Here is a 144,179-nt window from a genome sequence, read left to right on the forward strand (position 1 = left end):
GTTGGTCAATACTCCTTTATTTCAAGAAGCCCAAGAATCTCATTCTAAATATCATCAGGCTGCTCGAGCTTTATGTTTGCAATTTGCCATAACAAGAGAGGAAGCTAGGAGCATAGTAAATGTCTGTTCAGCTTGACTTCCTTTCCACACTCCTATGCTCCCTCAAGGAAGAACTCTTGTGATTTGAGACCCAGTGAAATATGGCAAATGGATGTCACACATTATAAATCTTTTGGTCATCTGTCTTTTATCCATGTTATAGTAGACACCTTTTCAGGATTCACTTTTTTTGTTTGTTTGTTTTTTTGGTTTTTTTTGTTTTTTTGAGATTTGGAAACTCAGCTCCCCTTTAAAATCATGAATTCATGATCCATATCATCCAGCTTATTACTAGGCTGCAGGGAAAAAAAGGTGACAACCTATAGTCCAATTGTGCCTGTTGATTAGGTGCTAGAGGTTGGTAGGCTTCTTAAAGACAATGGCAGGAAAACAAATTAGATATAGGAAAAAGGAGCAAGCCATGGGTAGAACTTTTCTCCACACTACCCCTACCCCCCCCCCCATAGGTCCTCAGTTAACAAAGAGAAGCCTCTGATCATTGTCCTTGAAGAGCTCCTCAGTGGTTAGGGGAGTTGGCCTTGTGGAACAGATAGACAGGACGCTGGAAACCTTTGGAAGAATTATGGGGTGTAGCCACAAGCTCATAGCTGGAGAAACCAATCTCAGGTGATGTCAGATAGGAAGTGAACTGCTCAGGTTTCAGTTGAATTCAATTATAATTCTTGTAGATCGTTTCTGTGAGTGTCTTCCTCTTGCCATAGGATGACCAAGGCTGGGGCTCTAAAACCAGAGTGCCCCCAGGTCAAAGGTGGTGATAGATTCTTTGGAACATTTGCTTCAATCCCTCATCACCCCAGTTCAGATGCACCCATTTGGTGAGGCTGAGACAGAGCACCACATCATACTCAGGAGCTTGGGCCTCTACCAATTCATCTCAATCTAAAACATAATTACCCGTGATGAAGACAACATTGTTGGGAAATATAGAGGCATCAGCCCCATCCAGAGGCACTTGGGGTGCAGCAATAGGGCCTCGACTGGCAGTCAGCAAGGCTGGGAAGCAGCTCTTCTTTCGAGTAGTAGCAGTCCCCTTACCACTCTCTGGTCCTTGGACTCCTTCAGGTGGCTGGGGTATGACATGAAGTACCTCAGAAAAATAATGTCTGATACCGTGTTTCCCCGATAATAAGACCTATCCTGAAAATAAGACACCCACATACTCTTTAATATTCCGCTAAAATAAGCCCTCCCCCGAAAATAAGCCCTATCGAACTTACTATGAAAATGGTCATCATGGTGATCCCCTGCGCTATATGCTGCGTAGCGGTACCTTCAGTAAGCAGCGCCGCCCTCCCCTCCCGGGTGAAACGCACGTCGCGCTCCGAGCTGCATCCAATCAGAGCTGCAGCAGTGAGCGCGTCATCCTCTTCTTCCCTGGTGATTTGCTTGCTGGCGCTACTGAGAGCAGCGCCGCGGAGTAGAGCTGAGACAGGACCATCTAAAAACTCGGTAAGTTCAGTAAGCGATGGAGAATAAAATAAGCACTCAGGGGGCATGATGGAGGCTAAAAGGGGCATGATGGAGGCTAAAATGGGCATGATGGAGGATAAAAGGGGCATGATGGAGGATAAAATAAGCCCTCCCCTGAAAATAAGCCCTCTGGTGTTTTTTAGTCCCAAAAAAATAATAAGACAGTGTCTTATTATCGGGGAAACACGGTATTCTGTCTAGCAGAGTGTATGAGGCGAGCATTGATGTCTACACCCACTACTCTTGCTGGATCCCATTTACAAGCAATGCTTAGGGTCAGCTGGCCTATAGTGCAACCTAAGTCCAGTACATCACGGCTTCAGGATTCACTTTTGCAATACAAGCAGCAAAAGAGACAGCCCGAGTGGTCACTGAATTCCTTATACAAGCATTTGCAATTATTGGTGTGCCACAATCAATAAAAACAGATAATGGACCTGCATATACTTCTAAACATTTTGCACACTTTTGTGCACAGTATCAGATTTTGCACACCACTGGCATAACTTTCTTATATATATATATAATTTTTTTATTTTTATTATATATTTTTTTATAATATTAGCCCTTGTATTCATTTTTCCAAATTATCCCTCCCTCCCTCTACTCCCTCCCCCCCAATGACAGGCAATCCCATACATTTTACATGTGTTACAATATAACCTAGATACAATACATGTGTGTAAATACCATTTTCTTGTTGCACAATAAGCATTAGATTCCGAAGGTACATGTAACCTGGGCAGACAGATATTAGTGCTAACAATTTACATTCACTTCCCAGTGTTTCTTCTCTGGGTGTAGCTACCTCTGTCCATCATTGATCAACTGGAAGTGAATTGGCTCTTCTTTATGTTGAAGATTTCCACTTCCATCAGAATACATCCTCATACAGTATTGTTGTTGAAGTGTATAGTGATCTTCTGGTTCTGCTCATTTCACTCAGCATCAGTTGATGTAAGTCTCTCCAAGTCTCTCTGTATTCCTCCTGCTGGTCATTTCTTACAGAGCAATAATATTCCATAACCTTCATATACCATAATTTACCCAACCATTCTCCAACTGATGGACATCCATTCATCTTCCAGTTTCTAGCTACAACAAAAAGAGCTGCCACAAACATTTTGGCACAAACAGGTCTCTTTCCACTCTTTAGTATTTCTTTGGGATATAAGCACTGGCATAACTTTCAATCCTCAAGGACAGGCAATAGTAAAGAGAAACAGAGACATCACGACACTCCTCCAAAAACAAAAGAAAAGGGAAGCTGCTGGTAACCCTAGAGAATTTCTAAATTTAGCTCTTTATACAATTAGCTTCTTGATTTTTGACTAGGATGCACTGGCTCCAGCAGACAGGTTTTGCAATCTACTGGAGAGATCCAGAAAGTGGTGAATGGAAGGGACCAGACAGGTTAATTGCTTGGTGCAGAGGGTTTGCTTGTATCTCTACAGATGGAGAAGGAATCAGATGGGTGCCAACGAGCCATATTCACCTTGTCCATTGAAGAGAGACAGAACAGACTCTTGAAACAAAGGAGAAGACCCAAGAAACATCAGGTGGTTCCATCACTGATTGTGTCCACCACTGAAAGAGCATGGCAGTTATGGCAATTCACTCATGGATATTAAAAATTGTTAATGAGACTGATGCAGGACTTCAAAATCCTCAGGAATCATTGGAATCCCTGAGACGTGATAAGATTATTGTAGTATTTGAAAACCCTCAGGAATCGTTGGATTCTCTGAGACATGATGAGATTGTTGCACAACTTCAAAATCTGCAGGAATCATTGGGTTCCCTAATACATAAAAATACTGTTGTAGGATTTCAAAAATTTGCAGGGATCATTAGATTCCCTGACACATGAAGTAATGGACAATGGTTTTGGAGTATTTCTTGGCTGCTGAAGGAGGTATATGTGTGATTGTTATTTACATACTCTCCTTCTAGGACTTCTGGAAATCTTTTACAATACCATGTTGATTTATATTGTTTGTTATATCACTACTTGCATGTACAGTTCACATTTGTTACACCACATTGAGCCTGCACAGGCTGTGGGGAGAGTCATCACTGCTAGCCTGTGTTTTATTGCTATGTGCTTGTGTAATACTTCCCACGCTGATGGGTTTGTTGTAAGACTTCTCAGCCCAGAAACCCACTAACAATATCTGGATTGACTACCCACTTCACTTACCTTTGGTGTTTTTTATCTCTGTTCTTGAGAAGTCAGGGAGGGTGTGACCACCTGTGTTCTAAAACAAAAGAAAGTGGGACATGTAGAGGGCAGAAATTATAAAAAGGTGTACTTGAATCAGACAACTGAGCATTTAAGGCTAATTACCTATTTGATGTGAGACAATGATTCTATTAGCATATGTTTTGGATAAATGGCTCTTGTCACTGCTTGGTGCTTACTGAATGTTTGGTGTTAAGATAATCATAGACAAGGATTTGAGAGTGGGATGAGAGAGGGTCCAGTGAGAGTCACTTTGATGAGGAGGAGAGAGGTTGGTGATTTTGGATTAAAGAATCCAGGATATATCTTTTGACAAGCCTCCTGGCAGGTTGCCTCCATCTTTCACTTTTCCCCCTAAAGACCAAGGACTTACTGACTCTGGCTGATCCTGAGGCCTCCAGGGAGCTAGCGACTTTACAATATTCTATTTTGCTAATTGCCTTGTACTTGCTTTAAATATAGGTAGTAAACCATTCACTTTTATTTGTACATTAATTCTTTCACATCAATGCTATTTTGTAAATATGTAAGCTTTCTTATTAATATACCATTTGAAAACAAGTGAAAAAATAAATTTCTGAAAATAACCTTAAAAATTCTGATAGGAAAAAAAAGTTTAAACTTGGAGTTAATTTGGAAAATTTTTTTTTTTTTGGTTTGAAATATCACTATCAGAAATGGTCAAAGTGTATGAAGAAACAATTTTCAGATGAAGAAATTAAAGCAATTTCTAGTCATATAAAAATGTTCTAAATCACCATTGATTAGAGAAATGCAAATTAAGACAACTCTGAGGTACCACTTCACACCTCTCAGATTAGCTAAGTTGACAGGAAAAGATCATTTAACATCCATCATTAGATTTGGAGAGCGATTTGGAATTATGTCCAAAGGGCTATAAAGCTGTGTATATCTTTGATCCAACAGTGTCTCTACTAGGATGGTATCCCAAAGAGATCACAAAAGAGAAAAAAGGACCTACATGTGAAAAATCCTTCTGTTACAGTTAATGGTTCTGATAATTATACATTCAATGGCTGATCATCACCTGTTTCCTAACTTGTAATATAAAAGAACCTTTAAGCTCTAGATCTATATTTTTTCATGTTGAATATAAAGTTCAAACTCATTAACCTGGCATTTGAGTCCCTTTCCAATTCAGACCCTTCTTCGTATTTTCAGCCATATTTTTGCCTGCCAACCACTCTCCCCTCATTCTACACCACATCCAAACTGGTAATATTATATTATGTTATACATGGCATACATAAAATGTTATGTACAATACATAACAAATATGTTTATACTATATTACATAGCACTTTAATGTTTGAAAAACATTTTATAAATTTTATCCCATTTAAAATTCACAACAAGACAGGGAAGTAGGGGTTATTATGATCTTAATTTTATAGATGAGGAAATGAGACAGATATTTTACATGACTTACCATGGATCACACAGTTAGTAAATGTCTGAGGCAAGGTTTCAATTTAGGCCTCTTTACTTCAGGTCCATCCCTCCATTCATTGTGCCACTAGCTACCTGTTTTAGGTTCCTCATTTTTTTTTGAAAAGCTCCCTGTGTTTTGTTTTGTTTTGTTTTGTTTTTTCATACATAGAATCACAGAATTTGAGAGGTGACAGATATCTCAATTGTCATCCATAGATGAAAAAAAAATCTTTCCCATGACATACCTGGCAAATGGTCATTACATTTCTGCTAGAAAACATTGTTGTCCAAATGCATCAATTTTCTGCCACTGTGCATTAACATACATGGTATGTCCACGGGTAGCTTTCTTTTAGGGAGTTTGCAGTTGGACATGTTCTCTACAGTCATAGTATTTAAGAGTTTCCTAGAAAGCTTGAAGGGATCTGCCCAGGGTCACATAACCAATCTATGTCAGAGTAAGGCCTTGAACTTAAAACCAACACAGCTCTCTAGCTGCTATATACCACAATCCTTCTTGTGTGCCTCACTATTTTTGTATTTCTCTTATTTCTACTACTAACCCATGAGCCTTAAAGGCTTTAGCATGCCCAAACACAAAGCTGAAAATGAAGCACCCATAGAATCGGTGTTCAGTCGCAATTATTTTTTTACCTCTTCGGGATGTGCTCATTTACAGATGCAAATAGACTTCCAGACAAGACTGGGATGTTTGTCTGTGCAGCTTCTGTATTTGCAGAGGAATATTTGATTTCTAATTTGTGGAAAGGAGGCTGAGGCAATGCTGCCAAACTGTGTAAAAGGTAGAATTGGTGCCTGTTTTTCTTGAGAGATATGATTCTGGAGACCTTTTGAGAGAGAAGAGGCTTTTGGGGAAAGAAATGAAAAGTAAATGAAAGCTCATGATAGCTGCAGACATATAGAGGAAACTGGGTCCTCAAGAGATTCCCAATTATAGAGAAAATTTCTCCTTGGGTAAAAATGGTCTCTCTTTTTTGGTTTGAATTAAGAAGTCATCCTCATTTTTGTGTATTTTCTGGTATAATTTAACCTATATATTTTCTCCAATTTTTGTTTGTTTTTTTCCTTGGAGAAATGGGTTTAGTTGGTGTTCACTCTTTGTGGTCATTATTTATAGCCAGTATTTGACAGGAATGAGTCAATACACCATAAGTTTTGTTACCTTTAGCATTATTTTTACTTCCTAATCAATCATTCCTGTAATTTCTTATTCCTGCTATCAAGACTTAGAATCTATCAGAGCCTGTGCCCCACTGGTGTAACTTGTAATAACTCAGGGTAGGGCCAAGATGGCGGCATGGAGGCAGACAGCTGCTTGAGCTCCGTGTTTTCTCTCAGGACTTAATTCATGACAAGCCTCAGTGTTAATGCTTGACCAGAAAAGAAACCCACAAATAATCACCAACAGACGACATCCTTGAAATTCACCAGAAAAGGTCTGTGTTTGCTCGGGGGAGGGTTGAACAGACTGGGTGCAGACTGAGGGCAGGCAAGCCAGAGTGAGACAGGCAGCTCACACAGCTCAGACCAGAAGGGGGAGGGGTACGATCTCTGCCGTTTCTGCAAAAAGACTTTTACTCCAGTATGGATATTCTGTCTTGGCAGCAAGCCAGGAGCAGCAGAGAGGGTGTAAACACTGGAGGTGAAGAATAAATCCCAGAAAGCTAGTGTCTCTCGGAACCGGCCATCCCCAACCCCCACCTGGAGTGACTCAGCACGTTCTAAGAGCTTCAGAGCTGAGATGTAGTGCAGCCATCACTGTCCTGCTAGTGGCTCTCTGCTGCTCTACCCCAAGTCTGTAGAGGAAGCCCATTAACACCATCCAGCCCCATCCCCCCCAAAACAGACCAATTGTTTCTCTTGTCAATTTGTTTTCTTCCATTCTGCTCTTGACAAAATGAACAAAAAATTCAAAAGGGCTCTAACCATTGACAGCTTCTGTATGGAGAGAAAGCAGACTTCAAATACTGAGGAGACTAAAAACAGACTGTCCCCAGAGGAATCCCCTAAGGGGGATGTGATCTGCTCCTCAATACAAAAGAATCTCATAGAGGAAATCAAAAAGGCTCTCACAAGAGAGCTAGAAGAGAAATGGGAAAAGGAAAGGGAAGCTTGGAAAGAGAGCCTGGAGAAGTCATCCAGAGTGGATAAAGAGATCAAATTATTGAGAAACAAAATTAGTGAATTAGAAAAGGCAAACAACTCCAAGGAACACAGGATTAGTGAGCTGGAAAAGGTAAACAACTCCAAGGAAAACAGGATTAGTGAGCTGGATAAAGAAATCAGCTCTCTAAAAAATAAAATGGATAAAATGGAAAAAAATTCCATAGAAGATAAAAACACAATTGGACAATTACAAAAAGATATAAAAAAAGTGAGTGAAGAAAATACATCATTGAAAATTAGACTCGAACAAGTAGAAATGAATGACTCAAGGAGAAACCAAGAAGTAGTCAAGCAAAACCAGAGAAATGAAACAATTGAAAAAAATGTCAAGTACCTTATTAGAAAGACAACAGACCTGGAAAACAGATCCAGGAGAGACAATTTGAGAATAATTGGACTCCCTGAAAAATGTGAGGACAAAAAGAGCTTGGACACTATTTTCGAGGAAATTATCAAAGGGAACTGCCCAGACGTTTTGGAAATAGAGGGTAAAATAGACATTGAAAAAATTCATCAATCACCTACTGAAAGGGACCCTAAAATCAAAAAGCCAAGAAATATAGTGGCCAAGTTCAAGAACCATCAGACAAAGGAAAAAATAGTGGAAGCTGCTAGAAAAAAGCAATTCAGATATGGAGGACCCACAATATGGATAACCCAGGATCTAGCAGCGTCCACATTAAAAGAATGAAGGGCCTGGAACATGATATTCCAAAAGGCTAAGGAACTTGGTATGCAGCCAAGAATAACTTACCCAGCAAAAATGAGCATTGTTTTCCAGGGAAGAAGATGGACATTTAACGAAATAAATGAATTCCATCTATTCTTGATGAAAAAACCAGATAAAATGTTTGATCTTCAAATACAGAACTCAAGAGATTTCTAAAAAGGTAAAAAGAAATCTTGAGAACTACACTTCTGCCAAAAAAATATGTAAAGAACATATGTAAAATTTGTCTTAGAAACTAGAGGTGGAAAGGAAATTATATCGTAAAAAAGTGTAAAGTGGTGGTACTACATCTCATGAAGAGGCAAAGGTAACATATTTTATCTGAGAGAAAGAAAGGAGCGAGATGAACATAGTGTGCATCAAAAGACATATTCAATTTATGGTGAAACTTCTTCCACTTCATTGAAAAGTGAGAGGGAAGGAGTAAGCTAAGGGGAAGGGAAAACAGAAATTGTGAGGAAAAGGGGTAAAATAGGGGAGGAACTTTAAGGTGGGGGAGGGATCCTAAAAAGGGAGGGCTGTGAAAAGCAAGGGGTGTTTACAAGTTTAATACTGGTAGGGGGGTAAGAGGGAAGAAAAGGGGAAAAGCATAAGCAGGGGTTAATAGGATGGCAAGCAATATAGAATTAGTCCTTCTAACCATAAATGTGAATGGGGCAAACTGCCTCATAAAGAGGAAGCAGTTAGCAGCTGGATTAAAAGTCAGAATCCTACTATATGCTGTTAACAGGAAACACACCTGAAACAGGGTGATACATTCAAAATAAAAGTAAAAGGGAGCAGAATCAACTATGCTTCAGGCAAAGCCAAAAAAGCAGGGGTAGCCATCCTCATCTCAGATCAAGCAAATCAAAAATTGATCTAATTAAAAGAGATAAGGAAGGGCATTATATCCTGCTAAAGGGTAGCATAGATAACGAAGCAGTATCAATATTAAACATATATGCACCAAGTGGTGAAGCATCTAAATTCTTAAAAGAGAAATTAAGAGATCTGCAAGAAGAAATAGGCAGCAAAATTATAATAGTGGGAGATCTCAATCTTGCACTCTCAGAATTAGATAAATCAAACCACAAAATAAATAAGAAAGAAGTCAAAGTGGTAAATAGAATACTAGAAAAGTTTGATATGATAGATCTTTGGCAAAAGCTAAATGGAGACAGAAAGGAATATACTTTCTTCTCAGCAGTTCATGGAATCTATACCAAAATTGATCATATACTAGGGCATAAAAACTTCAAAATCAAATGCAGTAAGGCAGAAATAATAAATGCATCCTTTTCATACCACAATGCAATGAAAATTACATTTAATAAAAAGCCAGGGGAAAATAGACCAAAAATAATTGGAAACTAAATAATCTTATACTAAATAATGATTGGGTAAAACATCAAATCATAGACATAATTAATAACTTCACTGAAGAAAATAACAATAATGAGACATCATACCAAAATGTGTGGGATACCGCCAAAACGGTAATAAGAGGAAGTTTTATATCTCTACAAGCCTACTTGCATAAAATAGAGAGAGGGCCAATGAATTGGGCTTGCAACTAAAATTGCTAGAAAAGGAACAAATTAAAAACCCCTAGACAAACACAAAACTTGAAATTCTAAAAATAAAAGATGAGATTAATAAAATTGAAAGTAAAAAAAACTATTGAATTAATTAATAAAACTAAGAGTTGGTTCTATGAAAAAACCCACAAAATAGACAAACCCTTAGTAAACCTGATTAAAAAAGGAAAGAGAAAAAGCAAATTGTTAGTCTTGAAAATGAAAAGGGAGAACTCACCACTAATGAAGAGGAAATAAGAACAATAGTTAGGAGCTACTTTGCTCAACTTTATGCCAATAAATTCAGTAACTTAAATGAAATGGAAGAATACCTTCAAAAATATAGCTTGCCCAGATTAACAGAGGAAGAAGTAAGTAGTCTAAATAGCCCCATCTCAGAAAAAGAAATAGAACAAGCTATTAACCAACTCCCTAAGAAAAAATTCCCAGGACCAGATGGATTTACATGTGAATTCTACCAAGCATTTAAAGAACAACTAACTCCAATGCTATATAAATTATTTTAAAAAATAGGGATTGAAGGAGTCCTACCAAATTCCTTTTATGACACAGTCATGGTACTGATACCTAAACCAGGTAGATTGAAAATTGAGAAAGAAAACTATAGACCAATTTCCTTAATGAACATTGATGCTAAAATCTTAAATAAGATATTAGCAAAAAGACTTTAGAAAATCATCCCCAGGTTAATACACTATGACCAAGTGGGATTTATACCAGGAATGCAGGGCTGGTTTAATATTAGAAAAACTATTAGCATAATCGATTATATCAATAACCAAATTAACAAAAACCATATGATCATCTCAATAGATGCAGAAAAAGCATTTGATAAAATCCAACATCGATTCCTACTAAAAATGCTTGAGAGTATAGGAATAAATGGACTATTCCTTAAAATAATAATGAGCATATATTTAAAACCATCAGTAAACATCATATGTAATGGCGATAAACTAGAACCTGTCCCTGTAAGATCAGGAGTGAAACAAGGTTGCCCACTATCACCATTACTATTCAATATAGTACTAGAAATGCTAGCCTTGACAATAAGAGCTGAGAAAGAGATTCAAGGAATTAGAGTAGGAAATGAGGAAATCAAATTATCACTCTTTGCAGATGACATGATGGTATACTTAGAGAACCCCAAAGACGCTGCTAAAAAGCTATTAGAAATAATTCAGAATTTTAGCAAAGTTGCAGGATACAAAATAAATCCACATAAATCCTCAGCATGTTTATACATTACCAACACAATCCAACAGCAAGAGATACAAAGAGAAATTCCATTCAATATAACGGTCAATAGTATAAAATATTTGGGAATATATCTACCAAAGGAGAGTCAGGAATTATATAAGGAAAATTACAGAACACTTGCCACAAAAATAAAGTCAGATTTAAATAATTGGAAAGACATTCAGTGCTCTTGGATAGGCCCGAGTGAATATAATTAAGATGACAATACTCCCTAAACTAATCTATTTATTTAGTGCTATACCAATCAGACTCCCAAGAAACTATTTTAATGACCTAGAAAAAATAACAACAGAATTCATATGGAACCACAAAAGATCGAGAATTTCAAGGGAAGTAATGAAAAAAAAATTAAATGAAGGTGGTTTAGCTGTACCTGATCTAGAACTATATGATAAACCAACAGTCACCAAAAACATTTGGTATTGGCTAAGAAATAAGAAATAAGAAAGAAATAAGAAATAAGAAAGAGTAGTTGATCAGTGGAATAGGTTAGGTTCAAGATAGTGAATAACTATAGCAACCTAGTGTTTGACAAACCCAAAGATCCCAAATTTTGGGATAAGAATTCATTATTTGACAAAAATTGCTGGGAAAACTGGAAATTAGTATGGCAGAAACTAGAAACCCACATTTAACATCACATACTAAGATAAGATCAAAATGAGTCCAAGATTTAGGCATAAGGAACGAAATCATAAATAAATTGGAGGAATATGGGATGGTTTACCTCTTGGACTTGTGGAGGAGGAAGGAGTTTGTGTCCAACGGAGAACTAGAGACCATTATTGATCACAAAATAGAACATTTTGATTACACCAAATTAAAAAGTTTCTGCACAAACAAAACTAATGCAAATAAGATTAGAAGGGAAGTAACATTGGGAAAACATGTTTACAGTTAAAGGTTCTGATAAAGGCCTCATCTCCAAAATATACAAAGAATTGACTTTAATTTATAAGAAATCAAGCCATTCTCCAATTGATAAATGGTCAAAGATATGAATAGACAATTTTCAGATGATGAAATTAGAACTATTTCCACTCATATGAAAGAGTGTTCCAAAGCACTATTGATCAGAGAAATGCAAATTAAGACAACTCTGAGATATCATTACACACCTGTCAGATTGGCTAAGATGACAGGAACTAATAACGATAAATGTTGGAGGGGCTGTGGGAAAACTGGGACACTGATGCATTGTTGGTGGAGTTGTGAAAGAATCCAACCATTCTGGAGAGCAATCTGGAATTATGCCCCAAAAGTTATTAAACTGTGCATCCCCTTTTCCCCAGCAGTGCTACTCCTGGGCTTATATCCCAAGGAAATGGTAAAGAAGGGAAAGGGACCTGTATGTGCCAAAATGTTTGTGGCAGCTCTTTTCATAGTGGCTAGAAAGTGGAAAATGAATGGATGTCCATCAATTGGAGAATGGTTGGGTAAATTATGGTATATGAATGTTATGGAATATTATTGTTCTGTAAGAAATGACCAACTGGAGGAATACAGAGAGGCTTGGAGAGACTTACATCAACTGATGCTGAGTGAAACGAGCAGAACTAGGGGATCATTATACACTTCAACAATGATACTGTATGAAGATGTATTCTGATGGAAGTGGATATCTTCAACATAGAGAAGAGCTAATCCAATTCCATTTGATCAATGATGGACAGAATCAGCTACACCCAGAGAAGGAACACTGGGAAATGAGTGTAAACTGTGAGCATTGTTTTTTGTTGTTGTTTGTTTGTTTGTTTTATTTTTTTCTCTTCCCAGATTATTTTTACCTTGGGAATACAATCCTTCCTTTGCAACAACAACAACAACAAAATTTGGTTCTGCACATATATATTGTACCTAGGATATACTATAAGATATTTAATATGTAAGGGAATGCCTGCCATCTAGGGGAAAGGATGGAGGGAAGGAGGGGAAAAATTCAGAACAGAAGGGAGTAGAAGGGATAATGTTGTTAAAAAAAAAATTAACAATGCATATGTACTGTCAAAGAATATGTTATAATTATAAAAATCAAAAAAAAAACAAAATAAAAAAATTGAAGAAAAAAAATAAAATTAAATAAAATTAAAAAAAAAAATACTCAGGGTAGCCTCCATTCTCTGATTAGTCTCAGAATAGTACTTTTTGTATATGTTTTTGTGATTTTCTGTTTCTCTAAATTATAATCGTTTTCTTGGGGGCAGGTTTCTTGGGGACCTTCTGGAGGCAGCCTTAGTTTCAGTTCAGTTCCAATAATCTCAAAATGCAGCCAGTAGTTAAAGTGCAGATCCTTTATTGTGTCCTTCAAAATCCTGAATCTTTTTCTGTGCCTGCTTAGCTTTCTTACAGGCCTATCTCTCCCCTTGATTCCCAAGAGCTCTTGTCTGAATGTCTCCAGCCAGCACAAACGTGGAAATGGGGATGAATCAGACTCTGCCTCCAAACGTGTGGTTTCCAGGAAATCAATCCTAGTTCTGAATTTCCTGGAAGTGCATGAGCAGGCTTTTCCTTTAGACTTGTGAATCTCCTGGACTTGTGCATCTCCCCACTGAATCCTGGCTCTCAGAATCTTCTCTCAGAGACTGGGCTTGTCCTTTTATATGCTCTCTAAAGGTATGAAGTCTAATGTATGAACCAATGAACGAACTCCTTTAAAGGTATGAACTCCCTTAAAGGTGTGAACTAAGTACATAAGTACATAAGTACCTTGTAAGAATCCTAACTGTTTTCTGGTACATTTTCCAGATTTTGTTATTGTTAGAATTATAATTTACATAGTTATAATCTTCAGACTTTTTTTAAACTACATTTTGAGTAAATGTATCATATAAAATGTAATATCCCAGGAAGCTTCAGAAAAACTGGAAGAGAAAAAGGAAAAGAAAATGGAGGGACAGAATAGAAAGAAGGGAGGGCAGATACACTAGGGGAAAAGATAAGAGAAGTGGAGAAAGATTGATAGAAGATAAGGTAGTGGGTGGAGTGGGTTAAAAAAAAAAACACAACAAACCCTATTAAGAGAAGGGGAAGGGGGTAATAGGAGATAAGGTAATGGATGGGGTGGGTTACAAAAAAAAAAAAAAAAAAAAAAAAACCTAAGGAAAGTAAGCCCAGAAGGCATTGTTAAATATATTTGTTTTCTTCATATCTTTATTTCTTTTGACATAAACTTCACCCTGCCACAACAGGCTCTGATTTCTAAAGACTAAGCTGCCTAAGAACAGAAAGGCTGTCATTAATAGATTGGCCCTTATTGGCTGAAGATGGCCACAACAAAGTATTCAAACAAAGAAACAAAAGGAATTCCTTTCTGAATTTTCAATGACAGTGAAAAGTCAAAGAGGGACAAGAGGTGTTAAGAATCAAATAGTGGCCTATGTCTGAATAGTAATTTAATTCTTAATGCTCTAAATATGACTAACTTGACATAGTTCTAAAGAAATGGAATATTCTTAATATAAGTGTAAGCAGAAGATATGTCATCAAGATATGTCTACCAGAAAAGTAGGGAAGTAGACCATGTAATGAATTCAAAGGATAATCTAGTAGACAGACCAAGTGCTGTATTGAGATGTAGATAATACCTTGAGGAATAGAGCAAAGCCTCAGGGGAGAAGAATATTCCAGGAAGAGAAAGCATACAATAATATAGGTTAATATTATTAAAGAAAAATGCCCTCACTAAAAGGATTCATAGACATAGCATTGAGGTATGACAGAGCAACATTTTATGATGTGTTTATAATTACATATAGACATATACCACAACTTATTGGACATTTCCTGGTCTTGTGTTAGAACATCTATATTGTTTCCAATTTTTTTATGCTGCTAATTATCTTTTGAAATATATATTCATACAAGTAGTTTTCTTTCAATAATATCTTTAAGTTATAGTTATAGTTTCAGTATATAATCACTGGATCAAAAATTATGAAGAGCTCTGATTCTTACTGTTTTATTCAATACAATATCTAAGTTTCTAATTTCCAAATTAGTCAGCCAATTCACAATCCCCAATTCTGCCAATTATACCACAAGGATTCAACTACCTTTTCCCTGTACCATAGAAGCCCATTTACACATTGTTGAGTTCTCCTTGGGGAAGGGCTCAGATTCTTCAGACTTATTTACCATACCCATATAGAAGTGCCTCTTCCCCCTGCTCTGTATTTCTCAGTTTCCCAATATGTATTGTATTCTCCTCTCTCCCCACAAAAACATAAACTGCTTGAAAGCAGGAACTGGTTTCCTTTTTTTTTTTTTTTTTAATAATTTTAAAAAAAATTTAAATTTCTTCCCAGTTACATGTTAAAACAATTTTGATATTTTTAAAAGTTTTGAATTAAAAGTTCTATCCCTTCCTTCTTTCCCTCCTTATTCTCTGAAACTGCAAATAATTGGATATAGATTATAAATATACAGTCATGTAAATTAATAAAGAAATATGTATCTTCCCTGTCAGACACAGAGTAGATTTTCTTAATAACAACTTAATAACAGTGTAGAATTCAATAAATCAATGAACATTTATTAAGAGTCTATTAAGTTTCAGGTACTAAGTAAGCCCCAACATGATACAAGAAGAGGGAAAAAAATTCCCTGTTGACAAGGAGTTTACATTCTAATGGGGAAGACAAAATACAACCAAATGTATAGATAGTGAGTTAGATACAGTATAAATGGGAAGTAATGAAGAGAGAGAAGGAAGTAGAATTAAGAGGAGTTTGGGAAGATCTTCTATAGAATATGGGACTTTAGATGGGCCTTAAAAGAAGCTTGGGAAGTCCCTAAGCAGAACAATATTGGAAGCTATTTTCGGTTTTATGGTTATGGGTACAATTATTTTTATTTGCTTTTTTAAAAAATATTTTTTTTTATTGATACTGAGTGATAAACAAATTGAAGAAATAAATTTTATGAAAATAATGATGACTTCAAGCAGGGTCTCCCACCTCATAGCAGCTTTATTACACAAAGGCTATTTGTCAGGTCTAGGACTTGGCAGAGATGCTGGGTGACAGTCTAAGCCAATTGAGCAGAGACAAACCTATGGCTGGTAATGCTAATGAATTTAAGTGGAATAAATAGCTTGCTCCCTAGGAAACATCATTACTAGCAGTGGGGAATTCCCTGAAAGGCAATTTCCAGCATGACTTGTCATACTAGACTTTCATAAAGATGTAATACACTAATGGGAAGAGTCGATCTGACAGTCCAGAGACCAGTGCTTCAAATATTTAGTCTTCATCTGTAGAATGGGGATAATAATCCTTACCTTTTTTTCCTCAAAGGACTATCATGAGTTCTAAAGAAAAATATTCACAGTGTAGTTTATAGATATATAAACTCTGGTATAGTGGGAAAAAATACGGGACTGGAAGTTAAGAGGATGTGAGTTCAAATCATCTCTGATACTACTTAGTTATGTGAATTTAGCTTCTATTTCTTCATTTGCAAATTGGATGATGATAATGATGATAACACTCTCCTCTTCAGAGGTATTTTTATCACATATATCTTGAATATGCATGAGATTTTTAGCTCTAAAAAAATATTGATTTCTATTTTCTCCCTTAATTCAACACAGTGTCCATTTGAAAGAAATACAACATGTCTGATTATATTCATTTTGCTAGTAAGGAAATTGAGGTCCAGAGACATGATGTGTCTGTGTTTATAGAATGGTAGAATCAGAACTTAAAACTTACTTTAGGCTATAATATTAGTGAAACTATACCCATAACTTAAATATAAAATGAAAGAGTACAGTGCAATAGAGAATAGGACATATAATATGCTAAAGGACATGACATGTCAAGGTAAAATCAAATAAGGTAAGGATAAGGAATAAGCCTGTTTTATCATTAGTATATGAATTTTTTGGATTAGGAAATTCCTTCAGGTAATGCTAGTCAGCACATTCTTCATATAGAATCATCTAGAGCACTAATTAATATAATATAAATATTCTGGGTCTGGATCATAAAGCTCTATCCTGTATTCGGGAAACAACATGTTTCAATCAAATCCAACCACCACCTCTACTACCTGGACCACCATCTCCTCTCATATCCTGAAGTGAAATTTGCTCCCTCATCCATCAAATTTGCTTCTGAATCAGACATCATTGAGGAGAGAAATCATTGTGGAGAAGGGAACCATGTTTCTCATAAGCACCAAGAACAATTGCCAACTAATTTCCACAAGCAGACAGATGAACACAAGAGCTACAAGAGTGGTTGCAACATCCATATTACCAAGGCTGCTTTCAGTCCAACACTCACAGCTACCATCCCAGGAAGCAATTCTTTTTTTTTTTTTTTTCAATTAATAATTTTTATTATATATATATATATATTTATAATATTATCCCTTGTATTCATTTTTCCAAATTATCCCCCCCTCCCTCTACTCCCTCCCCCCGATGACAGGCAATCCCATACATTTTACATGTGTTACAATATAGTCTAGATACAATACATGTGTGTGAATATCATTTTCTTGTTGCACAATAAACTTTAGATTCCAAAGGTACATGTAACCTGGGCAGACAGATATTAGTGCTAACAATTTACATTCACTTCCCAGTGTTTCTTCTCTGGGTGTAGCTACCTCTGTCCATCATTGATCAACTGGAAGTGAGTTGGTTTTTCTTTATGTTGAAGATTTCCACTTCCAGGAAGCAATTCTTGTGGAGGAAGGATCATTCAATCCCACCAAGGGAAGGCAAGTCAATCAAGAAGCAAGAAGGCACCATGTAGGAGAGACAGGAGGAAGCATGCCAAGTCAAACCAACAGTACCATGATATCATCCTTAGACCTCAATGGAAACAGCCCAAAACAATAAAACCCAGGACCTTGAGAATAGCAATGATTCCAGCCCAGAGTTTACAGACATCATTCTGGGAAAAAAATCCTCTAGAGATGTAGTTTTACAATTGTTATTACAGGTGATATAATATTTAATAAAGACATAGCAACATAAGTTCTTATCACCACAATCCTTGGCATTGTTCAATGGTTCAATATCAAAACCTACTATGATCTTATCAGTGTAAAGTGGATTTTAAGGATTTTAAGTACTTTGGCACAGCATCTTAAGAACCATGAAATTTTTCTAGTTTACTTGCAACTGAAGTTGTCTTTATGTGTTGTCTCTTCCATTTGAATGTGAGTTCTTTAAGAGCAGACACTATTTTACTTTTCTATTTGTATTTCCAGTATTTAGCACAATTATTTGAACAGAATAAGTAAGTGCTTAATAAATGCTTTATTCTTATATTCATTATTTTCATTATATTCATTATTTCTTACATTCATTCTTATATTTTCTTCTTTTCCCTTTCCTTTCCTTTCCTTCTCTTCTCCAAATAATCTTTCTCTTAGTGATTACATCATTTCCCATAGGTTCAAACTATATGAATCACTTAGTAGAATTTTCAAGCTAGATGTTTTATAGACATCTCAAAATCAATAGTTTGAAAACAGAATCAATTTATCTTCCCCCAAAACGCCACCCTTCTTCTCAAATTCCTATTTTTTATAGAGGATACTTTTAGAATCATATAGCTGAGGAAGCCTGAAGTCATCTTTGGCTCCTAACTGTCTCTCACCCCACATACCCAAACAGTTTTTTTTACCAAATGTTTTACCAGTTCAGTTCTACCTCTTCAGCATTCCATGCACTTTCCCTATTCTTCCAAATCAAACAGTTATCACTTTTAGGCCATAATCATCTATTGCATGGACTATAAGAATACCTTCCTTATTGGTCTCCCTGCCTCTTCTTTTTTCCTATTCAATACATCACCCACATAGTGAACAATGCTAAAGCATTAGTCTCATCAAACCACTTTCCTAATCAATAAACTCTAATGCCTTTCCTGTTACCTCTAGAGTCAACCACAAACTCTTATGTTTGACATTTAAAGATCTACATAAAATGGCCCTCATTATACTTCATTTCATATCATGTTCCTTCAAAAATTCTACATTGCAGACAAACTGGCCTTCCTGCCATTTTTTACATATTGATATTCCACAATCTTTGTTATTTTGCACAAATTTTCCTCCATGCCTAGAATGTACTTCCTTCTTACCTCCCCTTCTTAGAATCTTTTATTACCTTTAAGATTCAGCTAGCCTCTTCCACCCCAATCCAACTTTCGGTGTTAACTACCCTGCCAAACAAAATTATCTTGCATTTATATACATATACATATACGTATACGTTATACATATACATATACCATATACATATACATATACATATACATATACATATACATATACATATACATATACATATACATATACATATACATATACATATACATATACATATACATATACATATACATATACATATATATATATATACACACACATATACATTATATGTATACATGTTGCTCCTTCCAATTGAATATAAGCTGCTTTCAATATTATTGATTTCTCCTTTTAAATTTAGAATTTCAAGTTTAGTATTTGGTTGGGGGTTTTTAATTTGGACTTTTTCTAGCTTTTTAAGTTTCAGGCCCAATTCATTGATCTTCTCTTTCTCTATTTTATTCAAGTAAGTCTCTAAAGATATAAAATTTCCCCTCATTACCGCTTTTGCTGCATCCCACAAATTTTGGTATGAGGTCTCATCGTTGTCATTATCTTGGGTGAAGATATTAATAATTTCTATAATTTGCTGCTTCACCCAATCATTCTTTAAGATGAGATTATTTAGTTTCCAATTACTTTTTGGTCTATTTGCCCCTAACTTCTTGTTGAATGTAGTTTTTATTGCATTGTGATCTGAGAAGAAAGCATTTACTATTTCTGCCTTCCTGCATTTAATTTTGAGATCTTTATGTCCTAATATAGGGTCAATTTTTGTATAGGTTCCATGTACTGCTGAGAAGAAAGTATACTCCTTTCTATCACCATTCAGTTTTCTCCAAAGATCTATCATACCTAATTTTTCTAATGTTCTATTTACCTCCTCAATTTCTTTCTTATTTGTTTTGTGGTTTGATTTATCTAGTTCTGAGAGTGCAAGGTTGAGATCTCCCACTATTATAGTTTTGTTGTCTATTTCTTCTTGAAATTCACTTAACTTCTCCTTCAGGAAGTTAGATGCTACACCACTTGGTGCATTTATGTTTAGTATTGATATGGCTTCATTGTCTATGCTACCCTTTAGAAGGATATAGTTTCCTTCCTTATCTCTTTAAATTAGATCAATTTCTGCTTTTACTTGATCTGAGATAAGGATGGCCACTCTTGCTTTTTTGACTTCTCTTGAAGCATAATAGATTCTGCTCCAGCCTTTTACCGTTGCTCTGTAACTATCTCCCTGCTTTAAATGTGTTTCCTGTAAGCAATATATTATAGAGTTCTGACTTTTGATCCAATCTGCTATCCGCCTCCACTTAATAGGAGAGTTCATCCCATTCACATTTACAGTTAAAATTACTAATTCTGTATTTCCTGCCATCATATTATCTCCAGATTATGCTTTTTTTCCCCTTGTCCCCCCTGAACGCCTTCCCCAATATTAAACTTATGGGCCCCACTTGTGTCACACAGCCCTCCCTTTTTAGTACCCCTCCCCTCTCCTCTTAAATCCCTTCCCCTTTCTTGTACCCTTCCTTTATTACTCTTTTCCTTTTCCCTTTTCCTCTCCCCCTTTTTAATGAGGTGAGAGAGAATTCTCTGAAAAGCAAATATGTCAATTATTAACTCTTTGAGCCTACTCTGATGAGAGTAAGATTCACATAATGTTCCTCCCCCTCTCTAAATTCCCTCCGATGTGGTAAATTTTCTTTGCCTCTCTCTGGGATGTATTTTCCCTTTTTAAATCTCCCCTTTACCTGTTTTCTGATACTATTACCTTTCCCTTTCTACTTCCCCCCCCTTTTTTTTTGTTATATCAGTAAAATCAAATTATACATGTGGACTTTTTGTATATCCATGACAGAAATACTGTTCTCAAGATTTCCTTTTACCTTTTTCTGCTACTCTTGAGTCTTGTGGATGAAAATCAAATTTTTTGTTTAAGTCTGTTTTTTTTCTTAGAAACAAATGGAATTCCTCTGTTTCATTAAAGGCCCATCTTCTTCCATGGAAGAAAATGCTAAACTTAGCTGGGTAGTTTATTCATGCCTGCATTCCAAGTTCTTTTGCCTTTCAGAATATCAGATTCCAGGCCTTTCGATCCTTTAATGTGGATGCAGCCAGGTCTTGAGTGACCCTTATTGTGGCACCTTGATATTTGAATCGTTTTTTTCCTGGCTGCTTGCAATAGTTTTTCTTTAGTTTGATAGTTCTGCAGGTTAGCCACAATATTCCCTGGAGGTTTTTTTTAGGGTCTTTTTCAGAAGGTGTTCGATGAATTCTTTCAATGCCTATTTTCCCTACTGTTTCCATTATCTCTGGACAATTCTCTTTGATGATTTCCTGTAAAACAGAATCTAGGCTCTTTTTTCATTTTAATTTTCGGGAAGTCCAATGATCCTTAGATTATCTCTCCTAGATCTATTTTCCAAGTCTATAGATTTTCCCAATAAATATTTGATGTTATTCTCCAGCTTTTCATTTTTTTGATTTTGTTTGACTGATTCTTGGTGTCTCAATAAATCATTCATTTCTACTTGTTCAGTCCTGATTTTCAATGAGTTATTTTCTTCATTCACATTTTTTAGTTCTTTTTGTATGTGTCCAATTGAGTTTTTAAATGAATTATTTTGCTCTGTGGAATTTTTTTCCATTTCCCTAATTTTTTTTTTTTTTAGTGAGTTATTTTCTTTTCCCAATTCACAAATCCTACTTCTTGAGTATTCTTTATCTTTTCCAAGTCAGAAATCCTACTTTCTTGTGATTTTTTAACCTTTTCCAATTCACAAATTTTGTTTCCCTGCATTTCCTGTGAATTCTTTATCTTTTCCAACTCAAATTTCAGGACGTTGTTACACTCTTGCATAGCTTCTCTTTCCTTTGCCCATTTATATTTTAACTCTCTTTTCAGGTCTTTAATAGTCTTTTCTAGGAGAGAGTTATGTGATGGGGGCCAGGTAACATTCCCCTTCAGGGCATTATCTGGAGACTGTCTGTTTTAGCCTCCTCAGGGTTAGAGATCCGTTCTTTTTCTATACAGAAGCTGTCAATAGTTCTCTTCAATTTCTTACTCATTTTTTATAACTTGTGGGATCTGTTTTCTGATTAATGAGTTCCCAGCTTCCTCTACAGAACAGAGATATGAAAGGCAGCTATCTTGTGAACAGGGTGGAAAAGGTACGAGGGTCCTCTGGGAGAGAGTTCCCTCCTCCTTCTTCCAGAAGAAGTTCAGAGCTGGGCTGTGGGTGTGCCCAGTGAAGGACCCCCGCTATGTAGCTTAGCGACTGCCCTAAGGCTAGAGACTGAACAGTGAAAGCATCACAACCCCAGGCCAAAGCCCCCCATGGGGTCGTGGATATTAGCATCTGACCAGCAAATAGCCCTGGTGCACAGCACTGGAAGTATCTCTGCCTGGGAAGCATAGTCACTGTTGTGGGAGCTTCGCTTCTGTAAAGTTCCACTGCCTCAGGCCAAGCCCCCCACTGTGGGATTAGAGTCTGCCTGGGCTGTGTCTCCCCCACTGCCTTTCAGGTTCTTAATTGCCACAAGGAAAAGCCCTGGACAGCAGAAGGCGTGCCCCAATTTGTACTGTCTCACTTCTGGTTTGGTGTAGCTATAAGGCAGTTTCTGGCAGTTTTATTTTATTTTTTTTAAAAGTGGTTTGACTTCTCTGCTGGTCTGCTCTATTGCAGGCAGAGTAGAGCTATCAGCCTATGCCAGAAGGCTCTGTCTGGGTAGCTTTTCTAACTCCCAGGGATCTCTCCAGCCCGATCAGCACAGAAAGCTAGTCTTTAGTCTCTTGCCATCTGTGCTGGTCCTTTTCCCCCTCCCTTCATGACAGATCTTTTCTGAGGAAGTTCCAGATTCTCTTCAGCTGGTAAGTTGTTGTGTTTCTAATCTTCGTGATTTTTACCAGTCCAGCGTTATTTTTGAGGCTGAATTATATAATTGGTATTGAGGGTAAGGGAGAGCTTAGAAGTTTGCATGTATCTTCTCCGCCATCTTGGCTCCACCCCCCTGAATATATAAGCTTCTTAAGGAAGATCATTTTTTCTTTTTTTTTAAATTTTGTATTTTCTTCCTTTCCTTTGTCTTGCCTTTCCTTCTCTTCTCTTCTCTATATATTCTTTCTCTTAGTGATTTCCTCATTTCTTACAGGTTCAGCTATACAAATCACGTGGTGAAATTGAGACAATATTTTTACAGTTAAAGGTTCTGATAAAGGCCTCATTTCCAAAATATATAGAGAACTGACTTTAATTTATAAGAAATCAAACTATTCTCCAATTGATAAATGGTCAAAAGATATGAACAATTTTCAGATGATGAAATTGAAACTATTTCCACTCATATGAGTGTTCCAAATCACTACTGCTCAGAGAAATTTAAATTAAGATAACTCTGAGATTCCACTACACACCTGTCAGAATGGCTAAGATGACAGGAACAAATAATAATGAATGTTGGAGGGGATGTGGGAAAACTGGGACACTGCTGCATTGTTGGCGGAGTTGTGAAAGAATCCAACTATGTCCAAAAAGTTATCAAACTGTGCATACCCTTTGATCCAGCAGTGCTACTACTGGGCTTATATCCCAAAGAAATATTAAAGAATGGAAAGGGACCTGTATGTGCCAGAATGTTTGTGGCAGCTCTTTTTGTAGTGGCTAGAAACTGGAAAATGAATGGATGCCCATCAATTGGAGAATGGTTGGGTAAATTATGGCATATGAATGTTATGGAATATTATTGCTCTGTAAGAAATGACCAGCAGGATGAATACAGAGAGGCTTGGAGAGACTTACATGAACTGATGTTGAGTGAAATGAGCAGAACCAGGAGATCATTATACACTTCAACAACGATACTATATGAAGACATATTCTGATTGAAGTGGATATCTTCAACATAGAGAAGATCTAATTCAGTTCCAGTTGATCAATGATGGACAGAAACAAATACATCCAGAGAAGGAACACTGGGAATTGAGTGTAAACTGTTTGCACTATTGTCTTTCTACCCAGGTTACTTATACCTTCAGAATCCAATTCTTATTGTGCAACAAGAAATTTGGTTTTACACACATGTATTGTATCAAGGATATACTGTAACACATTTAACATGTATGGGATTGCCTGTCATATAGGGGAGGGAGAGGAAAATTTGGAAAAGTGAATACAAGGGATGATGTAAAAAATTATCTATGCATATGTAATATCAAAAATTATAATTATAAATTAATTAAAAAAACAAATCACATGGTAAGCTAGATATTTTATAGACATCTCAAACTAAATATTTTGAAAACTGTAGCACCTAGCTCGGTACCTTAGTAAATAATTGTGATTTCTTTGTTGTAGGAAACTTTTTAGAGAGGAAATTCATTCTATCAATGTACATTAATAATTCTTCTGCAATATAGTTTTTGAAAGTAATGTATTAATCACTACCACATTCAAAATAATTACCTTAGTGAGAAGACTTTTGTTGAATTAAAGGCATTATTAAACTAGGGTTTAAAAGTTCATAATAAATAAAAGTTCATTAGAAGTAATGAGAGTCCTAAAATGAAATGAAAAGATCTTATCCAGGAAATGCATTAAGATGAATGGGAAGTCTCAGTCACATTCTGTGAGATTTGAGGAAAATAAAAAGCCAGTTTGGAGAACATTTCAGTGATTGTCCAATCTAGAAGAGAGAGCAATGCAGTCAAGCCTCTAAGAAGGAATTGTTTGGGAGGGGAAGGAGAAGAGCTTTTCTTGCATCTCCTCTCATACCAACTTGAGGATATCCTTTGAGCTTTGAAAAATTGTAAGATTTTGGATTTCCTATTAGCACAATGGCAGAGTTCCTAACAGCATTGGCTGTTGATAGTGTTTATATATGAAACTAAGACTTTCTTAGTCTAAGCACATAAATGGCAGCTTTGGTATCTACAAAAAGCCTAGCAGAAAACTACATTATACTTAAAGGGAAAGTGATGAAAACTCTATAAAGAAATAAAAGGTCTTTCAATAAGTACAATCCCAATGTCTCTGTGAGAAATGAAGTCCTAGACTTTGGAGGAGATATCTTATACCAATTTTTTTTTTTTATTAACTCAGTAAATACCTCTAACATAAAGTTAATTAAATCTGACTAGCTAACTGATATCAACTTATAATTAATGGGGAAAAGTATAATTGTGGAAGTTTATGAACTATAATGTTAAAGAAATTGTCCCAAACTAAAACTATATTTATATCATGGAAGGAATTTGGTAGAAATCCTTCTTTACTATTTTTTCCCAAACAGTTTATGTAGTAATGGAATGATTTTTGTTTTAAATATTTTATAGAATGTGCTTATTAAATCCATCCACTTGCTGCTGGGCTGTTTTTCTTTTTGTTTTTTTTTTTTGTTTGTTTGTTTGTTTGTTTTGTTTTGTTTTGTTTTCCTTAAACAAACACCATGAATATCATCTTTTTATTGCTTGTTAATTCACCTTTTTTATTTTGGATACTGGTAATTTAGTATCCTTTTTCTTTCTTTCTTTCTTTCTTTCTTTCTTTCTTTTAAATCAGATTAGTCAAAGGTATATATAGGTTGTTTTAATTTTTTTTTTTAAGCTTCAAATTTGATTTGTTAGTTTGATGAACTTATAGTTCCATGCTGGTTAAGATGAAATTTCTGTACTTAATTGTAGAATGTATTTTCCTTTCCTTAAACCAATTAAGATGAGAATGAGATTCAAGTGTTGGTCATTATTGCATGAATTCTTGTGTGCTTTACCTGCTTATATGAAATAAATCTCTCCCATTCTCTTTTCCCTCTCATAATTCATCTTGGCACTTTTTCTAGGTTGTTGTAGAGGATACACTCTATGTGAGCTAAGCAAAAATGCTTCCTCTAAACCTACCATCTTGACTCCATTCCCCATGTTCACTGACTTGTCCAGAGTTATATAGCCAGTTCATGTCATAGATAGGGCTTGAGCCCAAGTGTTCCTGACTTAAGTTTGTTAGCTATATATTTATGACACACTGCTTCTCACAATAGAACATAAATATAGTGTAACAGTATACATGGATAGTGAATGAATCTATGATTTCATTAATGTAGTGAACTTCTGGACAGGTAAACTCCTTTCTCAATTTTTTGCAGCACATTTTTTGCAGTTTATTGCATAGATAGTTAACTAAGTGACTTGCCCAGTGTCCTATAGACAGTATGTATCTCAAACATTCATATTTTTGAGAACAACTCTGTAATGTTCTCTCTAAAATGTAATGTTCTCTGTTGAGGTTTTCTTGGGGTTTCTTGAGGTAGCCTTCGTTTCAATTCAGTAATCACCATAATAATAGCCAGGTGTTAAAGTCCAAATCCTTTATTATCTCTTCCAAAGTCCTATCTCCTTCACTTAGGACTTGGCTAGTTTTCTGGAGGCCTTCCTCTCTCCTTGGTTCCAAGAGCTTGAGCTCCTGCCTCCTTCTGCCCTCTGAATCTCTTCAAATGTTTCTAAATCTCTCTGGCCGAGACTTCTAGCTTATCTGCTCCACACTGAGTACAAATCAATCATTATATCACTAGGAAAACATTATTTGTTGTAGGATTAAAACAATGCTAAATTAGATTTAACCACTGTCTCCTCATTCCACTTAGAACCTTGTCTCAAGTTCTGGCCCATAACATCTCCCACTTTTTTTTTGTTTTTAGAACATAGGTGGTCATAACCTCCCTGACTTCTTAAGGAGGTGAGAACCCCCTAAAAAGGAGGTGATCACACCTTCCCTGATGTCTCAGGAAGGAAGATGAAAACGCCAAAGGAAATGGAACATCAGATTAGCGGGTTTCTAAAGGGTCTCACTCTTAAAACAGGTATACACAAATCCATCAATATGGGAGATATTATATGTAATTACATAAATTACATAAGCACATAGTAATATAACACAGACTAGTAGTGATGTAACAAATGACATGAATCAACATGAGGAATTATACATGTACATAAGTCCTAGAAATAGTCCAAAAGCAATCTATTGTCCATTATTTCATGTGCCAGGAATCTAATGATTCCTGAAAATTTTGAAGTCCTGCAATAGTCTTAATCAACAATTTTTTCATCTCAGGAAATCCAATGATTCTTTCTGGTTTTAAAGTTCTTTAACAATCTCATTATCAGCCATGCTCTTTCAGTGTCAGATGTTTTTTATTTAGGTTTTCTCCTTTGTTTTGAGGTTTTTCTCTTTTTTCTGTTTCTCTCCAATGGACAAGGGGAATATGGCTCATTGGAACCTATCTGATTCCTTCTCCATCTGTAGAAATACAAGTAAACCCTTTTTCCCAAGCAGTTAACCTGTCTGGTTCTTTCCATTCATTTTCTGGATCTCTCCACGTTATCTGGGAATTACATTAGGGCTTCTTGCATTGGATACTTCCCTTCTGTTGGGTTAAAAAAGCCTGTATTCTTCCTAATTATTACATCAATCTATTTCTCCCATCTGATTGCTTTTTGGCTGATTGATCATGTAATCCCTTTCTCCATCTGATTGCTTTTTGGCTGATTGATCACATAAGAGTATTGAGCTTCTAAAGACTTTCTGGATATAACCTCAGCTGCCATCATGCCCTACCTCTTTTTTTTATTTGAGTTTTTGGAGCTGGGCCCTATCTCTCATTTCCCTGGGTCAGTCTACATTCTGAGGCCCAGTGGAAGCCCTTGTGGCATTTTGGACATAGAATTTTAGGTCTTCTCTCATCATTTTCTCACTCTATCACTGAGCTCTCAGATGCCCAATTTTTCTACAATGAAAGCATCGATGAGTCTCTCTAAAAGTCCCTTTCCAAGCGGTTCATCATAGTCTGTGTATAATAAGCATTTGTTCCCAATATGCCACAGCATCTTATGATCTCCTCTAAAGGAGCATCTTTGTGTAGTCTCCATATAATTCTTCTGCAAATCTCATTAGCATTTTCCTTAGCTTGTTTGATCAACAAGCTTGATTATTCCTGTAGCTGCATTTTCTCTAATGGTTCTTGTGACAGCTGTTTGCAAACATCCCACAAAATCAGCAAAAGGTTCATTGGGATCTTGCTCTATTTTTGTGACGGCTTCCCCTCCATCTTTTTCTGGGAGGGAGCACCAAGCTTTGATTGCAGCAGTAGCAATTTGCTCATACACTGCTATGGGGTAATTAATTTGTGCTGAATTGTCTGCATACTGACCTTCACCTGCTAGATGGTCAAAGGTGAATTGTACATTAACTCCTGTTTGCTTATTGCATTGGGCTTGAATCCTACATAATTCATGATACTCTGAAAGCCACAACAAGTTTTGTCCAGGTTCTAAACATGTCCTTGCTATAGATTTCCAATCACTAGGGGTTAAGATTTCATAAGCCAAATTCTCTAGTAACATCTGAACATAATATGATGTAACCCCATAAAAAGAGCAACCCTTTTTCAAATCCTTAATGTTTTTCTGGATCAAAAGGAGTGTATCTTCTCCATTGTTGAACTGAAGAGTCAAGCTCTTCAATCATAGGGTATGCATTTATTAAATCAGATATATCCTTTCCTTCTTTTTTGCCTTAACAGTGTCTTTTATAATCTTGTCATAGGCTACTTCATAGATGGTGCTGATTTTGATACTGCCTCTCCCCATCTTCCTTTTCCCTCCACTCATGAAGGGTTAATTGAGGGAGGTAGATCAGGGGATGGCGAATGCTCTAATGGCTTCTGTTGTGAAACACTACACTTAGAATTGTACTTAACTCCATTATTATCTGATTCTTCATCTTTTTCACTTAGTTTGTCTGGATCCTCCCCTTCCTGCTCTTTCTTCTTTTTTCTTATTTTATAACTTATATAATTTATTAAAGACAATTGTATTAAATTATGTGTATAAAGTGTTTCTTTGGAAATTGAGTCAGGTCCATAATCATTGTAGTATTGACATAGTTGCTCTCCTATTAATTTCCCCTCATCTGGATTAAATTCTTTTTCCTTAGAGAACCAAGGAGATGTGTACTGTACTGTTTCTAAAAGTTCAATGATCTGCTCCCAAGTTACAATCGAACTTTGGTTTTTTATAAGTTTGACAATGCTCTCTACACATTTTCCTTGAATTGGAAAAGAAGGCTGTTTTCTAAACATCTTTCCAATTTTAGCTGGAATACTATTTTAACCTTTAACAAAGTTTCTTTTCTATTTTTGTACTCACCCTAATTTCTGGGTCACAGATGAAGGTTCTTGGTCCTATATTCAGGTGCCAAAATGTTGTATTCTCTCTAAAATGTAATGTTCTCTGTTGAGGTTTTCTTGGGTATGTGGAGCAGCCTTTGTTTCAGTTCAGTAATCACCACAAGTATAGCCAGGTGTTAAAGTCCAAATCTTTTATTGTCTCCTTCAAAGTCTTGTCTCTTTCACTTGGGGCTCTGCTAATTTTCTGCAGGCCTTCCAGAGTCTTGGTTTCTGTGGAGAAGCAAAGTAGGAGAGCCTGCCACCACAGTGGTGTGAAATGGGATGAATCTGTTTGAGTCCAAGGGCTTGTGCTTCAGCCTTCAACCTCCAGCCTTCTGTCTGCTTGACTCTGAATCTCTCTGGCTGAGGCTTCTAGCTTATATGCTCCACAGTGAATACAAACCAATCATTATATCACTAGGAAACCATTATTCATTGTAGGATTAAATCAATGCTAAAGTAGATTTCACCATTGTCTCTTCAATTCTACTTAGTACCTTGTTTATTTAAGTTCTGGCCCATAACACAACTCTGTGTCTACCTTTCCACTCTGCCTCTCCCATTATATATGGAAGTGAACAAACATTTATTAAACATTTATATAGTATCTATTGTATACTTCTTGTCAATATTATCTCATTTGATCCTCACACCAACCTGGGAGGTAGGTACTATTATTATTATTCCCATTTTACAGATGAAGAAACTGAGACAAACAAAAGTTAAATGGCTGACCTAGGATCACACAGTTGTTAAATATCTGAGGCTGAATTTGAATCACATTTTCCTGACTATGCATAGCACCACTTAGCTGTCTCCATATGACACCATAACAGAAATAACATACCATAACATATTTAATAAAATCACAATGTAAAAATATAATAAATTCAAAAACAGGTATTTATTGAAGTCTAGATCTACTCTAGACCTCAATTTCCTAACTATCGTAACAAAAAGTGGTCTTCTAACATATGATAAACTTAAAATGCAAAATAACACATACATTTGGGACTACAACCAATGAGGGATTATTTTTCTTAACAAGGCAAATTTATTATAAGTGGGGTTTTTTTGTTTGTTTGTTTGTTTTGTTTTAAGAGTTTGAGGGAGAAGAGATAGGAAGAATAAGTAGCAATTGGTGAGGTTTAATGGTTTTTCCTTCACAAGAATGCTTCCTGGTATGATGTCTATGAGGGCTGGACTGAAAGCAGGATAGGTCATAGGGTGATCCTTACCTCTTTTGGCTACCCATCTCGGCTTGGCCACCCAGGCTAGGGAGCCAGGGTAAAAAGCGCCAGGTTAAAGAGAGCGACAGCTGTCTGCAGTGGACTTATAAAGGGCCTGTGAGGTCACACACACAGCCAATCAGCGAGAGAGTCACCCATTACGAAGCTATCTCAATGTGGCCAAGATCCCACCTACAAGGCAGTCCTAATATCCACAAAGATTACTTCCTGGGGCACTCAAATCTCCCGTTGCACTGTGTCCGCCCATTTACAGGGCCCTTACAATTCCCTTCTCTTGTTTTGTGGTAACTGCACATCTCATCAAGCTAAACTTTTAGCACCAGCTATAGTTCACTTGATCCATGAGATGACAGAGTGTTATGCCCAAGGAGGTACAAAGCAGCAGATCAGTAAACAGAAGTATGACAATGAGAACTAGGCTCAACAGTGGCCAAGTGTTCAACCCATTCATTAAAGTCATACTCAAGCAGATAATAAGCCAAAGATGTTGGATGCCAATGAGGTAGGATGTCAATACTGAGGTGGGAAGTCAACAAGGTAAAACATCACAATTCTAGTTAACAATTAAATATCAGTGATATAGGTTGTCACAATTCTAGTTACATTTATCACAATTCTAGACCAATTCTAGTTTCTCACAATTCTCTTTTGGGGCACTTGTGATCATTTGAGTGCTTGTGGCAATTGGTCAGCAATTATTCCTAGTGATGATGAGGAAGGTTGACCTCTTCTCCACAATAATTTTGTTCTTTAATAATGGCAATAGAGCCTGGGTTATAAGTAAGTCTGATCTTCCCAAGATTCTTGAGTTCATAATCCAGGGCTGTTTCCTTCAAACCATGAATCCCAGAATCTTGGAAATAGAAATGCTTCCAAATCATAGTCAATATACAATATGGGGACAAAATGTGTAGCCTGGAAATTGTTCTTGAAGGGGCTATAACAACATTTATTGAAGCTTGGGAGGAAGGGTAGATAAGGGGGGGAGAGAGGTGAAGAGAGGGGTTGAAATTTCCTTCACTAAAATCCTTGGAATTGTCCAATGGTTCAGCATTAGAAACTGCTATGCTTTTGTCCGGGATGAAAGGGGTATTCAGGGAGGACTAGCACCCTTGTCGTGACAATTTGCTGAATCCTTTTCAGGCTTATCTATCTTTGGGTTCTGCCTTTTACCAAAATCTTACCTGTGGCTCCAAGAAGCTGGAACATGCACAGCAGTCACATCTCAGCAAATCAGCTAAAACAGGCTGATGGTAACCAACACCATAGGTGAATTAGAGGGATATCTATCCCAAGTATGTGAAGATTTCCCCTAATAAAATAAGAAATTTTGCTTCCACTACCATGGAAGGGTTTTAAAGGAGGTGCTGAGACCTTTTTTGTGGGGAAGGGTTAGAGAGGCCTTGATGTAAACTGTGTCCTCTTTAATCTGTGGGAGAAAGGTGATTGGGGTTTTAAACTCTCCTCTAGGAGGGACACACTCTTCTGTCCATAAGGGAAACTCCAAAGATAAGTGATCTCATTCAATTCTGAATTAAATTGAATCAAATTGAACTGAAAAACAGTCTCCTAGATTCATCCAGGGATAGGCCCCCCACACACCCCTGTTCGGGGCCAAAGATCAGAGCAGCCCCAATATATCTTTGCAAGACATCTTTGCAGAAGTTGCCCATTGCAGAAGATATTTTCTTTTCAGTGTAACCCATCTTTGCAATTGTCCTGATAGGACCCTGCCTACTAAGAAGGTTGTTTTCCTAGCAAGCTGTCTTCTCAGTATAAATAAATCCATTTTTTGCCACAAACTTCATGCCTATATTCATTGGGATTTGCCAATTCTTTTGCAAAGCTTGCCACCAGCCAAGGGGATCCCATTGTTGTTGGGGGATCTCTTACCCTTAATTCTCACACCTTATCACTATGGAGAACTTATTGGTGTTTGGCCTACATTTTTGAAGAAGACCATGACATCAGAAAAATAATGTCATGACTTTAAAGTGAATTGGATTTAAGCTGAGAACTGTGCAAAGTCATCATCCTCACTTTCTCCTCCTCAGTCATCTGGGTCCTCATCTTCTTTTGAATATCTGAAGCTCTTATAGTGTCCACCAACATGAATTGATTAAATGCTTACTCTGTGCCAAACATTATGCAAGGCATTGGGAATACAAAGACATATATTAATAAGCCATATTTCCCCTTATAGAAGGGGAGATAATATCCTTGCATTTTATTGGGGGAGATTACGTGTATATGTAAATACATAAATACATACAAAATATTTATTCTGAGGAGAAACACTAGTAACTTTTGCATCAAGACAGGTCTCTTGTGGGAGGGGACATTAAGCTAGACTTTGAAGGTAAGCAGAGATCCTGAGAAATGGAAGTAAAGTAGAAGTGTATTCCAGGTACATGCAAAAGCACAGGAATAAAAAATGGAATGCCACATGTGAGAAACAGCAAGAATATCAGTTGACATCAGTTGTAATTGTAATGTGGGAGAAATTGAGCAAGACAGAGATTAGAGACTATTTAATAACCTATTAAATGGAGAGATATACTGTGATCAATGGATCCATGTTTGATCCCATGGGTTGATCTCCAAGAATCCAACCCACAATTAGAATTCTCAATGACATATATACACGTGACTCAGACGAAGAGGGTAAACTGAGGCAGGGGTGAAAGCAGGGTACTGAGAGCAGGAACAGGATTCTGACAGGGTAGGGAGAGAGGGATGACATAATCAGAGGGAGACACCTGGGACATAGGGAGAGGCATCTTGATAAGACAGTATCTGATATTCTAATAGCTTGGGATGGGGAGAGGTATGTTATTTCAAGTATTCTAATAAAGAGGGAGGGGAGGTGTTGCAGAACTGAGAAGCAGGGAAACCAAGGCTGGACTGGGTCAGAGTACTTAGGGAAACTGAGTCAGGACAATAAAAGAGAACTGTGGCTTAACATAATGTGTTTGGAGTATTGTTAAATACAATATAGCTAAAAAGATAGTTAGAATCAGGTTGTAGCTGATCTTTGAAGTGACAGGGTACCAGTTGGGTTTACTAATTTAAGGAATTGAGGTAGTCAGATTTGTGATTTAGGAATATCACTTTGGCAATATTATAGAAAATGTATTATAAATGGAAGAGACTTGAGAAAGGGAAGTCAATCAGGAAGGTGCTACTCCATTTCAGAAAGGAGGTGATGAAGGCTTAAATTGCTTAAGACTTCAAAATATAATCTCTAAGACTCATTCTCTGGTCCTGTATATGTGTAGTAATTGACAGGGTGGTGGTTGCTGTTTCTTCAATAATGCTAGAATTTGCTTGGCATAGTAGATTAAGGGTAAATCTTAAATTTAAAAATAAATAAAGAAAACTTAGGTTCACATCCTGTGTCTGAAATATACTATGTGGTCCTGTCACTTAGTATTTTAGTACTACAAGAACCTCTCTAAGATTTTTTTTATTTTATTTTTTTATTATAGCTTTTTATTTACAAGATATGTGTATGGGTAATTTTACAGCATTGAAAATTGCCAAACCTTTTGTTCTAATTTTTCCCCTCCTTTCCCCCCCCCAAGATGTCAAATTGACCAATACATGTTACATATGTTAAAGTATAAATTAAATACAATATATGTATACATGTCCAAATAGTTATTTTGCTGTACAAAAAGAATCAAGACTTTGAAATAGTGTACAATTAGCCTGTGAAGGGAATAAAAAATGCAGGCAAACAAAAATAAGGGTATTGGAAATTCTATGTAGTGGTTCATAGTCATCTCCCAGAGTTCTTTTGCTGGGTGTAGCTGGTTCAATTCATTACTGCTCTATTGGAACTGATTTGGTTTATCTCATTGTTGAAGAGGGCCACGTCTATCACAATTGATCATCATATAGCACTGTTGTTGAAGTATATAATGATCTCTTGGTCCTGCTCATTTCACTCAGCATCAGTTCATATAAGTCTCTCCAGGCCTTTCTGAAATCATCCTGCTGGTCATTTCTTATAGAACAATAATATTCCATAACATTTATATACCACAATTTATTCAGCCATTCTCCAATTGATGGACATCCACTCAGTTTCCAGTTTCTGGCCACTACAAAGAGTCTGCCACAAACATTCTTGCACATACAGGTCCCTTTCCCTTCTTTAAGATCTCTTTGGGATATAAGCCCAGTAGTAGCACTGCTGGGTCAAAGGGTATGCACAGTTTGATAATTTTTTGAGCATAGTTCAAAATTGCTCTCCAGAATGGTTGGATGTATTCACAATTCCACCAACAATGTATCAGTGTCCCTGTTTTCCCACATCCCCTCCAACATTCTGCATTATCTTTCCCTGTCATTCTAGTCAATTTAACAGGTGTGTAGTAGTACCTCAGAGTTGTCTTAATTTGCATTTCTCTGGTTAATAATGACTTGGAGAATCTTTTCATATGTCTAGAAATAGTTTCAATTTCTTCATCTGAGAATTGTCTGTTCATATCCTTTGACCATTTATCAATTGGAGAATTGGAGATTTCTTATAAATTAAAGTCAATTCTCTATATATTTTGGAAATGAGGCCTTTATCTGAATCTTTGATTGCAAAAATGTTTTTCAAGTTTATTGCTTCCCTTCTAATCTTTTCAATTTGATTTCAAAAATTTTTCAATTTCATATAATCAAAATTTTCTATTTTGTGATCAATAATGGTCTCTAGTTCTTCTTTGGTCATAAATTCATTCCTTTTCCACAGGTCTGAGAGGTAAACTATCCTATGTTCCTCTAATTTATTTATAATTTCATTCTTTATGCCTAAGTCATGAATCCATTTTGACCTTATCTTGGTGTACAGTGTTAAGTGTGGGTCAATACCTAGTTTCTTCCATACTAATTTCCAATTTTCCCAGCAATTTTTGTCAAACATTGAGTTCTTATCTCAAAAGCTGGGGTCTTTGGGTGTGTCAAACACTAGATTATTAAAGTTATTGATTGTTTTGTCCTTTGAACCTAACCTATTCCACTGATCACTCTCTAAGATTTTAAATTGCAGAGATAATCTGTTCTTCTTTGGAAAAAGGAGTTTCCTGAAACTGAAAGGTCTAAGAATTCACAGTTTCCATCCTTATTCCTCTAGGCAATTTACAGTGTTCTTTTAAATACTGGGTCAGCTAGATGGTACACTGGATAAATTGTTGGGGATTCATTTTCCTGAGTCCAAATCTGGCCTCAAACACTTACTAGCTATATCACTTTGGGCAAGTTATTTAATTCTGCTTGCTCCATTTTCCTCATCCGGAAAATAATTTGGAGAATAAAATGGCAAACCAATCAAGTATCTTTGTCAAGAAAACTCAAAATGAGCTTATGAAGAATTGAACATTACTGAAAACAATTGGACAAGAAGTATCATATATTCTCTTATTTAAGACTTATAAAAGTTCCGTGTTATAAGTAATGAACAAAACCTAGGTAGAACTCTAACTTTCCAAACCCCAGGTTCTAGTTCTGATTCTGTTGTATATTTGCTCTAGCACATATTCTCTTCCCCTCCCACATGTTTCCTCATCTGTTAAAAAGGAGCAAAGAACTAGGAGTGGTACTACCTGAAGACTACATACAGGTTTCCAGCTATAAGGAATCTTAAAGATGATATTATTCACACCTTTCATTTGAGGATAAAAGAACTTAGGTGATTTGACAAACTTGACACAGCAAGATTCGAACTCCCACCACTTAACTCCAAATTCAGAGCCCTTTCTATTACATCATAACTAAAACTCAGATCTTCGGACTCCAAGTCTAGCTTCTATTTTTCTTTTTTAACACTCCTTTTCCCCCAACACTCCCCTTAGTATGTTTTTAGGCATGACAAAAAACTCTTTTCGGGAAATTGAGAACAATATCCTTTACCCAGGAAAAATGCTTTCTAAAAAGTGTTTGGGGCTTAAAATAGGGATTAAGAGAATGGGAAATGAAGTGAGGAATACCTTCAGGCTTCTCCTATAGTTCTTCAGTTTCAAAACTGCTATGACACTAAGCCTTGCCAGTTTTTTTCCCCCAAATACACTCTCTCTCTATATGCAGAGAAAGGGTAGTTAATGGGAACACACTGTTCATTCAGGCCTGAACTGGCTAAGCCAGAAAAACTTCAAAGAAAATAAGTTTATCTTATTATGCCTTTCTGGGTAGGAGCAGAAAATGTAGTGAGTACATTTGTACACGTACTCATCCCTGTCTCTAAGATACAGCTCTTTATCTTCTACAAGATCAAGGAATATAACAGCTACTTAGTGCTTAAGGTAATAAGTGCTTTTCTGTATTTTCATGGAAGAATGATCCTTCCCCAAAAATTTTCCCCCCCTTCCCTCCACCCCTTCACCTAGATGGCAGGCATCCCCATACATATTAAATATGTTATAGTATATCCTAGGTACAATATATATGTGGAGAACTAAATGTTGTTGTTGTAGTTGTTGCAAAGGAAGAATTGGATTCGGAAGGTAAAAATATTCTGGGAAGAAAAAACACAAAATGCTAACAGTTTACATTCATTTCCCAGTGTTCTTTTTCTGGGTATAGCTGATTCTGTCCATCATTGATCAAATGGAATTGGATTAGCTCTTCTCTATGTTGAAGATATCCACTTCCATCAGAATACATCTTCATACAGTATCATTGTTGAAGTGTATAATGATCTCCTAGTTCTGCTCATTTCACTCAGCATCAGTTGATGTAAGTCTCTCCAAGCCTCTCTGTATTCCTCCAGTTGGTCATTTCTTACAGAACAATAATATTCCATAACATTCATATACCATAATTTACCCAACCATTCTCCAATTGATGGACATCCATTCATTTTCCACTTTCTAGCCACTATGAAAAGAGCTGCCACAAACATTTTGGCACATACAGGTCCCTTTCCCTTCTTTACCATTTCCTTGGGATATAAGCCCAGGAGTAGCTCTGCTGGGGCAAAGGGGATGCACAGTTTAATAACTTTTGGGGCATAATTCCAGATTGCTCTCCAGAATGGTTGGATTCTTTCACAACTCCACCAACAATGCATCAGTGTCCCAGTTTTCCCACATCCCCTCCAACATTCATCGTTATTTGTTTCTATCATCTTAGCCAATCTGACAGGTGTGTAGTGGTATCTCAGAGTTGTCTTAATTTGCATTTCTCTGATCAATAGTGATTTGGAACACTTTCATATGAGTGGAAATAGTTTCAATTTCATCATCTGAAAATTGTTTGTTCATATCCTTTGACCATTTATCAATTGGAGAATGGCTTGATTAATTAGAGTCAATTCTCTGTATATTTTGGAGATGAGGCCTTTATCAGAACCTTTAACTGTAAAAATGTTTTCCCAATTTGTTACTTCCCTTCTAATCTTGTTTGCATTAGTTTTGTTTATACAAAAACTTTTTAATATGATGTAATCAAAATTTTCGATTTTGTGATTAATAATGGCCTCTAGTTCTTCCTTGGCCACAAATTCCTTCCTCCTCCACAAGTCTGAGAGGTAAACTATCCTATGTTCCTCTAATTTATTTATGATCTCATTCTTTATGCCTAAGTCATGGACTCATTTTGATCTTATCTTAGTATGTGGTGTTAAATGTGGGTCCATGCCTAGTTTCTGCCATACTAATTTCCAATTTTCCCAGCAGTTTTTGTCAAATAATGAATTCTTATCCCAAAACTTGGTATCTTTGGGTTTGTCAAACATTAGGTTGCATATATGTGCCAAAATGTTTGTGGCAGCTCTTTTTGTTGTAGCTAGAAACTGGAGGATGAATGGATGTCCATCAGTTGGAGAATGGTTGGGTAAATTGTGGTATATGAAGGTTATGGAATATTATTGCTCGGTAAGAAATGACCAGCAGGAGGAATATAGAGAGGCCTGGAGAGACTTAAATCAACTGATGCTGAGTGAAATGAGCAGAACCAGAAGATCACTGTACACTTCAACAACAATGCTGTATGAGGATGTATTCTGATGGAAGTGGAAATCTTCAACATAAAGAAGATCCAACTCACTTCCAGTTGATCAATGATGGACAGAGGTAGCTGCACCCAGAGAAGAAACACTGGGAGGGGAATGAAAATTGTTAGCACTAATATCTGTCTGCCCAGGTTGCATGTACCTTCGGAATCTAATGTTTATTGTGCAACAAGAAAGTGATATTCGCACACATGTATTGTACCTAGACTATATTGTAACACATGTAAAATGTATGGTATTGCCTGTCGTCGGGGGGAGGGAATAGAGGGAGGGGGGTAAATTGGAAAAATGAATACAAGGGATAATATTATAAAATATATATATATATATATATATATAATAAAAAAAAAATTAAAAAAAAAAAAAAAAAAAAAAAAAAACATTAGGTTGCTATAGTTATTCACTATTTTGTCCTTTGGACCTAAGCTATTTCACTGATCAACTAGTCTATTTCTTAGCCAATACCAAATGGTTTTGGTGACTGCTGCTTTACAATATAGTTTTAGATCAGGTACAGCTAGGACACTTTCATTTGATTTTTTTTTCATTACTTCCCTTGAAATTCTCTACCTTTTTTCTTCCATATGAATTTTGTTGTTATTTTTTCTAGGTCAGTAAAATAGTTTCTTGGGAGTCTGATTGGTATAGCACTAAATAAATAGATTAGTTTAGGGAGTATTGTCATCTTAATTATATATTCGTTCAGCCTATCCAAGAGCACTCAATGTCTTTCCAATTATTTAAATCTGACTTTATTTTTGTGGCAAGTGTTTTATAATTTTGCTCAAATAATTCCTGATTTTCCTTTGGTAGATATATTCCCAAATATTTTATATTATCGACCGTTATTTTGAATGGAATTTCTCTTTGTATCTCTTGCTGTTGGATTGTGTTGGTAATGTATAAACATGCTGAGGATTTATGTGGATTTATTTTGTATCCTGCAACTTTCCTAAAGTTCTGAATTATTTTTAATAGCTTTTTAGCAGCGTCTTTGGGGTTCTCTATACCATCATGTCATCTTCAAAGAGTGATAATTTGATTTCCTCATTACCTACTCTAATTCCTTGAATCTCTTTCTCGGCTCTTATTGCCAAGGCTAGCATTTCTAGTACTATATTGAATAGTAATGGTGATAGTGGGCAACCTTGTTTCACTCCTGATCTTACAGGGAAAGGTTCTAGTTTACCGCCATTACATATGATGTTTACTGACGATTTTAAATACAAGTCCTTATTATTTTAAGGAATACTCCATTTATTCCTATACTCTCAAGTGTTTTTAGTAGGAATGGATGTTGGATTTTATCAAATGCTTTTTCTGCATCTATTGAGATGATCATATGGTTTTTGTTAATTTGGTTATTGATATAATCGATTATGCTAATAGTTTTTCTAATATTGAACCAGCCCTGCATTCCTGGTATAAATCCCACTTGGTCATAGTGTATTATCCTGGGGATGATTTTCTATAGTCTTTCTGCTAATATTTTATTTAAGATTTTAACATCAATATTCATTAAGGAGATTGGTCTCTAGTTTTCTTTCTCAGTTTTCAATCTACCTGGTTTAGGTATCAGTACCATGACTGTGTCATAAAAGGAATTTGGTAGGACTCCTTCAAGCCCTATTTTTTCAAATAGTGTATATAGCATTGGAGTTAGTTGTTCTTTAAATGTTTGGTAGAATTCACATGTAAATCCATCTGGTCCTGGGGATTTTTTCTTAGGGAGTTGGTTAATAGCTTGTTCTATTTCTTTTTCTGAGATGGGGCTATTTAGACTACTTACTTCTTCCTCTGTTAATCTGGGCAAGTTATATTTTTGAAAGTATTCTTCCATTTCATTTAAGTTATTGAATTTATTGGCATAAAGTTAAGCAAAGTAGCTCCTAACTATTGTTCTAATTTCCTCTTCATTAGTGGTGAGTTCTCCCTTTTCATTTTTAAGACTAACAATTTACTTTTCCTCTTTCCTTTTTTAAAATCAGATTTACTAAAGGTTTGTCTATTTTGTTGTTTTTTTCATAGAACCAACTCTTAGTTTTATTAATTAATTCAATAGTTTTTTTTACTTTCAATTTTATTACTCTCACCTTTTATTTTTTCAATTTCAAGTTTCATGTTTGTCTGGGGAGTTTTAATTTGTTACTTTTCTAGTATTTTTAGTTGTAAGCCCAATTTGTTGACCCTCTCTTTCTCTATTTCATGCAAGTAGGCCTCTAAAATCTAAATCTAATCTGAAACTTCCCCTTATTACTGCTTTGGCTGTATCCCACACATTTTGGTATGATGTCTCATTATTGTCATTTTCTTGGGTGAAGTTATTAATTATGTCTATGATTTGCTGTTTTACCCAATCATTCTTTAGTATAAGATTATTTAGTTTCCAATTATTTTTTGGTCTATTTTCCCCTGGCTTTTTATTAAATGTAATTTTCATTGCATTGTGGTCTGAAAAGGACACATTTACTATTTCTGCCTTACTGCATTTGATTTTGAGGTTTTTATGTCCTAGTATATGATCAATTTTTGTATAGGTTCCATGAATTGCTGAGAAGAAAGTGTACTCCTTTCTGTCTCCATTTAGCTTTCACCAAAAATCTATCATATCAAACTTTCCTAGTATTCTACTTACCTCTTTGACTTCTTTCTTATTTATTTTGTGATCTGATTTATTTAAATCTGAGAGTGCAAGGTTGAGATCTCCCACTATTATAGTTTTGCTGTCTATTTCTTTTTGCAGCTCTCTTAATTTCTTTTAAAAATTTAGATGCTTCACCACTTGGTGCATATATATTTAATATGGATACTACTTCATTATTGATGCTATCCTTTAGCAGGATATAATGCCTTTCCTTATCTATTTTAATTAGATCAATTTTTGTTTTTGCTTGATCTGAGATGAGGATGGCTACCCCTGCTTTTTTGGCTTTACCTGAAGCATAGTAGATTCTGCTCCACCCTTTTACTTTTAGTTTGAATGTATCACCCTGTTTCAGGTGTGTTTCCTGTAAACAACATATAGTAGGATTCTGACTTTTAATCCAGTCTGCTAACTGCTTCCTTTTCATGAGGGAATTTACCCCATTCACATTTATGGTTAGAATGATTAATTCTATATTGCTTGCCATCCTGTTCACCCCTGTTTATCCTTTTCTCCTTTCCTTCCCTCTTATCCTCCTACCCAGTATTCCCCTTGTGAACACCATTTGCTTTTCACAGCCCTCCCTTTTTAGTATCCCTTATTTTCCTCCCCTTATTTTACCCCTTTTCCTCACAATTTCTGTTTTCCCTTTCCCTTAGCTTGCTCCTTCCCTCTCACTTTTCAATGAAGTGGAAGAAGTTTCACCATAAATCGAATATGTCTATTGATACATACTATGTTTATCTCCCTCCTTTCTTTCTCTCAGATATAATAGGTTACCTTTTCCTCTTCATGAGATGTAGTACCACCATTTTACCTTTTTTTATGATATAATTTCCTTTCCACCTCTAGTTTCTAGGACAAATTATACATGTGTTCTTTACATATCTTTATGGCAGAAATATAGTTCTCAAGATTTCTTTTTACCTTTTTAGAAATCTCTTGAGTTCTGTATTTGAAGATCAAACATTTTTTGTAGGTCTGGTTTTTCATCTTCTTTCCTGGAAAACGATGCCCATTTTTTCTGGGTAATTTATTCTTAGCTGCATACCAAGTTCCTTATCCTTTTTGGAATATCATGTTCCAGGCCCTTTGTTCTTTTTAATGTGGACGCTGCTAGATCCTGGGTTATCCTTATTGTTGCTCCTCCATATCTGAATTGCTTTTTTCTAGCAGCTTCCAGTATTTTTTCCTTTGTCTGATGGTTCTTGAACTTGGCCAATATATTTCTTGGCATTCTGATATTAGGGTCCCTTTCAGTAGGTGACTGATGAATTTTTTCAATATCTATTTTACCCTCTGTTTCTAAAATGTCTGGGCAGTTCTCTTTGATAATTTCCTGGAAAATAGTGTCTAGGCTCTTTTTTTCCCCATATTTTTCAGGGAGTCCAATTATTTTCAGATTGTCTTTCCTGAATCTATTTTCCTGGTTTGTTGTCTTCCCAAAAAGATACTTAACATTCTTTTCCATTGTTTCATTTTTCTGGTTTTGCTTGACTGATTCTTGGTTTCTCCTCGAGTCATTCATTTCTATTTGTTTGATTCTGCTTTTCCATGATATATTTTCTTCCCTCAGTTTTTTATATCTTTTTTTAATTGCCCAATTGAGTTTTTAAGTGAATTTTTTTGTTCTATGGAATTTTTTTCCATTTCATCCATTTTATTTTTTAGAGAGCTGTTTTCTTTTTCCAGCTCACTAATCCTGTTTTCCTTGGAGTTGTTTACCTTTTCTAATTCACTAATTTTATTTCTCAATGATTTGTTTTCTTTATCTACTCTGTCTTTAAATGCGTGTAAAGACTTCTCCAGACTCTCTTGCCAAGCTTCCCTTTCCTTTTCCCATTTCTCCTCTAGCTCTCTTGTGAGAGCCTTTTTGATTTCCTCTATGAAAGTCTTATGTATTTAGGAGCAGATCATATCCCCTTTAGGGGATTCCTCTGGAGACAATCTGCTTTTAGTCTCCTCAGTGTTTGAAGTCTGCTCTTTCTCCATACAGAAGCTGTCAATGGTTAGAGTCCTTTAAAATTTTTTGTTCATTTTGTCAAAGTGGGAATCAAAGAAAACAAATTGAGAAGAGAAACAATTGGTGTGTTTTGGGTGGGGGATGGGGCTGGATGATATTATCGGGCTTCCTCTTCAGACTTCGGGAGACTCCATCAAGGCACTAACAGGACCGAAATGGCTGTGCTGTGTCTATGCTCTGAGGCTCTGAGAAGGAACTGAATCACTCCAGGTGGGGGTGGGGGTGGCCGGGTCCCGAGAGATGAGAGATGCTAGCTTTCCAGGGTTTTATTCTTCACCTCCGGTGTTTACACCCTCTCTGCTGCTCCTGGCTTGCTGCCAAGACTGAACATCCACACTGGGGCAAAAGTCTATTTGCAGAAATGGAAGAGATCGTACCCCTCCTCCTCTGGTCTGAGCTGTGTAAGCTGCCTGCCTCTCTCTTGCTGCCTGCTCTCAGTCTGTGCCCAGTCTCTTAGTCCACTCCCCCGAGCAAACACAGACCTTCTCTGGCTAATTTCAAGGAGGTCTTCTGTTGGTGATTATTTGTGGGTTTCTTTTCTGGTTAAGCATTAATTCCAAGGCTTGTCATGAAGTAAGTCCTGAAAGAAAACGTGGAGCTCAGCAGCTGTCTACCTCCATGCCGCCATCTTTGCTGGAAGACTATCCTTCCCCCAAAGACGACAAACAGCCAACCTGAGAGACATTTCTCCAAAAATTACAAGAAGTCTATACTTTGAAAAGGTGGATAGTATGTCTATTCTTAGATACATGTGATATTATTGTGCTTTGCCTTTCCTATTAATCTCCCATTAACCCAATAGAAGTATATTATTACAATTATTAGGAATGGAATTACTTAATAAAATCATAAAGTACTTAGAAACACTGTCTTCAGAATGGAAGTCAAATCATGTCACTTTCTAGTTTCATAAGACCTCATCTTCCTCTTCAAATCCCAAGCCAAAATGGTCCCTGCCTAAGTTCCTCTGTATTTTTCTCATTCTTCCCAACACTATAGTTTCCCATGTGTTTTTCTCTCAAAAGTATCATAAGAGTCTTGCCTGTAAGATTTATATCATAACTATATTTGTACCTAAGAACCAATCACATAGTCAGAACTATGATTAGAGTAGAGTGATCTGGGTTTTTATATTCAGTTGCCAAACTTTTGAGGGTTCTATTAATATCTGCTCTTTTTAAACAATGTAGAAGTTGAATTTAGCACTTAATTAGCAAGAATAATTGCTTTTACTAAGAAACTATCAGATGATATATATCCTCTCTTCAGCACCACTTTCCAGGTACAGGCACAGCAACCTTCGTTATGTTTCAGTGAGTCCATTATTATCTCTCTTCACTAGCATACCCATTTAACTTAGTTGAGTTCAAGTTTTGTGCCAGTTACTTTAAATTCAAAAAAACCTAATGACAGATAAGTAAGTAGTGGGCACTTTATAATTTTTAAATTAAATTTTGTCCTAACAAAATGGGCAAGTTACTGATTATGTTCTAAATCTAACTACCTCTTGCCATCTCAAAATCACAAGATATGAACTAAAAGTTTGAAACAAAATCATAGAAAGGAGAGAAGAAATCATCAGGAGGGAAATCTAACAGTGCATCTGATAACATCAGTAAACCAAAAAAATAAATAAATAAATAAAATGAAGAACTACTTTGGAAAAAAAAATCCTAGGAAAAGTCTAACAAAAACATGAAATGATACTATAAGTACTATTGGATTTCCAGAAATAAAACAGGAAGAACTAAATGATTGATTGAATTAAAGGAATAAACAAGGCATGAAACTCCTAAAAAAAAAAAAAGGATGCAGTAAAGAGACTCTATGATTTAGAACAGAAGGCAAGGATTTAGAGCACAGTAGATAGAACAATGGATCTGGAATAAGAAAGATTTAAGTTTAAGTACTATCCAGACATTTAATTTCAGCATGATTTAGGCAAGCCCAAGTTTATTTCCAAATGGGGCTATTTAATGAATGATGACAAAACATAATATTAATTTAAATCAACTGTCACATAATATTGTATAGATATTAAGCAAAGTAATTAAAATCACTTCTTTATAGACATAATTAATCAATGATCATTAGACATATTATTATTATATTACTATTTAATCTCCATTAGCATCAATTTTCTTATCTGTATAATGACAATTATTGCATCCTTTATTTAAAGCTGCTATGTGGATTGGATGAGATAATTTAAAACTTGGTAAAAAGTTTTCAAGACATAAATTGGTATATGCATATGAGATAATAAAATTATAATGATAACAATCCCCTCAAATTAAAAAGCTATAAGTGGGGTATTTGTAAAGTAGAAACGTGCTTGCCAGAATGGTGACTTCTTGTGCTCTAACCTCATTGTTGTAGCTATTAAAATAATAATAATTTTTAAAAATCTGGAAGGAAACCTAACTTAAAAGACAAAATGTGGAGAAACAATTTGAAAAGCATTTGTCTGTCAGGAAAAAAAAATCATACAACAAAAATCTGGAATACTATACTACATGAACTTATGCAAGAAAATGGGGGAAATAGATTGCAAGATAATCCATATGTATCTGACAGGAGGGAACCCTAAGTTCAATTCTCCTAGAAATATAGTCACCAAGTTCTAGGTATAACAGTAAAGAAAGAATTGTAAAAATTGACAGTCAAATGTTCTTCATAGATCAATACAAATTCAGCAGGAATCAAAACCATCTTAAGGTAAATTCTGGAATATAAAATTCCAAAAAACAAAAGAAATCTATCTGTATCCCAAAGTATCACATATTAAAAGTTAAAACTGTCATAGCTGAAAAAATGCAATGCATTTAGTAAAACAGAATTTTGAATCATTCCAACTAAAGAAAAAAGAGGTGACCAAGGCATTTAATAGATGAATCTATCAAACGAAAGACACTTTAGTAAGTAATGAAGTGAAGAAACCCAAATGAAAAGTGTCATCTCATATACAAGTAACTAACTTGAACAAACATTATTGCTCTTCACAAGAAGAGGAAAAAAAGGTATTAGCAAAGACAGACAGTATGTGATTTTCATATCCACAGTGGAAAGCAGGGGTGAGGGAAAGGATCCAGCTGAAGGAGTCAACTTTATATACCATTTAAGACAAAGAGCCATTATGATGCCAATATGAAAGTACCTTGTTATCTGTAGGAAAGGTAAAGTGAGGGTGTTTTCTAAATTACCCACAAAGAGAGGGGAATGAAGAGAAGGAAAGTAGGAATGAGGAATAAGGAAGTAATAAACATAACTTTAACCATTCCAGTAAGAGACTGGAAAAGGTCAATGCCTACTCTCTGGGTTTATTAGCCTTTGGAGAGCTGGGGCCACACCAATCAAACCAGTTTTCAAGGTTTTGATAATCTATTCTTCCCAGCCCCACCCCAATGCCAGTATTTCAACATTCAAATCAAAGCACTACCATCTGGGGCATGTATAAGGCAAACAGTAAAGGACTTAGTGAGCTGACACAGTATGCATTATGGCACACAATGGATCGTAATCAGGATTAAAACTCTGCTTGTCATGCAGATGGCCAGAGTTTGAAAGGCACTTCAGATCCATCCATCAGATGTTCTTAGAGTCAGGTGACAGATCTGTCTGCTGTGTTTTTGTCAGGTAAAATCCAGTATAAAAGGAGAAATATGCTACTAGCTCCACAATGATGGACTTGGTGTAAAGGATGGGGTGGGGAATAACAAAAAGAAAAGTCCCTGCAAAAATCAGGAGTACCATGATGCTTATTAGATTTATAATTATAGCCTCTGCTATTCAGGTGATAGCCAGATTCATAAAGTCAAATTGAAAATCAGCCACATAACTAGGAGGAGGGAAAATGGAGTCAGAATCTCAATCAGTTCCCACCCATTGTCTGGCATACCTGTGGAAATAAAAAGTGTAGGTGAGAATCTAAGGATTCTCCCTAACAACTTAAACTCTCCTTTCTAGGTCTAGTCACCTCCTTCACTACCTGCCTATAGGAGGACCCCACTTATTTCTTAATTTCAGATTTGCTATTGATTCCTGGCTGCACTAAATGAAGTTGAATTATTGCTAAAAATATAATCAGGAGAGCTAAAGTGAAGACATTCTTTTCAAGGGCTGACATTCAATCACCTTTGTACCAGTGTACCAATGATATGTACTATTATCAAGTCATATCATGGGCTGGATGTCATAGAAGTAGGCCCTTATAATCTGTTTGCCAAGATCAAGCCAGTTGCAACTCTCAAGGGATCTTCCCTAGGAATTAACTTCCTACATATTGATGGAGTTGGCAGGAAGTGTTAACTTTCCCTTCTTTTTCTTCTTGGCTGAAGGAGAAGCCTCTGTGCTAGGCCCAGTTCTATAGTGAGGTTTATTTCCATGGCCAATTTGCATGCAAATCCATTATATAAATTCATGATATATCTATATCATTCCATTTGGATTCCTCATGAAATATTCTTTGTAGACAGATACATGAATGATATGAAGCTATTCATTTTTAAAACTTTTCAATCTATTATGAAGGTCTACAGAGATGCTCCATTCCCATAATGACATAAACTTTATTTGTTGATTTACTTCAATGAATAGACCAGATGTTTAGACCATTAGCCACAGCCTGAATTTATATAAATTAATATCTCCTTTTAAGTGCTTAGTTCAAGGGATAGAGAGCACTTGCTTATAGTTTTGTTCATTGTGCTGTGAATCTCACCTTAAAAGACACCTTGAAGAGTTTTCTAGATCCTAACTGAAAATTTCTGTCATAGGTTTCAGCATGTTTCCATTAGAGTAGTTGATATGTGAAATGCTATGGCATCTCTAGATGACATGGGTCCAAGTGGAAAGGTTTATTGGATTGCCCATTGGGCAGCTTCCGATGCAGTTTATCGTGTTAGTCCTCAATCAAATTATATGGCATGTCAAGGTATGGTATAGAGGGACCTCTCTATATATAGAGAGATCTCAATTATCTCTAAATGTGGGATGTACCAGTAGTCAAGTAGCCCAATCAAAGCCTGAGCATCTTTCTTGGTGGCTGGGAACTTCAGGATTAGAAGTTTATTATTGACTTCAAGATTGTTCTTCCCAGAGATTCAGCCTAATGCAATTGTCTAATATCTTATCTAACTTAACTAACCACCTATATTGTTCTACTTGGGCCTTCAGGGAAATCAGGATGGTGCCTTTTTTGTCTCAATTGTTACTACAATAATGTCAATAAAGTGAAGAACTATCATGTTGGAACTTAACTTCTATCTATTCAACTGATTAAATATTAAGATATCATTGGGATAAGACAGTAATGATATATTTCATTCCTGCGAAACAAAATCAAATTTGACTTGGTCCTCTTCTTTTAGATGAATGAAAAAAATGAAAGCATTGGCCAGGAATCAAAAGAAATGGGGAAAATATTAACTATACCTAGAGTTTCAGTCACAGTCTGGGGTATATGTGTGTAAGGAGGATTGGGGAAAGAGGACAACTATTCCTAACCTCTTTTAATACATAATAGGCTATAGTATTTGAGAACCACTGGCTTTTTTTACTAGCCACACTGGACTGTGGAACTAAAAAATGATCTGTACTTGTAATAAGGCAATGAACTATCTCCTCCCCATTGGAATTCTATATTGCTTTAGCTGGACCAATTTGATAGGAATGTGAAACCAAGAAAAATCATGAGCTCCTATCTGAATCACAGCTAATGGGAGGAGAGAGGCAATTGTGTGGACTGTGGCCAGCTGAAACTTACCCTGTAAAGTGATTAAGTCTTTCTTGGATCACTGCCTCATAAAGGTAGAGGAGTTTGTATAATTTAATAAAACTATGAACTATGTTTTGCAAGATTACCAAAAATAATTGGTTCTGACAAAGGACAATCCATTGGAGAAGAAAATGGCGAACTCTTCAGTAATTTTGCAAGATATGTACAATATTAAAATGATTAAAAAAATGACACTGGAAGATATGTTCCTCAGGTTGGAAGGTGTGTAGCACAAAATTGGGAAAAGTGGAGGATAACTACAAACAGCTGGACAAAAAAGGAAAGTGATGGACCAAAGGGAAAGGAAGCTCATCTGCAGATGCCTCTATTTATAGAAAGAAAGACTATTGCTGTAAAGATCAATATTGCATAAAAATCTGGAATGTAAAATGTATGAACCAAATGTATGAATGTGGTCAAATGGGAAGATGCTTAAACATCAGTGAATTTAAATGGTATTAGTGAATTTAAATAGATGGAAATGGATGAATTTAATTCAGCAGACCATTACATATACTATTGTGGGCAAGAATTCTTTAGAAGAAATGAAGATAAAGGGGTAAAAAATCATTACTAGGATATAATCTCAAAGATGACAAAAATGATATCTATTTGAATCTAAGGCAAACTATTCAGCACAATAATACAAGTCTATGATCTAGTCACTGACATCAAAGAGGACAAAGTTGATTAGTTCTATGATGACTTACAATATTTTCTAAAACTAACCCCTCCCCCAAAGGTTTTACATTCCTCATAAGGGATTGGAATGCTAAAATAGACAATCAAAAAAGATCATTGGAATAACAGGTAAATTGTCCTATTGAATGAAGCAGGATAGAAACTAGTAGAGTTTTATTAAGATAACTTGCTGGTCAGAGCAAACACTTTTTTTTAACAATGCAAAAGATGACTCTGTGGACATAACAGACAACAGCATTAAAATCAGATTGTATATTTTGCAGCTTAAGGTGCAGATTCTCTAAATAATCAATTAAAACAAGGTCTGAAGCTGATTATGACTCAGATCATGAGCTTCTTATGAAAAATTCAGACTTAAAATGAAGAAAGGGAAAACCATAAACCTCTATAGGTATGACCTAAATTCCTTATGAATATCTAGTGGAGGTGATGAATAGATCTAAGGGACTAGAGCTAACATGTAGAGTTCCCACAGAAAAATGGACAGAAATTCACGTTATACAGAAGCAACAACAACAACAAAAAATATTCCAAAGAAAAAGAAGAGCAAGGAAGCAAAATAATTGTTTACCGAGATTTTACAAATAGCTAAGGAAAGAAGAAAAAGGAGAAAGGGAAAGACCCAATTAACTGCAGAATTTCTGAGAATAGAAAGACAGTTTTTTAAAAATAGTTTTTATTTACCAGATATGGTAAATCAGCATGGGTAATTTTACAACATTGACAATTGCCAAATCTTTTGTTCTAATTTTTCCCCTCCTTCCCCCCCCAAGATGGCAGGTTGATCAATACATGTTAAATATGTTAAAGTATAAATTAAATACAAAATATGTATACATGTCCAAACATGTTTTTGCTGTACAAAAAGCACCAGACTTTGAAATAGTGTACAATTAGCCTGGGAAGGAAATCCAAAATGCAGGTGGACAAAAACAGAGGGACTGGTAATTCTATGTTCATAATCATCTCTCAGAGTTGAAAGACAGTTTTTTGTTTGCTTGTTTGTTTTAATGAGCAATGCAAAGAATGGGAAATACAAGAAATCTAGAAAATTAGAAATGGCAATGGTTTCATGCAAAAATAGGTATGATAAAAGAAAAAAATGTTAGTAACAACTGAAGTAGAAGAGATAAGGATACGAATTCACAGGAGAACTATACCAAAAAATCTTAATATTATTAATAATCACAATGGTATGGTTATTGATCTAGAGCTAGATATCCTGGAGAATGAAGTCAAGGGGTAAAGGAAATATTACTAACAATGAGGCTAGTGGATATGAGAGAATTCAAGATGAGCTATTTAAAATCCTAAAAGATGATATGTTAAAGTGCTTCATTTGAAATGAAAGCAAATTTGGAAAACCCAACAGTGGTCACTAGATTGGACAAGATCATTTTATGTCCCAATCCTAGAAAAGGGCAATGTCAAAGAATCTTTAAACTACTAAACAATTGTGTTCATTTCATATACCTGCAAGGTTATATATAAATTTATAGAAACTAGTTTCAGCAATATATAAACCGAGAAATACCAAAAAAAGCAGTCTGGTTTTCAAAAAGGCAGAAGAATTAAAGACCATATCGCAAACATTAGCTGGATTATGGAGAAAGCAAAGTAGTTTCAGAAAAAATATCTATTTCTGCTTCATTGACTACATCAAAGCCTTTGATTATGTGGATCACAACAAAAGGTGACAAGTCCTCAGTGTACTAGATCGTCTTATTTGTCTTCTGAGGAACTTATATACAGGTCAAGAAACAATAGTTAGAATCAGACATGGAACAGCTGATTGGTTTAAGATCAGAAAAGTCGTATGAAAAAGCTGCATATTGTCACTTATTTATTTAACACATGCAGTAATTGGAAGAAATACCAACAATTTCAGATGTGTAGATAATACCACTCTGTTGGTAGAAAGTTCAGAAGATTTTATTTATTTATTTATTTTTTATTATTTAGAATTTTTTTCCACAGTATATATGCATGAATAATTTTTTATAATATTATCCCTTGTATTCATTTTTCCAAATTATCCCCCCCCTCCCTTCATTCCCTCCCCCCGATGACAGGCAATCCCATATATTTTACATGTGTTACAATATAACCTAGATACAATATATGTGTGTAAATACCATTTTCTTGTTGCACATTAAGTATTAGATTCCAAAGGTATAAGTAACCTGGGTAGATAGACAGTAGTGCTAACAATTTACATTCACTTCCCAGTGTTCCTTCTCTGGGTGTAGTTATTTCTGTCCATCATTGATCAACTGGAAGTGAGTTGGATCTTCTTTATGCTGAAGATATCCACTTCCATCAGAATACATCTTCATACAGTATTGAAGTGCACAGCGATCTTCTGGTTCTATTCATTTCACTCAGCATCAATTGATGTAAGTCTCTCCAAGCCTCTCTGTATTCCTCCAGTTGGTCATTTCTTACAGAACAATAATATTCCATAACTTTCATATACCATAATTTACCCAACCATTCTCCAATTGATGGACATCCATTCATCTTCCAGTTTCTAGCTACAACAAAAAGAGCTGCCACAAATATTTTGGCACATACAGGTCCCTTTCCACTCTTTAGTATTTCTTTGGGATATAAGCCCAATAACAGCAATGCTGGGTCAAAGGGTATGCACAGTTTGATAATTTTTTGGGCATAGTTCCAAATTGCTCTCCAGAATGGCCAGATTCTTTCACAACTCCACCAACAATGTATCAGTGTCCCAGTTTTCCCACATCCCCTCCAACATTCATCGTTATTTGTTCCTGTCATCTTAGCTAATCTGACAGGTGTGTAGTGGTATCTCAGAGTTGTCTTAATTTGCATTTCTCTGATCAGTAGTGATTTGGAACACTCTTTCATATGAGTGGAAATAGTTTCAATTTCATCATCTGAGAATTGTCTGTTCATATCCTTTGACCATTTATCAATTGGAGAATGGTTTGATTTCTTATAAATCAGGGTCAGTTCTCTATATATTTTGGAAATGAGACCTTTGTCAGAACCTTTCCTTTTAAAAATATTTTCCCAATTTGTTACTTCCCTTCTAATCTTGTTTGCATTAGTATTGTTTGTACAGAAACTTTTTAGTTTGATGTCAGCAAAATCTTCTATTTTGTGATCAATAATGATCTCTAGTTCTCCTCTGGTCATAAATTCCTTCCTCCTCCACAGGTCTGAGAGGTAGACTATTCTCTGTTCCTCTAATCTATTTATTATCTCATTCTTTATGCCTAAGTCATGGACCCGTTTTGATCTTATCTTGGTATATAGTGTTAAGTGTGGATCCATATCTAATTTCTGCCATACTAATTTCCAGTTTTCCCAACAGTTTTTTCCAAATAATGAATTTTTATCCCTAATGTTGGTATCTTTGGGTTTGTCAAAGATTAGATTGCTATAGATATACCCTTTTTTGTCCTTTGTATCTAATCTGTTCCACTGATCTACCGGTCTATTTCTTAGCCAATGGTTTTGGTGACTGCTGCTATATAATATAGCTTTAGATCAGGTACACTTAGACCACCTTCCTCTGACTTTTTTTTCATTAGTTCCCTTGCAATTCTCCACCTTTTATTCTTCCATATGAATTTTGTTGTTATTTTTTCTAGGTCATTAAAATAGTTTCTTGGGAGTCTGATTGGTATAGCACTAAATAAATAGATTAGTTTGGGGAGTATTGTTATCTTTATTATATTCGCTCTGCCTATCCAAGAGCACTGAATGTCTTTCCAATTATTTAAATCTGACTTTATTTTTGTGGCAAGTGTTTTTTAATTTTTCTCATGTAATTTCTGACTATACTTTGGTAGATGGATTCCCAAATACTTTATACTCTCAACATTTGTTTGGAATGGAATTTCTCTTTGTATCTCTTGCTGTTTCATTTTGTTGGTGATATGTAAGAATGCTGAGGATTTATGTGGATTTATTTTGTATCCTGCCACTCTGCTAAAATTCTGAATTATTTCTAATAGCTTTTTAGCAGAGTATTTGGGGTTCTCTAAGTATACCATCATGTCATCTGCAAAAAGTTTGATTTCCTCATTTCCTACTCTAATTCCTTGAATCTCTTTCTCAGCTCTTATTGCCGAGGCTAACGTTTCTAGTACTAATTTGAATAGTAATGGGGATAGTGGGCAACCTTGTTTCACTCCTGATCTTACTGGGAAAGGTTGCAGTTTATTTCCATTGCATATTATGCTGACTGACAGTCGTAAATATATGCTCCTGATTATTCTAAGGAATAGTCCATTTATTCCTATACTCTCAAGTGTTTTTAGTAGGAATGGATGTTGGATTTTATCAAATGCTTTTTCTGCATCTATTGGGGTGATCATATGGTTTTTGTTAATTTGGTTATTGATATAATCGATTATGCTAATAGTTTTCCTAATATTAAACCAGCCCTGCATTCCTGGTATAAATCCTACTTGATCATAGTGTATTATCCTGGGGATGATTTTCTGAAGTCTTTTTGCTAATATCTTATTTAAGATTTAGCATCAATATTCATTAAGGAAATTGGTCTATAATTTTCTTTCTCAGTTTTCGATCGACCTGGTTTAGGTATCAGTACCATGTCTGTGTCATAAAAGGAGTTTGGTAGGACTCCTTCATCCCCTATTTTTTCAAATAGTTTATATAGCATTGGGGCTAATTGGTCTTTAAATGTTTGGTAGAATTCACATGTAAATCCATCTGGTCCTGGGGATTTTTTCCTGGGGAGTTGATTAATAGCTTGTTCTATTTATTTTTCTGAAATGAGACTATTTAAGCAATTTATCTTCTCCTCTGTTAATCTAGGAAGCCTATATTTTTGGAGGAAGTCATCCATTTCACTTAAGTTATCAAATTTATTGGCATAAAGTTGGGCAAAGTAACTCCTTATTATTTCTCTAATTTCCTCTTCATTGGTGGAAAGATCCCCCTTTTCATTTGTAAGACTAACAATTTGATTTTCCTCTTTCTTTTTTCTGATCAGCTTTACCAAAGGTTTATCTATTTTATTGGCTTTTTCATAAAACCAACTCTTGGTTTTATTTATTAATTCAATAGTTTTCTTACTTTCAATATTATTGATTTCTCCTTTTACTTTTTGTATTTCAAGTTTAATTTTTGGTTGGGGGTTTTTAATTTGGTCTTTTTCTAGCTTTTTAAGTTGCAGGCCCAATTCTTTAATCTTCTCTTTCTCTATTTTCTTCAAATAAGCCTCTAAAGATATAAAATTTCCCCTTATTACCTCTTTAGCTGTATCCCACAGATTTTGGTATGATGTCTCATCATTGTCATTATCTTGGGTGAAATTATTAATTGTTTCTATAATTTGCTGTTTCACCCAGTCATTCTTTAAGATAAGATTATTCAGTTTCCAATTACTTTTTGGCCTATTTACCCCTAACTTCTTACTGAATGTAGCTTTTATTGCATTGTGATCTGAGAAGAAGGCATTTATTATTTCTGCCTTCCTACATTTAATTTTGAGATCTTTATGTCCTAATATAGGGTCAATTTTTGTATAGGATCCATGAACTGCAGAGAAGAAAGTATATTCCTTTCTATTGCTATTCAGTTTTCTCCAAATGTCTACCATACCTAGTTTTTCTAATGTTCTATTTGCCTTTTTAATTTCTTTCTTATTTGTTTTGTGGTTTGATTTGTCTAAATCTGAGAGTGCAAGGTTGAGATCTCACCCTATTGTAGTTTTACTGTCTATTTCTTCTTGCAATTCTCTTAACTTTTCCTTTAGAAAGTTAGATGCTATACCACTTGGTGCATATATGTTTAGTATTGATATGGCTTCATTATTTATGCTACCTTTCAGCAGGATATAGTTTCCTTCCTTATCTCTTTTAGCTAGATCAACTTCTGCTTTTGCTTGATCTGAGATAAGGATAGCTACCCCTGCTTTTTTGGCTTTACCTGAAGCATAATAGATTCTGCTCCAACCTTTTACCTTTACTCTGTATGTATCTCCCTGCTTTAAGTGTGTTTCCTGTAAACAATATATTGTAGGGTTCTGATTTTTGATCCAGTCTGCTATCCATCTCCGTTTGATGGGAGCGTTCATCCCATTCACATTTACAGTTAAAATTACTAATTCTGTATTTCCTGCCATCATATGATCCACAGATTATGCTTTTTCCCTTGACCCCCTTGAACCCCTTCCCCAATATTTAATTTATAGACCCCACTTGTGACATGCAGCCCTCCCTTTTTTTAGTATCCTTCCCCCTCCTTCCAAACCCCTTCCCTTATTCTCCTTTTCCTTTTCCCTTTTCCTCTCCCCCCTTTTAATGAGGTGAGAGAGAATTCTCTGACAAATATGTCAATTATTTACTCTTTGAACCTCTTCTGATGAGAGTAAGATTCACACAATGTTTCTCCCCCTCTCTAAATTCCCTCAGATATGGTGTATTTTCTATGTCTCTTCTTGGGATGTAGTTTCCCTCTTTTTATCACTCCTTCTCCTTTTTCTGATACTACCCCCTTCCCTTTACTACACCCCCCCTTTTTATATATCAGTACAATCAAATTATCCATGTGTACTTTCTATATACCCACAAAAGAGATACAGTTCTCAAGGGTTCTGTGTACCTTTTTCTGTTTCTCTTCAGTCTTGTGGATGTAGATCAAATTTTTTGTTTAAGTCTGGTTTTTTTCTTAGAAGCATATGGAATTCATATATTTCATTGAATGAACATCTTCTTCCATGGAAAAAGATACTAAACTTAGCTGGGTAGTTTATTCTTGGTTGCAGTCCTTGATCTTTTGCCTTTCGGAATATCAGGTTCTAGGCCCTTCTATCTTTTAATGTGGAGGCAGCCAGATCTTGTGTGACCCTTATTGTGGCACCTTGGTATTTAAATTGTTTTTTTCTAGCTGCTTGCAGGATTTTCTCCTTTGTGTGGTAATTCTGCAGCTTAGCCACAATATTCCGTGGTGTTTTTTTTTTAGGATCTATTTCAGAAGGAGTTCGATGAATTCTTTCGACGTCTATTTTCCCTTCTATTTCTATTATCTCTGGACAGTTCTCTTTGATGATTTCCTGTAAAATAGAATCTAGGCTCTTTTTTTGGTCATAGTTTTCGGGAAGTCCAATGATCCACAGATTATCTTTCCTAGATCTATTTTCCAGGTCTATAGATTTTCCCAGTAAGTATTTGACGTTATTCTCCAGCTTTTCATTTTTTTTTTTTTTTTTGTTTGTTTGTTTTGTTTGACTGATTCTTGGGTTCTCAATGAATCATTCAATTCCATTTGTTCCATCCTGAATTTTAAGGAGTTATTTTCTTCATTCACAGCTTTTAGTTCTTTTTGTAAATGCCCAATTTTGTTTTTAAATGAATTATTTTGCTCTATTGAAATTTTTTCCATTTCCCTAATTTTTTTTAGAGAATTATTTTCTTTTTCCAATTCAGAAATCCTATTTTCTTGAGACTTTTTTATCTTTTCCAATTCAGAAATCCTACTTTCCTGTGATTTTTTAACCTTTTCTAATTCACAAATTTTGTTTCCCTGTATCTCCTGTGAATTCTTTATTTTTTCCAACTCCAATTTCATAGCTTCTCTTTCCTTTCCCCATTTTTCTTCAAACTCTCTTAATTTTTTAATAGTCTCTTCTAGGAGAGAGTTATGTGATGGGGGGCAGGAATCGTTCCCCTTTATGCTGTTATCTGCTGACTCTCTGCTGTTAACTTCCTCAGGGTTGGAAACCCACTCTTTCTCTGTGTAGAAGGAATTGATCATTTTTCTTTGCTTTTTACTCATATTTAAAAAATCTTTTTGGGTCTGTCCCTGGGGTAGGAAATTATTTACTTATTTATTTACCAGCTTCCTCCCAGACTGGATGGATGCAGCGGCTCCTGCGCCTGAGCTAAGAGAGAGCTCTGGGAGAGAGTTCCCCACCCCCTCCCTGGAAGTGCCTCAGAAATGATTAATAGGACGGTGCTGTGTGTCCTAGCAACATTCCTGAGGTTTAAGACTGAACAGTAAAGGCGACACAAAGCCCAGCCTATGCGTCCCGGTGAGGCGTGGATGTCAGCAGCAGGTGACGTGAAAAGCCCCTGCGCTCAAACTGGAAGTGTCTGCCCTGAAACCATGGTCCCTATTTCAAAGGTTCCACTTCTCTGGGACTTCCAGGTCTGAGTTCCATAGCCTCCAGTCGAGCAAGGCATTATGTGTTACCTTGGGCGGTGTCTGCCCGCTTTTCAGTCTCTTAACTACCCCCAGGTGAAAGCCTAGACAGCCTAAGTCAGCCACACCCACAGCGCCATGATCTGTTGAGTCACTTTCAGATTGGGGTGGTTCTAGTATCTGGCTTCATATTTTAAAGTGCCTTGATTTCTCTTCTGAACTGCTGTTTTATAAGCAGAGAAGAGCTAACAGCCTGTGCCAGATTCTTCTATCTCAGTGGCTTCTCTGATCCCAGAGCCCTCCCCAGCGCGATCGGCGCAGTGTGCCACCACCCAACCGTCTGTGCTGGCCTTTCTTCTTCCTCCCCTGGGAACCGACCTTTTCTGTTGAAACTCCAATTTCTCTTCAGCTGGTAAGTCGTGCTTCCAGTCCTTGTGGTTTCTATCAGTCCAGCGCTACTTTTGAGGCTCATTTAACTAATTGGTATTGAGGGAAGAAGGGCGCTCACAGAATCGCGTGTATCTTCTCCATCATCTTGGCTCTGCCCCCCCAGAAGATTTTAAGAAGCTTCTTGAAGGGAGCTGAAAGAGGAGAATATAGACATTCAATATTAAAAACCCCTAAGATCATGGCAACTAGTCCCATTATTTCTTGGCAAGTAGTGGGAGATGAAATGGAATCACTGTCAGATTTTATCTTCTTGAGCTCAAAGGTCATTGTAGATGATGATTGCAGTTGTGGAATTAAAAAATGTTTGTTCCTTGGAAGGAAAGTTCTGGAAAATCTAAAAAAAAAAAAGCAAAGACATCACCTTGGTAATAAAGCTTCATATAGGCAGTTTTTGTTTTTTTTTTTCCCCAGCAGTAATATATGGCTGTGAGAGATAGATTATGAAGAAAATTTAGCATTACAAAACTGATGCTTTTGACATGTGGTGTTGGAGAAGACTCTTGAGAATCCCTTTGACATGAGATCCAATCAACTAATAATTAAAGAAATAAAGATGGCAGAATAAAGGCAGGAACTTGCTCAAACCCTTCCCCAAATTGCTCAAAATTCCTTTAAATAATGACTCTAATCAAATTTTAGAGCATCAGAATACCCAAAAAAACTGGAACAGAACATTTCCCAGTTGAAGGCAACTTAGAAGCTCAGCAGAAAAGCATGCAGCCTGGGTCCCAGCCTCAGCCCCAGCCTGGGCCAGCTTCTGAATTGGCTTCCAGATCTCTCAGCCCAGCACCAAAGAGGAGCTGGAAGTCAGCAGAAAAAGTCTGTGGAACCAGAGAGGGAATCCAGTGTGCAGTCTCAGAGCAGGCATGGCCTTGGTCCCAATTCTTTGGACCTCAGGATCAGTGAAGTGGGACCTCTGAATCACCAGTGCTGGTGGCTTCTGGACTTCTCAACACAGAAACACCAAGGAGGACTCAGAAGGTCAGTGGCAACAAGATGGGAGTCTGGTGTTCAGACCCAGTATAGCCCCAGTCAGTGGAGCCATAAGCCTTGCCAACATACTAGATCTTAGGGCTACAGTGGGGTAGGGACACATCTAACAGCTCCAAGGCAAAAAAGAGTGCCTCAGAAAAGGTAATCATATTCCTAGAAGGATTTCTTCAAACAGCTGCACAAAAACCCTGAAGCTTGGGACAATGTGCCCTCCACCCTGGAAACAGACTCCTACTTTAACAAAGAGTTAAAAGTAAAGTAATAGGCTAAGAAAATGAGCAGAAAACAAAAATAATTCTGACCATTGAAAATTATTATGGTGACAAGAAGGATCAAAACATACACTCAGAAGATGATAACAAAGTCAAAGTTCCTACATTCAAAGCCTCAAAAAAAAAATAAGAATTGGGCTCAGGGGATACAACAGCTCAAGTAAGAGGATAATTAAGAGAAGAATTGAGAAAGCTGGAAAAGGAAATGCAAAAAGTTAATGAGGAGAAGAATGCTTAAAAAATCAAAATTGGCCAGTTGGAAAAGGAGGTACAAAAGTTCACTGAGGAAAATAATTCCTTAAAAAATAGAATTAAGCAAATAGAAATGAATGACTTTGGAAAAATCAAGATACAATAAAGCAAAAAAAAAGATAGAAAAAATGTGAAAAATCTCATTGGAAAAACAATTGACTTGAAGAGATAATTTTAAAATTGTTGGTCAACCTGAAAGTCATGATCAAAAAAACAAAAAACAAAAAACAAAAACAAAAAAAACAAAAAAACAAAACAAACAAACAAACAAACAAAAAAAGCCTGGACATCATCTTTCAAGAAATTATCAAGGAAAACTGTCCTGAAATTCTAGAACTAAAGGATAAAATAGTAATTGAGACAATCCACTGATCATCTCCTGAAAGAGATCCCAAAATGAAAACTCTGAAGAATATTATAACCAAATTCTGGAACTCCCAGATCTAGGAGAAAATACTGCAAGCATCCAGAAAGAAACAATTCAAATACAATGGAGCCAGTCGGGATAACACACTATTTAGAGTTTCTACATTAAAGGACTAGAGGGCTTGGGATATGATATTCTTGGAGAACAATAGAGCTAAGATTGCAACTGAGAATCACCTACCCACAAAAACTGAGTATAATCTTTCAGAGGAAAAGGTGGTCGACCATTCAATAAAACAAAGGATTTTCAGACATTCATCATGAAAAGATTAGAGCTGAATGGAACCTTTGATTTTCAAATACAGGAAAGTGATATTATAAAGTACTTAATAAGGTTTATCTGTTTACATCCCTACTTGGGAGAATGATACTTGTAACTCATTAGAACATTCTAATTATTATTTTTTTAATAATTATAACATTTTTTTGACAGTACATATGCATGGGTAATTTTTTACAACATTATCCCTTGCACTTACTTCTATTCAGATTTTTTCCCTTCCTCCCCCAACCCCCTCCCCCAGATGGCAAGCAGTCTTATATATGTTAAATATATTACAGTATATTCTAGATACAATATATGTGTGTAGAACCGAATTTTTTGTTGCACAGGAAGAATTGGATTCAGAAGGTAAAAATAACAGTTTACATTCATTTCTCAGTGTTCCTTTTCTGGATGTAGCTGGTTCTGTCCATCATTAATCAATTGGAATTGGATTAGCTCTTCTCTATGTTGAAGATATCCACTTCCATCAGCATACATCCTCGTACAGTATCATTGTTGAAGTGTATGATGATCTTCTGGTTCTGCTCATTTCACTCAGCATCAGTTGATGTAAGTCTCTCCAAGCCTCTCTGTATTTCTCCTGTTGGTCATTTCTTATAGAACAATAATATTCCATAACATTCATATACCATAGTTTACCCAACCATTCTCCAATTGATGGACATCCATTCATCTTCCAGCTTCTAGCCACTATGAAAAGGGCTGCCACAAACATTTTGGCACATACAGGTCCCTTTCCCTTCTTTAGTAGTTCCTTGGGGTATAAGCCCAGTAGTAGTATGGCTGGATCAAAGGGTATGCACATTTTGATAACTTTTGGGGCATAATTCCAGATTGCTCTCCAGAATGGTTGGATTCTTTCACAACTCCACCAACAATGCATCAGTGTCCCAGTTTTCCCACAGCCCCTCCAACATTCATCGTTATTTGTTCCTGTCATCTTAGCCAATCTGACAGGTGTGTAATGATACCTCAGAGTTGTCTTAATTTGCATTTCTCTGATCAATAGTGATTTGGAACACTCTTTCATATGAGTGGAAATAGTTTTAATTTCATCATCTGAAAATTGTCTGTTCATATCCTTTGACCATTTATCAATTGGAGAATGGCTTGATTTCTTATAAATTAAAGTCAATTCTCTGTATATTTTGGAGATGAGGCCTTTATCAGAACCTTTAACTGTAAAAATGTTTTCCCAATTTGTTACTTCCCTTCTAATCTTGTTTGCATTAGTTTTGTTTGTGCAGAAACTTTTTAATTTGGTGTAATCAAAATGTTCTATTTTGTGATCAATAATGGTCTCTAGTTCTCCATTGGACACAAACTCCTTCCTCCTCCACAAGTCTGAGAGGTAAACCATCCCATGTTCCTCCAATTTATTTATGATTTCGTTCTTTATGCCTAAATCTTGGACCCATTTTGATCTAATCTTAGTATGTGGTGTTAAATGTGGGTCCATGCCTAGTTTCTGCCATACTAATTTCCAGTTTTCCCAGCAGTTTTTGTCAAATAATGAATTCTTATCCCAAAATTTGGGATCTTTGGGTTTGTCAAAGATTAGATTGCTATTTTTATTCACTATCTTGCCCTGTGAACCTAACCTATGCCCCTGATCAACTAGTCTATTTGTTAGCCAATACCAAATGGTTTTGGTGACTGTTGCTTTATAATATAGCTTTAAATCAGGTACACTTAGACCACCTTCCTCTGACTTTTTTTTCATTAGTTCCCTTGCAATTCTCGACCTTTTATTCTTCCATATGAATTTTGTTGTTATTTTTTCTAGGTCATTAAAATAGTTTCTTGGGAGTCTGATTGGTATAGCACTAAATAAATAGATTAGTTTGGGGAGTATTGTCATCTTTATTATATTCGCTCGGCCTATCCAAGAACACTGAATGTCTTTCCAATTATTTAAATCTGACTTTATTTTTGTGGCAAGTGTTTTGTAATTTTGCTCATATAATTCCTGACTCTCCTTTGGTAGATATATTCCCAAATATTTTATACTATCGACTGTTATTTTGAATGGAATTTCTCTTTGTATCTCTTGCTCTTGGATTGTGTTGGTAATGTATAAAAATCCTGAGGATTTATGTGGATTTATTTTGTATCCTGCGACTTTGCTAAAATTCTGAATTATTTCTAATAGCTTTTTAGCAGAGTCTTTGGGAGAACATTCTAATTATTATGACAGCTAGAAGGAGTATACATAGACAGAGGACACAGGTGTGAGTTGAATATGAAGGAATAATATCTTCTTTTTAAATGATGAAATTAAGGGGTAAAAGAGGAATGTACTGGGAGAAAGGAAAGAAGAAGTGGAATGGTACAAATTACTTGCCATAAAAAAAAGAGGCAAGAAAAAGCTTTTACAATGAAAGGGGGAAGGAAAGGGTGGCTGAGTGAACCTTACTCTCATTAGAAATGGCTCACATAGGAAATAACATACATATTCAATAGGGGTGTAGAAATCTATCTTACCTTGCAGGAAAATAAGAGGGGAATGGAATATGAAAAAAAAAAAGAGGAGGAAGATGATAAAAGAGAGGGCTTATTGGGAAAGGAAGTCGTCAGTACCAAAACTCTTGAGGAGAGACAAAGTGAAAGAAAAGAGAAAATAAATGAGGAGACATACAATTAGCAATAGTAATTGTAAAATGTTCAAAGCAAGTTTCTCTGATGGAGTATTATTGTTCTCTGTGAAATGATGAGTAGGATGCTCTCAGGGAAAAAAAAATCTGGAAAATCCTCCACGAATGAAGTGAAATATACTGTATAAAAAGTAATACCAATGTTCTGGGATGACTAGTTGTAAATGCTATTTTCGGTAGTACAATTATCCACCACTACTCTGAAAGATTTATGATGAAAAATCCTATCCATACCTAGAGAAGGAACAGGTTGAGTCTGAATACAGATAAAAGCATTCTTTATTTTTCTCTCTCTTTATTTTTAACTTAATTTTTTGAGGGTTTTATTTTCATTAAAATGGAAGATCTATGTTTTCTTTCACACCTTGACTTTTGTGGAAATATTTTACATAATTTCACATAGAGTTTCTTAATTATGAGTGGGGATAAGAAAGAGAACTTAGAACTCAAAATATTAAAATTAAATATAAGACTTTTTTGAATGTAACTGGGGGAAAATACTAAATACATAAATAAATTTAAAATTCCAAAAAAAAAGAAAGAAAAGAAATTAATTTAGATTACTTATTGGAAGGGCAAATATGGAAGTCAAATACTATGGCCACATCATGAAAAGAAAGGAGACAGCAGATGTATAGATAGTATCACTGAAAAAATGAACATAGGGGCAGCTAGGTGGCGCAGTGGATAGAGCACCACCCTAAAGTCAGGAGGACCTGAGTTCAAATTTGATCTCAGACACTTAACCAAGCCCTAGCTGTGTGACCCTGGGCAAGTCACTTAATCCCAATTGCCTCAGCAAAAAAAAAAAAAAAATGAACATGGGATTTGAAAGACTGGGAGGTACAAGAGCATAGAAAGACATGGTATGTTATGGTTCATGGGGTCATGAAGAGACAAACATTGCTGAACTAATGAACAAAAGTGATTTAGTAGGTTTATGCTTATAATGTTTTCTATAGAGGGCATTACCACTACAACTCCTTAGATAAGCTACCATTGGTCTGCCATAATTGTGGTAATCATTTGGGTGATAAATGGGACAAGGGCTGAAACCACTGAATTCTGTTGTCCCTTGTATATGGATATCCTGGAACTTCAGGACTCTGACTCTAGTATCTAGGAGACCCAGAAAAGTCTGCTTCCACTGTTTAATCATTTTATTATTTTGGTAGGCAGTCTGTGATCCCCTGGAAGGATAACTAGGCTGGGAATCATGCTCTCACCACATTTATTTTTCCCTTATTTAAGGGGAAAGACAAATTGGAGAATAGATTTCTAGAGTGTGTCTCTTTTCTCTACCTGGGAGACAAGAAAGGGCTAGGAGTTTCAATCTAACAGAGCATAAACCCTTCAAGATAAAGTCCCTTCTAAATTGGACCTCTTTCCCACCCATCTTATCCTGATCTTTTTTTTAAACCCATTTTTCCTGCCTGCTTAATTGGATCACCTTCCTCAGGGTCTCCCTGAGAATGCCTCAGAAGTCTCCATATCTTTATATTTGAAGTCACAGGAAGATGTTAGTGAGCTGTTAATATCTCTGGGTCACTCTGTGAACTATCAGGCACCACTCCATGACTCCTGGAGGGAGCTTCCGAAGAAATCCTTTCCTACCCTTATTTCCTGACTTCCCATGAACATCTAAATGAAACCTAACCATTACTCTAGCGACTTTCTGTCTATTATCTGTGTTATTTCTCTGGTTTATCAATAAAATATTCCTACCTATCTTCCTGACTAGTCTCTGGGGAAGAAGTTCCCAAGATTAAAATTTTCTTTACAGATAGTCATTCTAGAACATAAAAGAAGAATGAGAAAGATTGCTCTTTTAGATGATATTAGGTGACATCATCATTTGCCAGGTTATGTTCATATTGTCAACAGAGACATATCCATTAAGATGATCATAAATTTATGGACTATCTCTTTTGTCAATTGCTTCTATGGAAGAGGATCTGCTTGGAGTGACTGGGGAATCCTCCTTCCCCTTCCTACCCACCAAGTGGGATAACTTTGAGTGATGGCTATGTTAAGCTATTCTAACAGGCCAACTTGTTGTTCTTGTGCCATTTCATGAATAGCTACTTTTAGTTGTGAAGGGAAGATGTGCAGATACACCCTGAAGGATAGTCTATTAATTTTTCACATTAGGACTAATTTAGGTACTTCTATCAGTTCTCCTGAAGCTTCAAAAGATTCCCCAGGATTCTGCTGTTGCTTCTCTTGAAAGGTAGTCTGCTCCCTTTGCTCATATATTTGGATCTCTATTGGCTATTTTGCAATTGGGTTACAATTATTGGAAAGATCTTGATTGTTTTTGTCATTTGTGAATCTCTTCCTGCAGGTCTCTCACCTGCCCAGGGGATACTTTCTATTATTTATTATAAGGAGCAGCCAAGGAATGGAATCCTTGGCTCATTTTGAGTCAATTTCTCTCTTGGAACAAGAATCCAATCTTATGAGATGGGGGAGGAGAGAAGGAGAGTTAAGAGTGTCATGAAATAATTTCCATCCTCTTGGTACTTCTCTTATCTCTCTTCTCCCTTTTCTTTCTCCATAGAGTTAATTTCTGGAAATCATGTTTCATTCTCAACTTTTAAACCTCAGATTGCAGTGCAAGGACATATTACACTAATGTCTTCTTATATGGGGATAGCTTTAACAAACTTTATTAATACTCATAAGGAAGAAAGGAACAGCTCCTAGAAGCTCCTAGATCAGTTTTCATGCCTATTGTAGAGAGTACACACCCTCCAGTTAAAGACCCAGAACTCTTCAGGGTTCCCTCTTAGATATTATTTGAGGCAAAGCAACAGTATGATTATAATAGAAGATTTTCCTTTCACCTGTAGGACCAACAAAGTGAGAGTTCTTTTCTAAATTACCTAGTAAGAAAGGAGAAGTGAAGAAAAGGAAATTAGGAAGGAGGATCAGCAAGAGACTGAGAAGGGTTAATGCCCTTCTGGATTTATTAGTGTTGGCATCCTCACTTCCTGGGGGACTGGAGCCATACCAATCAAACCGGTTTTCATCAGTAGACAGAAAGGTACACAAGTTCATAAAGCATGAAAAGACCAAGTAAATTATCAAAATTCACATGCTGCAAGGACCTAGTATCTTTTAGAAGTCTCACCTCTAAGACATATTGTGAAATGTGAATTATGAATGAAACTTCTGAAAGGAAATCAAATAAAATTATCCTGGAGAAGAAAAGGAATAAAGAGGAAAAGTTTTATTTTTTGAAATAGGACTTTGTTATTAAAACAAAGAATTGATAAAATTAGAAAGGGAAATCCTGAGCCAAAGTTTTATCTATATTTGGTAAAGCAGCATGGAAGTCTCAGCTTGTCTAAGGATACCTAAGAAACAAAGAGAGAACCCTATGAGTGAAATCTATGAGGAGTTAAAAGAAAATCTCATGAAGAAAAGAATGGAAAATAAATTAATAGGTGATAGGGTGATAAATTTACTTATTTCTGGAAGCTACACAAAAAATGGGGATCAAATTGTTTCAACCACAACAAACCCCTAAAGTTTTGTTTTGTTTTGAGAAAATAATATAAAATATTTTTGGGGGAGAGAAAACTATATATTTAGCAAGTATAACTTTAAATGTCAATGAAATAAACTTGCCCACAAAATGGAAGAATAGCAGAATGGATTAGAAAACATATTTTGAAAATTCCTTGCATATAAGAAAAAAAGTTCTATATACACTGAACAGTACTCCCTTTAAGATCTTAAATGAAAGGTGCAAAAAATCTTGATTGTTAGATAGCATTTAGGGATGACTAAAAAATAGTTTTTATCACAGTTTTATCACAGTTAAATTGGGGTTAATAATAACACCTACCTCCCTGTGTGAGGATTTCTCTTTCTTAATAAATATTGATAAATAAAATGTGATAAATCTATCAGAAGAACAAATAAGAAAATTATAAACCTGATGGAAAGTCTTGATTTGATAATATAGAGATGAACTAACAGGATTATAAGGAGAATATTTATGTTTTGAAACAACATACAATTTTATTTAAATCAATTATGTTATGGGACACAAAGAACTAAGAAACTAAGATGGGACACAAAGAAAGTAAATGAAGTTAGACAAATAATGAGAATATGATTTTTATATATTGTTATGGCATAGTTAACATATTAGCAAAATAAGTATACCAAAGAAGAGAATATACACTAAATAGTGAGTGAATCAAATAACAAATAACAAAGAAATAATATTATTACATTAAAAAATAATTATAATAGAGATAATACAATGAAAAACAAAGGTAAGGCAAGACAAGGCAAGAGCCACATTTATCTCTTCTTTTTGTCAATTCTGCGTCAGTGGATCAAATGGATTTCTCCATGTGTAGTATCTTACTATCAATGACATAACAAGGAATTCTAGCATCAAATGAATATTCATTTGGGAATGAGGACAAAAGTATAAGCAGATACCAGGGTGGGGGGAAGTTCAGGAACAACATTGTTTTAAGAATAGATTTGAGTAAATACATAATTTTGACTATTATAAATTAGCTGCAAAAAACATCAAGAAAGATACTATCTGCATTGAGAAAAAACTGATAAATAAAAGTATATGTATAGAAGATTTTACATATACCTGTGTAAGTGTGTATATATATATAAACATATATGTACACATATGTTTATGTGTATACATACATATACATACATACATATATAATTGTGCTTAATGGTAGTTATCTTGACCAAGATAGAGAGGAAAAAAGAGAATAATTTATTATATATTTAAAAGGAATAGCAAGTTGTATATAATGGATTCATAATCATCTTTTTTTTTTCTATTTGATTATGTTATGGAAATGCTTGTTTCATTTCTCAAATTCATAATAAAATAAACAAAATTTAAAAGAAATTTAAAAGAAAATTTAAATTAAGTGAAAAAAATTTTTTTTACCATATTCCTTCCTGGGTTTTAAGTAGTAGAGCTTGTTTGGAAACCCAGATTCTGTACCAAGTCTTAGATACTCAATAAATGTATGTTGACTGATTTTAGCAGAAAATTCCAATAGGTGCAGTGGACTAAAAAGAAACCATCTAGAGACAAAATCTTCACATGAGTCTGTTTACACTCTCCCACCTTCTCTTTTTCCATTTTTTTCATTTGCAAAATGAAACATCTGGATTGAATGAGCACTAAGGTCCTTTCTATTTTTAATGCAGTTTTTATTTCTAGCGTGTCATGAGTAACCCAAAAGGACAGTAGAGGGCACTATTGAACATCATTTCAGGAGGTGAATAAATTTTAGGCCGCAAATTTTAGATTTGTTTCTCTATCAAGTTCCTAAGAAAATACATGAGGCTGAGCTTTTGCACTTAAATGGGTACCGAGTCGTTGGAGAAGAAATATGTCTGCTTAAGCATTCATCTTAGTTCTCTTAAACTATTAGCTGGAAGATGGTGTAGTACTACTTAATTGATGTACTTAAAAAAATAAAACATGAAAACGAATGGATTTTGACTTAAAGGACCTGTATTTAGAATCTTGGCTTTTTTACTTTTTTTTTCCTTTCTAAGATTCAACTTCTGTAACTAAAATGAAAGGAGATCAAATAGAAAAGGACTAGTAATCTATATATAAGGATCCCTAAAGCCCATAATGACTTAGTTTTAAAACATATTATTTATATTTTATTATATTTTATTTATTTTGTCAAATATTTTCTAATTATCTTTTCTAATATATCTAATTATCTCTGATTTGAGCCCTATCGTGATTGTTGCAGCCTGCATGATAAGTATTTGACCTTCTGGACTAGATTTCTCTAAAGTTCTTTCCTACTCCCTGAGAACCATATAGCTAATATCTCTAATAAGTGCTTATTACATGTTTATTGAATGAATATTTGTTTTTTTATTACTTTTATAATTATAATTTTTTTGACAGTACATATGCATGTACCCAATTATTTTTACCTTTTTTTTTTTTTTTACAACATTATCCTTTGTATTCACTTTTCCAGATTTTCCCCTCCCTCCCTCCTTTTACTCCCTCCCCTAGATGACAGGCAATCCTATACATATTAAACGTGTTACAGTATATCTTAGATACAATATATGCGTGAAAAATCAAATTTCTTGTTGCATGGTAAGAATTGGATCCCGAAGGTATAAGTAACCTGGGTAGAAAGACAATAGTGCAAACAGTTTACACTCCTTTCCCAGTGTTCCTTCTCTGGGTGTAGCTGTTTCTGTCCATCATTGATCAATTGGAACTGAATTGGATCTTCTTTAGGTTGAAGATATGCACTTCAATAGAATACATCCTCAAACAATATCATTGTTGAAGTGTATAATGATCTCCTAGTTCTGCTCATTTCACTCAGCATCAGTTGATGTAAGTCTCTCCCAGCCTCTTTGTATTCATCCTGCTGGTCATTTCTTACAGAGCAATAATATTCCATAACATTCATATACCACAATTTATCCAACCATTCTCCACTTGATGACATCCATTCATTTTCCAGTTTCTGGCCACTACAAAAAGGGCTGCCACAAATATTTTGGCACACATAGGTCCCTTTCCCCTCTTTAGTATTTCCTTGGGATATAAGCACAGTAGTAGCACTGCTGGGTCAAAGGGTATGCACATTTTGATAACTTTTTGGGCATAATTCCAGATTGCTCTCCAGAATGATTGGATTCTTTCACAACTCCACCAACAATGCATCAGTGTTCCAGTTTTCCCACAGCCCCTCCAACATTGAATGAATATTTGTTGACCAAAAAAGCACAGGCAAAGCTTTACCAAAAGCTATACTTTCCTCATTATGTTAATTGTTCAATCAGTGAATCAATAAACATTTAAGTAGTTTCTGTATTCCAGGGATTAGATACTAAGGCTGAATGGGAAAAGGAATCACTACATTAGGAAAAGAGTCAAAGGCCATCTATATATAATTTAATCATAATAGTTTCTTGGAAATCCTACTCTGATTTGCAGTACCTCAGTTCTCTCTGTGAAATAGCAAGAACATTTACAAATTACTTTGAGATCCCTAATAATTACTAGTATTTATATGATGATTTAAGGTTTAAAGCACCTCATTATCTCATTTTATCCTCACACAGGGTGATAGGTGCTATTATTAACCCCAATTTAACTGTGTAAAATTGAGGCAGACCACAGTTAAGTGACTTCTTCAGAGTCATATAGCTAGTAATGTGCAAAGCAAGATTTGAATTTAACTTTTCCTCATGAGAAAACTTCCTTCCATTTAAATTTTGATTTTCATCTTTTATTCCTTCTCACTTTTACCTTTTCTGTGTTGTCATGTTAATGGAAGGGTGACTATATGGGGGAGTGAGATATGGAAAAGGGAGACTTGTAAAGTTTGCTATGTGTACTCTACATTTGAGCCACCTAGTTGCCAAAAGCAAAGCTTCTTAAACTGTGGGTTTGTGTGGGGTTGTGTAACTGGGATTGAAAAAAAATTGGCAACAGTAAAAGTTTCTGAATGCTTTTACATCCTCTAGTATCAAATATTCCGCCAAGATTTAATTCTTCATGTAAAAATTTAAAAGCACATCTATCTCATTAGTAGGCAAATTTGCCTTTATTAAAGGGTAAAATTATATGAATACCAAAATTGTCTTAAAATAAATTTCTTTATGAGTTATTATCAATAAATGTTTGAATTGTATACCTACATTCCTGGAGTAAAAATTTCTCAGGTAAAAAGGAGTTGTGAGTGGAAAATCCCAGGCCAAAATATGAAATAAAAAGGCAAATGGTAATATCTAAAGTACATGCTGGTCCTAAAGTCAGGAAGACCTGAATTCAAATCCAGCCTCACTTACAAACTTTGTGATTTGGGCAAATTATTTAATCCTGTTTGCTTCAATTTCCTCATCTGCAAAATGAGCTACAAAAGAAAATGGCAAAGCTCTGCAGTGTCTCTACGAAGAAATCACCAAGTGAGGATCACAAAGAGTAAAACATGATTGAAAATGGCAAAACAACACTATCTAAAAATTAGCCCTTGAGTTTCACTTTTCCTGGAGATTTCTCAGAAATTTTGTCCATCTATGTCACTTCCCAGAGTAACAGAAAATTGAGCAATTCCAGAATGAATCACAGGAAGGGAAAGGAGTATATTTACTGTCACTTTTCATTTTCTGTCGTTATCATCCCCTGGAAAAGCCCTGCTGACTATCATAAGTGATTGATATCTGAAAGCACCCTAAAAACAGAAAGTAAAGTAACTTAAGGGCTGTTCCCTCCACTCCACTTTATCAACCAACATAATTTTGACTACTAAAAATCAAATTGAATTAGTGAGAACTCATGAAGTACATACTATGCCCAAGGATTTGCTTTAGATATTCTAGAAAACAAACAAACAACAACAACAAAAAAAAAAAACTTTGAGACAAGGTCAGGGGAGTTTTGAGTTGCCTTTTCCCTCAGAAATTTTTCTTCAACAAGAACAAAATAAGGATTTCTTACTGATGGCACAAATTCTCTGAAAGAACCTATTCAAGATACCATTAAATTATCAGTTAAAATAATCTTTTACTTAACTATGATGTTTCTGTATTCTCTACTTCCCATGATTTCCATAAACAGCCCTTTATTAGCAAAGCAAGGATTACTGCTCCCAATTTTATGGATAAATAAACTAAGACCAAAAAAGTATAAATGATATATGTTGGATCATATGCCTAGTTAGTAACAAAATCTGGAATAGAAGCCAGATTTCTTGACTCCAATTCCAAGGCTTCTTTCATTAGACTACATTTTCTGTCTCTAATAAAAGTTTAATGAAATGAACATTTCATTTTCTTCATTCTTCTGGACAGAGAAGAAAAAGTTTGGAAAACATTTCCTTGAGCCTGAAAAGCTGAGTGAGGACTGAATGACCACAGCATAATGACAAGAGATGTGGGAGTCAGCTGAAATTGCTCCTGCTGCCTTTCAACATTATTTTCTAAACAATCTGATAATTAGCTTTTAAAATATGAGCTAAATTCTAGAAGGCTTGTAGGCTCTGGAAAATGTGTTAGAATCACAATGGGCTATTTATTACATTCTCTCCTTCAGCAATACACCTATTCTTTCTATTTCCCATTAGAGTAGGATCCTTCAAGTTCTCTGAAATGGAGAGGCATGATAGGATTTGTCTAAGGTCATGAAAAGTGAGAAATGCCAGAGTCAGGGCTTAAACAAGGTTTCCTGACTTGCAAGCTCCATGTTCCTTTACCTATATTCCACTAACAATTAAATTTCATAATATAGTGGAAAGAATGCTGGATTTGAATAAGTCAGATTTTGGTTTAAATCCTGTCTCTCATAACTATTTACTATATATATTCCCATTTTTTGGTCATAAAGTAGAGCAATAACCTTACTGGGTGTTGGCAAGGTTAACTGAGATCATAAATGTGAAACATTTTGTAAAGCTTAATAGAATTATCAACTAGTATTAAGCCAATACCTTAGTACAAATAACCATTATCTGGTTTACATCAATTAAAAATATTTATTAAGCCCTTACCATGAGCCAGGCACGGTGCAAGATGCTGGGGATAAAAACGACATAAATTAATTAATTCTCTGCTTCTGAGGACCTTATATTCTAATAAGGCGACAAGTATGTATATCAGCATATGTAGAATAAATATGAGGTAAAATTGTAAATAAGTATGAAGTAGTTAATTGCAAAGTCTTTATATTTTGTTTCATGAGAGATAGTTGAGATTTAACCATAGAGGTCTTGTTGAGTGAGCTAATTGATAACCAGGGAGACTGGATACTTTTTTGGATAAGGAATCACTAAGTAGGGAGAATGGGGGCCATAAGAGGCCCTGACAGAACATTTGTTTCACAATTTTGTCTTGGACTGGCCCTTGAAATCAACACCAGCATTCCCCCTTTAGAAGTAACATCCTGGTGCCATTGGTCTGGTGTGTCACTACTCATAGGCTTCTCTCTATGTCTCTCCATGTCTCTCAGTCCCTTTCTGTCTGTGTTTCTGTCTCTCTCCCCCTCCCTCCCTTCATCCCATTTGCTCTCTCTCTCTGTCTGTCTTTCTGTCTGTCTATCTCTGTATTTCTGTTTCTGTCTCTGTCTCTCTTTCTCTCTTTGTCTCTCTCATTTTCTGTTTCTCTCTCTGGGTCTGTTTGTCTTGTCTCTCTCTCTGGCCCCCTGAAAAAACAGATGCAGGTATGAAAATCTGGGCAGCCGGAAACTGCAAGCTGCATTGAGGAGGAAGCCTCAAGGGCCAAGGGAGCTTCTGAGGTAGGCTGCAAAGTTCCAGCCCCAGATTGGCTTGCAAGGGATGTAACAGAGCCCCAAGCTCTGAACCCACTCAAATATAATAGTTCTCCAAGCCCACATTTTAGTCTAATCTTGGCAAAAATGATACTTCCTGTTTTTAAGGAAAGGGAGATTTTAAAAGGACTCCAAAGATTTTTTTTTTGCTTTTGATGTGTGTGTGTGTGTGTTTTTTTTTAATCACACATGGATTCCATTTCCTCCTAAAGAAAATGATTTCCCAAGGGACAGAAATAGTCAAGGCCACAAGCATGGAAGGTTTGACTGAACCCTAAATGTGTGTTAAAAGTCCTCAGGATAACAAACCCACTGCACTGACTAGCTTTTCATGACCAGACTTGCAGACAGTTTCTCAAAGAAGATTAGAAGCAGGGTGCATCTTGGTGAGAACCCTATAACAGAAGATTCAAATTCCAGAAGAAGTTTCAAATTCCAGCTCTGCAACTTACTACCTGTATCACTAAGATACCTAACTCATCCAAGATGGTTTTTTCATCCACAAAGTGAGCAAATTGGCCTAGATGAATTCTAAAATCTCCTCCAGCTCTCTGTGACCCTGCACTGGTGGTCTTACCTTACCTAAAGTGTACCCCTATCATGTATTTGAACTCCATCTACCCCATCATTTCCTATGACCTCCAAACATTTTCTTGCTGAAACTACATTCAGAATACTCCAACATCCAAGGTTGGCTTTATCCATGGAAAAAACATGGCTGCTGATGGAATATTAAGGTTTCTCCTATAAATCCCTTCAGATTAAAGGTGGCTGAAATTTCTTTATGAATTGCTTTTCTAAAAATGCAGGTACCTAAAGCCTTATCAGTCATTTCTACTTTATGTGTGAATTAATTTGTCAAATCCTTCAAAAGAGCCTATTTGGGGCTAGAAAGTTTGGTGAAGAAGAATTATACAGAACAAAAACTTCTATTTCTATTATTTCTAATTATAGAATTTAATTAGAATTCTAATTTCTAATATTTCTATAATTTTGTTTCTAGGCAATCCTGCCTAGAATACCAAAGAGCTTAAAGAGAGTGTCATATAAGAGGAATAGAGAAAGTGTTCATGTCATATTTTAAGTTTAATTTGCATTATTAACATTTTCTCCTTATTAACTTATTGTCACTCACTTATTATTAATTTGATTTATTTTTATCAAGTTCTCTCTTATATATAGACAATCAAAAAACATCCCCAATAAATATTAGTGTTTGAGAGAGAAACATTCACACTGAATTTTTTAACAAGACGCTCTCAAGAGCTGGTTCAAGTTGATTCTACTGACCACATTCACCTTCCTCTGCCTTCCCATAATGTGGCCATTGGTGACAACTTGTGCTTCCTACCCCCTCACTGGGGCTGTGCTTCAGGCTGCTTGTCCTGCTACCCTCCCCTGGGTTCAGTTTGTGGTCTATGCCCCAGTTACCAAAAGTTTGTGAAGAAAATTTTTTAAAAAAATTAGAGAACAGACTTCCGGCCAAGATGGCGGCGTGGAGGCAGACAGCTGCTTGAGCTCCTCGTTTTCTCTCAGAATTTACTTCATGACAAGCCTCTGACTTAATGCTTGACCCAGAAAGAAATCCACAAATTATCACCAAGAGAAGACATCCTTGAAAGTCGCCAGAAAAGGTCTGTGTTTGCTTGGGGGAGGGTCAATCAGACTGGGCGCAGACTGAGGGCAGGCAAGCTAGAGCAAGACAGGCAGCTCACACAGCTCAGACTGGAGGGGGAGGGGTACGATCTCTGCCGTTTCTGTGAAAAGGCTTTTACCCCAGTGTGGATGCTCCATCTTGGCAGCAAGCCAGGGGCAGCGGAGAGGGTGTAAACACCGGAGGTGAAGATTAAAACCCCAGAAAGCCAGCTTCTCTCAGAACCCGGCCACCCCCAACCCCCACCTGGACTGACTCAGTGCTTTCTCAGAGCCTCAGAGTGCAGACTCAGTACAGTCATCGCTGTTCTGTTAGTGGCTCTCTGCTGCCCTACCCCCAGTCTGTAGAGGAAGCCCATTGATACCATCCAGCCCCATCCCCCACAAAACAGACCAATTGTTTCTCTTGTCAGTTTGTTTTCTTTGATTCCTACTCTGACAAAATGAACAAAAAATTCAAAAGGGCTCTAACCATTGACAGCTTCTGTGTGGAGAGGGAGCAGACTTCAAATGCTGAGGAGACTAGGAACAGACTGTCCCCAGATGTATCCCCTGGGAGGGATATAAGCTGCTCCTCAATACAAAAGAACCTCATAGAGGAAATCAAAAAGGCTCTCACAAGAGAGCTGGAAGAGAAATGGGAAAAGGAAAGGGAAGCTTGGCAAGAGAGCCTGGAGAAGTCATCCCATGCATTCAAAGACAGAGTGGATAAAGAAATCAAATCATTGAGAAACAAGATTAGTGAGCTGGAAAAGGTAAACAACTCCAAGGAAAACAGGATTAGAGAGCTGGAAAAAGAAAACAGTTCTCTAAAAAATAAAATGGATAAAATGGAAAAAAATTCCATAGAAGATAAAAACTCAATTGGACAATTACAAAGAGATATAAAAAAAGTGAGTGAAGAAAATACATCATTGAAAATTAGACTGGAACAAGTAGAAATGAATGACTCAAGGAGAAACCAAGAGGTAGTCAAGCAAAACCAGAGAAATGAAACAATTGAAAAGAATGTCAAGTACCTTACTAGAAAGACAACAGACCTGGAAAACAGATCCAGGAGAGACAATGTGAGAATAATCGGACTTCCTGGAAAATGTGAGGAAAAAAAGAGCTTAGACACCATTTTCGAGGAAATTATCAAAGAGAACTGCCCAGACGTTCTGGAAACAGAGGGTAAAATAGACATTGAAAAAATTCATCAATCACCTACTGAAAGGGACCCTAAAATCAAAACGCCAAGAAATATAGTGGCCAAGTTCAAGAACCATCAGACAAAGGAAAAGATATTGGAAGCTGCTAGAAAAAAGTAATTCAGATATGGAGGATCCACAATAAGGATAACCCAGGATCTAGCAGTGTCCACATTAAAAGAACGAAGGGCCTGGAACATGATATTCTGAAAGGCTAAGGAACTTGGTATGCAGCCATGAATAAAGTACCTAGCAAGAATGAGCATCATTTTCGAGGGAAGAAGATGGACATTTAACGAAATAAATGAATTCCATCTATTTTTGATGAAAAAACTAGACCTACATAAAAGGTTTGATCTTCAAATACAGAACTCAAGAGATTTCTAAAAAGGTAAAAAGAAATCTTGAGAACTACACTTCTGCCAAAAAAATATGTAAAGAACATATGTAAAATTTGTCTTAGAAACTAGAGGTGGAAAGGAAATTATATCGTAAAAAAGTGTAATGTGGTGGTACTACATCTCATGAAGAGGCAAAGGTAACTTATTATATCTGAGAGAAAGAAAGGAGGGAGATAAACATAGTGAGTATCAATAGACATATTCGATTTATGGTGAAACTTCTTCCACTTCATTGAAAAGTGAAAGGGAAGGAGTAAGCTAAGGGGAAGGGAATACAGTAATTTCGAGGAAAAGGGGTAAAATAAGGGGAGGATCTTTAAGGTGGGGGAGGGATAATAAAAAGGGAGGGCTGTGAAAAGCAAGTGGTGTTCACCAGTTTAATACTGGGTAGGGGGGTAAAAGGGAAGGAAAGGGGAAAAGCATAAGCAGGGGTTAATAGGATGGCAAGCAATATAGAATTAGTCCTTCTAACCATAAATGTGAATGGGGCAAATTGCCTCATAAAGAGGAAGCAGTTAGCAGACTGGATTAAAAGTCAGAATCCTACTATATGTTGTATACGGGAAACACACCTGAAACAGGGTGAGACATTCAAACTAAAAGTAAAAGGGTGGAGCAGAATCTATTATGCTTCAGGCAAAACCAAAAAAGCAGGAGTAGCCATCCTCATCTCAGATCAAGCAAAAACAAAAATTGATCTAATTAAAAGAGATAAGGAAGGGCATTATATCCTGCTAAAGGGCAGCATCAATAATGAAGCTGTATCAATATTAAACATATATGCACCAAGTGGTGCAGCATCTAAATTCTTAAAAGAGACATTAAGAGAGCTGCAAGAGGAAATAGAGAGCAAAACTATAATAGTGGGAGATCTCAACCTTGCACTCTCAGAATTAGATAAATCAAACCACAAAATAAATAAGAAAGAAGTCAAAGAGGCAAATAGAATACTAGAAAAGTTTGATATGAGAGATCTTTGGCGAAAGCTAAATGGAGAAAGAAAGGAATATACTTTCTTCTCAGCAGTTCATGGAACCTATACAAAAATTGATCATATACTAGGGCATAAAAACCTCAAAATCAAATGCAGTAAGGCAGAAATAGTAAATGCATCCTTTCCAGACCATAATGCAATCAAAATTACATTTAATAAAAAGCCAGGGGAAAATAGACCAAAAAATAATTGGAAACTAAATAATCTTATACTAAAGAATGATTGGGTAAAACAGCAAATCATAGACATAATTAATAACTTCACCTAAGAAAATGACAATAATGAGACATCATACCAAAATGTGTGGGATACAGCCAAAGCAGTAATAAGGGGAAGTTTTAGATCTCTACAGGCCTACTTGCATAAAATAGAGAAAGAGAGGGCCAATGAATTGGGCTTACAACTAAAATTGCTAGAAAAGGAACAAATTAAAAAACCCCAGACAAACACAAAACTTTAAATTCTAAAAATAAAAGGTGAGATTAATAAAATTGAAAGTAAAAAAACTATTGAATTAATTAATAAAACTAAGAGTTGGTTTTATGAAAAAACCAACAAAATAGACAAACCCTTAGTAAACCTGATTTAAAAAAGGAAAGAGAAAAAGCAAATTGTTAGTCTTGAAAATGAAAAGGGTGAACTCACCACTAATGAAGAGGAAATTAGAACAATAGTTAGGAGCTACTTTGCTCAACTTTATGCCGATAAATTCGATAACTTAAATGAAATGGAAGAATACCTTCAAAAATATAGCTTGCCCAGATTAACAGAGGAAGAAGTAAGTAGTCTAAATAGTCCCATCTCAGAAAAAGAAATAGAACAAGTTATTAACCAACTTCCTAAGAAAAAGTCCCCAGGAGCAGATGGATATACAGGTGAATTTTACCAAACATTTAAAGAACAACTAACTCCAATGCTATGTAAACTATTTGAAAAAATAGGGATTGAAGGAGTCCTACCAAATTCCTTCTATGACACAGACATGGTACTGATACCTAAACCACGTAGATCGAAAACTGAGAAAGAAAACTATAGACCAATTTCCTTAATGAATATTGATGCTAAAATCTTAAATAAGATATTAGCAAATAGACTTCAGAAAATCATCCCCAGGATAATACACTATGACCAAGTGGGATTTATACTAGGAATGCAGGGCTGGTTTAATATTAGGAAAACTATTAGTATAATTGACCATATCAATAACCAAATTAACAAAAACCATATGATCATCTCAATAGATGCAGAAAAAGCATTTGATAAAATCCAACATCCATTCCTACTAAAAACGCTTGAGAGTATAGGAATAAATGGACTATTCCTTAAAATAATAAGGAGCATATATTTAAAACCTTCAGTAAACATCATATGTAATGGCGATAAACTAGAACCTTTCCCTGTAAGATCAGGAGTGAAACAAGGTTGCCCACTATCACCATTACTATTCAATATAGTACTAGAAACTCTAGCCTCGGCAATAAGAGCCGAGAAAGAGATTCAAGGAATTAGAGTAAGAAATGAGGAAATCAAATTATCACTTTTCGCAGATGACATGATGGTATACTTAGAGAACCCCAAAGACTCTGCTAAAAAGCTATTAGAAATAATTCAGAACTTTAGGAAAGTTGCAGGATACAAAATAAATCCACATAAATCCTCAGCATGTTTATACATTACCAACACAATCCAACAGCAAGAGATACAAAGAGAAATTCCATTCAAAATAACGGTCGATAGTATAAAATATTTGGGAATATATCTACCAAAGGAGAGTCAGGAATTATATGAGCAAAATTACAAAACACTTGCCACAAAAATAAAGTCAGATTTAAATAATTGGAAAGACATTCAGTGCTCTTGGATAGGCCGAGCGAATATAATTAAGATGACAATACTCCCTAAATTAATCTATTTATTTAGTGCTATACCAATCAGACTTCCAAGAAACTATTTAAATAACCTAGAAAAAATAACAACAGAATTCATATGGAACAACAAAAGGTCGAGAATTGCAAGGGAACTAATGAAGAAAAAAATTAAGTGAAGGTGGTGTAGCTGTACCTGATCTAGAACTATATTATAAAGCAACAGTCACCAAAACCATTTGGTATTGGCTAACAAATAGACTAGTTGATCAGTGAAATAGCTTATGTTCACAGGGCAAGATAGTGAATAAAAATAGCAATCTAATCTTTGACAAACCCAAAGATCCCAAATTTTGGGATAAGAATTCATTATTTGACAAAAACTGCAGGGAAAACTGGAAATTAGTATGGCAGAAACTAGGCATGGACCCACATTTAACACCACATACTAAGATTAGATCAAAATGGGTCCAAGATTTAGGCATAAAGAACGAAATCATAAATAAATTGGAGGAACATGGGATGGTTTACCTCTCAGACTTGTGGAGGAGGAAGGAGTTTGTGTCCAACGGAGAACTAGAGACCATTATTGATCACAAAATAGAACATTTTGATTACACCAAATTAAAAAGTTTCTGCACAAACAAAACTAATGCAAACAAGATTAGAAGGGAAGTAACAAATTGGGAAAACATTTTTACAGTTAAAGGTTCTGATAAAGGCCTCATCTCCAAAATATACAGAGAATTGACTTTAATTTATAAGAAATCAAGCCATTCTCCAATTGATAAATGGTCAAAGGATATGAACAGACAATTTTCAGATAATTAAATTAAAACTATTTCCACTCATATGAAAAGTGTTCCAAATCACTATTGATCAGAGAAATGCAAATTAAGACAACTCTGAGATACCACTACACACCTGTCAGATTGGCTAAGATGACAGGAACAAATAACGATGAATGTTGGAGGGGCTGTGGGAAAACTGGGACACTGATGCATTGTTGGTGGAGTTGTGAAAGAATCCAACCATTCTGGAGAGTAATCTGGAATTATGCCCAAAAAGTTATCAAAATGTGCATACCCTTTGACCCAGCCATACTACTACTGGGCTTATATCCCAAGGAAATACTAAAGAAGGGAAAGGGACTTGTATGTGCCAAAATGTTTGTGGATGTCCATCAATTGGAGAATGGTTGGGTAAATTATGGTACATGAATGTTATGGAATATTATTGTTCTATAAGAAATGACCAACAGGAGGAATACAGAGAGGCTTGGAGAGACTTACATCAACTGATGCTAAGTGAAACGAGCAGAACCAGAAGATCATTATACACTTCAACAATGATGCTGTACGAGGATGTATTCTGATGGAAGTGGATATCTTCAACATAGAGAAGAGCTAATCCAATTCCAATTGATTAATGATGCAAAGAATCAGCTACATCCAGAAAAGGAACACTGGGAAATGAGTGTAAACTGTTATTTTTACCTTCTGAATCCAATTCTTCCTGTGCAACAAAAAAATTCAGTTCTACACACATATATTGTATCTAGAATATACTGTAATATATTTAACATGTATAAGACTGCCTGCCATCTGGGGAAGGGGGTTGGGGGAGGAAGGGAAAAAATCTGAATAGAAGTAAGTGCAAGGGATAATGTTGTAAAAAATTACCCATGCATATGTACTGTCAAAAAAAAGTTATAATTATAAAATAAAATAAAAATTAAATTAAAAAAATAATTAGAGAACAATCCAATAAAGTTTTGGAAGAAATAAAGGAATGTACTTTCTCTCCACCTTATTCAAAGCCAGTTGTTAAACATTTAACAGAACAAACACATCAATCTATCATCTAGCAACTTTCTGTTTTATTATTTTTTTTAGTTAGGGGAACACTTCTGTTGTTCTATGTTGCTGAAGAATACACATGCTATTAAGCCCTCTAAATTATGTGTCCTCTGATTCCAACAGACTTGGAATGGAAAATGCCATTCACATCCAGAGAGAAACATGGATACTGAATGTGGATCAAAGCATATAGTATGTGTGCCTTTTGTTGTTATTGTTGTTTATTTTTTCTTCCTTTTTTTGCTTTTAGTCTGATTTTTCTTGCACAGCATCTAGGGAACATTTAAACATTAAATATTTTTAAAATTATTGTACATATATGACCTATATCAAATTACTTGCTGTTTTGGGGGAGAGGAGATTAAAGGAGGAAGAGAAAAATAATTTGGAACAAAGTCTTAGAAATAAATGTTGAAAACTATTTTATGTGTATTTGGAAACATAAAATACTATTGAAGAAAAAAATTTAAAATAAAATAAATTATGTGTCTTCTAAATTCATTAACCTGAGTCAAAACCTGTGATTTTATCTTGTTTTCCCTCTAATTCTATTAGACTCACATAATTGAACTCTTGATTTTGTTTTGTCTTCTACTGCTCTCCATTTGCCTCCTATGTGAGTATTATGTTCTCTACTAGAATACTGGAAGGAAGAAACTAAGTCTTTTTCTTCTGCATATTCCAAAATGCCAAACAAGTGGCTGATTGTACAGAAAGTACTCAGTAAGTAAACTGAATTTATATTTTGCACTATTTCCTTGGTATTCTTCATGTTACTTTCTTCTATGCTACTCTCTTCTTTGTGAAATAATACAAAAATATAAAAATATTCACACTTTTATAGCATTTTAATATTTACAATGCACTTTTCTCATAACAACTCTGTAAGGCAAGCACTGAAAGTATCACTACCCCATTTTGGGGAAAAGTGACACTCAGAGAAGAAAAATGACTTGCCAAGGGACATTCTTATAGTAATTCTTCTAGAGTTTCAACATTTTTTTTTCTCTTGGAAAGCTGACCTAGGTGCACATTTTGCATATTGTTTAAAAATATTAATGTGACAAGCTTCTGTAGGCAGAGTGATAGTTCCTAGATTTTTCCCTCTTATTTTCAAAGACTATCTCAGAATTCCAGAATTGGGAAAGAGAAGGCAGATTTCCTTTCCATTCTAAGCCTATAGTCATATGCTTATGAAAAAATACTCTTGTATTTTGAAATATTAAATTGCTAAGACCACAGAGAGAAATGCTTGTGTAATAACTACAAATTGACTATGTTGACATGTCCAGGGAACTAAATTTTGGAAAATTTATTTATTATTGACTAAAATGCAATTCATCATTATTTATAAATATTTCACTATTTTTCTTTTTCCCAGTCAAAATGGCAAAAGCGGCAGTGTAGTGTGACAGAGAGCTACCTGGTTTTGGAGCTAGGAAAACCTGGCCTCCAATATTGTTTCTAACACACACTGGTTGTGTAATCCTGGGTAATTTAATTACCTGTCAGTGCTATAGACAAGTCTCTAAACTATAAATTGTAAAGAAGGTGATCACCTGCATTGCTAGAAGGAATTCCTTCTTCTAGGAATTCCCTATTCTAGGAAATCATAGTTCTAGTCCCTACTTTATTTGATCTTTATTGATTGATTATTGTATTGTATTGATTATTATATGATCTATAAAGTTTATAAAATGTTTTGTAAATGTTTTGTATACATTATCTCATTTGATCATCATGACAAGCTTGTAAATTGGGTGCTATTATCTTCCTTATTTTTCAGATGAGGAAATTGGTTCTTAGAGGTTAATTGACTTATCCAAGGTCATTTGAAAACCATATTTGAGATGATATTGGAACTCTTAAGTCTTCCTGACTCCGGGTATAGTGTTCTAGCTTTTTTAGCATTTTTTTAAAAAAGATTCTGACTTTTAATCCACTCTACTATTCACTTCTGTTTTATGAGAGTATATCCCATTCACATCCATGGTTATAATGACCAGCTCTGTATTTCTCTCCATTCTTTTTTCTTCTCTCTATATACTCTTGTTCTCTTTCCACCTTGTCCCTCCATAATAGTGTTTTGTTTCTAACCTAACCACTTTCAACCTGCCTTCCTTTCCAACACTCTTCCTCCATTTTCTTTCCCCTTTCTCCTCCTACTTCCTTATAGAGTAAGTAAATTTTCCATACCCAACTGAGTGATTATTTTATTTCCTCTTTGAGCCAAAACTACTGATGAGATGAAGCTTCAGACAATGTTCATTACCTTCTCTTCTTTTCCTCTATTGTAATAGGTCTTTTATGGTACTTCATATGTTCTAATTTTGTCCCATTATACTTCCCCTTTTCTCTTATCCTAGTATAACAATTTTTCCACCCCTTAATGTCCTTTTTTTTTTTTTCGGATTTCATCACATCAGTGTTCATTCATATCCACACCTTCCATCCATGTATATCCCCTCTGCCACAATAACAGATACAGTTTTCAAGATATCATTTTCCCCATCTAGGGATGTAAACAGTTTAACCTTTAAATAATATATATTTTCCCTGTTTCCCTTCCTATACTTCTCCTATATTTGAAGATCATATTTTCTGCTTACTTGTTATTTTTTCAATAGAAATAATGAAAATCTTTGACTTCATTGAAGATTCATCTCTTCCCCTGAAAGATAATATTCAATCTCACTGAGTAGTTAATTCTTGGTTGCAACCCCAGGTCCTTTGCCTTCTGAAAGATGGTATTCCAGCTCTATGATCCTTTATTGTAAAAGCTACCATATCTTGGGTACTCCTTTAGCAGAAAAATTTCTCAGAAATATTAAAAATAAAAAAGAGTGGATGGAGACATATACAATATATTAAAAATGTTGTTCAAATATGTCACCCAGTTGACTTCCTGGAGACTTCAAGAGTAAATATTATGAACAGAAAAGCATCTAGAGTTTGTGATTTTCATTCTGATATTGGTAGATTCCTAAAGATCACTGATAGAATCTTTGATGCTTATTTGTATTAGAAAATAGATGAGTATCAAGGCAATCTTTAGATCCCAAAGGAGTCAGGGATCTTCATTAAGTAACCTACCCGTATTTCTCTAACATCTCAGTACAAGCCTTCTGCTCCAGCAAGGTAACTTTCTCTTTATCTTGCCACATTTATCCTATTATTATGACTGTGCTCAGGTTGTCTGAGCCTAGGAAGCCTTTCAATTAAGACAGTTGAAATTTTGCTTTCTTCAAGAACTTATGGTTTACTATCTTACTTTGTGAAATATGTATAGTCTAAACCAGATTAAATATAATTGGGAACTATTTAACAGAATAAATAAAAATATAACAGAATACAGGTAAATTATGTGGTAAACAGGGATCTTTTATGTATACTTTGGTGGCCACATTTCTATTTGACATTACTAGGATAAAGCATGGAGTCAGAAACGTCTGAGTTCTAATCCTGAAAAAGACTTTCTAACCTTGTGACGACTGGCAAACTCTCTGTTTCAATTTTGTGAAGTCCAGGTTAGCACCCTGGATACCTTAGAATCAGCCAGAGTCAGGATAAGCAAAAGTCCTTGGTCTTTATTCTTGGTCTTTTAGGGTAGCAATCAGGAGAATGGACACAGGAATCTCCACACCTTCTTTCTCTCTCTCCACCACCAAAAGGTAACTCTCGCTTGTCTTACTCCACCCTCCAATACTCTTACAATTCTCCATATGCACCAACAGATCAAGCCAGCATAGGATAGTGGGCCAGGCCATTTTCCAAGCATTTGCTAATAGAGTATTGTCCAATTGATTCTTAGCCTTAAGTGCTTGGTTATCCAAGTGCACCTGCTCAGAGTTTCAGCCCTTTACACAATTTCCTTAGTTTCTTAGAAATGATATTACCAGTTTCACAGAGTTATGAGAATTAAATGAAACAGTATTATAAAATCAAGTATTTGGCTTAATAAATGTTTATTAATTGATTGACAGATCTTAAGAGCAATATTAATATTAACTTTTACTATTATATATTATGAAAAACAATGTATTTTAGAAGAAGAAATACTGGACTGAAATTCAAAATACTCTGGTCTCAGTTATGCTTTGTGATTAATTAGCTGTCCTACTTTAAGCAAATCCCTTCCTACATCCAGACTTCATTTTCCCAGTCTCTTCCATGGAGAAGGAATGATGTAGGATGTCAAGAACCAATGAGAATTCAGTTTCACAAAGGAATCCAGCTCCTTGTCTTACCAGATAAAGAACAGAAGGGCCACAGTAACACAGAATTTAGAGCTCTCTGGTTGCCCCATGGAAGCTAAGGAGAGACAATGATTTGGCTAAAGTTACACAATTAATAAGAATTAGAACAGCTATTGGAATATGATTTTTTTTTCACTCCACAACTACTGTTCTTTCCATCACATCATATCTTTGCATCAGCTTCCAGTGACTTATACCAGGCTAAACTGTGGCCCTTGGAGCCAGGTCTTTCTAAGCTATTTCTCTGTGCCCCCAATTATTGGAGAAAGTAAAAGGAGAGTATAATATGCTATGATTTCATAGATATAGGAATTATTTACAATCTCTGGAGCTTCTGGTCTTAGAGACTGAGAAATTAAGTGATTTGCCCAAGTTCAAACAATCAGTATTTGTAAAAGGTAGGATTTAAACATCAATATTTCTGAATCCTAGGTTGGCTCTCTCATCTTTAAGTTCTTTTTGCCTTTCTCTTGGTGTCTTTCCCATAGTGCCTTATCCTACCAATTCATCAACAATGGTATTTTGATATAGAAGTAAATTGGCAGTGACCAAGTAAGGGGATACAGCTTAGAGTTGGTTACAGGTGATGAAAAAAATCAAGGGACTGGTGCCTGGAGAATGGCTATTAATTGAGAGATACCAGACCCCCAAAATGAGATTACTGTGTGATAAAAGACATGTAAGGGGCTCTGGTTATTTCTAAAAGTAGCTAGGAACACACAAGGCCAAATTGTCAACTGAGCACAAAGCTGGGGGCTTGTGGTGATTATAGCCAGGGAGTGAAAAAGCAGTAAACAGGAGAAACTTGTGGAAACTGGGAAATCAAGGTTGATTGGAGTGGACCAAGGACATTCATGTCCCTGCATCCCTATTATGTCATAGGCAACATCATGCCTGGATCATATGTATTTTCAATGTGTGTGTCCTTCTCCACTTACAAGATGAAACGGAAAAAGAAAAACATACAAAACAGAGAAAGAGAGAGAGAAAGGATAGTGACAATGAAGGAAGTGATTAAAGGGAGAAGAGGAAAATCTGTTCCATTGCAAAATCATCCAGAAAAGTTGATTACATAAGTGAGAGAAATATAAAATTGTCAAGGGACTTGAATGCCAGAGTCAGGAATTTTTATTCTCCCTTGAATGCCAGAGTCAGGAATTTTTATTCTATCATTATCTTTGATCATATCATTTGGCCTACTTCCAAATCTTCATGGCTCCTCACTGTATACAACTTCTGTAATTCAGGGAATTATCAAACCATTCTATCATAATTGTTGCTATAGTAGAAAATAAATACCCATTGTCAAAGAGTACATGTCAGAAAACTTGTGAGGATATGAAACATTAGTCTTAGAAGAAATTTAACAACCTCCCCTTTAATTAGGTCAGATTTTTTTGTCAAGCAAGACTGAAGTCAATTCCTGTCCAAACAAGAAAAAATACAATTGTGAAATTTAGACTGAATTATTTTAACCATGAGTTTCTCCAAAGTAACTTCTAATGGTCTCTGGTTCCTTGTAGATTGATTCATAACTCTCTTGAATGTTGAATTCTTACATCTTTGTTTTGCCTTCTACAATGCATTTCCCTGAAAAAGCATCAAGATTGTCATATCCATATCTTAAGCCTTGAGAAAGGAAGGGAATAATATTTATATAGTGTCTACTATATACAGGCACAATGCAATTTACAAATATTATCTAATTTAATCTTTTACAATAATCCATACAATAGGTACTATTACTATTCCCACTTTAATAGTTGAGGAAACTGAGTCAAGAGGAGATTAAATCACTTGAGAGTCACACAGTGTGTGTCTAAGGCATTTTCCTGACTCTTAAATCCAGAGCTCCATTCACTGTGCCACCTAAGGTTATGGGAGGAAAACAGAGCAAAACAGAAAATTGGAGTAATCACACCAATTTCCCATAAGAGAGAAGTAGAAATTACATAATATTTCACACATTCTTAGAGACTAAAAGAGCCCTTAGGAGTCATCTCTAATTCAAATCCTTCATTTTATAAATAGGGAAATTGAATTTACTGGAGATAAATGATTCATTCTGAATCACTTAACTAGTAGCCGGCAAAACCAAAGTTTTGAACCCAGGTTATTGAATTTCATTTTCTTGATTTTTTGAAGACAAGATTTGATTTCAGTATTGTAGGGGACTGGGAAGAAATCTTTTGTCAATACAGGACCACAACTACTCTGCATCTTAGAGAGTTGTTAGGATACTGAGTTGTTAGGCTGTTGAGTTAAGTGACTTGCCCAATATCATAGCACAGGTCAATGATGAGACTTGAATCTAGATCTTTCCAGAATAGAAAGCTAGTTCTTTAGCTACTTGTTAGCTGTGTCTTTAATTTTTGTAGATTTTATACTCAAAATTCCAACTAGTTCTCTCTCCCTGGACTATTGCCCATGTCTCTGTTTAATTGTTTTACTGGACAGCTTTTCTCCACCAAATCCCCCATGTCCAGTGCTGGACAGCTGCAAAGAGAATGAATCAACAGCTGTGTAACAAAATGTTCTGTACATCTCTATCATTAGTTTGATACCATCCCCCTGACTTTAAATAGGTCTGAAAGCTTTCGTAGATTTTTAAATACTTTTAGATGTTATAAGAATAATGAAATGCTCAGGTAAATTCACAGAGCAAGAGAGTGACTCTGAGCAAGTCACTTTCTTCTGTTTGCCTCTGTTGCACATCTGTAAAATGAGTAGGGAAGGAAATGGCAAACCACATTTTTGTTGAGAAAATGCCATATGAAGTCACAAAGAGTTGGATACTATTGAAAAATGACTAAACAACAAACAATAGATAAATCCACAAAGGCCAAATCTTTCCATGTCTTCTCCACTTGGCATTTCCCATCTTTGTCATCTTGGTCAATTTGACTCAAATTTAAAAGAATATGAACCATTCCCTAATTGATAAATGGTCAAAGGATATGAAAAGATGGTTTTCAGATAAAGAAATTAAAATCATCTGTAGTCATATGAAAAAATGCTCTAAATCACTATTGATTAGAGAAGTACAAATTAAAACAAGTCTGAGGTACTGTCTCACAACTATCAGATTTTGTGTTGTTACTCCTTCAATTATTTTCTTTGTCCATTTTATTTCCTTCTTTTTCAGTTTATAAAAGTCCGCAAAATTGTTCATTCTTGTATTGATGTTAGAGTATACAGTATTCTTTGATTCTACTCATTTCATAGTGAATTAGCACTAGGTTCTACAAATCATGCCATTTTTGAATTTGATCTTTTTGAAATCATTTGTATCTTCATTTTTTACAACACACTTTGTCACATTCATTTACAACTTATTCTGCAGTTCTTCAATTAATGAACATACCATCAGCTTGCTTTTTTTGCCACCATAAAAAAGAGCTACTATAAATATTTTTGGACATAGAAGATGCCCTTTTCTAACTTTTTTTTTTTGAATATAAGCTTAAGAGTTGTATATTTGGGTTTGTGACAAATGAAAAGTTTGAGAGACAATGTCTAGGTAATTATGACAAATTAATAATTAATAAAATCATCAGTCATTTGGATCATGATGGTCTATATGCCCTTGGAAGAGTGGATGTTTATAACACATGGCAATCAACTCTGGTTAAGAATTAATGAAAGAATAAATATTATAGTGAGATGGTATGAATGCCCACAAGGCATTCATAACTCTTGTGAAAACCCTTGTTAATGCCCACTCTGCATTCACTATTGCCAGTCTCTCCTAATTTCCAGGCCCTCAGAGAAATCTCTGGTCACTGTCTTTTTCAGTGCTTAAAGCAATTTTAACAAGCTTACCTCTCTCTGAGGTCTTCAGAGATCTCTGGCCCTCATTTCATAGAATAATGGTTTAAATGCATGATAGAGTACTCGAAAGTAGTTATATGCAAGCTCAGGATCTTTATTCATATGTTTACATCCTACCCTCTAACCTCCTGCACAAGAGGTCTTAGTTACTTTTCCTAGCTGAGCTCCTAGTAAAAAAGGACCAACTCGCTTGTCCCCACAGCTTAAATAGGGTCTATGAGGTCATACACATAGCCAATCAAAGAAGGAGACACCACCCATTGATGATGCAATCTCAATGGGACCAGATTTCTCGCCCACGAGGTGGTCCCTCTTTATTCACAGAAAATCACATCCTGGAGTCTCAGGCTATATGCCTCTGTTTATTCCTGATTGCACAATGCCTGACTCCTCCTCCAACCCTTACAATTCCCCTCTCTTGTAAAGTGGAGACTGCTCATCACATCAAGCTAACTTTAACATCAACAATAGCTTGCTTGATCAATGAGATTACAGAGTATATATAACAGAACAATAAACAAAAGTATGACAGTGAAAACTAGGCCAACAATAGTTAAAACCAAGCATTGATAGCATGGTGTTCAATCCATTCAATAAAGTCATGCTCAAGGAGGTAGAATATCAAAGAGGTAGGATGTCATAAGTCTATAGTTTCAGTTGTATACACCTTTTGGTAAAGAAAGGCACAGAGGAGGGGTGTATACAAGAAAAGTCATGTCCTGTAGCACTCCCTCATTAACAGGTGGGTGTGTTGGTTTTTCACCCACTAATTTAGAGGCATAGTCCTTAAATAGAAAGCATAGGGCAAAACCTCTCCCCAGGCCACCATATGAACAGTGAGTAGCCATGGGAGAAGCGCACAAGCCCATTGTCCAGTGATCAGTTTGTATATATTGCACATCACCCAAGACAATCCAATTTAGCTGCTACACTGGATCTGTGTCTGCTGTCTTTGGTGCCATGGTCAGGAGGGACATGGCTGCCATCAGTATCTGAAGGGCTGCTGACATCTGGCCGATCCCTCTGAGCTGTCGTCATCTGATCCTTTTTTTCTTGGTTCCCCAAGTCATGGATGTTTTTGGTTGGGATCCACTCCTCTGCTGCTGGGTCTGCATCTGGAATAACAAGAGTGTATCCGGGACCCAACCTGAGCCCTTTCAGATGCTATCTAAGCCCTTCCACATCACTGTGGAGAGAGATCTTATCCCTTGTCAGCCAGTCTGTTAGTTAACTTCATTTTCTGCATGTGCCAGAAGCACATTGCTAGGGTAAGATCCAAGGAATGTGGAAATTATAAGTAATCATATGTATATATCATCACATCTAAGCAGGCCTGCGTGAGTTGAGTGGAGGGGCTTGTAAACCCAAATACCCCTTTTTTCTTGCTTAGGAGCATCTTGAGAGTACAATTAGCCCGTTCAACAATGGCTTGTCCCATAGGGACAGTGGAATGGGCAATGCCAAATTCAGTGCAGATGGGTTAAAAGGCAGAAGATGTATAAGTTGGTCCATTATCTATCTGTGCACGTGGAATTCCTGCAATGGAAAAGCAATGATAAAGATGGCTGATCACATGCCTAACTGATTCTTCTGATTGGAATGAAGCCATGAGGAATTGAGAGTGTATATCCACGGTTACATGGATGCACACTGCCTTTTAACATGAGTAACATCCATTTACCATTGGGCGACTCACCACGAGGATTTGTTGTAGTATCTCATGGAGCAGGATGAAAAGGAGCACAAGTAGTACAGCATCTGCTTTAGAGATGCCATACCAGCCTTCACAATGAGCAAGCAGGTAAATGAAACAAAACATGTGTCTTATGGGCAGAGGAATAGAGGCCACACAAAGGATAAAGAAGGGCATCAGCTACCCTACTGCCCTCAAATATGGGACCAGTGCCATCAGTGTGAGACCTAATATGCATGATAAAAAGAGGTGTGTCTCTGTTGTTCAATGAATGCTGAGCCTGATGAAGGAGATCAGTGAAGGTGGAGTGCCTGTCATTTATATGTGCATGTGATCGCTGTTGGATGGCTTGACAGGCATAAAGACTGTCTGTAATGATATTAATAGCCTCTTTATATCATTGCATGGAATGTATAATGGAATACAATTCATTTTTCTGTGTGGAATCATAGGGGGTGTCAAGGACGTATGTCTCTTCAGTGTCCTCCCTGTGATCTTTGGTAGCATCAGTAAAAATATTAAGGTCTTGCATTGGCTCTGAGGAAAGTGATGCACTGGCAATACTTAATCTTTTGTACAACTCCCTAAGTGGCTAAGAAGTATGCAAAGGCAGTAACAGACAAAGCTGTAACAGAATTGTCCACATTAAGTTATCCTGGGCAATAGCAAGCACTTGTTGTTCTGGTATACCAAGAGCCAATTGAGGAGGCCACCCTGAGATAAGTATGGACTGTTGGCAACATTGCTACAAAAAGTAATCAAGTCTCTCAATCTTACTGGTCAGAATGTGTGAAGGTCTAGTAGGGCACAGCCACTCTATGGGGTGCTCACCTTGGTGCAGTGTGGTGAAAAAGGGCTTATCAACAAATGCTGACAACATCAAGGGCTGTGAAGGATCAATTCTAGAGATAGGGCAAGCGCCCAGCAAAGGAATAGATTGTAATTCTGCACAGACCTCTGCAGCCCATGATTGTGGTGATGTCAGAGCAGAAGAGCCTTTTAAAATATCATAAAAGGGGTGCATAACAGAAGGTGGAATCGGATGAGTGGACCTCAACCATTGTAAAGTTCCCACCAGCTGTTGGAAGTCATGAAGAGTTTTGTACTTACTCTCATCCACCTTAGGAGGTACCTTAGACACAGTAAGATCTTGAACATTGTGCCCCAGATAGAGAAATGGAGGCTTAGTCTGTATTTTATGTGGTGCCACTAAAAGGTTCTGTTGAGCTAATATTTGAATAATGTGTTGCACAATGCTTTGCAACTGTGATTTTTCCTTAGTGGCTGCCAGTATATACTCCATGTAATGAAGTATATAGATATTTGGTATAAACTTTTGACCAGAGCAAGAACCTGGTCCATGTACCATTGACAAAGGGTGGGACTGTTAGCTATCCCTTGTGGTAATACATTCCACTGCCATCTAGTGGCAGGAACTTGTAAATTAATAGCTAGAGCAAAAAAGGTAAATTTCTATCTGTAGGATGTAAAGGAATAGAGGAAAAGCAATCCTTTATGTCAATAACCACCATATGATATTCCCTAGGGACCATATTAGGAGATGAAAGGCTTGGTTGTAGGGTCACCCATGGGTTGCACAGCAGTATTCACAGCTCTCAAATCAATTAACATGTGCCATGATTTGTTCTTTTTCCTACAAAAACAGGAGAATTATAAGCACTAAAGGAGGGCTCACTATGACCCAATTTCTCTTGTTCCATAATGATGGATCTCTAGGCTGTAAGTTTTTCCTTTGAGAGGGACCACTGATCCACCCATATAGGACAGTCATGTTTCCATCTTAAGGTAGCACTGCCAGGATCTCAGTGGCCACCATTAGTTTTCCTCAATGTGTAATGTTGTCCAAAAGGCTTTCAGTAAGTCTCTTCCCCACAAGAAGGTTCTAAGACCTACAATGACAAGAGGCCTAAAGACACCCTTCTGATTCTCACATTCCCAATGAAGTCTATTAGACTGGGAAGCATGTTGCATGCCAACCTTAACTGTCACTGTTTGAGTCTGAAACGGCCATTCAGGAGGCCAATTAAATTTTGTTATAACACATATATCAGCCCCTGAATCAATCATTCCTAGGAATGGCCTGTTTTCTATATAAATAGTACACATCAGTTTTTCTTGCCCAATCATTTGAGTAAAATTCACCTCACCAAAGGGATGTAATGGGACTGCTTTGGCAATTGGATGATCTCCCTTTAAGTTCACAGGATATGGGTGAGGATTGGTGACCAAGATAAATGGTTTCATGTGTTTTAATATCATAGCATGTACAATCACAGGTGTATAGTCTGAAAGTCCAATCACTAATCTATCTCTAGCCTTGGGTTGTACCTCAATATGTGCAATGGCCCATGGGTCAATATCAAAGCCCTCAACTGCATTCACCAAGTACTGTCCATATTCCTCATCTGGGCCTGATAATTCTCTTTGAACACTACCGAGTAGGCTCCTGATCTATCTGGTATGCATTTGGGGCTCACTTGGGGCCCATTGGCCCATTTCCCTGAACTGTAGAATTATTTTTTATCCTGGTCTTGCAAAATTTTGCAATGTGGTCTCTCTTGCCACAAGCAAAGCAAAAGGATTTTCCACCCCGTTGGCTGCTTATGGCATTGGACATGGAAATGTCCTTTTCTGCCACAGTTAGAACATTTTTTTCCCTTGTCTTTCTTGTTCATTCCCCGAGTGATTCCTTGGGCTATAGCTGAGGCCATTGCATCTGCATTGACAGCCTCATAATCTGCTTCATAATATTTATCTATAATTTCAGAGACAGAAGCTTCTTTAGAAAGTCCAGCCATTATATGGCTGCACACTTTATTCATTCCCTCTTTTAACAGTTGCCTGAAAAGGTCAGAAGCACCACCTTTCCCTATAACTCTGTCAACTGCTGTTCTTAATTGGGACACAATCTTGAATAGGTTCTTGAGGGCCCTGTTTTATTAAAGATGTTGCTGTACCAGCCCCTCTATCTATTCTCTCCCAAGCTTATATAGCATACTGTGCAATAGGTAGAAATACAGTCACATCATGTAAAATCTGAGCCTGAGTTGTGTAATAGCGAACATTGCCAGTAATTACAAGTACAGATTCTTCTGGATCCCGTTGATTATTGGCCACAGCATATTTATGAGCTTACTTAGTAAATTCTGATTGGCCAGGAGTAAAACAAGCAGATAGATTTCCAAGCACTTGATCAGCTGTAACATTTGTATGGTATATGGAGCATTTGGGCCATAATAATACAAGCTTGTTTCACTTCCTTCAACATTTTAAATGGGATTGGGATATGTGTCTGGTCTCTGGCCCCATCCTCCTCTACTGGGTAGCCCTGGAGGCCCCAATTGGAATCCCATGGCATTACATCCTCCCCCTCAGCAGCTGACCTTATTAAAGTTTCCTGTAAAGCTGTACGGGGGTGGCTCTTCTTGTATTCAATGGGAAAAGCAATTGGTCTTTGCAAAGTAATCTTTTGTCTCTTCTCCAGCTCAGCATGTAGGCAGAGGTCTTGCTTTCCTTATACTCTCTGCCCTAAAATAATACTTTCTTGGTTCTCTGCCTCAGCCTTTAGCTGGAGCTGTTGTACTTCTTGTTCTAATTGTAGTAAGCTAATCTTTGATCTGTCTTCTGATTCTGCTAAGTTCTTGAATCATTTGTTCTATCTGCTTAATCCCCTCACCCATCCCTTCTTTCTGAGCTGTACTTCAGGGGTGTGGGAGTTAGTTTTCTTTGCTATCTTGATCATCTAAGGGTGTGTACTAATGTGCTAATGAAAGGTATATATACCTTGGAGTTTGGGAGCAATCTCCTGCTTTTCATAGGACATGTTTTTTGTTAAAAATTACCTGTTTGATTTTCTAACTCACAAGCTTGAGCTGCATTTACAACTGCACTCTCAAGTTTAGTCATAGCTAGACCCATAATGCTTCTCTGCCTCCCCTCAGAGGGGGAACTACCATGCCTTCCCAATTAATGGGGTCTGGCAATTTAGAGCGCTTCCCTCACATTTGGGCTGCCACTTGTGAATGCCCACAAGGCATTCACTACTCTTGTGAATACCCTTGTTAATGCCCACTCTGCATTCATTATTGCCAGTCTCTCCTAAGTCCTAGTCCCTCAGAGAAATCTCTGCTCACTGTCTTTTGCAGTGCTTAAAGCAATTTTATCAAACTTACCTCTGATCTACAGAGATCTCTGGCCATCATTTCATGGAATGATCATTCAATAGAGCTCTCAAGAGTAGCTGTATAAAAGCTCAGGATCTTTATTTTCATGTTTACATCCTATCCTCTAACCTCCTGCACACTCTTAGTTACTATTCCTAGCAGAGCTCCTAGTAAAAAAGAACCAACTTCCTCATCCCCACAGCTTAAATAAAGGAAAACTGCCCCAATGTCCTAGAACCAGAGGGTAAAAATAGCCATTGAAAGAACTCACCAGGGCAGCTAGGTGTCCCAGTGGGTAGAGTACCAGCCCTGAAGTCAGGAGTACCTGAGTTCAAATCTGGCCTCAGATATGTAACACTTCCTAGCTGTGGGACCCTGGGCAAGTGACTTAACCCCAATTGCCTCAGGAAAAAAAAAGAGAGAGAGAAAAAGATAGAAAGAACTCACCAATCACCTCCTGAAAGAGACCCCAAAATGAAAAATCTCCCAAGAAATTTTGTAGCTAAATTCCAGAATTATCAGATCAAAAAGAAAATACTACAAACAGCTAAAAAGAAATAATTCAAATATCGAGGAGCCACAATCAGGATTGCTCAGGTCTTAGCAGCTTCTACATTAAAGGATTGAAGGGCCTCAAATATGATATTCTGGAGGACAAAGGAACTTATACTGCAGCTAAGAATCAACTATCCAGGAAAATTAAGCACTATCTTTCAGGAGAAAGATGGACATTCATTGAAATAGAGGATTTTCATTTATTTTTGATGAAAGACCAGAATTGAACTGAAAATTTGATCATCAGAAACAGTCAAGCTAAAAAGGAGAGGAAAAGAAACTATGGTTTTTAAAAGTTAAAATATTTACATTCCTATATGGGAAAATGATACATTTAATTCATGAGAACTGTATCTTTTTTAGGTACATATTTAGATGGTGTGATTCTAATTTGACTTTATTGTGACATGAAAAAGAAACTAGGGGTGGAAAAGGGATTGTACTATAAGAAGAGGGAAAGAGAGTCAAAATGGAGTAAATTATATTACATGAAGAGGCAAAAAAGACTTATTAAATTTGAGGGAAAGAAGGGAAGGGAATGAGCATTGTGTAAACCTTAATCTCACCAGATCTGACTCAAAGAGAGAATACCAAACATATTTAGTTTAATAGAGAAACTTGCTTCATTCTATACATTCCTATAGAGAAGTAGAAGGAGAAAGGGGAAAGGTCAGAGGGACAAAATAGAAGAAACAACAGAAGAAGAAAGGGAAAGAGATAACAAAGGGAGACGGGCTATAAAAGGGGAAGGCAGATTGAGGGAGGTGGTGGTCAGAAGTACCTGGTGAATAGGGCAAGGGAAAACAGAAAGAGAAAAGGGAAAATAAGATGGCAGGAAATACAGAGTTAGTCATTTTAATTGTGAATGTGAAGGGGATGAACTTTTAGATAGAATGGAATCAAGTAGCAGATTGGATTGAAAGCCAGAATCCTACAATATGTTATTTACAAGAAACACATTTAAAGCAGAGTAGTATGGGGAGAGTAAAGGTAAAAGCAGAATTTATTATGCTTTGGCTAAAGTAAAAAAAAGCAGGAGTAGTAATCCTGACCTCAGATCAAACTAAAGCAAAAATAGATCTAATTTAAAAAGATAAGGAAAAAACTACATCTTGCTAAAGGATACCACAGATAATGTATTAGAACATAAAAATCTCAAAATCAAATGCAGAAAGGCAGAAATAGTAAATGCATCTTTTCAGATCATGATACAATAAAAATTACATGTAATAAAGGTCCAGGGGAAAATAGGCCAAAAATTAATTGGGAACTAAATAATCTAATCCTAAAGAATGAGAGGGTATAACAACAAATCATAGACAATATGGGCAACAGAATGACAATAGGGGCAACTAGGTGGCACAGTGGATAGAGCATCAGCCTCCCTGGAGTCAAGAGGATCTGAGTTCAAATCTGACCTCAGATACTTAACACTTCCTACCTGTGTGACCCTAGGCAAGTTACTTAACCCTGATTGTCTCAGCACACACAGACACACACACACACACACACACACACACACACACACACACACACATACAAAAGATGATGATAATCACAAGAAAACATACCAAAATTTATGGGATGCAGCCAAAGCAGTTCTTAGGAGAAGTTTTATATTTCTAGATGATTACTTGTATAAAATAGAGAAAAAGAAGCACAATTAAAAGATACAAAACCAAATGGAAACTTAACAATGAAATCTTAAATAAATAGATCAAAGCACAAAAATAGCACAAAAAAATAACAAAAAAAAGCACAAAGCCTAAAAATAATTATAAGTATGTAGAAAAAATAATAGTGATGAAACAATATACCAAAATTTCTGGGAGTTAAAGCAGCCCTCAGAGGAAAAATCATATCCCTGCAAACACACATCAACAAAATAGAAAAAGAGAGAATTAATTAACATACATTAGTATGTATTTTTTAAAATGAGAAAATCAAGAAATGAACCTAAATATGTAAAAAAAAGGAGAGAGTAGATAGATGAAAATTAGAAGAGAAATAAATGCGCTGGAAACAAAAAAATCCTATGGAATTAATAAAACTGAAAGCTAGTTCTTTGAAGATTATTAAAATTTATAAAACTTTAGACAATATGATAAAAATAGAAAATAAAATCAAAATAATAAATGAACAAGGTGAAATCACATCGAGAATAGAAAAGGAACAGAGTAACAAAATATTCAAACTAAAAGAAGACTAAAGAACCTTTTCTTTAAAAAAATCTAATCTCAAAAGAGAAAATAGAACTAGTTGTACATAAACTATCAAAAAGGGGAAAGGGGACACTTACTTTTGATGGATCCATAAGAGAATTCTAATAATTTTTGAAGAATTAATACCAATATTATAAAATTATTTTTAAAAAATAATGAAAAAGCAAACATTCTACCTTTTATGAGACAAAGTTCAAATAGCTAAACCATGGAAAAATAAATCACAGGTAACTTACAGACTGATATCATTAATAAATATCAAAATTCAAAAGTTTAAAATAAAATTATATTAAAGAGGCTATAATGATAAATCCAAGAAATCATTATGGCCAAATTGTATTTATACCATGGTTGCAACAATGGTTCAACATTCAGAAAACAATATTACTAACCATACTACAATATCTTTCTTTCTTGAATGATTTAGGATCTGTGTCCCAAATTTTTCAATTAATTCCTTTATCCATACAGACAGTCTATAAGGCAATACTCTGTTAAGTTTGCTTCTATGGCTTCTGTACTTAAAATGATCTCCATTATATAATTTCTGGATTTGCTTACATGAGAATATATTTTTTTAAGGTTCAATGCTAATCAGTAACTCCTTTGACCTATTCTCTGTCTTTTGACTAAGATATAAATTTCATTATCAATATTACTGTAATGCCTGTACAATGCTATATAAATGTCAGTTATTATTAATATAGTCCAAATTAAGTCCTATCCAACCAAATCTCAACAATAACTATGAGGTAAAATTTACACTTTTCATTATATTTTACTTTTTTCTTAGCCTATAAAACAACAATGTCCTTACCTACCATAAATTAGCAATTGGTACAGTTCTTTAAATAGTAGAAAACAAAAGGGACTGGCCTAATGTGTACTATCAACTCACAAAGAAATCAGCGAGGATTGAAAAACTGAACAATATAAATAGCTCTTCTAGTAATCTTCCAATTATCAGCAACATTTGACTAAATTTAATATTCTCTCTCTTTTCTCTCTCTCTCTCTCTCTCTCTCTCTCTCTCTCTCTCTCTCTCTCTCTCTCTCTCTCTCTCTCTCTCTCTCCTGAGCTCTAGATATCTTTGTACTTTGCTGGCCCCTTTGCTCTTCTCCCATACATTATCTTATCAATGGGAACCTACTCATTACCTTGGAGGCCTCTTAATTTTTTTAAAGGCTTTTTATGGTTACTAGTATTTTTTCCTGATTTGATCTAATTATAATACTCCCTATATCATATATTACTTATGCACAAATCATCCTAAATAAGAGGAAAGTCACCTTCCACCATCATGTATCTCTCCATTGCTCTTTGGGTCTCCTTTAGATGATACATTTTCATATTTTAAAGAATATGGTATTCCATGATTCTTGTTCATACCATGTTACCTTATGTGTTAAGGATCTATGGAAGTGCTGGGCAGTTTCTTTAATGTCATTGGTAACAGGGGAACTTTTACATTTGGAATATAAAACTTAATATGCTATATTAGTGCTTTTGTTTAAGTTTGAGTCCTATTCCCTGTGAAATTGCCAAGTAACTTCTTTCAATGCAGAATGTATAAGTTATATATACCAATGAAGTCAAGATTTAAAGAGATTCTATGATTCTAAAACTAAATGTAAACTGACCCTAGTTATACAGGAATATTTTAATGAAAATCTTTATATATACATATATTTTAATTAAAATCTTTATACACACATACAAATATATCCTGTAATGTGTGTCTATAGGAACACATGAAGAATATGTGCCATTTTATCTGTAAAATGGAGAAAATAATCTCATCTATCCTGACATGATTTTTGTGAGGATCAAATTGAGATTATTATCTCCTGTACATAAATGCTATATAAATGTCAGTCATTATTAATATAGTCAAATTTTACCACTTGTCTGGGCAAGTCATTTAAACTCTCAGCTTCAATGGCTTCATCTATCAAGTAGAGATAATAAATCCTGTTTTGCCTACCTTACAAGTTTTTCAGGAGGATTGAATGAGATAATATGTGGGAAATCCTACCTATAATGCAAATGTCAGCTATAAAGGAATGAGGTATGATTTGTACTTTCTGGACAGGTTATAATCTCCTTATATTATACTTTTTAAATTTAGTTTTTTGTTACATTTTAAGTTTTAAATTGTCCCCTTCCCTTCCTCCCTACTTCTCACTAGAGAATGCCAGGATTTGACATACACATACACACACACACACACACACACACACACACACACTCTCTCTCTCTCTCTCTCTCTCTCTCTCTCTCTCTCTCTCTCTCTCTCTCTCTTTCTCTTTCAATCTCTCTTTCTCTCTCTCTCTCTCTGTTTCTCTCTCTATATATATATACATACACACATATAAAACAGCATATATTACATATATAAAACATATAATAGCATATATGTTTATATGTGTATATGTAAAACTAAACTATGCCTTCTTCTATTTATCAGTTCTTTCACAGAAATGGAATAGTATCTTTATAAGTTCTTTGTAGTTTTTTTAAATGTGATAATACTCAGAATAACTTAGTCATTTACATTTTCTCTGTAAACAATATTGTTATGGCTACCACATTCTCTTGGTTCTGCTCATTCCACTCATTATTTCATGCAAGTTTTTCTAAAATTAACCAGATAGATGGCAGAGTAAGCAAGGAATCACCTGATAACTATAACATACCACCTCAAAATATATTCTGGAATAACAAATAAAAAAAAAAAACCAAGATGGGACAATTTTATAGCACAGGACAACTTGGAAAGTCCACAAAAAAGGTCTGTTCCATTCAAATAATAGGGGAATGCCAGTGGAAAACCCTGAACCTGAGCATACGTTGGTGACAAAGGCATCTTGGCTCTAGAACAACTGCAAGTGAACAGCCAGGGTGCTCCCCCAGACAACTTCCTTTCCCCTCATCTCCAGTTCCAGGTCCACTCTGGTCTCAGCATAGCATCATGTGAGTGGCCATGCCCCCTGAAGCACCTGCACAAGAGTAGGAAAGTAGCCAAGACCTGTGACTCTCAGCACAAAGGTCTTGGAACAGTGCTTCTTCTACTCTAGTAGAAAAGTTTAATTTCAAAAGTAATGAAATAGACCACAGAAAGTTATTATGGTGACAAGTAAGATTAAGACACAAACTCTACTCATCATTTCTTCCAAATTCTTACATAAACAAGATAAAGAGTAGATAAATGAATTGGGTAACTAAAAAATAAAAAAACTAGAAAAATTTAAAAATCCCCAATTAAACACATAAAGAGAAATCCTGAAAATCAAAATTGAAATTAGTAAAATTGAAAGTAAGAAAATTGATCCAATCATTCTGGAGAGCAATTTGGAACTACCCCCAAAGGACTGTCAAATTTTACATGCACTTTGATCCAGCAATACTACTATTAGGCAACAAAGAGATGAAAAAGGGAAAATGACTTACATATACAAAAAATATTTGTAACAGCTCTTCTTATGGTGGCAAGACTTGGACTTTGAGTGAATTCCCTAAAATTGAGGAATGACTATTATGCTATTAAAATTGATGCACAAGATTAAAAAAAAATTCTAGAAAGCTTTAAATGAACTAATGCAAAGTGAAATGAGCAGAACTAAGGAGAGCATTGTATACAATAACAGGAACATTGTTCAGTGATCATCCAAGATTGACTTAGATCTCAGCAATTCGGTGATTGAAGACAATGCTAAAAGATGGAAAATATTATTCATATCCTGAGGAAAAAAAATGATGCAATCTGGATGCAGACTGAAGCATCTTATTTTAACTTTATTTTTTTTCTTTTGGTCTGTTTCTTTTTTCAAAACATGACTAATAATAATAATACATTTTACATGACTGCATATATATAATTTATATGAAATTGCTTACTATATTAAAGGAGAGGTAACTTCAAAATTTTTGGAAAATGAGTGTTAAAATTGTCTTTACATGTAATTGGAAAAATATACTATTTAAAAAGTTCATCATTTCTTACAGCAAAATAATATTCTATTAAAATGATGCACTACAATTTATTTAGTCATTCCCCAACTGATGGACATCCCCTCAATTTCCACCCTCGAAAATACAAATATTTCAGAACTTATACATTCTTTTCATTTTTCCTTGACTACCTTCACAACCAGATCTAAAAGTGGCATCGCTGACCTGTATTGTACTTTGAGGATCATCTACTAGTCCTTCAATGCCATCTGCACAACAGAATCCTTGGACAAAGGATATTGATGAAAAGTGCACACATTTGTCTTGCCTCTCTCCCACTGTCTGAGATTTGTGAGAGTAAGGGACCAGAAGTTTGTTCCCAGTAGATACATTTCTGTGGGGAGATGTCAGACTATCAATAGTGGAAGGAGAGGTACCCTAACTTTGCAAACAGTGTCTGAAAGCAGCATTGCTTCACATCTTTTGCTCTACCCACGGATTAAAAATTCACAAGAAGTTACATATACAAATATGTCTCAAAAAAGCTCAAAAGTTGATTGGGGGAGAAAGGGAGTAGAAATACCTTCTCCACAGCCTAAGTGACACCAGATTCCTCTCCTCCTCCATCTCTTCCTCTCACAGTGTGCCTCAGGAAAAAAAAATGCATCCAGCCTGAAACTTCTTAATTAACAATCTTCTCTTGATACCAGAGAAGAAACATCATTAAAGAGAAAGTGCATTATCAAAGCAATCAGGCATGCAAAGCAAAGACAGAATACTGTAAAATGTGGCCTGGGCAAAATATTTTCACCCTGAGTAAAAAATATGTATTTGAAACTTTTCCAGTGAATCTTTTTTGTTGTTGTTTTTTGTGTATATGGGGTTTTCTTGGGGATGGGGATAGAGGGACTCAACTTTAATATATACAATCCACAGGGTCAGGAGTTTTTATACCTACTATGATTGACTAGTATTGACATCAAATGGCTATTAATTTTCCATTAAAAGGTGGTGTAGCTCTTGAGGGGCAATGTCGCACAACTTGACTGTGTACATGGGGGGAAGTAAAAAAAAAAAAAGCGAGCCATGTTAAGAAGGCCATTGATAAAACGTTGAAGAAAAAAAAAACAATGGATTCTTCTTAGCAGATATAGTCAAAGTCCCAGTCTCTCATATAGTCCTCCAGAAAAAAAAATTGGTGAGCAAATAAAGTTAAAAAGTGGATGAATTAGAAAAAAGACAAGCCAGATAGAGAGGATCAATGACATGTGCAGCTTGAAGTTTCTAATATGAATTTCAGACAACGCAATCATATAAATATCATATAAAATCATATAAACTCAATTTGACCTTTGAGCTAACATATTTATGAAAATAATGTGTTTCCAAATAATTTTTAGTTCTTGTGCTACTTTTATTTATTTATTTTTTTACAAATTTTTTAAAAAGGCATTTAATGTTATCCAAATCCTTTAATAAGACCTAGTGATCACTATGGATTCAAATGACTCTTTGAGGGTTATCCTAATCAGAGAAATTAATTTCATGGTATTTTTCTTATTTATACTTCAATTACCTTTATCTTTTTTAGGTATGGGCTATGATCTGGCAGCTTCTCAAGACAAAGCTGTTCAGAGTGACACACCAAAGGAATTTTAGAAAAGACTCCCAAGTAGACTCTCACTGCTACCATATAAGATTAGAATTAAAAGTCACAACTTAATTCAAGGGATATAATAGACTTGGGTCTTATGGTAAAAGTATGGTATCTAAAGTGTAAGAGTACATTATCATGATATACAATGGTATAAGTATGGTATCTAATCAGTGATCAATGAAAGGCATTGTGATTCCAATGAACATTCTTTCAGAGATGGACAATCTAAGTTTAATTCTCTATCAGCTACTTTGGTGCTTTGAGATCCTTCTGCCCAATTTGTGAACACTCATCACTGAAATGTGGGGGATAGAGACAAGGAGGAGGATAGAGATAGATGATGAAGATATGCTATTTAATAATTTTTGTTTTTTAATTGTTTTTAGTTTGAATGTGGGATTAAACTCCTGGATCCAGCTTTCAATTTCTCTCTGGAGTTGAGTAATTGTGCACTTTGGCATAGAGAGATTTAATGCAGGCATTTCTTCTCCTTTTTTTTTTCATGTTCATAAGCCTCAGATCAAGTTCCTTCTCTTTTCTCAATTTTGAAACACAGATGGACAAAACTCCCTGCCTGTGCTTCTTCTCCAGATGTTTCACAGCTTTTACTCTGCTATTTTTTTTTCTTTCTATACACTGAAATAGCTGCTGTTATTGGAGGAAGAGCCACATTGCTGGAATCCTTCCTGCTTTTATCAGAGGCAAATCTGGATTCTCTAAGATTTGCTATGTTTCTGACACACCCCATAGTAAGTCGGTAGAATCCAATTTCTTCTCCTTATTTCAGTGCCATCCCATTCATGGCCTCTGGGAACTGAAGAAAGAATTATTGGGATGGGGCTGGCCTGAAGTGTTTCTTCAGTTCTATAATAGGGAGTAAAACCTGCAGAGCAAAAGGTGTCATCATTGAACAAAGGGACATCCAGTTGGCTTTCTTCAGAGGCTTCAGTAGAGAACAACAGAAAGGAACTACAAGAAGGAGAGTTCTTGGGCAAGGGTTGGAGATCAACATTTGGTTTAAGACTTAACAAGGAGGCCTGAAAGGGAAGTACAATACTGCGGATTAAAAGAACATTCCAGATCCAGTACTAGAAGGGAAATTAGGAAGCAACTAATTGCAGATGTTCATTTTATAGATATGAAAATTTAAACCTGGGAAAAATGTATTAGGTTACTGTACAAACTGTAATATGGGCATAATAATCATGTCACTTTTTTATATTCAATAATAGAGAAATTTATCTATTGGTATAATATATGTAAAAATAAATATCTCTATCCATAGTTATAATGTAGTTATATATATGTGTGTGTGTGTATGTATATATATATATATATATATATATACACACATATAAGAATCAAACATATATATATATGTTTAACATTAATACACATAATATTTTCACATGCAGATATTGAAAGCATATATGTATAAACTTATATACAGAAAGAGTGACAGAAAGAAAGAGAGGGAGACACAGACACGCACACACACAAACACACACACACAGAGACAGAGATTTATCTATTTAGAGAGACAGATTCAGATACAGAAAGAGAAAGAGACAGACTTAAAGTACTTGTTCCCTGATCACACAGCTAGAGGTTTCAAGAACAAGTTTTTAAAATCTTGATTCCTCCTGAGTTAGGTCTTTTACCTGATCCAGATAGTATCTTGATATCTGAAAATGCTTTAAAATTTTCTATCAAATAGATATGTATATATAAAACTATGAGATACACATAGCTATATACAGATATAGGATTGCATATTTACATATATATACATATATATACCTACATGTATAAATTTTTAGTACTTTCATATATATATTTGTCAATTGGTAGATGATTCATTAATTGATATTTAACCTCTTTTACATTCCTATAATTCTATTAAAATGAGGCAAAGATATATGGAGAGATGTGGATTAAAATCTTGTCCCTAATACTCACTAGTTGGAGACTAGTCACTTAACTTCTTTGAAAAAGTTTCCTCAGTTTCCTAATTTGGAGAATGAATATAATACCTCTAGTATTTACCCCACAAAGTTATCATGAAAATAAAACAAGATAATTGAAGTAAAGTACTTAAAGTACTCTTTAAATGTAGTGTTATTATCTGATCCTCAGAGCAGTTGTGACAGTTAGGCAGAGCAGATAATATTTTCATTTGACAGACAAGAAACAGAAATTGATGGGGCAGAGGCCATGAAGCTTCTGGGTAACCAACCTGGAATTAGGAGGCATTAATCTTTTTCACTTTCATGCATTACTTTCTCCAGCATAGCCAAAGACCTCAGAATTTGGCTCTACCAAATTATCTTACAAGAACAAGCCTTTTTTCCCTTTTATACTTTTGAAACTTTGTGAGTAAATATTGTAGGGAAAGGCATGACCAAGTTTTCTAATCCCTTCTCCTTGACAAAAGGAGAGAAAGAGATTCCTAATAAAACTTACTCTACATTTATGAATAGCAAATTTCCTATTAGATTCTCTTCTTTTTTCTTCATTTCTGGATTTTATCCTATGGGCTTTACGTAATCTGCTCCGTAGAAATGGGCTGACTAAGAATTCATCCTGAGATCGATAATATGGAAAGAATCCAGTGGGGGGAACCAAGTCTTTCTGGTCCTCCTTATGCCAAACATTGGTTATTTTCCTGCATTCTTTTTCCTTAATGATTTCTTCCTGGAGGTAGGACCCCAAATTCAAAGTTGACGGTTCGTCAGAGGGCCCTTCGTATGTCCTAAAGTATGGTAAATATTCCAAAGACATGGCTGTCCTTGGTGTGGATGATTTCCTGATGTTGAAAGTAACCCTGGTATTAGGGTCATTCTCAAAGAACGGAAGAGGGGACATAAATGTCTTCCCATATGGGATCAGAGAGGGGGGTTTCTCCTTGATCTTATTTTTCTTCTGTAAAGTCTAAAATAAAGAGAGAAAAGAACTTTTGATTTTTGACCTTCCACAATCATGAACTGATTTCCTTCAAATGAACTTATCATCTTTCCCCTAAATCTTCCCATCCACCAAGTTCAGGCAGACTACTTATTTATCTTGTACTTTTGCACATATTCTTCTATTGTGTCATCTCTTATGCCCAGAATGAACTTCCCCTGCCCCTGGTTAATTAATCAGTCAGTATTTATTAAGCATCTAATTTGTGCCAGGCACTATGCCTAGTATTTGAGATACAAATATGGAGATTGAAATAATTCCTAATCTCAACGAAATTACAATCTAACAGTAGAAATAAGTAAAGATATAGATGTACTATGTACAGGTAAATTTATGTCTCTACATATATTCACATATATGTATATATGTGGGTATAGATGCATATATATACAAATGTATGTATATGTACATTATGCCTATACTATGTGTCGATATTATGAAGCATAAATATAAAATGAGTAAATGTTAATAAATGTAAAGTAGTTAAATTCAAGGTATTTGGAGATGGAGAAACTGGAGAGGTCAGAACAGACTTCATAAACAAAATGGTGGCTGAACTTCACCTTAAAGGAAGAAAGAGATTCTTTGAGAAGTCCAATTCACTTGTCACCATTTTGAATAGAATGATTAGTTGAGTGCTAGACTTAGAGAAACCTGGGTTAGAAACTTCGGGCACTTAACTTTTGGCAAGTCATACCTGAGCCTGAGTTTCCTTATCTGTAAAATGGGGATAATAAAACACTTACCTCACAGAGGAGTTGTGAGGATCAAATGCATATCAAGTGCTTTGAAAACATCAATTTTTTTTTTCTATAAATATATTTTGAGCAATTAGGTGATGCAGAGGATAGAGTGCCAGGTCTAGAATCAAGAAGACATCCTCCTGAGTTCAAATCTATCTGGCTTCAAATATTTACTAGTTGTGTGGTAAAGTCCTTTAGTTCTGTTAATTTCATATTGCTCATTTATAAAATGAGCTAGAGAAGGAAAGGGCAAACAGCTCCAATAGCTTTGCCAAGACAACCCTAAATGGGGTCACAGGGTCTGATATGACTGAAAAATGACTCAAGAACAAAATAAATATGCATTATAATAATTATTACTTAAACTTTCTTAAATAAGCAAGTAAGCAAAAGTGCTCTCTATCCTTTTATCTCTTGCCTGTTTGCCTTCTTTATAAATATTCTTTTTTTGCACAGTGTTTATATCCTTGCAACCCTAGCTATCACTGATTCTTACAAACAGTAGGGACTTCATATTTGTGGAATAAATGAGTAGATGAATGAATGAGTTACCTTTGGTTCTAATAAGTAGGTCTCTAATAAGTCCTCTGAGATCATAATCCATGATACTTATGACTAGATAGTGGAAGGAGAGAGAACACCCAGGAACACAAGTAATCCAGCAGATTTTTTTTAGTGTAAGTTGCCTTTACAAATTATGAAAGGTATTCTGGTTAGTCTTGAAACTCTGTACCACATTCTCATTAAAAAGAGACTAGTCTCACCAAAATAGTAGAGAAGCCTGGCTCACAAAAAGGTTGCTTAGCACATTAAAGTGAGTGCTGCAAGTAGTTTAGGGAGTCTCTTATGCAGTTAGGGACCAGAACTCTCTGAAGAAATTTGCCATACAGATAAAAAATATTAATAAATCTTACTCAGAATAGTTTTCTCTAGGAGTAGGATATGTACTGTGTAATTTATACTTTTCTAAGTATCCCTCTGACATTTTTTCATTGTCATGACCTTATACAACTCTTTCCCATTTTCCAGGGTTATAAATACATTTTGTACCCACTGTTTACAATACAGTGCTCAAGAATTTTTATGTGTAGTATTTTCAGTTAAGTGCTAGATCTTTTATTCCACACTAACTCCCCATCTTATAGATGAAGAAAATGGGACTCATATGGCTGAAATTATTGTTCCACTTCATAAAACATGTCAATGGCAAAGTCAGGACAAGAATCCAGTCTAATCCTTTCAGAATTCTATGTTGAGTCACTACCTTGGAGGTGCCACTTCTAATTGTAACGACAATCTATTTTCACTTGCTCTAGTATCATTCTAAGGCCTTACCATTCTTTCCATCTGGTGGATGTTAACACCGGAGCTAATGCTCACTGTGTCTAAAGCAAGAAATTTGCATGTGTCCAATCTTTTCCTTGATGATCCTTGGCTTCAGTACACAAAAGAGTCATAAGCCACAAAGGAGACTGGTGTTGAATCCATTTTATCTCCATCTCCATCAATTAATTCACCGAGCAAGACCAGGGTGTCCAGCACCCCTTAAGAAGGTCAGTTCCAACTTGGAAAAAGACCTAAAACCATCTCTGGGGTTTCATTTTCTTGTTCCCTGGGTGTTTGCTCATTGCATGAATCATTCTCATCTTTTAAACTGTGGCTGCAAAGACAAAGTAAAATATGCCCATGGAGATAGCTTTCTTTTATCTTATTCCTCCCCCCACCCTCTCCCCCTCAAGCCTAGTCCCCTCTGCCCATTATAAGAAGATTCCACCATGATGTCATAATTGCCTTGAGGTTTTTCACAGCAGAAAGCATGACAAGAAAGCCAGTTGTTTGTGTTTCCATGGAGATACATGATGAAGTACCTAACACCTGCATTCTTCACCTGTCTCTTTAATCAGCTTAATTTAACTCTCTGGTGATATACTTAGGAACAGAGAAAAGCAAAAACATCACCTGGAACCAAATCAGTTTTTGTGAAAGGACTCAGTAAGCTCATTCAGGGGATAAAGTTCATTACTGGGGAAGCAAGAACAGTCCTATTTGGAAGCTTTGTACCCCTAAATTCCATAATATTAATTATAGATAGGTGTGGAAAACTTGTGGCCATGTAAACCTGCTATAAACTTATGTATTTCTTGAACTATCAAGTTTTATGACACACAAATATCCCATTGTGGTTTCCACTATGATTTTTATTTGATTTCAAATTCATTTTCTACATTAGTCATTCAGTTATCATCCAGTGAGTACAGGCTTATAATAAAAAAGCAGTCATTTTTAGAATATGTCACATACTCAAATATTCATTGCAGCACTTTTGTGGGAATAAAAAATTCTCTAAACAAAGTTGATGTCCATCACTTAGGAAATGACTGAACAAATTGTGATCATTGTGTTATAAAGTGTTACGAATATGAGAAATTAGGGAGGACTCATGAATTGTAGAGATAAAGGAAAGAGCAAACAAAATAGAACCAAGAATACAATCAAGTTAATCAGTATAATAAAGTAAATAAAAGTATAAAAAAATCTAAAAGGTAGCCAACATATGACTTATGGTAATGACTAATCTAGGTCCTGAAGAACAAGATGATGAAAGACACTTTCCCTCAATAGAGTGGAATAGGACTAACTAGAGGTGAAAAATGTCACGTAGATTATTAGATCTCATCATTTGGGTTTGTTTTGGTTATGTGTATTTCTTTGGCACAAGTAAAGAAAGGTTTAGTGGGGGAGGAATCATCTTGTAAAATGACTGTGGTATAAAGCAGAGGCATCAAATACATGATTCATGAGATACCTACAACACCGGTATATAGAACAAAAGCTATCAATGGCATCTTTGAGATACAAAGATCCCAAAATAATCCATGATCCGAACAGAAATCTCTAACAAACCAGAGATTCAAAGGACAGCAAAGAGGCAAGATGGATAGGGTATTACGACTGGAGTCAGAAAGACTCTAAGTTTTCGGTTCTGAAAAATGAGCTAAAGAAGGAAATGACAAACCAGTTTCTTTTCCCAAAAAACTCAAATGGGAGTTTGAGTTTCAACTCATGAAGAGTTGAAAATGACTGAAAATAACTGAACTTTTATAAAAGTAGGGATTCAAAGAACAAGATGATTATAAAATTATTAACTTTAAAGCTGGAAGTGAAATACCTAGTGTGGCACATTCTTTTTTATAGATGAGAAAACTCCCAGCAGTGACTTTTCTTCATCACTCTCATCAGCTCTCATAGGCTGATGATAATATCATCTCTAGTGAGTTAACTCCCAGGTTTATGTATCTAGTTCTACTCACATTCTTGAATGCAAATTCCATGTCATCAACTACTTACTGGACATTTTGAACTGAATATTCTATAAATATCTTATACTGAACATACTTCAAATTAAACTCATTAGTATTCTTTCTCATACCTACCTCTTTTTTCCTATTTATTTAGAAAATGCCACCATCATCCTGGGTATCCTCCATGACTCCTCCTAAATCTAATCAGTTGGCAAATCTTATCTTTTCTAGTAATACATGTGTAGCATCCATCTTTTTTATCTTCATGCACACAAGTACTCTCATCCCACGCCTAAATTATTCCAAGTATCCTTATGCTTGACCTCTCTAACTCATATCTGTCTCCATTCTTATCCATCTTCCACACAAATTCCAAAGTAATTTTCCTGAAAGCACAGGTCTAACTATGTCACATATACTCCCCAATAAATCCCGATGTTAATTATGCCTACGATCCTTTGTTTGACATTTTAAAATCTTAATAACTTGGTTCTGTCCTGCCTTTTCAGTCTCCTTTTACATTATTCCCTTCAGCATACTATGTGGTCCCAGCAAACTGGAGTTTTTCTTGTTCCTTACACACACACTCTGATCTTTTCTCTTCACACAATTGTATTGCCCATCAATATTGATAACTTCCATTTTCACTTCTGACTTCCGGAATCTCTAGCTTTTTTTTTCAGGATTCAGCTCAAACACTACCTTTTATATCTTGCTCCCATATGGATTACCTTCTTTCTTTTTTGTATATTCTTTCTATATACCTGCATATTTCATTATTGTTTCCTTCATTAATAATAATAATAACAATAACTTGCATTTATAACATTTTAATATTTGTAGAGTGCTTTACAAATGTTATTTCATTTAACTCATAATAATTCTAAGAAATAGATGCTATTATTATTTCCACTTCACAGATGAAGAAACTTAGGTAGATGGAAATTAAGTGACTTAATTAAAGCCATAGAGCTAATCTGAGGTCAAATTTGAAATCAGGTTCTCTACACTACAGATTCAGAACTCCAACTTATTATACCCTTTGACATTAGGATGTCTCCTTCAGGAAAGAAAGGAAGTGATTCATTTTTGTCTTTGTATCTCTAGCACATATTGATTCTTTCTCCAAGGTTATCCAGGTAGTTAATAAAAGGTCTGGATTTGAACCCAAGGTCTTCAAACTCCAAAGTTAGTGCTCGTTCCACTATGCCAATATGGATATATAAATTATAGGTCTGATTATTAGAGTCAGATCTATAATTTATTCATAGAAGCCTCACTAGAACACAACTTTCTTGAGTTTCTTGCATCTTGTATATTATCTGCCAGAAAGTATTTCTCCAAGTACCAGCTGACTTGCTCTATCATGAAGCTCTATTTTGATGATGGACTATTATAATACTTCTGTTTCTGCTGTTTCTGGGACATCTAAAGCATTTTTTCATGTGCATAGAAGTATAGAGCAGACTTTCAAGAAGATGTACATGCATTTCAGTTGCTAGATACAATTGACTTCCCAATAAAATCTCTTTTCCATGAAGATCAGCAGAGATAAAGAGGAAAATCTTGTTATTTTTACAGAAACTAACAAGTTCCATTGATAATCAAATAATGTTTAGAGGAATAGAAAGAGAAAAGCTTGTTTAGAAAACAATATTAAAAATCTTTCAATTTAAATTTCAAAATCAATAAAATAAAATTTTATTGATGTCTTTTTAATTTTATTATTATTATTTTTTTACTTTGTATATAGCTTTTTATTTACAAGATATATGCATTGGTAATTTCATAGCCAATTGCCAAGCCTTTTGTTCCAATTTTTCCCTTCTTCTCCCCCACCCCTTTCCCCCAGATGACAGGTTGAACAATACATGTTACATATGTTAAAGTATAAATTAACCATAATATATGTATACATATATTATGTCCAAACAGTTCTTTGCTGTACAAAAAGAATTGGACTTTGAAATAGTGTACAATTAGCCTGTGAAGGAAATAAAAAATGCAGGCAGACAAAAATAGAGGGATTGGGAATTCTGTGTAGTGGTTCATAGTCATCTCCCAGAGTTATTTCGCTGGGTGTAACTGGTTCAATTCATTACTGCTCAATTGGAACTGATTTGGTTCATCTCATTGTTGAAGATGGCCACGTCTATCAAAATTGATCATCATATAGTATTGTTGTCCTGGTCCTGCTCATGTCACTCAGCATCAGTTTATGTAAGTCTCTCCAGGCCTTTCTGCAATCATCCTGCTGGTCATTTCTTACAGAACAATAATATTCCATAACATTCATGTATCATAATTTATTCAGTCATTCTCCAATTGATGGGCATCCATGTATATTTTGGGGTATGGTTAAAAACTATCAAAGCATCATGGTGTGGTGGAAAAAAAGATGGGACTCTTTTAAAGGCAGTAATTCTGATTCCAATATGTGCTTTGAAATTTACTATCTATGTGACCTCAAGGATATCATTTAATCTTTCTGAGACTTACTTGAAAAAAACAGGAATATTAATACTTGGCACTTCTATTTCAGCATTTCTTTGAGAATAAGCCTTAAAACATAACAGAAGTATGAGGTCTCCTTCCTGTGCCTTTGGTTGCTGTCTTAGAACAGCAATCTTGACTCCTGTTTACTGGTGGTTCTGGGATCAAGCCATACCAGAATGTGAATGGAATGCCAGCAAATGAATGCATGTGATAAGTCTGAATCTGTTCCCTCTCCTAACCGGAAAATGAAGGGTCTTTTTTTGCTTCAGTGGATCTGCTTGCCAAGAGGATTGAGTGATTGCTATAGAAACCTCCTGAAGCCCTTAGTTAACCAGTGATTACAACAATAAAGAATAACATAAAAGGCCAACCACATTCTTTGTAGGTCAAACATAGGGCTGAGTTGGAAGAGATTGCAGGAATTTAAAACGTAATGTCTGTAGTTGTCCTTCTGCTTGTAACCAAAGCTCTCAAGGGTGACCTTCATTTCCTTTGTAACTTAAGATATTAATACTTTATCTTCTTTATAAGAGAATTGATAATTCCTGTCAATCAGGAAATGGCTAAACAAATGGTACACAAACTTAATGGAAAATTTTTGTTCTGTAAAAAATGATGATTGAGAAACATGGAAAGACATGTGAACTGATGAAATATGAAGACAGCAGAACCAGGAAACTAATATATGCAATAAATATGTATATGTATATGCAAAGATGTATGTATGTATGTTATATAAATAGAGTGCACAATAACACCATCAACAAAATCAATAAAAGTGTATGTGGCAAAATTACAGTTACCAAGTCTGATCCCAAAGAAAAGTTCTTAGACACTATCTTCCCTTGCTTCTTTGCCAAGTTGAAGGACTATGGTATGGATATGGTATGGTACATATTTTTTGATATGTAGGTTAGTTTTGGAAAACATTTTTTCTCTTCTTTCTTTTATTGTTTATTCTATTTTTTTGTTTTTTATTGTTTATTCTATTATTGTTTATTTATCAGCCCTCCTGATTTTTCTATGATATTATACCTCCTGGATCAAATAACAAGAAAAGGCATCCCCATAATATTCTCCCAAGGATGTCCATCAGTCACTATTTCTGGGTTGGAAAAGGATCTTTCAGCCATTATTCAATGATTCAAGGCCTATGTGTGCATTAAGACTTGGCAAATACTTAAAAAGAAAAAAAAAAAAAAGAAAAATGGGAGAGAATAAAATTGTGAAATAAGTGGGGAACAGTGCAACTGTCTTTAGTCAATCTCCAAATATTTTCCAGTTCTAAATCCTGTGATGCTGGCACAATAAACTGGAATCCATAAGTAATAAGGGGGAGAAAAATAGTACAAGGACCAGTAAACAAGTAAACTTTTCTGATGTTGACTGTACTAGCATCTCCCCTTTTTGAACTTCAATCACTTATTTTGGAATTTTAATGCATCTTTCTTGTACTTTGGAGTCATCAGCATAGCATGGTAGATAGAGTACTGGACTTCAGGCCCAAAAGATAAGTTCAAATCTCGGCTCTCATTTTTTAGCTATATGGGCAATCACTTGAATTCTCCTGATCTGAATTTGATCTATTAAAACTCTCAATCATATTGTTCCATACCTTATCAATGACCTTATTCCATTAGTATTGCCTTCTCTCTTATGTATCTTATAAACTTCCCCTTATCACAAACACTTTTTATTAGTTTATAAACATGCCCAAGTCTTTTATTAACACTTTTATCCCACCTATCTGCTACCTTATTTCCTTCTCTTTCATGGCTCAATTTCTTGAAAAGATGCATTTAGAAACTACTTACTATGATCCAGGACTATGCTATATACTAAAGATAAAAAGAAAAAAAAAAACAATTCTTTCTTCAAAGACATGAACCTTAATTCTTTTCAGAATATAAATATGTAGGGCAGAGCCAAGATGGCAGAGACGGCACACGCTTCATTCTGAGATCCCTTCTACTCTCACCACTAATTACCAAATTCAGCCTCTGAAATAGTGCTTTATTGGTAGAATCCATGAATATTGTGAGCACAACAAATTGCCAGCAGAGAAGATAATCTGGAAGATCATCAGAAAAGGTCTGTCTGGATCAAGCGGGAGGAAGCCAGTGCAGAAAGGGAGGCAGAACATGGAGGCTAAGGCATACTGACCAGATGGGGGTGGGGTGTGGTTTCTGCAGGTGGAGAATTTGCAGGAAGGACTCTATCAGAAGTTGGTTGCTCTGCTTTGGTTGTGAAACAGCAGATCAGTAGAGAAGTTACACAAATGCCAAAGGTAGAGCATACTCCAAAATGCCAAAGTTTAACAGGACCTGACCACACTCACTTAGCATGATCACAAAATAGCTGTGCAACCATATTCTGCACAGCAAGGCTCTGCCAAGGGTAGTCCCTTCTTCAGGCTCAGTCCCTCTTTGAAGCAGCTACTGTCCATCTCTCCCTGCCCTATAGAGGAAACTGGGAACCTCCTTGCCCTGAAGGCAGACCCCAAGAGCTTTTGAAAAAAAGAGTAAAAAAGCACAATGAGAAAGAGAGCAGATTTCTAATTCTGAGGAGACTAATAGCAGACAGTCTCCAGACAAAACTTCAAAGGAGGATAAAGCTTGGTCTCCATCACACAAGGCTCTCCTAAAAGAAATTATAAAAGATCTTAAAAGAGAGCTAGAAGAAAACTAGGGAAAGAAAAATTCTGTAAGACAGTATAGAAAAGGCAAATAACTCGTTAAAAGAAAGGTTTGATAAAGTGGAAAAAGAAAACAACTTCCTGAAATGTGAATTAGGAAAGATAAAGAACTCCCAGAGAAACAGAATTTGTAAATTGGAAAAGATAAAGAACTCTTAAGAAAGTAGTACTTGTGAATTGGAAAAAAAAATAACTCATTAAAAAAATTAGTGAAATGGAAAAAAATTCCATAGAGCAAAACAACTCATTTAAAATCCAATTGGACATATACCAAAAGAAGTAAAAAGAAAGTTGAAAAGAAAATAAATCATTAAAAATCAGAACTGAACAAATTGAAACAAATGATTTGTTGAGACATCAAGAATCAGTCAAACAAAACCAAAAATAAAAGAAAAAATAGAAAAAAATGCTAAATATCTACTTGGAAAATAAAAAAAAAAAAAAAACCAGCTGATCCAAGGATTATTGGGCTCCCTGAAAACCATGATGAAAAAAGAGCCTAGACATTATTTTTCAGTAAATCATCAAAGAGAACTGCCCAGATATAATGGAATCAGAAGATAAAATAGGCATTGAAAGAATTCATTAACACCTTCTGAAAGAGACCCTAAAATAAAAACTCCAAGGAAGATTGTGGCTAAATTTCAGAACTATCAGATTAAGGAAAAAAGATTACAAGCAGTCAGAAAAAACAATTCAAATACCGAGGTGCCAAAATAAGGATCACACAGGATGTAGCAACATTAAAGGATTGCAGGGCTTGGAATCTGATATTCTGAAAGGCAAAAGAACTTGGAATGCAGCCAAGAATAAACCACCCAGCCAAGTTGAGCATTTTCTTCCAAGGAAGAAAATGGAAATTCAATGAAACAGGTGAATTCCATTTATTCCTAATGAAAAAACCAGAGCTAAACAAACAAAAAAAAAAAAATTGACCTTCAAATATAGGACTTGAGAAGCATAAAAAGATTAAAAGATTCTTGAGAACTGTATTTTTGTTATGGGCATACATAAAGAGGGTGTGTACAATTTGATTTTACTGTTATAATATTGAAAAAAGGGAAAAGTGGAGGTAAAAAGAGGGAAATTACATCTCATTAAGAGGCAAAGGAAACCTATCATCTCTGAGGGAATTAAGGGAGGGAGAGGAACATTCTGTGACTCTTACTCTCATCAAATTTGCCTCAAAAAGAAAATATTAGACATATTTGGTTTACAGAGAAATTTCTCTTACATTGTATGTAGTGTTCCTGGTGGTTTTCTGGAGGTCTTGGGACCAGCCTTCTTTTCAGTTCAGTAATCACCAAGTGTTAAAGTCTTAATTTGTTATTGTCTCCTTGCCTGGAGCTGGGTAGCCTTCTGGAGAGCCTTTTAAACCAGCTTTGATTTCAGTGGGGGAATTGCAGGCCAGGCCAGCTACCACGAGGCTGATGAAGATGGAATGAAACTGTCTCTCAGTCCTCCCTCCCCCCCAAAATGGCTTATATGCTCTATTCTATAAACCAATCATTATATCACTAGGAAACCATTATTTGTTGTAAGATTAAATAAATCATACTGAATTTAGAGAACTATTAATCACCATGCTAAACTAGACAACCATTATCTTTATTAATTCCACTGAGTTAGCATCTTGTAAGAATCCTTACAAAGTTCTAGCCCATAACATCACTTCATTAAAAAAAGTGGGAGAGGAAAAGGGAAAAGGAAAAAAAGTAGCCTAAATAGAAGGGAATACCAAAAAAAAAAAAAAAGGGAAATGCATAAAAAAAGGGGAGGGACTCCAATGGGGTAGGAGGGCTGGATGGTATTACTGGGCTTCCTCTACAGACTGTGAGAGACAGCAGTGAGGCACTAACAGGATAGAGATGGCTACACTGAGTCTGGACTCTGAGGCTCTGAGGCTCTAAGAATACACTGAGTCACTCCAGGTGGAGGTGGCCAGGTCCCGAGAGATGCTAGCTTTTTGGGGTTTTATTCTTTACCTCCGATGTTTACAGCTTCTCTGCTGATCCTGGCTTGCTGCCAAGATGAAATATCCACACTGGGGTAAAGGTCGTTACACAGAAACAGCAGATATCACACCCCTCCCCGCTCTGGTCTGAGCAGTGTGAGCTGCCTGCCTCGCTCTTGCTGCTTGCCCTCAGCCTTCGTGCAGTCTCTTCATCCCCTGCCCCGAGCAAAAGCAGACCTTTTCTGGCCAATTTCAAGGATGTCTTCTGTTGGTGATTATTTGTGGGGTTTTTTCCAGTCAAGCATTAATTCCAAGGCTTGTCATGAAATACATTCTGAGAGAAAATGTGGAGCTCAAGCAGCTGTGTGCCTCCTCTCCGCCATCTTGGCCAGAAGTCAATAGTGAGAGATCTCAATGTTGCACTCTCAGAATTAGATAAATGAAACCACAAAACAAATAAGAAAGAAGTTAAAGAGATAAATAGAATATTAGAAAAATTAGGTATGATAGATCTTTGGAGCAAACTGAATGGAGACAGAAAGGAGTACACTTTCTTCTCAAAAGTTCATGGAATATATAAAAAACTGACCATGTATTAGAACATGAAGATCTTAAAATTAAATGCAGAAAGGCAGAAATAGTAAATGCTTTCTTTTCAGATCACAATGCAATAAAAACTACATTCAATGAAAAGCTAGGGATAAGTAGACCAAAAAAATAATTGGAAACTAAATAATCTCATCCTAAAGAATGAATGGGTGAAACAACAAATCATAGGCACAATTAATAATTTCACCCGAGAATGACAACAATGAGACAACATACCAAAATTTGTGGGATGCAGCCAAAGCTTATTATTCCTCTTATTAAGGAGAAATTGTATATCTCTAGAGGCTTACTTGAATAAAATAGAGAAAGACCAATGAATTGGGCTTGCTATTTAAAAAGCTAGAAAAAGAGCAAATTAAAAACCCCCAATCAAATACTAAACTTGAAATTCTAAAATTAAAAGGAGAAATTAATAAAATTGAAAGGAAAAAACTACTGATTTAATAAATAAAACTAAGAGTTGGTTTTATGAAAAAAAATAGATAAACTTTTGGTAAATTTAGTTAGAAAAAGGAAAGGAAAAACAAATTGCTATTCTTAAAAATGAAAAGGGAGAACTGTTCACCAATGAAGAGGAAATTAGAGCAATAATTAAGAGGTACTTTACCTAGCTTTATGCAAATAAATTTGATAATCTAAGTGAAATGGATGACTATCTTCAAGAATATAGGCTGCCCAGATTAACAGAGGGGGAAGTAAATTGCTTAACTAGTCCCATTTTAGAAAAAGAGATAGAATAAGCTATCAATCAAGTCCCTAAGAAAAAATCCCTAGGACCAGATGGATTTACATGTGAATTCTACCAAATATTTAAAGAGCAATTAACTTCAATATTATATAAACTATTTGAAAAAATAGGGAATGAAGAACTCCTACCAAATTCTTTTTATGACATAAACATGCTACTGATACCTAAACCAGGTAAATTGAAAACTGAGAAAGAAAATTATAGACCAATCTCCCTAATGAATATTGATGCAAAAATCTTAAATAAAATATTAGCAAAAAGACCCCAGAAAATCATCCCCAGGATAATACACTATGACCAACTAGGATTTATAACAGGAATGCAGGGCTGATTCAATATTAGGAAAACTATTAGCATAATTGACTATATCAATAACCAAATTAACAAAAACCATATTATCATCTCAATAGATGCAGAAAAAGCATTTGATAAAATTCAACATCCATTCCTATTAAAAACACTTGAGAGCATAGGAATAAATCGACTTTTCTTTAAAATACTCAGGAACATCTATTTAAAACCATCAGTAAGCATCATATGTAATGGGGATAAACTGGAACCATTCCCAATATAATCAGGAGTGAAACAAGGTTGCCCATTATCAACATTACTATTCAATATTGTATTAGAAATGCTAGCCTTGGCAATAAGAGTTGAGAAAGAGATGAAAGGAATTAGAGTAGGTAATGAGGAAACCAAATTATCATTCTCAGCAGATGATATAATGGTATACTTAGAGAACCCCAGAGAGTCTACTAAAAAGTTATTAGAAATAATTCACAACTTTAGCAGGATATAGAATAACTCTACATAAATCCTCAGTATTTTTATACATCACCAACAAAATCCAACAACATGAGATACAAAGAGAAATTCCATTCAAAATAACTGTTGATAGCATACAATATTTGGGAATCTATCTACCAAAGGAAAGTCAGGAATTATATGAGCAAAATTACAAAACACTTTCCACACAAATAAAGTCAGATTTAAGTAATTGGAAAAATGTTAAGTGCTCTTGGATAGGCTGAGCAAGTATAATAAAGATGACAATACTCCCTAAACTAATCTATTTATTTAGTGCTATACCAATCAGACTCCCAAGAAACTATTTTAATGACCTAGAAAAAATAACAACAAAATTCATATGGAAGAACAAAAGGTAGAGAATTTCAAGGGAAGTAATGAAAAAAAAATCAAATGAAAGTGTCCTAGCTGTACCTGATCTAAAACTATATTGTAAAGCAGCAGTCACCAAAACCATTTGGTATTGGCTAAGAAATAGACTAGTTGATCAGTGAAATAGCTTAGGTCCAAAGGACAAAATAGTGAATAACTATAGCAACCTAGTGTTTGACAAACCCAAAGATACCAAGTTTTGGGATAAGAATTCATTATTCAAGAAAAAACTTCTGGGAAAACTGGAAATTAATATGGCAAAAATTAGGCAGGGACCCACACTTAACACCATATAGCAAGATAAGATCAAAATGGGTTCATAATCTAGGCATACAGAATGAGATCATAAATAAATTAGAGGAACAAAGGATATGTCATTAGCACTTAGTAAGAACCTAACAGCTTACCTCTCAGACTTGTGAAGGAGGAAGGAATTTGTGGCCAAGGAAGAACTAGAGGCCATTATTGATCACAAAATAAAAAAATTAGATTACATCAAGTGAAAAAGCCTTTGTATAAACAAAACTGATGCCAACAAAATTAGAAGGGAAGCAACAAACTGGGGAAACATTTTTATAGTCAAAGATTCTGATAAAGGCCTCATTTCCAAATGTAGAGAATTGACTCTAATTTATAAGAAATCAAGCCATTCTTCAATTGATAAGTGGTCAAAGGATATGAACAGACACTTTTCAGATGACGAAATTGAAACTATTTCCACTCATATGAAAGAATGTTCCAAATCACTATTTATCAGAGAAATGCAAATTAAGACAACTCTGAGATACCACTACAAACCTGTCAGATTGGCTAAGATGACAGGAAAACATAATGATGAATGTTGGAGGGGATGTGGGAAAACTGGGACACTGATGCATTGTTGGTAGAGTTGTGAAAGAATCCAGCCATTCTGGAGAGCAATCTGGAATTATGCCCAAAAAGTTATCAAAATGTGCATACGCTTTGTTCCAGCAGTGCTACTACTGGGCTTATATCTCAAGGAAATACTAAAGAAGAGAAAGGGACCTGTATGTGCCAAAATGTTTGTGGCAGCCCTTTTTGTAGTGGCTAGAAACTGGAAAATGAAGGGATGCCCATCAATTGGAGAATGGTTGGGTAAATTATAGTATATGAATGTTATGGAATATTATTGTTCTGTAAGAAATGACCAACAGGAGGAATACAGAGAGGCTTGGAGAGACTTACATCAACTGATGCTGAGTGAAATGAGCAGAACTAGGAGATCATTATAAACTTCAACAATGATACTATATGAGGATGTATTCTGATGGAAGTGGTTATCTTCAACATAGAGAAGAGCTAATCCAATTCCAATTGATCAATGATGGACAGAATCAGCTATACCCAGAAAAGGAACACTGGGAAATGAGTGTAAACTGTTAGCATTTTTGTTTTTCTCCCCAGGTTAATTTTACCTTCCGAATCCAATTCTTCCTTTGCAAGAACAACAACAACAAAATTCGGTTCTGCACATATATATTGTACCTAGGATATACTGTAACATATTTAATATGTATGGGAATGCCTGCCATCTAGGGGAGAGGGTGGAGGGAAGGAGGGGAAAATTCGGAACAGGAGGGAGTACAAGGGATAATGTTGTAAAAAAATTACCTATGCATATGTACTGTCAAAAAATGTTATAATTATAAAATTAATAATAAAAAAAGGAACATAGGTTGACTTACATAAACTGTAGGAGGAACCAGGAAAACAGCAATGTAATTGAAAGAACAACAGCCAGAAAATAATTTAAACTGAATTTTGAGACCAAGCTTGGTCCCCCAATAAAATATTTGAGATGTTACCTCTACTTGCTCCTTTGTAGAAGTGAGTTATAGATCCAAAGATCTGAATCATTACACAAAATCCTGCTATCTTGTATTTCATGGAGATAAGATTGGCATAATTGTTTGCCTCTGAAAGCCTGTTTCTCTTGGAGGGATTTGAATAATATTTTAGCAAATACTGCCCATCAAGTTCTTGCATTTACTTTTTTATGTTTCCCTTGATTCCTGAATTTCAATATTGCAAGTGAGTTTTAAAATTTTTATTCCTACATCTTCCCCTTAGTTTTTTTTTTTCTGTATAAGTTATTTGTTATTGTAAACCTGTAATCCTTTTATTATTTAGCCTTTGAGAATATTATGCTCCAATATAGTGGTACCTACCAAGTCTTGTGTGGACCTGTCAATCTCTCCTTGACTCTTGAATTCTTTTTGTTTGGTTGCAGTATTTTTTTCCTTGACTTTGAAATTCCATATTTTGACTCTGACATAAATTGGAGTTTCACTTTGGGATTTCTTTCAGGAAGTTTCTCACAGATTTTTTATTTTCTATTTTTAATTTTTCTTTCTTATTCTAATACATTGGATAATTTTTTTGAAATGATTCCATGAAATATGATCTCAGAGGTCTTTGTTGTTGGTGATGATGATGTTCAGATAGATGATTCTTAGATTATATTTTCTTAATCAAATTTTAAGATCAATTATTTTTTGTAATAAATATTTTGTATTTTATATATTTTCCATCTTTTGATTTAAAAAATAAATTTCTTGTTTCATGGAATCATTGCTTTCTTTTTAACAAACAATTGATCTTCAGGGACATCAATTCTTGGATAAGGTTCAATTCTTTTTTTTTTTCTTTTTCCATTTTTTTATTAATTTTTATAATTATAACATTTTTGATAGTACATATGCATAGATAATTTTTTACAACATTATCCCTTGTACTCCCTCCTGTTCCGAATTTTCCCCTCCTTCCCTCCACCCCCTCACCTAGATGGCAGGCATTCCCATACATATTAAATATGTTATATTTTATCCTAGGTACAATATATATGTGCAGAATCAAATTTTGTTGTTATTGCAAAGGAAGAATTGGATTCCGAAGGTAAAATTAACCTGGGGAGAAAAACAAAAAATGCTAACAGTTTACACTCATTTCCCAGTGTTCCTTTTCTGGGTGTAGCTGATTCTGTCCATCATTGATCAATTGGAATTGGATTAGTTCTTCCCTATGTTGAAGATATCCACTTCCATCAGAATACATCCTCATACAGTATCATTGTTGAAGTGTATAATGATCTCCTAGTTCTGCTCATTTCACTCAGCATCAGTTGATGTCTCTCCAAGCCTCTCTGTATTCCTCCTGTTGGTCATTTCTTACAATAATATTCCATAACATTCATATGCTATAATTTACCCAACCATTCTCCAATTGATGGGCATCCCTTCATTTTCCAGTTTCTAGCCACTACAAAAAGGGCTGCCACAAACATTTTGGCACATACAGGTCCCTTTCCCTTCTTTACTATTTCCTTGGGATATAAGCCCAGTAGTAGCACTGCTGGAACAAAGCGTATGCACATTTTGATAACTTTTTGGGCATAATTCCAGATTGCTCTCCAGAATGGTTGGATTCTTTCACAACTCCACCAACAATGCATCAGTGTCCCAGTTTTCCCACAGCCCCTCCAACATTCATCGTTATTTGTTCCTGTCATCTTAGTCAATCTAACAGGTGTGTAATGATATCTCAGAGTTGTCTTAATTTGCATTTCTCTGATCAATAGTGATTTGGAACACTCTTTCATATGAGTAGAAATAGTTTTAATTTCATCATCTGAAAATTGTCTGTTCATATCCTTTGACCATTTATCAATTGGAGAATGGCTTGGTTTCTTATAAATTAAAGTCAATTCTCTGTATATTTTGGAAATGAGGCCTTTATCAGAACCTTTACCTGTAAAAATGTTTTCCCAATTTGTTACTTCCCTTCTAATCTTGTTTGCATTAGTTTTGTTTGTACAGAAACTTTTTAATTTGGCATAATCAAAATTTTCTATTTTGTGATCAATAATGGTCTCTAGTTCTCCTTTGGCGACAAATTCCCTCCTCCTCCACAAATCTGAGAGGTAAACTATCCTATGTTCCTATAATTTATTTATGATTACATTCTTTATGCCTAAATCTTGGACCCATTTTTATCTTATTTTAGTATGTGGTGCTAAATGTGGGTCCATGCCTAGTTTTTGCCATACTAATTTCCAGTTTTCCCAGCAGTTTTTGTCAAATAATGAATTCTTACCCCCAAAGTTGGGATCTTTGTGTTTGTCAAACACTAGATTGCTATTTTTATTCACTATCTTGCCCTGTGAACCTAACCTATTCCACTGATCAACTAGTCTATTTCTTAGCCAATACCAAATGGTTTTGGTGACTGCTGCTTTATAATATATAGATCAGGTACAGCTAGATCACTTTCATTTAATTTTTTTTTCATTACTTCCCTTGAAATTCTTGACCTTTTGTTGTTCCATATGAATGTTGTTGTTATTTTTTCTAGGTCATTGAAATAAGTTTCTTGGCAGTCTGATTGGTATAGCACTAAATAAATAGATTGGTTTAGGGAGTATTGTCATCTTAATTATATTTGCTCGGCCTATCCAAGAGCACTCAATGTCTTTCCAATTATTTAAATCTGACTTTATTTTTGTGGCAAGTGTTTTGTAATTTTGCTCATATAATTCCTGACTCTCCTTTGGTAGATATATTCTCAAATATTTTATACTATCGACCATTATTTTGAATGGAATTTCTCTTTGTATTTCTTGCTCTTGGATTGTGCTGGTAATGTATAAAAATGCTGAGGATTTTGTGGATTTATTTTGCATCCTGCAACTTTGATAAAGTTCTGAATTATTTCTAATAGCTTTTTAGCAGCGTCTTTGGGGTTCTCTAAGTATACCATCATGTCATCTGCAAAGAGTGATAGTTTGATTTCCTCATTTCCTACTCTAATTCCTTGAATCTCTTTCTCGGTTCTTATTGCCGAGGCTAGCGTTTCTAGTACTATATTGAATAGTAATTTTGATAATGGGCAATCTTGTTTCATTTCTGATCTTACAGGGAAAGGTTCCAGTTTATTGCCATTACATATGATGTTTACTGACAGTTTTAAATATATGCTCTTTATTATTTTAAGGAATAGTCCATTTATTCCTATACTCTCAAGTGTTTTTAGTAAAGGAATGGATGTTGGATTTTATCAATGCTTTTTCTGCATCTATTTAGATGATCATATGGTTTTTATTAATTTGATTATTAATATGGTCAATTATACTAATAGTTTTCCTAATATTACACCAGCCCTGCATTCCTGGTATAAATCCCACTTGGTCATAGTGTATTATCCTGGGGATGATTTTCTGAAGTCTTTTTGCTAATATCTTATTTAAGATTTTAGCATCAATATTCATTATGGAGATTGGTTTCTACTTTTCTTTCTCAGTTTTCAATCTACCTGGTTTAGGTATCAGTACCATGTCTGTGTCATAAAAGGAATTTGGTAGGACTCCTTCAATCCCTATTTTTTCAAATAGTTTATATAGCATTGGAGTTAGTTGTTCTTTAAATGTTTGGTAGAATTCACATGTAAATCCATCTGGTCCTGGGGATTTTTTTCTTAGGGAGTTGGTTAATATCTTGTTCTATTTCTTTTTCTGAGATGGGGCTATTTAGACTACTTACTTCTTCCTCTGTTAATCTGGGCAAGCTATATTTTTGAAGGTATTCTTCCATTTCATTTAAGTTATTTAATTTATTGGCATAAAGTTAAGCAAAGTAGCTCCTAACTATTGTTTTAATTTCCTCTTCATAATTGGTGAGTTCTCCCTTTTCATTTTCAAGACTAACAATTTGCTTTTTCTCTTTCCTTTTTTTAATCAGTTTTATTAAGGGTTTGTCTATTTTGTTGTTTTTTTCATAGAACCAACTCTTAGTTTTATTAATTAATTCAATAGTTTATTTTTTTACTTTCAATATTATTAATCTCACCTTTTATTTTTAGAATTTAAAGTTTTGTGTTTGTCTGAGGTTTTTTAATTTGTTCCTTTTCTAGCAATTTTAGTTGTAAGCCCAATTCGTTGACCCTCTCTTTCTCTATTTTATGCAAGTAGGCCTGTAGAGATATAAAGCTTCCCCTTATTACTGCTTTGGCTGTATCCCACACATTTTGGTATGATGTCTCATTATTGTCATTTTCTTGGGTGAAGTTATTAATTATGTCTATGATTTGCTGTTTTACCCAATCATTCTTTAGTATAAGATTATTTAGTTTCCAATTATTTTTTGGTCTATTTTCCCCTGGCTTTTTATTAAATGTAATTTTCATTGCATTGTGGTCTGAAAAGGACACATTTACTATTTCTGCCTTACTGCATTTGATTTTGAGGTTTTTATGTCCTAGTATATGATCAATTTTTGTATAGGTTCCATGAATTGCTGAGAAGAAAGTGTACTCCTTTCTGTCTCCATTTAGCTTTCACCAAAAATCTATCATATCAAACTTTCCTAGTATTCTACTTACCTCTTTGACTTCTTTCTTATTTATTTTGTGATTTGATTTATCTAATTCTGAGAGTGCAAGGCTGAGATCTCCCACTATTATAGTTTTGCTGTCTATTTCTTCTTGCAGCTCTCTTAATTTCTCTTTTAAGAATTTAGATGCTTCACCACTTGGTGCATATATATTTAATATGGATACTACTTCATTATTGATGCTATCCTTTAGCAGGATATAATGCCCTTCCTTATCTATTTTAATTAGATCAATTTTTGTTTTTGCTTGATCTGAGATGAGGATGGCTACCCCTGCTTTTTTGGCTTTACCTGAAGCATAGTAGATTCTGCTCCACCCTTTTACTTTTAGTTTGAATGTATCACCCTGTTTCAGGTGTGTTTCCTGTAAACAACATATAGTAGGATTCTGACTTTTAATCCAGTCTGCTAACTGCTTCCTTTTCATGAGGGAATTTACCCCATTCACATTTATGGTTAGAATGATTAATTCTATATTGCTTGCCATCCTGTTCACCCCTGCTTATCCTTTTCTCCTTTCCTTCCCTCTTATCCCCCTACCCAGTATTCCACTTGTGAACATCATTTGCTTTTCACAGCCCTCCCTTTTTAGTATCCCTCCCCCACCTTAAAGTTCCTCCCCTTATTTTACCCCTTTTCCTCACAATTTCTGTTTTCCCTTCCCCTTAGCTTGCTCCTTCCCTCTCACTTTTCAATGAAGTGGAAGCAGTTTCACCATAAATAGAATATGTCTATTGATACACACTATGTTTATCTCCCTCCTTTCTTTCTCTCAGATATAATAGGTTACCTTTTCCTCTTCATGAGATGTAGTACCACCATTTTACCTTTTTTATAATATAATTTCCTTTCCACCTCTAGTTTCTAGGACAAATTATATATGTGTTCTTTACATATCTTTATGGCAGAAATATAGTTCTCAAGATTTCTTTTTACCTTTTTAGAAATCTCTTGAGTTCTGTATTTGAAGATTAAACATTTTGTGTAGGTCTAGTTTTTCATCTTCTTCCCTGGAAAACGATGCTTATCTTTTCTGGGTAAGTTATTCTTGGCTGCATACCAAGTTCCTTAGCCTTTTAGGAATATCATGTTCCAGGTCCTTTGTTCTTTTAATGTGGATGCTGCTAGATCCTTGGTTATCCTTATTGTTGCTCCTCCATATCCGAATTGCTTTTTTCTAGCAGCTTCCAGTATTTTTTCCTTTGTCTGATGGTTCTTGAACTTGGCCAATATATTTCTTGGCCTTTTGCTTTTAGGGTCACTTTCAGTAGGTGATCGATGAATTTTTGCAATGTCTATTTTACCCTCTGTTTCCAAAACGTATAATTTCCTGGAAAATAGTGTCCAGGCTCTTTTTTTTTCCTCACATTTTTCAGGGAGTCCGATTATTCTCAAATTGTCTCTCCTGGATCTGTTTTCCAGGTCTGTTGTCTTTCTAATAAGGTACTTGACATTCTTTTCAATTGTTTCATTTCTCTGGTTTTGCTTGACTACCTCTTGGTTTCTCCTTGAGTCATTCATTTCTACTTGTTCGAGTCTAATTTTCAATGATGTATTTTCTTCACTCACTTTTTTTATATCTTTTTGTAATTGTCTAATTGAGTTTTTAAGTGAGTTTTTTCTTCTATGGAATTTTTTTCCATTTCATCCATTTTATTTTTTAGAGAGCTGTTTTCTTTTTCCAGTTCACTAATCCTGTTTTCCTTGAAGTTGTTTATCTTTTCTAATTCACTAATTTTATTTCTCAATGATTTGATCTCTTTATCCACTCTGGATGACTTCCCCAGGCTCTCTTGCCAAGCTTCCCTTTCCTTTTCCCATTTCTCTTCTAGCTCTCTTGTGAGAGCCTTTTTGATTTTCTCTATGAGAGTCTTATGTATTGAGGAGCAGCTCATATCCCTCTTAGGAGATTCCTCTGGGGACAATCTGCTTTTAGTGTCCTCAGTATTTGAAGTCTGCTCTCTCTCCATACAGAAACTGTCAGTGGTTAGAGCCCTTTTAAATTTTTTGTTCATTTTGTCAGATCGGGAATTGAAGAAAACAAATTGACAAGAGAAACAATTGGTCTGTTTCTGGGGGGTGGGGTAGGATGGGGTTGGATGGTGTTAATGGGCTTCCTCTACAGAATGAGGGAGACAGCGTCAAGATCCTAACAGGACAGTGATGGCTGTGCTACGCCTGTGCTCTGAGGCTCTAAGAATGGGCTGAGTCACTCTGGGTGGGGGTTGGGGGTGGCCAGGTCCTGAGAGAAGCTAGCTTTCCGGGGTTTTATTGTTCACCTCCAGTGTTTTCACCCTCTCTGCTGCTCCTGGCTTCCTGCCAAGACGGAATATCCATACTGGGGTAAAAGTCTTTTTGCAGAAACGGAAGAGATTGTACCCCTCCCCACTCTGGTCTGAGCTGTGTAAGCTGCGTGTCTTGCTCTAGCTTGCCTGCCCTTGGTCTGTGCCCAGTCTGTTCTACCCTCCCCCAAGCAAACACAGACCTTCTCTGGCGAATTTTAAGGATGTCTTCTGTTGGTGATTATTTGTGGGTTTCTTTTCCGGCCAAGCATTAACGAGCCTCAGAGCTCGTCATGAAGTAAGTCCTGAGAGAAAACACGGAGCTCAAGCAGCTGTCTGCCTCCATGCCGCCATCTTGGCCGGAAGTCCAAGGTTAAATTCTTGTTTTAAGCATTTGTTCTAAGCTATTTTTAATTTAATTTTTATTTTTTCAATTAACAAAGTTTTATTTGGCCACATCCAAAAATATGTTTCCTTTTTTCATTTTAAACCTATCATATCTCTTTAAAGTGGCAGTAGGTAGTATCATCAACATTTGTTCTCTAGAATTGTTGGTTGTTGATTGATTCAATCAGAGTTTTTATGTTTCTCAAGATTGTCTTTGCAATCTTATTATTGTAAAAAAAATGTTCCTCTGGTTCTGTCATTTTATTCTGCATCAGATCATACAAATCTTTCTAGTTTTCTAAAACCACCCACATCATCATTTCTAATGACATAGCAATATTTGACGAATTCATATAGCACGATTTGTTAGGCCATTACTCAATTAATAGGAATCCTCTTGATCTTTAATTTTTATCATTATAAAGAACAACTTTATATTTATATGTATTTGTACATATGAGTGCTTTCTCACTTTTCTGGGGAGTAGGAAGTACCTAGTAGACATATCACAGGATCTATACACAAGTTAGTAACTTTGAGATATACCTTTCCAGAATGGCTATACCAATTTATAATTTGACCAACTGTGTATTAATAAGTCTGTTTTCCTATAGAACATTCACAATTTGTCATTTTACATTTTTTGTTAAAGTTTCCAGTCTCACAGGTATGAGGCAAAATTTCAGAGTGTCTCTAATTATTAGTGATTTGGAGCATTTTTCTATATGACTTTTGATACTTTTGATTTTTTTCTACTTATGAATTATTTATTCTTATCTTTGACCACTTATCAATTGGGTAATATTTTTTATTCTCACTAAATTAGATTGATTTCTCATATATCTTGGAATTTTGAACTTTATCAAAGAAATTTGCACTAAGATAATTTTCCCCAGTAAATTTCTTTCTTTCTATTCTAAGTTATCATATCATTGTCATTTCATTTGCTATTACATTTTATATCTCTTGATTCACTTTTTTCATTGCTTCTACCATGCACCCTTCTGCTTCTATTTGGCTAATTCTCAGTTGAAGGTTTGGGTTTTTGTTTTGGTGTTTTGTTTGTTTATTTTTTTTAATTGTAGCATAGTTGATTCACACTATATGACAAAACCTAAAAATGTTGGTATTAAAAAGATGGGCCTTTGCTTTAAGTACTTTTGAATAGTCATTAAAGAAGACTTGAAATTAATTCTGGTGGTTCTCCTCCTGCTTAATACTGTCTTCCATATGATGTTGCTGGACAATTTCTATGAATTGTATATCTACTTTTAAGTCATAAACTAGATACTATTCTTCATGTACTTGCTTTTGCTTGTAATGGTGATTAAAATAAACCCTTTTCATTGAATCATAGGATCATAGATCTAGAACTCAAGGGAACTTATAAGACATATAGTCCAACTCCTACATTATTCAGATGAGGAAATTGAAGTTTTAATGATTTACCCATGGTCACAGAGTAAATGGGTAAGTTAAGATAAAAACTCATGTTCTGGTATTCCAAATTCATACTTTTTAATACTGTATATCCAGAAGACTTTTCCACATTATATAAACAGAAAAATATCATCTACAGAAAGGAGCACCAAGGAAAGAAAATTGATATTTTCCTGAAATTAATTATTCTTCCTGAGCATTGATATAAATTTTATTTTAAAAATTCATTAAAAGGCTATAGAAACATATAAAATTATATACTATAATCAAGTTGGATTTGTTCTAGGAGTTCAGGGCTGGTTCAATATTAAGAAAACTACTAATACAATCAATGATGCTAATATAATCATGAGAATTCACATAATTATTTAGAAAAAGAGGAAAAAGCTTTTGGTAAAATGTGACATTTTTCATATTAAAAACCTAGAAAACATAATAATACAAGAACTTTTCCTTAATATTGTAAAGGACTAGAACTGAGCAAATGCACTTAGATAATGGAGCACGTGAGACTAATTGCCAATTGGACAATTCTCTATTAACATGTTTGAAGGTTGACCCTCCCAATTATTCTGTGCTGGCTTGATTGGTGGGACAAAGAAGGGAAATGACGTGTGTGGGTGGAGTAGGAGGAGGAAATTGAGGCATTCTCCTGGTGGTGGGAAGAGAGGAAGCTAGTGTGGAGATTGCTAGATTTAATCCCCTGACGGTGACCCCAAAAGACCAAGAATAAAGATTTTTGGTGATCCTGACTCCGGCTGATTTCTGGGAAGACAGAGTTCCAGCATATGATTAGTAGTATCTAGCTAAAAGCAAGAACTAGCATTATATGTGATGGGGATAAACTAGAGGGCCATTCTAATAAGATCAATGCCAAAACAAGAATCTTCATTGTCGCTGTTATTATTATTTTTAATGTTTTTTTTGTTTTAACATAGCATGAATATGCTTTTTATAACAGTAAGGCAAGAATAAGAAAGTTAGAGAACAAACATAGACAAAAATACCAATTTTTGAAGATAATGAGAGTATACTTAGAGAACTTTAAAGTAATCTAAAATTAATTAAATTATTTTCAGCAAACTGATGATAATATCCAACTTTGCTGGATAATGATAAATTGGATAAAAGATAATGACGATAATGATGATTTTGATGAAATGCAAGTGATGAGAAAAATAGTCAAGAATCTCAAGAGAATTATGGAAAACAGTAGGAAAAACACACAGAATCAAAGAACACCACCTCAAATTACATGCCAAACAACAACCAAAAAACTCCCCAATATATAACATGACCTAAATACGAAGTGTAAAGGGCAGGAACTTTGGAGAAATATACTTAAGGCTCAGTATGATTGATTTAAACAAGGTGTTAACTCAGTGGAATGGATAATACAATGGTTATCTAGTTTAGCAGCTGAGTTCTCTAGTTCAGTATGATTGATGTAATCTTGAAACAAATAATAGTTCCCTGGTGATATAATGATTGGTTTATACTCAGTATACTGCAATGATGCAATTGTAATAGAATATATAAACTGGGGACAAACTCAGCCAGAGGGAGACTTCAAGACCACCATCATGATGGCTGGCCTATCCTCCTTCATTTCTCCACTGAGAACAAGGCCCATCTAAAGGCCCTTCAGAAAGCTAACTGAGCCCCAAGTAAAGGAGATAGACTGTGAAAGAGACAATAAAGATTTTTGGACTTTATCCCTGGCTATTCTCATGGTGATTATTCTGTTGAAAACAAGGCTAGTCCCAAGACCTCCAGAAAGCTAACCAGAACATTATAATAATGTGTGACATCATAAGCAACTTAGAAAAGCAAGGAAGAAATTACCTTTCAGATCTATGGATTAACAAAGATGTCATGACCAAACAAGGAACAGAAAGTATCGCAGAAGATAAAATGAGCAATTTTGATCACCAAAAGGACTGAACTTTGCACAAATTTTTACCGATGCACCTAAAATTATAAAGGAAGTAGACCAAGGTGGGGGGGTAAAAGTCTTGGCAGCAAATTCCTCATTTCACATATTGATTTATAATAAGCCAAATTATGAGGCAATGCTGCTCCAAAGGACTTTAGAGCTCTGATCAATCATGATCAATCATGACTTTAGAAGAATATTGGTAAGGAATATTTCCCACCTCTCAGAAAGGGGTAGGAGAAACTAGAGATGCAAAATGATGCATTTTCAGACATGTGTTGCTTTATTTACCATTATTTTTTAGAAGATAGGATTATACTGGGCAAAGTAGAGAATATGGGAAATAAAATATTAAGTACTGAGAGATTAAAAAAGAGAAAAGGAAAAGGTCCTTAAATATACTATTGAGTTAATGTAGGGCTTCCCTAAGGCAAGGATATAAAAATATTATTTCTAATTACCAATGAAAGTCTACCTCTAAGTCATGTTATTGAACCTTAGAAAAGTTACTTTTTGATAGAAGTATTTATGACAACACCTGAAATACAGTTCTGTGTTTGTTCTCCTAATAAGCATGTACCTCCAGGCAAAAGAAAAGAAACTTTAAAAAAATCTTATTTTAACAACTACAGACACAAGTGAAGTACTATTTTTTCCTTTTTTAAAAGCTGTTCTGAAAAAAATGGAATATAATAATTATGTTGAATGTAGCACATTGTGCTATATGTTGAAATGGAGAAAAGATGAACATAGGTTGATATGACTTAGGTGTTTCCAAATCACTGGGTCCAGCACATACCATGATGGTTGAAAAGTTAAGAGGGCACTCTGGACTTCTCTATCAAGTTTCAGAAATCTCTCCCTAGTGGAAGATCACTTCAATTTTGAAATCCACACTTTGACAGTGCCATCCTCTCCTGGGGGTTTTTGTGTCTCTGGAAAGAAGTTCTTTAAATCTTTCAGGCCTGCCATATCTTCTTCTTACCAGGCTATACTCTGGATTTCTCTATCATGCCCTTCATGTTGATCACCTGTCTATTAACACTATATAGCATCTCTGACATTTAGTTCCCTCATCTAGAAATGGGAATATTATGTAGTATAAATATTCCTTGGGGGCTCCGAAATGATGCAAATCATTTTGCTCATAATCTGGGTTTTTCTTTTTGTATTATGTCTTGGGGTGGGCAGGGAGAAAAGAAATTAAGATTAACTGACTTTCCTAAAATCATGTAACTAGTAAGAGTCTCAGGCAGGATTTGAATTCAGGTACCCCTACTCCAGCGCCAGTGCTCTATTCACTGCATTACCTCACTGCCTCATGAGTTTTTCAGTGTAGAAGATTAAAAACATTAAAGTGTCAACTACATGCAAAGGTTTATGGTAAATGCTAGGGGAAATACAAAGTAGAATTAAAAGGATCCTGCCCCAAAAGAGAGAAAGTAGTAGGCATTAAAAACTTGAACTAAAGATATAGATTTTATTATAGCTTTTTATTTACAAGATATATACATGGCTAATTTTTCATCCTTTTCACCCTTGCAAAACCTTCTGTTCCAACTTTTCCCCTTTTTCTCCCCATCTCCTCCCCAAATGGCAGGTAGACCAATACATGTTAAATATATTAAAGTATATGTTAAACACAATATATGTATACATATTCATAGTTATTTTGCTGAACAAGAAAAATTGGACTTAGAAATAAGGTAAAAATAACCTGAGAAGGAAATAAAAAATGTAAGTGGACAAAAACAGGAGTGGGAAATGCTATGTTGTGATTCACACTCATTTCCCAGAGTTCTTTTGCTGGATGTAGCTGCTTCTCTTCATTATTGAACAAATGGAACTGATTTGGTTCATCTCATTGTTGAAGAGAGCCACATCCATCAGAATTGATCATCATACAGTATTGTTGTTGAAGTGTAATTGTTGAAGAGATCATTATCTCCTGGTCCTGCTCATTTCACTCAGCATCAGTTCATGTAAGTCTCTCCAGGCCTTTCTAAAACCATTCTCCTAGTCATTTCTTACAGAATAATAATATCCCATAACATTCATATACCACAACTTATTCAGCCATTCTCCAATTGATGGCATCCATTCAATTTTCAGTTTCTAGCCACTACAAAAAGGGCTGCCATAAACATTTTTGCACATACAGGTTCCTTTCCCTTCTTTAAGATCTCTTTGGAATATAAGCCCAGTAGTAGCACTGCTGGATCAAAGGGTTTGTATAGTTTCATAACTTTTTGAGCATAGTTCTAAATTACTCTCCAGAATGGTTGGATCCATTCACAGTTCCACCAACAATGTATCAGTGTCCCAGTTTTCCCACATCCCCTCCAACATTCATCATTATCTTTTCCTGTCATCTTAGCCAATCTGAGAGGTATGTAGTGGTATCTCAAAGCTGTCTTAATTTGCATTTCTCTGATCAATCGTGATTTGAAGTACCTTTTCATATGACTAGAAATAGTTTCAATTTCATCATCTGAAAATTATCTATTCATATCCTTTGACCATTTATCAACTGGAGAATGGCTTGATTTCTTATAAATTAGAGTCAATTCTCTATTTGTTTTGGAAATGAGGCCTTTATCAGAACATTTGACTATAAAAATGTTTTCCCAATTTATTGCTTCTTTTCTAATCTTGTCTGCATTAGTTTTGCTTGTACAAAAACTTTTTAACTTACTCAAAATTTTCTATTTTGTGATCTATAATGATCTCTAGTTCTTTGGTCACTAATTCCTTCCTCCACAGGTATGAGAGATAAACTATGCTATGTTATTCTAATTTATTTATAATCTCATTATTTGCATCTAGATCATGAACCCATTTTGACTTATTTTGGTATATGGTGTTAAGTGTGAGTCAATGCCTTGTCTCCACCATACTAGTTTCCAATTTTCCCAGCAGTTTTTGTCAAATAGTGAATTCTTATTCCAAAAGCTGGGGTCTTTGGGTTTGTCAAACACTAGATTGCTATTTTGTCCTGTGAACCTAACCTATTCCACTGATCAACTCTTCTGTTTCTTAACCAATACCAAATGGTTTTGGTGATGGCTCCTTTGTAATATAGTTTAGTTCTAGTACAGCTAGGTCACATTCATTTTATTTTTTTTCATTAGTTCCCTTCAAATTCTGAGATTGTTTTTAATGTAAAATAGACCATTACAATGTTAAATCTTCTTCGCTAGTAGGTTTCTTAGTATTCTTCGACTATAGAAAAGAAAATCAATTTTCCATCATTATTTCTTCCCTCTCTGTAAATATTAAATGTCTTTTACTCTAAGTTCAAATATAAATTCCCTTTGCATTTAAAACTTTTTACAACTATCATCCTATTTATCTTTCCTGTAGCCATATACACATATTTTGTTGTTTAAATTTATCTGTTTTCATATTTAATATATATGGGAATGCCTGCCATCTAGGGGAGGTGTGGAGAGAAGGAGAGGAAAATTCAGAACATAAGGGAGTACAAAGGATAATGTTGTAAAAAAATTACCTAGGCATATGTATTGTCAAAAAATGTTATAATTATAAAATTAATTTAAAAAATTTTTTAAAAATTTACCTGTTTTCAGTTGCTTCACATCTTCCTTCTCCACCACTGCCTTTTAGAATTTCTAGAAATTCCATCTAAGTCTATCAAGACTTAAAGCAAATAACACTTTCTATAGAAAGCCTTTCCTTATCAGTCCATCTGATAGTGCCTGCCCTCCTAAGGTTACTGTCTATCTACACTGAATGTATTTTGCACTTACATATTTTGCACACAAGGCAAGCACTGACATGGTGAGCAAAAAAGCAACACAATAATGCTCTCAAAATCTCTCTGAAACACTTTGGAATTGATTCCATCACATGGGAGACTCTGCCAAAGCACCACACTGTGTAATATATCTGCATCAAAGAAGGTATTATGCTCTATAAGCAAAGCAGAATTGAAGTAGCTCAAGAGAAATATGAGGCATACAAACTTAGAGAATCCGCTCCAAATATTCACATAGACTGTTTGTGCTCAAGCTGTGGTAGAACATTACAAGATCATATTGGTCTGATCCATCACCATCAGACACACTGTAATTTGACTCTGATATAAAGAAGTTATTTAGTCCTCTGAAAATGAAGAACAACCAGCCATGTATCTTGTATGTACCAATTTATATCCATGTTATCTTCCACATCCAAATATGAGTTCCTAGATGGCACAAACTTTTATTTGTATCCTCAGAACTGTCATATAATAAAGACTTAACAAATGTTCATTGATTATTTGATATCTTCAAGATTGAAGGGCTTAAACCCAAGTCTACCTGAGTCCAAGGCCAATCATTCAATCCTTTACTTTATTACTTATTTCTTACTTTAATATTTTGTATTAAAATTAAAAGGTAATAAACCATTAATGAAGATAAAATTAAAGAAATTATAAGGAGTTATTTTGCCCAATTATATACTAACAAATCTAATAATTTAAATGAAATGAAAGAATATTTGCAAAAACACAAAATGCCTAGATTAACAGAAGATAAAATATCTATATCTATTTTAGAAATATATATATTGCAAAAGTGATTTTCATAAAGTACATATTTGACCAAGATATATATATATTTTATGTGTATATATATATATATATGTGTGTATATATATATATATATATATATACATATATATATATATATATATATACACACACACACACACACACACAAAGTATCAGGACAAGATGATTCAAATATTGAATAAACTATTTGGAATAATAGGCAAAGAAGGGAACCTACCAAATGCCTTTTATGAAACAAATGTGAGATTAAACTAGGATTAAACTAGGAAGAGTAAAAACAGAGGAAAAAAATTATACACAAATTTCATTAATCAGTGTGGATGCAAAAATCTTAAATGTGATACTAAATATTACAACAATATATTACAAAGATTATACATTATGACCAAGTAGGATTTATACCAGGAAGGTAGGGATAATTTAACATAAAAAAACTAATAACATAATTGATTATATCAATAATAAATAAAAGTAACAACAATCATATGGTTATATCAATAGATACAAAAAAGTTTTTGTAAAGAACAACACATTTTTGTTAAAAAATACTTGGAAGTATAGATATAAATGGATTTTTCTTTGAAATTGATAAAAATATTTATCTAAAACCATCAGCAAGAATTATTTATAATGGAGATAAGCTAGAAGCCTAAGAATAGGTGTGAAATAATGATGCCCACTGTTACCAATATTATTCAGTATTGCATTGGAGATGCCATTAATATGAATAAAGAAATAGAAAGAAAAGGACTCAAAATAGAGAATGGGGTAATAAATTTTTTTGAAGAAGATATGATGATATACTTGGAAAATCCTAGAGATTCAATTAGAAAGTTAATTAAAACAATTTTAGTAAAGGAGCAGCATATAAAGGAAATCCACACAAATCATCAACATTCATATATATTACAAACAAAATCCTGCAAGAAGAGATAGTAAAATATACCCCACTCAAAATAAAATATTTCGTAAATATACCTGTTAAAATCAACACAGGAACTATGTGAACAAAATACATATATACAAGCATATGTATACATATACTTTTTTATACAAAGAAAATCAGATTTATGTAATTGGAGAAATATCAATTTTCATGGATAAGCAGGACCAATATAAAAATGCTAATTTTACCTAAAATAATTTATATATTCAATATCATCCCAATTAAATTACCAAAAAATTATTTTACAGAATTAGAAAAAATAATAAAAAAATCCATTTGGAAAAATAAAAAGCCAAGAATATCAAGGGATATATAAAGGAAGAAATAACAGATCTTAAACTATATTGTAAGGTAATAATTATCAAAATAACTGGTTCTGGCTAAAAAAATGGAAAGATAGATAAATGGAACAGAGTGGGCATACAATTTGTGGCAGCAAATAAGTATATAACTTTGTATATGACAAATGTAAAGACTTAAGTTTGGAGGATAAGAATTCATTATTTGTAAAAACTATTGGGAAAACTGGAAAGCAATAAAACAGAAACCATTTACCAAGATAAGGTCACAATCAACGCAGGACCAAGAAGAAAAAGGAGGATGAAGAGGAAGAGGAGGAAGAAGATGAGAAGAATGAGGAAGTGGAGAAGAAGAAAAGAAGAACAAGAAGAACAAGAAGAGGAGGAGGAAGAGGAAGAGGAGGAGAAAGAGGAAAAGGAGGAAGAAGAGGAAGAGGAGGAGAAGAAAGAGAAGAAGAAGAAGAAGAAGAAGAAGAAGAAGAAGAAGAAGAAGAAGAAGAAGAAGAAGAAGAAGAAGAAGAAGAAGAAGAAGAAGAATTTATGTTATTCAAACTTATGGATAAGTGAAAATTTTATGAATAAATAAGAGAAATGTGAAGTGCAAAATGAATAATTTTGATTAAATTATAAAGGTTTTATACAAATACAATAAATGTAGTGAAGATCAAAAGGAAAGTAAGAAATGGGAGAATTTCATAGAAGTTATAGAATTTTATCCCCAAATAGCTGACCCAGCAATACCATTATTAACTCTATTTACAAAGATGATTAAGGGAAAAGAAAAAGAACCTATTGTTCTAAAATATAGTGTCTCTGTGGTAGCAAAGACCTGGAAATTGCATGGATGCCCTTCAAGTGAGGAAGAGCTGAACAAATTGTGATATATGGTCATGATAGAAAGTGGAATAAGAAATGATAAGATTTTAGGAAAAAACAATTGAGTGCCTAAGTCATTTTGAGTATTACAAATACCTATATTAACTACAAAGGACATATGAAGGAAGACAACTATCTGCATCCAGAAAAGAATTGATAAATAGAAGCATGAATAGAATGTTTATATGTGTGTGAGTGTGTGTGTGTGTGTGTGTGTGTGTGTGTGTGTAGCTACGTATATCTACACACATACATACATGGATATGCCTCTAATGATAGCCATTTCTAAGTTAGGAGGGGGAGAAAAGGGGAAAAAAAGAAAGTTACAGATAACTTCTTATATATTTTAAAGGAATAATCAGTAATACATAATAGATTTGGAGTTTCACATAGAATCATCTTTCTATTCTATGTTATAGAAATGTTTATTTCTTAAGTATAGCATAAAATAAACAAAATTCAATAGAAAAGTAATGCTGAGAAAATAGTTTAAGAAAAACTTGGGAAGACTTGCATGAACAATGCAAAGTGAAGCAAGCAGAAACAGGAAAACATTGTATACAGTAATACCAATATTGTAATGATAGCCAACTATGAAAGACTTACAACTACTCTAATCAATACAATGATCCAAATAATTTGAAAGGATTCTTGACCAGAAAATGCTCTCTATATTCAAAGAGGATTGATGAACTCTGAGTACAGAATGAAACTTACTTTTTTCACTCTATTTTTCTTGACTTTTTTTTTACATGACTAATATGTAAATGTGTTTTGTGACACTTTACATGTATAACAGATATCATATTGGTTGCTTTCCCTTTGAGTTGGGGGAGAAGCTGGAGTTTTTAAAATCTAAATAATGATTTTTTTTTTTATTTAAAGAGGTCAATCATATAGCCTGGTTGAGGAGTGTAGCCATAGCCAGATTAAAATATAACCAGGAAATGCATAATAAAACAAATAAAAATATAATAAATCATAGATATTGTGAATTTGTGGTTTTCTAAGTCAATATAGAACCCAAAGGGATCCTTATGAATAGTTAGTGCTCCCATTTCTATTTTAATTTGATGTCACTATTTTAAATAACATGTTTGGTTGTTCACTCCTGTCTGATTGTTCATGGTGCCATAGGCCATAGCACACTGAGTACTGTCTATGGGATTTTCTTGGTAAGGATTCTGAATTACTTTGCCATTAATTTTACCAGTGGATTAAGACAAACCAAATTTAAGTGACTTGCTGAGATTCATGCAATTAGTATCTAAAGACAGATTTGTACTCTAGATCTTCTTCAGGTTTAATGCTCTAGCCACTGACTGAGCCACTTAGCTGCTTCTTTTGGCTTCATTTATTAAAATTCTTATTTTTCTTCAAAGCCCTGCTCAGTATAGATTTCCTATGAAGCTTTCTCTGATTCTTTCTTTCTCTCTGTCTGTCTCTCCTCTTCCTGTCTGTCTCTGTCTCTTTGTCTATCTCTGTCTATCTCATACACACATGTACATACATACATTTCATAGCCATAACACATTCCTTAAAAATCCAGAAAGTTACTTTTCTCACATCATATTTTTATAATAATCTATCTAGACCTCTCTTTTGTTTTATGTCAATTTTCCTTGTATTGTGCATATTTATACATTTCTTATCCCTCTGTTTTATTTTAAACTCTTTTAGGGTAGAGAAAATTGATTTTCAAGTTTGTCTCTCTAATACCTAGCTCATTGCTTTGCACATAATAAAAATCTAATAAATGTTTATTGAGTTGAATTTAAATTAGCACCTGTCAGACTTCAATGATTATGAACATTCTATTTCCAGACAACACTAAGCTATTATTCTGTTTATTTAAAATTCAAGTGACAGTCACATTCATAACATAAATATACTGGAGTTTTTCCATTAGAAATCCAGATGAATAAATTAAACCTTTGTGAGCATTAGAAATGTATTTTTCAACCTAAAACTGAAACCAGTTACTTTTTGGAAAATGTAAATTTCTTAAACCTATCCTAGAATTTTTAGCAATCAACCCTGAAAGTTATCTTATTGACTCTCTGAAGTCTCCCCCAAAGTTCCTTGAAATCAGCCACTAATTCCCTTTAACAATGAGCTTTGAGCTATGAAGTTGGGAATCTGTTTTGGTTTTGCTTGCTTTTGGCGGGGAGATTACCCTTAAATGCAGCATTTCAGAAAGAAGATGACTTCTATAGAATTATACTAATTATCCTCATGTACTCATACACTTTTCTTCTGTTTCGTCTAAGATTATGCAGGATAGAGAATGAAAATCCCAGCTCTTTTATTGGTTTAGCCTTGAGCAAATCATATCACTTCTCTAGGTCTTGGTTTGTTTTTCTGTAAAAAAAAAAATAGGGATTTTACTTTGACTCTTAGGATTGCATGAATATGATAGGATTTCGAAATATTTTTAAAAGAGGATAAAAACAGATAATTTGTTTTATTGTGCCGTAGAGATCACACACTTTCATGATGTCTGAACTGTACTGAGCTTCTCAATGGGGAGCCATTCCAGAAGGAAAAAATGAAGAGAGTAGTAGATTAACAGAGAAGTACAAAGAGCACCAATGTGCTTGTTTATCAGGTCACCACAGATTCAGCCACAAAATTCAACTGTAGCTAAGGTCAGGAGCAAGAGGGAGTCAGATAAAAGTCAATGGATCAGAAGATTTTAGCAGTGAAAGAAAAAGACAGATGAGATAGTAGAAAGAGAGCCTGATAAATGAAATGCTCTGATGTGGTTAGATTTGAGGTTTCAGAAGTGAAACATGGCATGTCATTCCCTGAAACAATTATTCAAGCAATTAGCAAGCATTTATTTAGTACCTGCTGTGAACATATCTAAAGTTTAATCATCATCCATTCTTTCAATAAAAGATTGTTGAACACCTACCGTTATGCCAGGACTTGGGTGAAATATAAAAAGAACAGGAGTGGTTCATCTCCAAGGGAATAAAAAAGAGACAGAACAAAACATAGAAGAGTATAACACAAGCTATAATGTCAAGTTTGGGCTAGCTCCCTCTGAAGTGCTCAGAATAAGTTCCCGCCCCATGTTGGGCACCAAAATGTAATGTTCTATTGTGTCTCAGTTGTAATCCTTCTCTGGGAGGAGGTTTCTTTTCTTTAAATCTTTTTCTCTGTGAGCAGGTTTCTTTGGAGGCTTCTGGAGCCTCCAGCCAGAGCAAAGGTAGAATCTCAAATCTTCTTCTTCCTTAATCCTGGCTCTGAATCTCCTCAAGCTTCCCTGAAGTTCTCTCAGGAAGTCTTGTCCTTCCCCAATTGAGACTGTTGTCCAGACTCAATGTTGCCTCTTTTTATCCTCCCAGAGAATAAGCTTGTGGGTACTCCAGGGGCTTGTGGGAACTACTTACAACCAATGAACTTGCTCCTTTTAAAGGTGTGTAAACTCCTTTTCAGAACTCCTTTTAAAGTTGTGAACTAAAGGTGTGAACCCTGAGCTAGAGAATTGTAAAATACGGACTTAGCACCTAGTAAGAAACTAACACTATAATAAGAGAATGAATTTTTAACCCTAGTTTTCACCACTAACTTATTGCATGTCCTTGTTTCTTTCTATCTCTGGATTTGTTTCTTTTATAAAGTAAGGAAATTTAAGTATTCTCCCCACTCTGATATTTTATTCAATTCTATAATTCTTAAAAGAGGAAAATGTCTCCTAATTAATTTGGAAAACTGTAATTGATAGGATTCAGCATCATTCTTGAGGGAGAAATGCTTTCTCTGGAAGCAGTCAAAAAATGGACATTTTTGTTCATAAAGAGGCAGATCTGCCAGCAAAAACTCAATGTTTTTTTTTTTTTTTTTTTTAAGAACTATATCCTCCTTAGAAGGCTATTTATTTTGAAAAGAACCAGAGAAGGTGCCTTAAAGGATAAACAGAGTCAACTGGGGAAAGACTGCCAGCTATGTTCTGTTCCAAAACATTTCTCATTCCAATGCCAAGGGGAAGCAATGCTCCTTAGTTCACGTAAGTAATGCCTGTCCCTGCCATGAACAATAAGATATATGCTGCTCTCATTATGTTTTGGGAGATAGAGTGGTTATTAAAGACCTGAAATAGTGTTTCCCTGGAGAAAAGTTTTGAGATGTGTATTGGGGAAGAAGGGTGAGGGTTGTGAGAGTGAAACTATTTAATTCAAAGTCTTTAATTCACCTTATCTTTTTAGGTAATTTAACAGTTTCCAGTTAAGTCTTTGAATTCAAAGCAGGATGCTAAACCCTAGTTCCTTCCTACCTTTCCACTTGACTCCCTACTTTTCATTTCTCACATGTTATGCATGAACTTTCCTTTCTTCTGCCTTTATACTTCCTATTCCTCATGATTTGAATACTCTCCTTCCTTAGAATCCTTGAACTGAAACAATAAGGCAACTATCAAATCCCCCTCTATGTAGAAGGTCAGATTCTG

The 144,179-nt window shown here is 35.2% G+C and overlaps 1 long non-coding RNA gene and 1 pseudogene across 1 annotated transcript; both read right to left on the bottom strand.

The window, feature by feature from the left end:
- Positions 1-407: 407 nt before the first annotated feature.
- LOC141552840 (7SK snRNA methylphosphate capping enzyme pseudogene) lies at positions 408-95,257 on the bottom strand (annotated as a pseudogene).
- Positions 95,258-104,249: 8,992 nt separating this feature from the next.
- LOC141556556 (uncharacterized) lies at positions 104,250-109,351 on the bottom strand. Its single transcript, XR_012486568.1, has 3 exons — positions 108,930-109,351; positions 106,351-106,818; positions 104,250-104,924 (listed from the first exon to the last, which is right to left on the bottom strand). It is a non-coding gene; the product is annotated as an uncharacterized LOC141556556 (long non-coding RNA).
- Between the last annotated feature and the right edge of the window lie 34,828 nt (positions 109,352-144,179).

The sequence above is a fragment of the Sminthopsis crassicaudata genome, chromosome 2 (genome assembly GCF_048593235.1).
Source record: "Sminthopsis crassicaudata isolate SCR6 chromosome 2, ASM4859323v1, whole genome shotgun sequence".
NCBI lineage: Eukaryota > Metazoa > Chordata > Mammalia > Dasyuromorphia > Dasyuridae > Sminthopsis > Sminthopsis crassicaudata.